This window comes from Zalophus californianus, chromosome 6 (genome assembly GCF_009762305.2).
Source record: "Zalophus californianus isolate mZalCal1 chromosome 6, mZalCal1.pri.v2, whole genome shotgun sequence".
Lineage (NCBI taxonomy): Eukaryota > Metazoa > Chordata > Mammalia > Carnivora > Otariidae > Zalophus > Zalophus californianus.
Genome location: NC_045600.1, coordinates 26,828,408 through 26,930,468, shown reverse-complemented (window position 1 = coordinate 26,930,468; position 102,061 = coordinate 26,828,408). Strand labels below are relative to the sequence as shown.

General features: G+C 38.2%; 1 protein-coding gene and 1 pseudogene across 3 annotated transcripts; one reads left to right on the top strand and one right to left on the bottom strand.

The window, feature by feature from the left end:
* The first annotated feature begins 18,970 nt into the window (after positions 1-18,970).
* On the top strand, positions 18,971-92,908 carry YLPM1 (YLP motif containing 1). 3 transcript variants are annotated; one of them, XM_027570097.1, is made up of 21 exons: positions 19,127-19,999; positions 28,402-28,638; positions 29,595-29,774; positions 30,519-31,513; positions 47,613-49,733; positions 52,322-52,442; positions 59,271-59,691; positions 59,805-59,897; positions 61,285-61,480; positions 61,974-62,092; positions 63,144-63,298; positions 64,986-65,048; positions 65,335-65,454; positions 65,697-65,873; positions 65,953-66,036; positions 66,635-66,718; positions 70,551-70,631; positions 73,771-73,822; positions 78,824-78,954; positions 91,982-92,164; positions 92,493-92,903. In XM_027570097.1, exons 1-20 carry the CDS (start codon positions 19,127-19,129, stop codon positions 92,126-92,128), a joined length of 6,450 nt encoding a protein of 2,149 aa, XP_027425898.1. In that variant the 3' UTR covers positions 92,129-92,164; positions 92,493-92,903. The 3 variants fall into 3 exon arrangements, 2 of the variants coding, with proteins under 2 accessions (XP_027425898.1, XP_027425900.1); XM_027570099.1 differs by lacking the exon at positions 19,127-19,999 and adding an exon at positions 24,752-24,767 and having other exon boundaries at positions 92,493-92,908; XR_003515687.1 differs by lacking the exons at positions 73,771-73,822; positions 92,493-92,903 and having other exon boundaries at positions 18,971-19,999; positions 91,982-92,119.
* Positions 57,163-58,409, bottom strand: LOC113908694 (annotated as a pseudogene).
* Positions 92,909-102,061: the final 9,153 nt, after the last annotated feature.

Genomic DNA, 102,061 nt, shown 5'->3' with positions numbered 1-102,061 from the left:
TGGTTAAGCGACTGCCTTCGGCTCAGGTCATGATCCTGGAGTCCCGGGATCGAGTCCCGCATCGGGCTCCCTGCTCAGCAGGGAGTCTGCTTCTCCCTCTGACCCTCTTCCCTCTCGTGCTATCTCTCATTCTCTCTCTCTCAAGTAAATAAATAAAATCTTTAAAAAAATAAATAAATAAAAAATAAAATGTGTTGTCTAATTCTCAAAACAAACCTGGTAAGATGGAATGAAATCGAATAGTACATGACACAATTTAATTATTGTTCAGTAAATGTCAGTGATTATTATAGTTGGCTATCCATCTGAAAAAAGTTTTTGTATATGTGCTGCCGAAGCGAGCACTGAAAAAAGTTTTTGTATTCCTACTTCATACCCTTCATAAGAATACGTTTCAAGTGGATCAAAGACCTGAACTTTTCTTCTTAAGCTATGGAAGTCTTAGAAAAAACACAAAATGCCTATAATCTTTGGATAGAATTCTTAGATGGAGAATGTAAAAGCCATAAAAGAAAAGATTGGTAAGTGTGACTATATTAAAATTATAGATTCTGTGCAAGGCAGCCCCCCCAAATTAAGACAAGTGGCTGACCAAAAGATCTTCCAATATATATAACAAGGGTATGAAGAAATGAGTAGTCGTGCAGTGCTGAGAAGAGTGCAGATATAACCGTTTTAGACAGAAGTTTGGCAAGAGACATTAAAAATTACAGATACCCAAGGAGCCCAATTCTATTTTTGGGTTATTTATAGGTTATTATACAGGTGATTTTCTTTAATATACATGGTTAGTGTGACGTAAGCACATAAGTACAATATAAATGTGTAAAGAAACATTCACACATGGGAACAAGGAAGCATCTAGAAGCATCTTATTTCACCACTATTTATAATAGAGAAAAATTGAGAAGAATGTAAATTCCCATCAAAAGAATCTTAACTATGTTACATCTCTACAGTTAACCCTTGAACAATGCAAGGGTTGGGGGGCTGATGCCCCACACAGTTGAAAATCTGAGTATAACTTTTGATTCCCCAAAAACTTACTAATAACCTACTCATGATTGGAAGCCATAGTGGTAGCATAAACAATTAATGCTTATTTTGCATGTTATATGTATTGTACACTATAGTCTTACAATAACATAAGCTAGAGAAAAGAAAAGGTTAAGAAAATCATAAGGAAGAGCAAATATTTCTAATATTTCTAATACTGTATCAAAAAAAAAATCCATGTATAAGTGGACCCATGCCGTTCACATCGGTATTGTTCAAGGGTTAGCTATACTGTGGAATGTCATGAGCATTTGAAAAGAAGTAGGTTTAAAAATGGGCAAAAGACTTGAATAGACAGTTCTCTGAAGAAGATATGCAGATGGCCAACAAGCACATAAAAAGATGCTTACTATCACTAATCATTAGGGAAATGCAAATCAGAATCACAATGAGATACCACTGCATACCTATTCATATGGCTACTATTAAGAATAAATAAATAATGAGTGTTGACAAGGATATGGAGAAATTGGAACTGTTGTGCATTGTTGGAAATGTAAAATGGTACCGTCATTAGAGAAAACAGTATGGCGATTCCTGGAAGAATTAAAAATAGAATTACCATATGATCTGGCAATTCCACTCCTGAGTATAAACAAAAGAATCGACTCAGGATCTTAAAGAGATATTTGCACATCTATGTTCACAGCAGCACTATTCACAATAGCCAAGAGGTGGAAGCAATCCAAATGTCCATCAATAGATGAACGAATAACCACAATTGGTATATACATACAATGGAATACTATGCAACCTTAAGAAGGAAGGAAATTCTGACACATGCTCCAACATGGATGACCCTTGAGTAAGTGAAATAGGACCAAAAGATAAATACTATGATCCCACTTATGAAGTATCTACAATAACTGAATTCATAGAGAAAAGGTAGAAAGGTGGTTACCAGGGGCTGGAGGGAGTGGGGAATGGGGAGCTTAATGAGGATGGAGCCTCAGTTTCCCAAGACAAAAAGATTTGTGGAGATTGGTTGCACAACATTGTAAATGTACTTAACGATATTGAACTATATACACTTAAAAATGGCTAAAATGGTAAATTTTATGTATATTTTACCACAATTAATCAGAGCTATGTTACTTACTTGACCTAATGTTAAAAAGAAGAAACTCGTAGAACAATTAGGTATGGTGTGTTACCTGTTTTACTTTTTTTTAAACCACAAAATTACACAACTGTTTTATATGGTAATATACATATATGGATAGTAAAAGGTCTGAAAATAATTCTTTTCCTACCCTCCCTTCTCTGCTAACAGTATTCCTCTTAGAGAAAACCATTGTTATAGGACTGAATTGTGGCTCACTCCTACCCCAGCACATAATATGGATGTTTCATCTTCCTGGTTAGACCAATCAGAATATTCTTATTCCCTTTGCCATTGCGATTATTTCAAACCTGGGAGATCAAACTAAAGCCAAATAGTCTTAACCAGAGCTTTTACTGGAAAGTTGTTCTTTTTCTGTGGGAGAGCTGTCAGGTAATGCATGCTTTGAAACTGAGTGATCATATCTGCCAATATGTTGGAAAAGCCAACCTGGGTTTTACTTAGATTACATAGTCAAACTTAATCCTAACTAACGTAAGATAACATGTCTCCTCAACCAACAGAGAGAAGAAATGAAAAGGGGAACTCAATCATTAAAAAAAAAAAACCTCCAAAAAAAAAAACAGGTTTTGTCAAAACCCAATGAACTGCATCACTGGAGATTTGCACATTTTGCTATCTGTAAATCGAAAAGAAAAAAAAATGCAGAAGAGGGGAGGGAAGAAGAAATAATGGTAAATAGAAAACATAAAGTAAGATGGTAGAGAAAGGTTCAAATGCACAGTAGTCATGATGAATGTGACTGAATAAGTTTTCTTATTAAAAGACAAGTGCACAGGGCGCCTGGGTGGCTCGGTTGGGCGACTGCCTTCGGCTCAGGTCACGATCCTGGAGTCCCGGGATCGAGTCCCGCATCGGGCTCCCTGCTCGCGGGGAGTCTGCTTCTCCCTCTGACCTTCTTCCCTCTCATGCTCTCTCTCTACCATTCTCTCTCTCTCTCAATAAATAAATAAAAATCTTTAAAAAAAAAAAAAAAAAAGAAGTGCACAGGGCCCCTGGATGGCTCAGTCAGTTAAGCGTCTGCCTTTGGCCCAGGTCATGATCCAAGAGTCCTGGGATCGAGTCCCACATCAGGGTCCCTGCTCAGCGGGGAGTCTGCTTCTCCCTCTGCCTCTCCCCCCGCTCGTGTGTGCTCTCTCTCTCCCTCTCTCAAATAAATAAATAAAATCTTTAAAAAAAAACTGCACAGGTTGGATATTTTTTAAATCTTATGACTGTGATATTACAAAACACGCCTAAAACAAAATGACACAGAACAGTTGGACGTGATAGGAAAATACACTTACTGCACAACCCAGTAATTCTACTCCTAGGAAATCTACCCAAGAGAAATGAAAACAATATGCACACAAACACTTGGACACCAGTGTTTATATTATCTTTAGTCATAAGAGATAAAAACTGGAAACAACCCAAGTATCTATGGACAAGTAAATGGATAAATTGTGGTGCATTCACACAATTGAATACTATTTAAAAAGAAATGAACTGATAAAGCAACATAGATGAATCTTAAAATCATCAAGTTGAGCAAAAGAGGCCAGACACAAAAAAATATATACTATACGATTCCATTTATGAGACTCTAGAAAGACTAATCTATAGTGATAGTAAATCATTAATTACCTGAGGTGGGGATGGCAGGTTGGCTGTACAGATACAAAGGAATTTGGGGGGGTTATGGAAATGTTCTGTATTTTTATTGTTGTGATGGTTACTTGGATATATTGATTTGTCAAAATGCATTGACACATGAGTGCAAAATGAGTGCATTTTGTTGTGCATAGCTTATACTTAAGTAAATTAAAAGATGGGAAAAGATAACAAAAATATGCTGTTTGAATATGCAATATGGAACATATAGAGGGTTTTTTAGTGGCATAACATCAATTTTATGAACAGTCCATGTACACTTGGAGGGGCGCCTGGGTGGCTCAGATGGTTAAGCGTCTGCCTCCGGCTCAGGTCATGATCCCGGAGTCCTGGGATCGAGTCCTGCATTCCCGCATCGGGCTCCCTGCTCCCTGGGAGCCTGCTTCTCCCTCTGCCTCTCTCTCTCTGTGTCTCTCATGAATAAATAAATAAAATCTTTAAAAAAAAAAACAGTCCATGTACACTTGGAAAGGAGGTACAGTCTCTATTATCAGGATATTATCAGGGTAAAAGTTTTGATATTTATCCTTAAGATCTACTTGATTGTTTAGGTCTTCTGTATCTTCTTATTTTGACTCTGATCTGTGTCAAGCTGAGAGGAACGCATTAGTTTCCTAATATTAGTATGTTTTGTTTATTTCCCCTTGTACTTCTTAAAGTTTCCACTTGATGAAAGTTGCTACTGTGTTTTGTGCATGGGTTCTCATAACTGATATATTTCTTGTGAATTGTAGCCTTTAACATTATATTGTATCCATTTTGTCTCATTTAATGCATTTGGGCCTGAATTCTATTTTGTCTGATACTAAGAACAGGATCTCTGCTTTCTCTTTCTTATTTCTTTTTTGTAATGCATTTGCCTTTTATACCTTTGGCTATCCTTTTATTTTTAGCCTTTTTTGTGAATTCCTTATCCCGAAACTGAGGTGACCTTGTGTGGCTTATCTTGTAGACAGAATTGCTAGAAACCAGTCATTTCTATGTGCTCTTTTTTCTTTCTTTTTCTGAGTGAGAGTATTCACTGTGGTTGTCCTGTTCCTGTTCCAACAATTGTGTATTTGGTATATGAGGGCAGATAATTTGCCCTCTTGGTGCATAGGTCTTTAGATCAAGAAAAGCCACACCTCCTGATAATGATAATACTACATATAGTACATAATGATATACTACATATACATATGCTTTACCTAGATATCCTGGACTTTGAGCATGATGTCATGACTGGACAAGATTTTGAGGATGTCTCTGTGGGGGAGGGGGGTTGGCCTCTGGTAAGGAAAGTGAGAAAGTGAGCTCAACATTTGGTAACTAAAAGGGTGGAGTGTAGCAGTTGATTTGTGCTGTTCAGCAAATATATCCAACTCTCTGTTTTATGGACCCAGGGTGGGACTGCTCTCCCCCACCAGCTTTGAAGTTAGGTGTGGCAATGTGAGTGAAGATGACATACTCATTTCTAGGCAGACACTTTAAAAGTCATTGCGTGATCAGCTTTGCCCCCTTTGTTTTTTCTTGACAGTCATGAAAACAAAGATGGAAACTTGCTTTGCCTGGATCCCAGCCTAATGATGGGAATATTAGAGTGAATGATAAATAAGCATTTGTTATTTTAAGCTATGAGATTTGGTTGGCTTTTTGTTTGTTTTTATTACTGTAGCATAACTTAGCCTGTATCAACTGATAAAGCACATGTTAAAAAGTCTGGGTTAGAATAATTAGACAAGAAAAAGAAATAAAAGGCATCCAAATAGGAAATGAAGGAGTAAAATTCTCTCTGTTCACAGATGATGTGATATTATATGTAGAAAGCCCTAAAGAAACCATTTTTTTAAAGTTTTTATTGTAATTCCAGTTAACATACAGTGTAATATTAGTTTCAGGTGTACCAAAGAAACGACTTGTAAACATGTTAGAACTAAATGTTTCAGCAAAGGTTCAGGACACAAAATCAACATGGAAAAATTAGTTGCACCTCAGTATATTAACAATGATCAATTCAAAAACAAATTAAGAAAACAATCCCAGGGCGCCTGGGTGGCTCAGTTGGTTAAGCGACTGCCTTCGGCTCAGGTCATGATCCTGGAGTCCCGGGATCGAGTCCCGCATCAGGCTCCCTGCTCAACAGGGAGTCTGCTTCTCCCTCTGACTCTCCCCCCTCTCATGTGCTCTCTCTCTCTCTCTCATTCTCTCTGTCTTTCAAATAAAGAAATAAATAAATAAATCTTTAAAAAAAATCCCAGTTTACTATAACATCAAAAAGGATAAAATACTTAGGAGTAAACCTATCTAAGGAGGTGAAAGACTTGTACACTGAAAATTACAAAATGTTACTAAAAGAATCAGGGAAGATACAAAGAAATAAAAAGACATCCTGTTGTTCTCGGATTGGAAGACTCAGTATCATTAAAATGTTCATATTGCCCGAAGCGATCTACGGATTAAGTGCAATTTTTATCAAAATCCCAATGACATTTGTTTGCAGATACAGTAAAAAAAAATGCTAAAATTCATATGGAATCCCAAGGGATCCCAAATAGCCAAAACAATCTTGAAAAAGAAGAACAAAGTTGGAGACCTCACAATTGGTGATTTCAAAACACATTACAAAGCAATAGTAATCAGGACAGTGTTGTACTGACATAAAGACAGAGATACAGGCCAATGGAACAGAATAGAAGGCCCAGAAATAAACACTTGCATATAATGCCAAACGATTTGTGACAAGGGTGCTAAGACTGCACAATGGGGAAAGGACAGTCTCTTCAACTGTCCTTTCCAACTCTTCAACTTCAACCTTCAACCAACTTTCCCCAGATGGTACTGGGGAAAACTGGATATCCACATGCAAAAGAAGGAAAAATGACTCCTACATCATAAAAAAATTAAAGCAGATTAAAGACCAACACATAAGACGTAAAACTAAAAGAACATGGGGGGGCGGGGAAACTTGAGGACATTGGATTCAGCAATGATTTCTTGGATATGACATTAAAAGCACAGGCAACAAAAGCAAAAATAGAAAAATGGAACCACATCAAATTTAAACAATTCCTTCTTTCAAAGGAAACAATCAATGGAGTGAAAAAGGCCAACTTTGGAATGGGAGAAAATATTTGGAGATCATACATCTGACAACGGATTAAAATCTGGAATTATAAGGAACTTCTACAACTCAACAACAAAAAACCAAATAACCCAATTTAAAAATGGGCAAAAAGACTCGAATAGACAATTATCTGGAGAAGATACACAGATAACCAATAAGCACATGAAAAGATGCTCAACATCACTAATCATAAGCAAGGTGCAAATTAAAACCATGGTGAGATACCACCTCACATCCATTAGGATGGCCACTATTCAAAAGAACAGAAAATAAGTGCTGGCAAGGATGCAGTCAATATGCGATTAATTGGAACACTCACTGTTGGTGGGAATGTAAAATGGTACAACCACTATGGAAAACAGTATAGTGGTTTCTCAAAAAAATCAAAAATAGAATTACCATGTGATCTGGCAATCCCACTTCTGTGTGTATATCCAATAGAATTCAAAGCAGGATCTCAAAGAGATACTTGCGCACCCATGTTCGTTACAGCATTATTCACAATAAGCAAGAGGTGGAAGCAACCCAAGTATCCATTGATGGATGAATGGATAAAGAAAATGTGGCATATTTGCACAAGACTATTATGCAGATTTTAAAAAGCAGGAAATCCTGTTACATTCTACAACTTGGATAAATATCAAACATTATTCTAAGCAAAATAAGCCAGTCACAAAAGGACAAATACTGTATAATTGCAGTCATGAAGTATCTATATTTAGCTAAAGTCAGAGACAGAGAGTAGAAACATGGTTGCCAGGTGCAGAAGAGAGGGGGGTAGGGGACATTAGTGTTTAATGGATATAGAGTTTGTTGTGCAAGATGAAAAAGTTGTAGAGATCTGTTGCACAACAATGTAAATATACTTAACACTCACAAGCTGTACACCTAAAAATGATAAAGATGATAAATTTAATGTGATGTGGTTTTTAGGAAATAAAAAAAAGATATAAGATCAAAGCAGTACACAGTCTGAAATGAAAGTTTAACTATCAAAGGAAGTCCCATTCCCATTAAGAACTGCTTCTTTGTTTGATACAGGCCTGTGGACATAAGCCCTGTTGGCTTTCAGAGCTAGGTGTTTTGGGGACCCATCCCTGGTGTGGAAGCCTTAAAAGTTGAGGCACTAGATGTGTACTCCAAACCCTTCACTCCTCAGGAAGAAGATGGGACTTGGGGGTTCCCTCCCAATTTGGCTATATGCTGAGGATGAGCTTCATGATGACAGTATGAATCAGCCCTTCCTACCCTTTTTGAGGTATTTCTCATTTGCCTGTTGTATCGTAGTCACTCAGCTAGTTTCTGAATTTCTCTCCGAGGCAATTGCTTTGTGTGTACATTCATTGTGTCCACGGGAGGAGGGAAGTTCAGGAGCCTATGATGTCAGCCTCTTGGTTTTTCTCCATAATAAGGAATTTTTTTAATTATAGAAAAATGCAAAGACGTGCTCAAAAACTGATGGGGACTTGTGAAAAGAAATAGGAACCAGCTTGAAAAGGCTCATGCTGGCCACATTTGAGACAGTTTAATCATCAAAATTAATAATGACAGTAACGGATTATCACATTGATTTTTTTAACTATATTTGACATACAGTGTGTAAATTTAAGGTGTACAACATGTTGATACATACTGATTTTTATTTTTTTATTTTTAAAGATTTTATTTACTTATTTGTCAGAGAGAGAGAGAGAGCACAAGCAGAGGGGAGCGGCAGGCAGAGGGAGAAGCAGACTCCCCACTGAGCAGGGAGCCCGATGTGGGACTCAATCCCAGGACCCTGGGATCATGACCTGAGCCGAAAGCAGATGCTTAACCGACTGAGCCCCTCAGGCACCCCCATACTGATTTTTAATAAAGAATCCATGAGTCCATAAGATACTAAGAATAAACAAATAAAATGGGATAGGAGAGCTTTCATATATAGGAATATGACAACTATTAAGTGTAGAAGAAATGATAGGAATATAAAATCATTGTTTTATAATCACCATTGTAATACTGTTTCAGGCAAAAATCATCAGTGAATGCTAGAACCATTGGTGGAAAACTGTGGGGAACAAGATATTTCCAGAGCCTGGAAGTATCACCCCACAGATTAGTTTTACCAAATGATCAAACTTGATATTACTATTAAGGTGATAAACTGGCATAATGTATGTGATGTATAGAAGGATACAATGTGATGTTATGTATAGAAGGATACAGTACCCATGTAATATTTTTGTCCCCCAAATTAAAATTTTTTCACCTAAATCTAATTATGAAGAAACTATCTGTCAAACCCCAAATTGAGGGATATTCTGCAAAAATTGTCTTGGATTCTTTTTTTTTTTAAGATTCGTTTATTTTAGAGAGAGAATCCTAAAGCCTCCCCACTGAGTGCAGAGTCCAATGCAGGGCTTGATCCCTGAAATCATGACCTAAATTGGCTTGGATTCTTAAAAAATGTCAGTATCATGAGACAGAGGGGAAAAAAAAAAGTCTGGCGAACTATTTTACATCGAAGGAGATTAACAAGGCATGACAACTAAATGCAATGTGTTATCCTTGACTGGACTCTGAATTAAAAAAAAAAAAACCAAGAAGGGGGCACCTAGGTGGCTCAGTCATTAAGCATCTGACTCTTGATTTCAGCTCAGGTCTTGATCTCAGAGTCATGAGTTCAAGCCCTGTGTTGGGCTCCATGCATAAACCAAACAAACAGGGGTGCCTGGGTGGCTCAGTTGAGTGTCCAACTCTTGATTTTGGCTCAGGTCTTGATCTCAGGGTCACGGGATCAAGCCCCACATCAGGCTCTGCTCAGCAGGGAGTCTACTTCTCCCTCTCCCTCTCCTCCTCCCCCCATTTGCTCTCCCCCTCAAATAAATAAACAGATAAATCTTTAAACAAAAACAAACAAAAAAACCAAGAAGCCATAAGGGATGTTGTTGGGACACTTAGAGAAATTTAAATATGGACTGATTGCTAGATAATATATTTATGTTAAATAGCCTTAGCATGAACATTATATTGTAATTACATATAAGGATACTCTTGTTTTAGGAAATACATGCTGAATGTTTATGTATGAAGAGTCACAGTGTCTTCAAGTAACTGATGGTTTGGGGAAAGATGGTTGGATAGATGGATAGAGACATACATACATACATACATACATAGATTAGAGAGAAAGGAGGAGGAGGAAGGAGAATGTGAGAAAACATTAACAAATGATGTGCCTAAATGAAGGGTAGAGGGGTGTTTATTTACTATTTTTACAACTTTTCTTTAGGTTTGGCATTTTGCAAAATGAAAAGTGGTGAAAAAATAAGTGAAACACACAGTAGAGAGAAAATATAACTGACAGAGTAGTGTCAAGGGATGGAATTTAGAACATGAAGACCAGCATTAACTTGGGACGGGAGAAGAGCCACTCAAAACTGGAGGATAGGAGGCTGGGGTGGCTGCCTGTAAAGATTAGTATGTAGGAATGTGAGCAAAAGTTGAAGGAGTTTGTGCCTATTGGTCTCTCTCTCTGTAAAGTTGAAAGTGAGGCCATTTATTGAGGGTCAAGCCTTGAGGTAGTGGTGAAGGATTGAAATAGCTATTGTACTGAATAGAAGAAGTCGATGACATAAAATGATGGCAAAGTAATGATGAGAACTCAGAAGGGACTGCAGAACCTGAATTAGTAGTAGTACTAATTGCATGCTGTGTGGTTTCTCCATAACCATTCAGCAAAAGAAGGTTCAGTAAGCTATAGGGGAAATTTACAGGTCAAGTACTACAGTAGAACAAAGAGTTGAGGATGCATGCGAGAGAGATGGAATTGACATAACATAGGTTAACAGATTGATAGGAAAAAAGTAAAACCATTGAGAGGAGCAGTGACCTGGGGGTTAAGGATCAGTCAAGGGGCTGGGGCTTAAGAAGGTTGACTAACATATATAAAAAATTGGGAATTGAGAGGGCTATAGAGATAAAAGATTGAGATATGTAATTAAGGTACCAGAGGTTCCAGCAAAGATAAGGGCTGATGTTGCATTACAGGTACCATTTGTGGATAAAGATTTTGAGATTGACATGATGAAAAAACTTTGAGTCTAAGTTATTCAGTGATTAATCCATCCATGTGCTGAACAGAAGCCTAGCATGAATACACACACATAGGTCAATTCTAAGAGGTTCTTTCAATATAAATTGCCAAATTGGTCCTTCATGATCACAAACTTGATTCTGTTAATTGAGTCAAAGTTACGGGCAAATTACCCACAAATATCCAATGTACAGATTGGCCAAGAGATCATGAGGTGGGCTGTTAGGAAAGTTCTGTCCTAAGGAAGTAGATCCTCTCTTTGGGGAATTTAGATGCAAAGACATGAAGATTTGAATAGTCATAGAAGAATAGAAGCCATACATAAAAGCAGCGGTCCATCTAACACCAGAGTACCACAATGTTGGAGTCCTGGGGTAGGAATCGATCAAGAACCTCCTAATGCTGAGGGAGTAACAGCTACATCTACTTTGGGTCCTAAGCACCACAGAGATCCTGAAACACATTCCAATCTCTGTAAGATCCACATATGCAGCCCTTCTTGTAGTGCCTAGTAGAGTTTCTGAGTTTCCATGGGGCCCAACTGTGTGTCTGAGATTCCTGTTTCCATATGTATCCTTAGAATATATATCCAGATTTAAGTTATGGCGCTTTCAGTGCAAACAGTAAGGAAATGCATCTTGAATAACAGGAATTTCAAAGGTAGTGTAGCTCTACGCACAGTACAGTCAGCTGAAGTTCTATATCCCTCAATTCTGAACTTTGTCATCAAAGCCCCCAATTGGCTATAAACAGCAATTGGAGCAACAAGCTCCTTGTTCACATCCATTGGAAAGAAAGAGGGCTTCTTTCCCAATCATGTAATAAAAATCCTTGTCTTCAGTATGATTGTATCAACTTTGGGCAGATGCCAACCCTTGGGTGGCCAAAGAAAGGTCATGTGCTGATTTGGTTACTACAGAATCTCCCAATAAATGGCAAGAGGCTTCCCTAAAATCATGATTCTTGGAGCTGGAGATGGTCAGCTTTTTCTGAGTGACATGGGATATATATGGGGAGATGTGAACACATGAGCAAAATTGGAATTTTATTAAGGAAGAAGGAAGGAAATGGATGTTCTGGAGGCAAACAATAGTATTCACTACACCTCATTCTCAAACACTTGAGTTTGAGGTAGAATTACACAGATTGAAACTATGTTTTAGAGTATAGAACAAGTATCAACAGTTTTTTCTAATTTTTCCTCAACCCACTTTAATATTTCTTCATTCTCCTTTAATTTTCCCAAATTAAAGTATGTAATACTTTATGCATTTAAAGGTATCAATTTGTGGTATATATATTTAAATATGCCTTTGAATTATAAAATATTGTATGATATAAATATTGCACATATAGAGAGTATATTTAAGGTATAAAGAATATTAATAGGGGGCCTGGGTGGCTCAGTCAGTTAAGCGGCTGCCTTCAGCTTAGGTCATGATCCCAGGGTCCTGGGATCAAGCCCTGGGGTCAGGCTCCCTTTTCAGCAGGGAATCTGCTTATCCCTACCTCGGCCCCTCACCCCCACTTCTGGGCGCGCTCTGTCTCACAAATAAATAAAATCTTTTAAAAAAAAGAATGTTACTAAAAGAAACACCCTTGCACCCTATCCCAATTTAAGAAAAAAGATGTTACCCATAACTTTGAAACTTTCTATGTAATCCTCCCTGATTACATTCCCTTCCTTCAACTCCACCTCACCTCTGAGGTAAACATGGTCCTGGATTTTGTATTTTTGTCCTCTTGACTTTCATTATAGTTTTACCCATCATTTGAATACCTTAACTATATGTTTGTAAGGTATATGTTTTTGAGCTGCCTATAAACGAAATCATGTGTAGTATTTCTTAATGTGGTAACACTAAATTTACCATTTTAACCATTTTAAGTGTACAGTATGGTGGCATGAAGTGCAACCATCACCATCATCCAACTCCAGAATTTTTTTCATTTTCTCAAACTAAAACTCTGTCCCCATTAAACAACAACTCCCTATTCCTCTCTTCCCCCAGCCCCTATCAATCATGATTCTATTTTTTGTCTCCATGAATTTTAGTACTCTAGGTACCTTATTTAAGTAGAACCATATAGTATATGTTCTTTTCTGACTGGCTTATTTCACTTAGCATAATGTTCAAGATTCATCTAGGTTGTAGTGTATCAGAATTTCCTTCTTTTAAGACTGAATAATATTCCACTGTATGTATAAACCACATTTGTTTATCCATTTATCTGTCAACGGACACTAGGGTTGTTTCTACCTTTTGGCTGTTATGAATAACGCATCTATGAACATGGGTCTACAAATATCTCTTCAAATCTCTGCTTTCAGTTCTTTTGGGCACATTCCTAGTATATATAGTCTTTTTGTTGTTATGTTTCTGAGATTCAGCCATGGTAATATGTGGAGCTGTCGTTCATTCACTTTAATTGCTGCATGATATTTCATTGTGCGAATATTAAACATTTTGTTTATCCATTCTCCTCTAGATGGTCATTTGAGTTTCCAATTTTTGCTGTTACCAACAGGGCTGCATTCTTTTACATGCCTCCTTGTACATATGTATAAAAGTATCTCTAGTCCCCGATACTTAGAAGTGAAATTGTGCCATAAGGCATTATATATCTTCAGGAATAATAGATATTGTCCAATTACTCTTTATGTACACATTTGTACTCCTATCAACAGCATATGAGAGTTTCCGTTGCTCCACAGTCTCATTAGAACTTGGTATTGTCAAGTTCAGTACTTGAATACAGATACCGCCAGTTGTCCCGGTATTCTCTCTTTCATCTTCCCTTAATAATATATCTCATGAGTTTTATCTGTGTTGTCCAGGTGGAAACTTTATTTCCAAGCCTTCCTGAGGCTAGGCAAGGCGAACCAACTAAGTTGTAGCCAACAGGATGTAACTGAAAGTGATACGTATCTCTTCTGGGTCCTTACCTTAAAAGACATGCTCTTTAAAAGGTATGCTTCCCTAACCCATCTACTTGCCTACTGGCTAGGTGCAGATTCAATGGCAGGAGCCAGAGTAGCCACTTTGAACCCAGAAATGGAAGCTTTATATTGAAGATGGCAACTTTGAGCTGCTTACCTCTGAACTGTTCTGAGTGAAAAATGAACTTTTGTTTAAGCCACTATACTTTAGTGTCTCATTGTTATAGCAGCTTAGACTGCATCCTAATTAATACGTTAATTACTCAGTTTTAAAGTCATTCCCAATTTTACCCTTGCTCAGAGGGCTTGTGTTTGTTCTCCCTCAAGATCTTTATGGTGATGTTCTTTTTGCATTTGATCTATACTGCTAAATTCCTTTTTATGCTCCTGTCCTTACACATATTTGCCTGACAACAGTGGCCCAGGGTAGTGGATGCTTGTTGTTGCTTACCCACATCCACTCCTCCTTCCTAACAGCACCCAGACTTTTTTGTTTTGGTTTGATTTTGGAGTGTTACATTTTCCCCAAATTGTATGCAGCATGTGGATCAGAGTACCCAGCCCTTTCACTATAGAAGATGAGGGGAACATTGGAGGCTCTTTCTTCTAGAGCCTTCCTCTTACCAGCCCATATATCTGCAAAGGCACCGAGTGGCTAAAGGTTAAAAAAAAAAAAAAAGTTGAACTTTGTTTCTTATAGCATCCAGAGCTTTGATGATAGAATAGCTCCTGCCTTGGCTTTTTCCTACTCCTAGATCTAGTTAAATGACCTTCTTGTCTATCGTGTGACTCCCACAGTATCTTTTCAATAACATTTTTTAAGTTTCAGCTGTTGCTATGGATAACATCCAAAGAACTGTAATGGATACAACCACCCTCAAGTTCCAGGCTCTCCTAAACTGTGATCCACTGGGAATGGTTGGAAAGCCTTGCTACATGTTAATTGGGATTATATATGAACACCTATGGGTTTCTTTAGGATAAAATGAGAATATGATTCTGTAATAGGGAGGGGAAGAAGCACTAACATTGCCAAGGTTATGTGTGACCAGGTTACTCAAGTCTAGACATTATCCATCCAAAATCCTGGTGAATTGCCTGCCTAAGGATGCATGGGTCCAATAGTAGACAATCTGCCTCTAGATCCCGTTGTTTAGAGCAATAGAAGCTGCAAGAGCTAGCAGAGATTTTTTATTCCTCAAAATGGCATGTAAGCCATCAGCCAATCAGAATATGGCCTCAAACCACTCACCATTCAAATGTCACGCCCCCCTCCCAGCCCTCACCCAAGTCCCCCTAGCAACGGTAAGGATGAAACATAACAAGAAAGAAGTACAGCTGGGTTATAAAGCTAGACCAGAGAAGACTCATGCAAGTTGACTTTGACAGCACTGACAAGAGCTAACCCGCTCTGGAGTCTCCCACACAAAACCTGTGTGATTTGTGCTTCAATTCATCCCTTAGTTCATTTTGAATAGGAGCACTTTATTTTTGTTGTTACTTTTTTCATCCTAGATTAGTAAAATTCATCTCTAAAAACTTGGCCCAGGGTTGGTCATATAGTGTGAAATCAGTGTCACTAAAGTGTCTTGAGGAGAGCTTCTTTTCAAGAATTTTCTGGTATGGATAGGGGTTCTGCATCATAAAGATGGCTGTGATTTTTTGAAAACTGTGCAGGCTAGAAGGGTTGAGTAGCCAACTATATATTAGTTCCCTAAGAGTAAGAATCTAGAGGATAGGATTTCCTATAGCGTCTAAAACAATTCCCAATTGGATCTTTATCTTCATCTAAACAATGAGGGGAATGTGGAAGGGCCTGTGTTAAACAAAGGTGCTGTCTCCCAAGTAGGTGCTGAAAGACCCGTGGTTGTTGAGGGATGGAATAGAGGACAGCACAGCTAGAACCTACCAATGCCAGGTGGGAAAGGAAAAGGCAAAGAGAAACCTTTTACTTCCCTCTGTCTAATCTCATCTTTCTCTGTCTTCTACTACCATCACTTTTCTCCTTCCCACTTTTTTTTTAACTTTTAAAAAAATCATGAAGTGAACCATACAAAGAGGAAAGCACAAAGGATAAATGTACAGTTCAGTACGTCTTAACAAAGCAAATATGTGTGGAATTACTATCTGGTTCAAGAAATAGAACATTGTTAGCATTTCAGAAACCCTACTTGTACCCCCTTCCAGCCATTACCTTTTCCCTCTCCCCAAAGGCAACCACCAGTCTCACTTTTAACATTACCGTTTCATTTTGCCTATTTTCGAACTACATGTAAAGCCAATTGTACAGTAAATATTCTTTTGAATTTCTTTCAAAAGTTTCTTGGAGATACATTTATTTAATTATACAAACAGAAAAGTACATAAATCATAAGTGGTAGAGCTGGATGAATATTTCACAAACAAAACATACCTATGTAACCAGCACCCAGATCAAGAAACAACATTACCGGGCGCTCGGGTGGCTCAGTCGTTAAGCGTCTGCCTTCGGCTCAGGTCATGATCCTAGGGTCCTGGGATCGAGCCCCGCATCGGGCTCCCCACTCAGCGGGAAGCCTGCTTCTCCCTCTCCCACTCTCCCTGCTGTGTTCCTTCTCTCGCTTTGTCTCTCCCTGTCAAATAAATAAATAAAATTCTTAAAAAAAAAAAAAAAAGAAACAACATTACCAGCAGCTGCATTTTATGCCCCCTTTCAATCACTACCTCTTCACCCCAAGGGTAACTACTATCCTGAATTCTAACTTTGCATATCAATTGTGTCTATTTTTCAACTTATATATGTGAAAACATACAGAACATATTCTTTTTTGCCTAGCTTCTTTTGTTCAACATTTTTTGTGAGATTCACCTGAGTTGTTGCATGTGGTTATAGTTTGTTCATTTTCATTGTTCTGTATGTCCTTGTATAAATGTACCACAATTTCATTATACATCTTAGTGTAGGTGGACATTTGGGTTGCTTTCCAGTTTTCAGCCATCACAAGTAGTGCTGCTATGAACATTCTTGTACATATCCTCTGTATAACATATGCATGCATTTCCCTTCATTATATGCCTAGAAGTGGGATTCCTGGGTCATAGGTTATGGGTCTGTTCAGCTTTAATAGATACTGCCAAATAGTATTTCAGAATGGTCGCCCTAATTTACACTTTCACCATCAGTGTATGAGAATTCCATTTGTTCTACTCTTTAGCTTGCATCTGCATAACTCTAATCTCAGCTTTCAGCATCACATGGGCATTCTCTCTGTGTGTCTGTGTCTTCACATGGCCATCTTTTTATAAGGACACTAATCATATTAGATTGACCCTATTACAATATGATCTTAACTAACTACATCTGCAACAACCTTATTTCTAGAGAAAGTCACATTCAGAGGTACTGGGGATTAGGACTTAAACATTTGGGGGAGAGGGGTGAGGCACAATTCAATCCATAACAGATGTGATGGTAGTGAACATCTGTTGTTGATCCCAGTGGGAAAACTTTCAACTTTTCACAATTAAGGGTGATGTTTGCTGTATTTTTTAAAAATAAATACTCTGCAAGATTAGGATGTTCCCTTTTATTTCTGGTTTGCTAAGATTTTAAAAAAATCATGAATGGATGTTGAAATTTATCATATTCTTTTTCTTCATCTAATGAGATGATCATCTCATAGTCTCCTTTAGGCTATTACTATAGTAAATCACATGTATTTTTAATATTTTCAAAAGAATTTCAATAGAAAATATTAAAATTGCAAGTAAGTGGGATTTATGAGTTGGACAATGTTCTGTTTCTTTTCTTTTTCTTTTCCTTTTCTGTTTTAGGGAAAAGAAGGGGCACAAGGGCAGGCAGGCATCTGACTTGGCCCTAATGTTCTGTTTCTTGACCAGGGTGCTAGTTACACAGTGTGATTGGTTTGTGAAAATTCACTAACCTGTACATTTATGATGTTTAATTTTATGTATATATGTTATACTTCAACAAAAAACTAAGAGAAATGCAGCTAAATTCCTATTTGAGAATGAAAACTCTTCTGAAAGATACTTAGATGCCCCACTTTCCACTCACATCTACCTCCTAAGAGAGGTGAAGATCTGGGTTGCTAAGACGGAAGGAAGGTCAAATCTTTAAGTGGTGCACAACTGACACACTGACACACTTAATATTCTCAGAGTTAGATAGTTTTTTTTTTCTTTCCAGAATTCAGTGTGTATCAGCCTTGTTTTTCAGTGATTCACTCAAGCCAAAGTTGAGTATTATGTTGACAGATTGGATTATTTTCTAGGTCACCCTCTCCAAACAATCTTTTAATCTGGTTTTTGCTGTCTTTGCTTTAGCTGAGATTCTCCAACATGAATTTTTATGCATTGAGTTATTCTAAAGAATTCCATCTCTCACCTTTTACAATAACTGCAGATGTTACCTTTCAGATACCTGCAGGAATTGGTGTAGTCTTACATTCTGTCTTCAAAATGTTTCTATTCTTCGCAGATTTGTTCCCAATTGGATTTTTGTTAGAATTGAATTAAATCTATTCATTTAATTTGAGAAGAACTGATCTCTCTACAATGTTTCCCTTTTCATTCAGGATCATGGTAAGCTCCATTATTTCTCCATTATTTCAAGTCTAATTTATTCCCCTTGGATATGATTCTGTATGGTTCGGTAGTTTCCTTCATATAAATTCTACATATTTCTTATTAGAGTTATTCCTACTTGTTTCACGGCTTTTTTGTTGTTGTTGAGATTGTTGCTATTGTGAATGGAACCTTTTTTTTTTTTTTCATTCAAAAATGAACCCGTGGAGCGATAGGATCTCTACCACCCCTTTCAGCTGTGAGACTCTATGGTTCCTCGGTTCAATGAGAACATTCTACCCGCACGTCCATTATCGGAACCTGAAGGAAGATGGCAACCGAGAGTCACCAAGCAAAGGGTCGCTCTATCTCGCCTTTGTTCTCCTCTCGGTGGCTACTGCGCAGGCGTAGTCGCTCCAGTGTCGTCCCCGCCTTCTCAGTCGCGGGCCCAGCTCGGTAGCGCCGGCGCAGTGGCGCGCTCCGTTTACACGCTCCGGGGCCTGTAGGCGCCGCGAGTTCCGGCTGTCGCCGTCGCCGCCGCAGCTCCTGGAGGTCGGTTGCGAGGAGTAACGGCGCCGGGACGAGCCCTGCGCCGCCTTCAACGATATGTACCCGAATTGGGGCCGGTATGGCGGGAGCAGCCACTATCCGCCGCCGCCGGTCCCGCCGCCGCCACCGCCGGTGGCGCTTCCTGAGGCCTCGCCGGGGCCCGGGTACTCGAGCTCGACGACTCCCGCGGCCCCCTCTTCCTCGGGCTTCATGAGCTTTCGCGAGCAGCACCTGGCGCAGCTCCAGCAGCTGCAGCAGATGCACCAGAAGCAAATGCAGTGCGTGCTCCAGCCCCATCACCTTCCTCCGCCCCCCCTGCCGCCCCCGCCGGTGATGCCGGGGGGCGGCTACGGGGACTGGCAGCCACCGCCGCCACCGATGCCCCCGCCACCTGGGCCGGCCCTCAGCTATCAGAAGCAGCAGCAGTACAAACACCAGATGCTCCACCACCAACGAGATGGGTCTCCTGGTTTGGTTCCCATGGAGCTGGATTCCCCCCCTGAATCTCCCCCTGTACCGCCGGGGTCCTATATGCCCCCGTCTCAGTCTTACATGCCCCCACCTCAGCCGCCACCCTCGTACTACCCCCCGGCCTCGTCTCAGCCCTACCTGCCTCCCGCTCAGCCGTCCCCTTCTCAGTCCCCACCTTCCCAATCCTACCTGGCGCCCACCCCTTCTTATTCTTCCTCTTCCTCCTCCTCGCAATCCTATTTGAGCCATTCCCAGTCCTACTTGCCCCCTTCTCAGGCATCTCCTTCCCGCCCCTCCCAGGGCCATTCTAAATCCCAACTACTAGCTCCACCACCACCGTCCGTCCCTTCTGGGAATAAGACAACTGTCCAGCAAGAGCCTTTGGAGAGTGGGGCCAAGAACAAGAGTGCTGAACAGCAAGCTGCCCCAGAGCCAGATCCCTCAACAATGACTCCACAGGTAAGAACGCATCAGCCTGAGCCGCATCTTTCACCTAGAGGGCCCTAAGTGAGCAGGCCTCAGGGCTTTAACCCGTGCTTAGGCTAATTCCAACACAATGAGTAGCTAATTTACACTCCAAAGGATTCCTTAAGAGTCAGAAGTCTGACATCGCAGCTTTTCAAGTTGGTAAATGTGGATTATTAAAAGAACAGTGTTTGAAGATGTTTCTGAACGCCACAGAGTAGTGGGGTGGCTGAAGAGTTACTAATCAGATATATTCTTTGGTTCCTTTTGACCGACCTCCTAGATTTTGTTGCTTTTGCAAAGCGCTTTGTTTTTTTTAAAATTGTATTTTACCCAAATTTCCATTTGAGAGGCAGCATAAAAAAGAAGTTTCCCAAACGGCTGATACTTGAAATATATACAAATGTTATGACCAGTTAGCTTCTTTAAAAAGTTATTTAGGGGCCACTGTAGCTGTCAGCTTCGTGAATTCCCGAAGTGTTAGCAAATGAAGAATGGAAATCTTTTTCTTATCAGGAGCATCCTAATTATGCATATAGATACATATGCGGTACATAGGAAGTCTTTTCACCTTTGACCCTTTTGGGAGTCTCTTGGTTATTTTAAGGAGTGGACCCATACGTCCTTTTCTCACATCACTTAAAGTTTTAAGACATAACCAGTTTGCTGCATTGCATTGTTACCATTCACTCCAGAGTAACTGCCTTGGAATTTGGCCAAGGTGAAAAAAAGTTAGCGGTATCTCTTCCTTCATGAGAGAGCCATTTCTCTAAACTTCTGTTTTAAGTGATGCTTCCTACAGAGCAAAGATGGATAGGATAGCAGTAACAAATGAATTCCTCCCTTAAGAAAGAAGATAGAACTAAAGTGGAATAAATAACTTGTTATGATTTCTTAAAATAGACACTTTTAGCAATTACTAATCTACCTTAGATTCCCTAATGAAAAGAGAGTTTTGGTCTACAAGCTCAGATTTACATATAAAAGATTTCCAAAAGATAGGGATGTGGTACTCTAATGGTTTGCCATTAGAAATTAAGAACACAAGCAAGTTGTTTTAAGTAAGCAAGATGTTGTGCTTGGCACATCATCAGGAGAAAACACTTGTGATGCTGGACTAAAATGGGAGAATAAGGGATTCTCTTGGTTTACACCGCCAGGTTATTTCCCCCAGATTCCTCTATTATAGAGGTGAAATTTCTGTCCCCATTCCCAACCCATTCTGAAATTCCCAGTGCTTTTGTTGTCAGATACTCTCGGAGTTAGTCCAAGCCAAAGTATAACATCCATATCCTCCTCTCTAGTAGACTTTTTCTGGCCTTTTGAGAGACAAATGAATTGTTTTTGGAGGGAGGGGAGGAGGAATCAGACCCGTCTTTAATACAAATATATGAACACTGGTTTGCTGGTTTTGCTTTTCTGCCTTTGCACCCTTGTCTGTATTGAACTTCTTTCGGTGCTTTGAGTATTCATTGCCTCCAATTCTTTGGTGAGAGCCAGAAAAAAAGAGTGGAAGGTGAGGCTTGAGAAGTGTGGGGGCTAGACCAAAAGGGCCTTGTAAGCTTGTTTAGGCTTTCTTACCTCTGTCTCGAATTCATCTCAACTCTCTCAACCCTCTCTCCCTGCCTTATAGTTGTATTGTTTTCAAGGTACATCCCAACTATCAGAGTCTCTGTGAAGCCATCCCTGAGCTCACCCATCTGGTTGGTTCTGTTTTTCAGATTTTAAGTCCCTTGCAGACAGGGACCATCTCATTCATCTTTTTATCCTCTGTAGCACCTAGGACAGTGCCTTGCAAATTGTAGGCTCTCCACAGAGATTTGTTGAATAAGCTACAAGAGTGGTCATGTTCGAAGACTTAGGATACTTTGGCTTATTAGATCACACAGGTTTTCTTCAGACCAGTGCCGATCTCTGATAATGAACCCTTCTGCAAATTTATTATTCTTTGGTTCATATTTTATTTTTGGAATATGTCATTACAAATTTTTATGGCAAAAGATTATAAACACACACAAAAGTAGACAAAATGGTATGGTTTCTTCTTTAAACCCATCATTCAGATTCAACAGCTGTCAAGATTTTATCATTTTACTTCACCTATGCCTTTTTTTTATTGCTTCTGAAATATTTTAAAGCAAATCTTAGATCTCATGTCATTTCATCTCTGCATTCTTAGTCATCTTTTTTAAAAAATGGACCTTTTCTTAGGTAAATACATTATAACACCTACAAAAAGTAACAATGGTTTCTTTGTATCATCTAATACCTGACCCATTCAGAATTCCCCTGTTGTCTCATCATACTAATTGGAATTAAAAATAATTCCTTGATAGCAACCATATTAAAATTCCCCAGTGGACTCAGTCATGTTTTAATGGTTTATTCAGATCAGGATCCAATATAGACATTGTGAAGCAGGATCATTCTTTGTTGTGGAAGACAGTCCTGTGCATTGTAGGATGTTTAGCAGCATCTCTGACTAGTAACTACTAGATTTTGGTAGCAGCCTCCAGTGGGAAACAAAAATGTTTCCAGACATTGCCAAATATCCCTTGGGGGTTAAAATCACCCTCAGTTGAGAACTCCTCATATAGATTAGTCTCTGCTATTCTCTTTTTCTACCCCATGCCATTGAACTTGATGAAATCTATTTCAGTTGTTCTGTAGAATGTCCCACATTCTGGATTTGTCTGCTTTCTCTTGGTTTCTTATCATTTGACTTGTTCTACTCTTTCACGTTTCTGGTAAACTCTGAAAGCTTAGATTTAAGTTCACCTCTCTTTTGGCAAGTGTACTTCATAACCAGGGTGGTGCTATGTATTTCAGTTGCATCCCATCAGGAGACATACAATGCCTGGTTGTCCCACTATTAGTGGAGCCGAGATCAGGGGTTAACAGTCTGGTCCCTCTATTGTAAAGCTTTCCATCAATTTTGCCTCTAATGTTTCATCTGGTGATTCATCCACTGATAGTCTTTGCCTAAGTAAATTAGTTCTTCATTGATGGTTATTACATGGTGATTTTTCCCTGCCATTTCTTCTACATTTACTATATGGAACTCTGTAAAGAAAAACTTTCATGAACTAGGACTATTTAATTGGAAATACAGTTGGTATAGGAAAGATAGGATAATGCTTAATAGTCTTCCATTTAATTTCTAGTTTTCAGAGTAAAGCATTAGTAATTTAAGGGAATGTGTCTTTTTGAAGAATTAACTTTTCTATGTGTTTAAAGGACTGGCTAGGTAAAGTGCATACTAACCTTTTTTTCATAAATTGTGACTTTATTTATCCTTTTATTCTCAAATCCAAGGTAAAGCTGTTACCTTGGATTAGAATTTTTAGTCATTTATTTAATTTTCAAGTAGTTATTGACTAGCAACTATGTGCCAAGTGCCGTGCTTAGTTTAGTACCAGAGACGAAATGGTGAAGAAAGTAAGACATGGCACTTGCCCTCATTGACTTGTCTCAATGGGAAGAACAAGACATTTAATAAGTAAGAGGAGTACAGGGTGCTGTGGGATTATAAAATATACAATATGACTAGATTGTTCCATGAGGAGTGGGAAAAGGTGAGGGATTTTTTTGTTTGTTTGTTTTCTGGTTTTAAACTCACCATTGTATTTACAGTGCCTTGCTCAGGGGTCTAGCCTGTAGTAGGTGAAGAACAAATATTTTTTAAGTGATTGGATATAGCTGAGAGCTGTAACCTAATTTAAGAGGCCTCCCTCTGTAAGTGATATTAAGTGAAACCTGAAGAATGAGTAGGAATTAACCAGATAGCATTCAAAGTAAGGCTTACTGGAAGCTCAAGGTGAGAATGGTAGACACAAACCAGATCATGGAGGGCCTATGAGGACTTTCGGGCAGGAGGAAGCCATGGAAGGATTTTATATAGTCGAATGTGACAAATTGGCATTTTTGAAAACTCATTGTGTTTGCTGTCTGGAGAGTGGAATTGAGAAGAGCAAGGGTGATTTAGAGAGAATACTTAATAGAATAATCCAGGCAAGAGATAATAGTAATAGTGGTTTGGACTTGGATGGATGGTGATAGTGGAGATGGAGAGAAGTGGAAAGACTGGAGAAATATTTGTGCACTAGAATCTAATTGGAGATTGAGTAGTAGTGGAGAGGGAGGTGTCAAGGATGATTCCTGAGTTTCTGGAGTAGACTTGCCAGGTAGGGGGTGGTCCCATTTACTAATAAAAAAGGAAAACCTGGAAGAGGAGGAAGAACAGGTTTGGGAACAATGTGAAAGGATGAGTTTAGTTTTAGGCCTACTGAGTTTGAGATCCTTGAGCCACATGATTCCAAATGGAGATGTTCAAATGGAAGTTAGATACAGGTTTGGAGTCTAGAAGTGAGATCTTGGAGACATGACAGACTTGTGAGTCATCAGCATAAAAATGGTATTTGGGGCACAGATATAGATGAGGTCTCCTGAGGAGTGTGTGTAGAGTAAAGATAGAGTTTAAAGGACATTGAGCCTAGCCCTGCAGAATCTCAGTATCTAGGGGAACCAAGAAAAGAAAGACCAAATGGGTAGATGGAAAGGACAGTGCAGTCCCACAGAAGTGCAAAGAAGACTGTTTCTAGGAGGGAGTGGTCAGCTGTGTCACTACCAGTGAGAGGTCAAGCAAGATAAAGACTGTGAGTTATCTTTTGCATTTACTGACATGTAGATTATTGTTGACCTTGGCAGGAGCAGTTTCATAGTGACTGAAGCCATATTGCATTGATTTGAGGAGTGATGGAAGGTGAGGAAATGGGGATGGTGAGTATAGACACTCTTTCAAGAAGTTTGACTGAAGGAGAGAGAGAGAGAGAATGAAGGCAGGAGCTGGAGGAAGAGGTGAAGTAAAGGAACTTTATTTTTTAATTTTAATTTTTTTTAGATGGAACTAAGATTATCTGGTGACCTTAATTCCTGGAGTAGAATGTGAACCTCAAAAATATTGAAAATAAATATGTTTTAAATAAGTCTAAAAATGAAAAACCATTATTTTGCCAGATTTCTCCCTACCCCTTGCTTTAGGATGTAAGACATAGTACATTTAGTGTTATAGGCATTTATAATAACCTGGATAGGAAAGGCAACCCTCCAAAATTAATCTCTAAAACATCTCTCTCTCTCTCCCTCTCTATCTCTCTCCCTCCCCACCCCACCTCACACATTCTCTGCTTTGTATTTCCCTGCGTGGAAAATCATTTAGTACCTAGTTTATTACCATACTGGTAGCAAGTGGTCAGTAAATGCCTGCTGAATAAGTTAGCATCTTTTCAATAATGATATTTGTGACAAATAGTCCTTACATCCTTTTTAACTCTCTTTGTTCAGTCTTTTTGAATGTGACATATGCAATGACTTTCCTCTACCTGAGAACTAACATCCCATGTGAGATGGAGTTGTCTGATATGATGGGACAATCAGAAAAACTGGCTACTAGTTTGGCTTTGGCTTCATTAGAAGTCCAAGCAGGTTTTATTCCTTTCTAAAATAGAGATAAATCATTTTTCTCTTCGGGTCACTGAGGACATGTCTGAATGATGCTCATTTGTAGAGCTTTAAAAATGTGCTGGAGCCTAGTCCTAGGACTGAACTAGATCTGGTTTCTGCTTATTGGGTTCATATGAAATAGAAATTGACCTACAGTGCATACTGTCAGCAAATCAACAAGTACTCGAGCTCCTAATAAGGTTCTTAACCTTAGACTAGGTCTAAGACAAAGATGGGAAGCATTGACAATCAGATGGGTATGTACAAATTGATCAAGAATCTAGATCTGTACAGTCTTCCATGTCTATAGCCATGGCTTCTAGTTTATTATGAAAGATGCTTTATATCTTTTAGTGATGCTTTCAGAGCAACTAAAAACAAGGGAAACTTTTAACTTGTACTTGAAAGAGACTGAGTTTATTAGTTTTTTTAAGCTGAAAGATAAGCCTGTTGCTATTTTCATAAAATAGTGGAAGAAAATTGAAAATGTTTTAATAGTACATTATTGTCAACTATCATGGTCAGTGTGCTGGGTTTTTTTTTTTTATGTTCAATAGGAAAAATAATTATATCTCTGGAGCTGATGGTTATGTACATGGTAATTAAAAACAATAGCCCAGTCATGACCCAGACTTCAAGATGTAGGTAGTGAGATGGAATTTATTCCTCCCAATAGTTTGGAGCAAGTTTCAGGTCATAGAAATGAGTGGCCTGGAAGGGAAGTCTTCAGTTGATCAATAACCATTTATTGAGATTCTCCTGTGCTCCAGCACTATGCTTAAGCACCAGGTAGGATATAAGAAAAGCTGGAGACAACTCTCTTCCAAGAAAATTAGATTCTGTGAGTGAAAAAACATAATAAAATATTATGTTTAGTGAGAAAAGAGTATATATTGTATATATTTTATGCATTTTGTTTGCATGTGGGAAACTGGAGAGGATGTATAATAAAATATTAACAATATAGGAAATCCTGGTTACCCAAAGATAGTGAATCCCAGTGAATCTAAGCAAAACGAATCCATTTAACACAGGTACCAAAAGTTTTTTGTAAAAAGTAAAAAATTTGATTTGGGACACAATCTCAAAAAACAAAGCTCAAAATCGTAAGGAATAGCTGAGTCTTAGAATGAACAAAGAATAGTGTTGATTTGGTTTCTGTACTATAATTTTTGTCATAATACCAACAAAATTATATGGCAATATTGTATATCATCTTTTATTTTGGTTTTGGATATATTGAAAAAAAGTAGAGATTTATCAGTTTTCCTAGGCTTTGATATTCATAGCATCCTCTTTTGCAGCTCCTGTTATAAAAAATGTTTTGGTTGTTAACTGGCAGAACTTCTGCTGGATCCTCAGCTATCAGTAATGGGTTCCAAAGTTCTCCGACATCACTTTCGTAAAATCCTGCATCCTTATAATTGTAGTAGAAATACATGCTGTTGTTAATTATGGAAGTATAAAGGGTAGTACATGAGTGAATATTTTAGTGTTAGGAGAATTTTTTTCCTTATGCAACCTTGTAACCATAGGGAGTTATGTAATGAATACTGGGAAATGCAGATTCTGCAGTTTTGTCTGAGTGGTAAGATTTTTTATTGATTTTAATTAATTAGTTATTGCTTATTTGTACAGTCTGTTTTCTTATTTGAGGTATTTGTGTTCCATAAAGTTGCCACGAACATTGAATTAGTGAATACTAAACCATTGCTCCCAGGGGAAATGTGAGCCTTTGGTTTGGTCTCATTTTCATCAACCAGTTAATACATAACCTTGTTTTATAGGTGTTCCTGTTTAATGACACCTTATTTAATATATTTTGTTGATCCATTAACATTGAACTCACAGCCAACAGCATAACACATGTCTGAATGAAATTAGTATCTCATACACAGATTTTCTGTGTGAAACATATCACGGCTTTCTTGCACTTAGGAACACTAGACAGCACACCACACTATGCTTGCAGCCATTTTAAACAGCAAAGTCACCAACAAAAAGCACAGAAATCTGAAAAATGTGGTCCTAAATAGACCATGAAAAGGACACTTATTTACAGTATGAGAGCTAAACAAAAAGGCAGAGCATGGCCTTGTTCTGCCACAGCAGGAAATGTGCAAGTCAGGCAACTCAGATTTTTCAGTGCTCTATTACACATGGCCACAAATGACAGCCAAAGTTTCCTGAGTATTGATTTTGGAGTTAGAAATACACGTTAGCAAGTAGGCATATTTGCAAATATAGAATCCATGAATAATGAGGATCAGCTGTATTTTCTAATTACTTCTGCATTAGACTTGTATTGCTGTAACTTTTTCAAAGTGGAAGCACACAACAAGCTTCCAGAAAGTTAAATTGCAGTATAATTTGGAAGACAAAGCTGAGACTTGTTAAAATAAATAGTATTCTAAAACACAGTATATTCTCATTTATGTATATATAGCTGTCATACAACAGGTGTTTAAAAGAGGGAAGAGCACTGGAGGAGAGAGAAGGCAGAGAAGAGACAGAACTATTTGGTTATATTCATTAATTACAAGACCCCTTGGATAAATCCACACCAGCCTACAGCAGGTTAAAAACAAGCAGCTGTGAATACTGAAAGAATTTCCTCTGAGCATTTATCAGAAAGACTGCTCTCACTTCCAAAAGTATGTGTGTTAAAAGAGTAGAGAAGTATGTTGAATTGATATGTGTGGTTTAACTTAAACGTATAAATTTGGGGGAGGAATTGAAAGATCTTGTTTACTTATTTACCTTTCTCAGTCCAGCTTTACCTTTTCTTACATATAGACATGTGAGCACAAATACAAATGCAGGTCTCTGTCAGTACCAAGTTGCAGATACATAGATTTTTCAATTAAAATTCTTAAAAATGCCTTCTGTCGTAGGAACAACAGCAGTATTGGTATCGGCAGCACCTGCTTAGTTTGCAGCAGAGGACAAAAGTGCATTTGCCAGGACACAAAAAAGGTCCTGTCATAGCAAAGGATGCACCCGAGCCGGTAAAAGAAGAAGTTACAGTACCTGCCACCAGTCAAGTACCAGAACCCTCTTCATCTGAGGAGCCCCCATTACCACCACCTAATGAGGAGGTACCACCTCCTCTCCCACCTGAGGAACCCCAGGTAACCATAAAATTAATTGCTTGGTGTTTAAGAAATTGTTTAGCTTTTGTTCTGATTCTTTTATATATATATATATATATATACCTTTGTCAAAAAGGATATATGTTTTTATGTGAGTTTTTTTTGTAAGTACATGTAAAATTCTGATATGGGAAAATCCAATGAATCCCTGATGGAGTTTAGAAAAGGCATTTTTCTGATGGTTGAAGTGAGTGGAGAATTAGACACTCTTCGGAATTGAGGCTCTCTAAGCACTAAAGGGATTCCAGGGTGTTTTCATATTGGCAGCACAGGGCAGTAGTAAAGAGCTTCAGCTTCTGTTGTCAAACTGCCCAAGCGGTAGTCGAGGCACTGCCACTTGCTGGTGTTAGGGACTCTGCACAAGTTAGTTAACCATTCCGTGTGCTGCAATTTCCTCACCTGCAAAATGGGTATATTCAAATAGTGGCTATCTTATAGAGCTATTGAAGCATTCAGTGTGATCATCCTTGTCACTTAACATACTAACTGAATATACACGGAAAGTTCTCACTTTGGTCCAAAGGTGTCTGTTCTCCCAAGAGCCTATAGGGAAACTTTATTGAGCCATAATAATGACATTGTAGTCTATTGGTTAAAAGTGGCTAATGTGAAAAAGAAAAAGATTTCTCATAGAGTGCAAAGGATGTAGCTGTAAACTGACTTTTTTGGGGAAATGATTGCCCTGTTTAGGAACAGTGAGATGATTATTCCAATGAAGACTATGGAATTTATAACTCCTTTGTATAAGTATTCATGATCCACAGTGTAAGTAGAGCCAGATATTTTATCTAAACATAAAATAACTTCTCAGTCAGCCAGAGTTGTAGATGTGCTGGACTTTATAATACAATACTTAATAAAATGTTCAAGTTTTTTGTTAAGTTGGTTGCTGTTTTATTACTTACATAAAAGTGTATTCCCTCTTTGATCTTTAGTCCGAAGACCCGGAAGAAGATGCTAGGTTGAAACAGTTGCAGGCTGCGGCAGCACACTGGCAGCAGCACCAGCAGCACCGAGTTGGCTTCCAGTATCAGGGCATAATGCAGAAGCACACTCAGCTACAGCAGATCCTCCAGCAGTACCAGCAGATTATACAGCAGCCGCCACATATGCAGGCAAGTGCTTCCTCAGCTCACACATGGGACTTTGCCCCAAGTCACTTCAAGGAGTTGTTATTCCTGAAAGAGATTGAAATGTGAGGAAGGAGCGAAATTAAATTAGATGTTTCCAAGGGGGTTCCAAATCACCAGGGATTTGGGAAGTACAGCTTTATGAAAATGCTCTTGGGATGGGGCAGGTATAGTGGGATTTTCTGGTCATGTCAACCCAGGCACGAGTTAGAGGACCATTGCTAAGGGTTTTAAGAACCAGAGATTCTTATCATGTAGTTTCAAGTTGCCTACAAATCACTTCAGTGACAGACAAGCAAATATCCACCAAAAAGATCACAGCAACCACCACAGAAACCTAAGGAAATACACCACAAAAGATACTTGTTCTTCTTGTGTCTTGAAGACACAAACTTGTGTCTGTATGTCTATAGTAATAGGTCATTCTTCAAATTCTTAAAGTGATCCATGGAATATGAAAAACTTGAAAAGCAGTTACTGCTGAGATAGGTTTTGCTTTAGTGTTTACTTGGTTTCTCCAACTCTGTGGTAACTTATAGAAATGAGTCAAAGGAAGAAAGAATGATCATCATTAAGGAGATGTAACAAGTTTATCCTTACTAGCCTCCCAAAGTCTTTAGCGTTTTAATTTCCTAAGCCTACAGATGCCCTTGATTCATTAATATTTTAACTTATGATTAATTCTCTTACATGAATGTCTTGAAATAATTGTCACCCCTTTGTTCGTAGACCATGTCTGTAGACGTGCAGCTGCGGCATTATGAGATGCAGCAGCAACAGTTTCAACATCTCTACCAAGAATGGGAGCGGGAGTTTCAGCTGTGGGAGGAGCAGCTCCATTCTTATCCTCATAAAGATCAGCTTCAGGAGTATGAGAAGCAGTGGAAAACATGGCAGGGACATATGAAAGCGACTCAGACCTATCTCCAGGAGAAAGTCAATTCATTTCAGAACATGAAGAACCAGTATATGGGGAACATGTCAATGCCACCTCCTTTTGTTCCGTATTCTCAGATGCCTCCACCTCTACCAACAATGCCCCCTCCGGTATTGCCTCCATCATTGCCCCCACCAGTGATGCCCCCTGCCCTGCCTGCTTCAGTGCCACCGCCTGGCATGCCCCCACCTGTGATGCCACCTTCTCTGCCAACCTCTGTGCCCCCACCTGTGATGCCTCCATCTCTCTCCTCTACAGGGCCACCGCCCGTTCTTCCCCCACCTTCCCTCTCTTCTGCAGGGCCACCGCCCGTTCTTCCCCCACCGGCTCTCTCCTCAACGGCACCTCCGCCTGTCCTGCCCCTCCCACCATTGTCTTTAGCCACACCTCCTCCAGGATTACCTCCCCCGGGGGTTCCTCAAGGGATACCTCCTCAGTTAGCAACAGCCCCAATCCCACCAGCCTCCAGTTCTCAGAGTTCACAGGTTCCAGAGAAACCTAGACCAGCACTGCTTCCCACTCCTGTGTCTTTTGGTTCAGGCCCACCCTCAACCTACCATCCTCCATTGCAATCAGCTGTTAGCCCATCCGAACAAGTGAATTCTAAAGCCCCTCTGAGCAAGTCTACTCTGCCATATAGTTCATTCTCATCTGAGCAAGGACTTGGGGAGTCTTCAGCTGCTCCATCTCAGCCAATCACTGGAGTCAAGGACATGCCAGTGAGGTCAGGTGGACTGCTTCCAGATCCTCCTAGAAGCAGTTACTTGGAAGGCCCAAGAGGCCCAAGGTAGGTCTGCCTTTGTTTGGTTGGTTGGTTTGGTTTGGCTTTTTTGTTGATTTACGCTGAGTAGGCCTTGATGGTATAAAAAGCTTTATTTATATGATTTTTATATTCTCTTTGTACTTTTGTATACAATCCTGGTTTACAGTTAATAATGTTAGTATTGTTCACTTATTAGACACAACGTAATAAAATCTAGAAATGGTAACATGTCCCCATATCTTTGATGTCACTGCTTTTATGCTACATGTAGAGATTATAGTCCAGGATGAATGTCTTGTTTTGGAGTAATGTTTATCAATTTCTTATTGACTTTTTTGCTTCAAAAATAATACTTATTAACTTTATCTTTTTTGGTTTTTTTCTTAGACAGATAACTGAATTGGTAACTTCTCTTTGTTAGATAATACACAGACTGTTGGAGATAAAGATGAATAAGCCAATATTCTAGTGAAATAGGCAACAAAATTTAGTATAAGGGTAAATAGGACTTCTATCCATTTGGTCAGCAAATATTTATTCCTGGTCTGTGCTTATAGCAGTGAATATAACAGAGCAGACAAAATCCCCGCCACCATGGAGCTTATTTCCTGTATATCTCCCCCAATTTGGGAAGTTTTCCTTTTGTCTCAACCACATTTTTTTAGAAAAGCACACAGAAAAATTTACTGGTAGTCTAAGGTTTTTGTTTTTTTTGTTTTTTGTTTTTTTTGCTTTGCTTTTTAAAAAGTGTTAAATTCACTTTTCCAAGTTTGTAAAAGTATGTATTTCCCCGCCATGTTGACCTAAATGTTAATTTTCCTATAGAGAAACCTTATCAATCATGTTTTTTTCCAGTTGGAAATTGTGATAGAAATACATATGCCTTATACTAAATTTAGATAATATAGAAAATATTTAAAAAGTGAAAGTCACCTAATTCCACAATCTAGAGATAATAATTTTACAAATATATGTCATAAAAAAATGGGATCATACTGAGCATATTGTCTTGTAAACTTGCTTTTTCCACCCGTCAGTACATTGGTTAGTTTTCCATCTCAGTGTCAATGTATCTATATTATCATTTTTAATTTAACCTTAATTTTGACTTTTGGAAATAAAATATATCTTTTATTTGTTCCCCAAACTTATAACTCTTAAAACAACATGGCACAAAACTCCACCATCTTATAAGGTGTTGACAGTTCTCTAGAAAGTTTATTTCTTGCATTGAACTTAAATATGTTGCTGTAATTTCTACCTGTTGATTCTAGATCTGCCTCTGTGGCAACATATGATTAACATGAGTTCCTCTGGGTGCCAGAAGCCTTGACAGAGGCTTTACATATGTTATCTCATAGAGTCTTCTCAGCACCTGTGAAGGAGGTGGCATGTGAACGAGGCAGGTTCATACCCTACATTTACCCTTTACAGACTGGGGGTGAGAGGTTTGAGTAACTTGCTCAGCATCATGTAACTGGAAGAGTAGAGCCTGAATCCACACCCGGTGGGAGCAGAATCCAGGGGGTTCCCAGAGCAAAAGCACTAGTTAAACACTCTGTTTAATGCCATGATTCAGTGATATTCATACTGTCAGTGATTACAAGTGCATTTTGTAGTCTTGATTTATTTGATATGTGTAACTTTTTTGTTAGAATTCCTACTTATCTCTTGGATTAAGCATTGCCTTTTAGATCTGGTGACTAATTTGCTATCAGAAAAGTACATTCTTAACACCTTGTGAAACAGATCTTCTGCTCCCTTTTTTTCTATCATATTAATGTTTACTATCTTTGCCTACCCAATCTTTTAAATTTAGGACCTATTTTAAGTTTTTTCTTACCTTAAGGTACAGTTAATAATTTCACTGTTAGGAGGATCTTAGCAATTATCTAGTGCAATAGCCCCTCTATAGCAGCTCATGTTTGTGTTGCATTTTAATGTATCATCCTGGGTCTTGCACATGTTACCTTATTATTTCTCCATGATCTCATGAAGTAAACATATAAGGGAAGCTGAGATTTGGAGAGGTTCTAAATAAATTCCCCTACATGACATTGCTAGTAAATGATTGAGATGGAATTAAATCCAAGGCCTTCTGATCCACTTTTTTTTTTTTTTTTTAAGATTTATTTGTTTTGAGAGAGGGAGAACAAGCATGTGCGACCGGTGGGGGTGGGAGGTGTAGAGGGAGAGGGAGGGAGAGTCCCAAGCAGACTCTGCACTTGAGCGTGGAGCCCAATGTGGGGCTTGACCTCACGACCCTGAGATCATGACCTGAGCCGAAACCAAGAGTCAGACACTCAACTGACTGCACCACCCAGGTGCCCCTGATCCACTTTTGAGTTCATTTTACTTCCTCTGACAAGTGGTTGATGGCCTCTGCTTAACATTAGCACTGTGATAAGGAATACCACCACATAAGGTGTTGACAGTTTTCTGGAAAGTTTATTTATGTTGAACCTAAATGTGTTGCTATCACTTCTGCCTGTCAATTCTAGATCTGCCTCTGTGGTGTAACACATAATGAATTATCCTATCCCCCTTCTACAGCGTGTCCCTGCAGTTTTTTAAACAGCGCCCTCTTGTCTCCCCCATCCTGCCTTACCTGCTCTTCTCTGCCATCACTGAAACTCAGATTCTTCTTTTCTTTTCACACTAACATTGGTTCTAGCCTCCTCCTGCTACATTGCTCCTTGTCTTGTGAAGGGCCTTGGATTTGTCAGTCTCCTTCAGATGCAAGGAACCATAGAACCTGTTACCAACTTTGTTATAAATAATGTACGTGTATAGCTGAACAAATTGCTTTTTTGGTCGGCTCCGTCACAGTGTTGACTCATGTTGAGCTTAAAATCAGTTTGGCTTCCCTGGTCTTTTTCACATTAGCTGTAATTAAGCCAAGTCTCTCTCATCCCGAACTTGTGTAGGTGTTTTTTGTTTTGTTTTGTTTTTCTCTTTTTCTAAGACTTCATTTTACATTTCATCTAAATTAGGTTTGGGCCAACGTTCTAGTTTGCTGAAATCTTAATAAATGTTGATTATATTGCTTTGAGATATAAGATGTTCCTCTCTAGCTTTTTCACCTGTAACTTTGATAAGGATGGCTTTTTTTGTTTTTAATTGGATCCTGCTCACATTCTCTACCCTCTCCCCAATCTAGCTTATGTCATTTCCATTTCTGTTACCCTTCTACTTCTTTTGCTCACTTAGCTCATATAGAGTATAGTTTGTGACTATTGCCCAGGCGTGGTTATTTTTCCTCCTGTGTAACTGGGTTAAAAAAAAAAAAAATCAGAAGCTGGTAAGTGAGTGAAAGAGACTTGAGGTAGGAATAATCCACACTGTCAAGGAAACTTGTTAATTTTTCTTACTAGTTGATTTCAGAGTTTGCTATAAACATGTAACTGATACAGTAGGCTACTCTGTTTTGTTTTGTTTTTTTAAACAAAGCTGGGTAGAAAAACAAGAATGGAGAACACAAATAACTGACTTACCAATAATGCACTATTAAAATAATGTAAATTACTTTGAGTTTTTGCAAAATCCAAATTTAGGCTGCTTTCTAAAAACTGTGAAGGTTTCCAAAAAGCCAAGTGATAGAACTGCATCATGTGTAAATACCACACTGTGGAGCATATGGGCCAGCTGTTTTGAAATTGTGTGTATGTATGTGTATCATTTGATTCATCAGGTCTTCTAGAAGACTACCACTGCTCTAAAAAACTGTTAAGTCAGTGGATGTTGGTTTCCCAGAACCATTTATTTTTCAATCATAAAATTTACTAAAGGGTAACATACAGAGATGTGCACAATCCTGAGTGTATAGCTTAGTGAATTTTCACAAAGTAAACACACTCATGTTATCACTACTGAGATCAAGACATAAAGATTACTAGGGTCTGAGAAGTCCTCCTCAGGCCCCTTCCCATTTTCCCTCACCCCAAAGATAACCACTATACTGACTTTTTATACCATAGATTAGTTTTGCCTGTTTCTGAAGTTTATATAAATGGAATCCTACTGCATGTACTCTTTTGAGTCTGGCATCTTTCACTTGACATTATGTTACTGTGAGATTCATCCATGGTGTGTGTAACTGCAGTTTGTTCATTCCCATTTCTCTACAGTATTTTATTGTGTGAATATACCCCAATCTGTTTATCTAGTCTACTATTGATGGTCATTTAAGTTTTTTTGTTATTATGAAGAACACTGCTTTGTGTCTTTTGGCGCTGTATGTGTCCCTTTAGGGTGTGTGTGTGCGTACGTGTTTAATTTTGTTTATAAATATACCAACAATTGGAATTGCTTGATTGGGGGGTATGTATGGTTCTACTTTGATAGATGTTGTCAAACAGTTTTCCAAAGTGATTATGTCCATTTACATTCTCGCCAGCAGTTTTTTTGCATCCTCCTCAATACTTGGTATTTTAAATTTTCAAATTTTAGCAATCTTGGTGGATGTCTAGTGGTATTGCAGCATGGCTTTATTTTGTATTTCCCTGATGACAAATGAGGTTAACTTCTCTTTCCATTTGGTTATTGTTAAATTGAATTTCCTTTTTTATGAAATGCTGATTGAAGTCTTTTCCCAGTTTTTCTGTTGGGTTATGTATTTTTCTTATTGATTTGTAGGAGTTCATTATGCATACTAGATATCATTCTGTCTAGATTGTCTCAACTATTTCTTACTCTATAGCCCTTTGTCTTTCTTATCCTCACTATACCAAAAAAGTACCATATAGATCCAGCAGACCCTTTTTACTTTTCACATTTTAAAGTAATTTTACAAATAATTTACAGAAGTAACAAGGGATAGTGAAAAAGAATTTATTAGAAATTTTTATAAAAATTTTACAAGAGCAAAACTCTGCATCAAGTAAATTTTGGCACATAAACGTAAACATAAAAGATGAAATAATCCTGTCACACATTCTTCTGGCAAAGCAGAATGGTCCAACTTCTTGGCACAAAATATTATGTAATGACATTCTTACAGTTTAATAACTAAGTGGGGAGTACATTTCCTTTCTGTCCTTAGAAATATATTGTTCACTCATCGAATCTTGAGAATATTAATCTAGGGTACTGTCATCTGAGGACTTACAGTTGGAGATTTTACTGATATGATCAGTTTCACATGTTTATTAGAGACTAGAGTGCTCCTTTCTCTGTGTTTATTTTTTTATTTTGACACAGCTTTCTCTCTCATTTTTCTTTGCCATTCTAGTCAGGAAATGAAAATTTCTAAATTCTCAATTGTGTTCAGTGAAGCCTAAAAGTAGGCTGTAATGTTTTGGGCACTACAAAGCAGGGTAAGGTGACAGCTGTTTCTACCTTTGCTTCATCCTTTAGGCAAATCCATCATTCCTTCCTTATGTTTGTGTTTTAATCTTCTTTGGCATAGTTGGGGATGATTGATAAGTAATGTTGAGTGAGTAATTAATTCTAGGATAAGGAAATTGCAGAATGTTTTAAGATACAGAAAAAAAGTCACTTAGGATCTCATAATGTATCTTAAATTTATGAAAGGATCTAATGGACCCATATAGTAATTCCATGATAATGTAAGTTTTATTCTCTCTCTCTCTTTTTTTTAAAGAGGTAAATTTTCTCTTTGTTCTTGGGAAAGCCTATAAGAAAAAAGTCATGAAATAGCAATCCTCATAATAGAACTGTTTATTTTTGTTTAAGTGTTTATTTAAATTCCAGTTAACATACAGTGTAATATTAGTTTCAGGTGTTACAATACAGTGATTCAACACTTCCATGCAACACCCCGTGCTCATCACAGCAAGTGCACTTCCTAATCCCTATCACCTATTTAACCCATCCCTCCCATCCCCCACCATCCACCTCCCCTCTGGTAACCATCAGTTTTTTCTCTATAGTTAGAAACTGTTTGTTGTAGGGGGGGCATCTGGCTGGCTCAGCCGGTAGAGCATGGGACTCTTGATCTCAGGGTCAAGAGTTCAAGCCCCATGTTGGGCATAGAGCCTACTTAAAAAAAAAAAGTCTTTCTTGGTTTGTCTGTTTTTTTCCCTTTACTCATTTGTTTTGTTTCTTAAATTCCACATATGAGTGAAATCATATGGTATTTGTCTTTCTCTGACATTTTGCTTAGCATGATACTCTCTAGCTTCATCCACATTGTTGCTGATGACAAGATTTCATTCTTTTTTATGGCTGAGTAATATTCCATCACACACGTATGTACGTGTATGTATATATACAAACACACACACATCTTTATCCATTCATCAGTTGATGGGCACTTGGGCTGTTTCCATAATTTGGTTATTGTAGACAATGCCGCTGTAAACATTGAGGGGCATGTATCCTTTTGAATTAGTACTTTTGTATTCTTTGGGTAAATACCTAGTAGTGCAATTGATGGATCAAAGGGTAGTTCTCTTTTTAGCTTTTTGAGGAACATCCATACTGTTTTCGTAGTGGCTATACCAGTTTGCATTCCAACACTAACAGTGCAAGAGGGTTCTCCTTTCGCCACATCCTCACCAACAGCTGTTGTTTGTTGTGTTGTTGATTTTAGCCATTGTCTTTATACTATAGTGTGAGTATTATAGATTGTCTAAAAAAAACAAAACAAAACAGTTCTAAAATTAGGATCCAGTGAACCCAGAGGAACCCCAAAGATTAATGGAAGTTATTCATTAATAGAAATTATTGATTTTAATTTAGTAGTCTAATTTATTGATCATTTCCTTCATGGTTAGTGCTTTTTTGTGTCGTTTAAGAAATCTTTGTTTACCCCAAGGCCATAAATACATTATCCTATTTTATCTTCTGTCTTTTATTGTTTGACCTTTTATTTTTAGGTCAACAATCTATATAGAATTGATAATGTATGGTATGAGGTAGGGGGTCATGGTTTATTATTTTTCATATGGCTAACTAGTTGAGCCCAGCACCATTTATTGAAAAAGTCATCTTTTCCTTACTACTTTGGTAGTATCTCCTTCATCATGAGTCAAATGACTGTATGTGTGAATTTGTTTCTAGACTCTATCTGTCCATCTTTGCACCAGTGTCCTGTTTTAATTACTGTAGCTTTGTAATAAATCCTGATATCTCTTAGTGTAAGTCCTCCAGTTCTGTGTTTCTAGATCAGAGGTTGGCAAACTTTCTCTGTGAAGGGCCAGATGGTAAATATTTTTAGGTTTTGCAGGCCAAGTTTGGTTTCTGTCAAATATTTTTCTTTCTTCCTTTTATTTTTCACCTTTAAAAATGTAAAAAATCACTCTTAGCTGGATTTGGCCCATGCGACATAGTTTACTGACCCCTGATCTAGGCTTCACTATTCTTGGTCCTCTGTGTTTCCCATGTGATGCTTAGAATCAGCTTGTCAGTTTTCGGAAACCAGCTGGAATTTTGATGAGCATTGCATAGAATCTGTTGACCATTTTGCAGAAGAATTGACATCTTTGTAATATCTTGGCTTCTGATCCGTCACACATACTTTTTGATTGGTTTTCGGGTTGAAATTGTGGACTTCTTCCATTCTGTACCTGTCTTATTAGGATTAGCAAGGGATTATAAACACTATAATTTTACTCTATGCTTTCATATATCATGGTTGTTTCTATTTATAGAGATTATTCTTGGGGAATTTTGATTTTAGGATCTTGGTTATACATATTAGAAAATAATTAGAAAAATTATCTCACATGAAAATGAAAAGGGCAGGAATTTGATTCCAGAATTTAATATTTTGTAATTCCCGTGGTCAGCTGATTTGAGTCTGGTTGGTAACTGTTGTGACAATAAGATGTTATCTTGTTTAAGGGCATTTGTATTTCTGCATACCTCTTAAGTTTTTATACCCAATTTGGAGTCTGTTTTTTTATGTCAAATCTTAAAAGTTTTATACATACCTCTAATGGTTTCATACCTAGTTTTAGGGTTTTTATTTTTTAGAAGTTTCTGAAATGCCTAACTGTACAAAAATTTTCTAAATATTTAAACACCAAACATTTGTTTTTCTTTTCATCTAATCAATGGGCAATGCATGTGTTTTTATGTGATTGTATTTAGTGGATATATGCTATGTTTGTACTTTATTTCAAATGTTTTTATATGTTAAAGAGGTCATAGCATTTCATTGTATTGATGTAAACATGACTTATTTTTGTGCACACTTTTAAATTGAGTATCTCTTAATATATTTCTTCCAAAGGCTTAAAAATTCTTTACTTTTATAAATACAGAAGGTTTTGATAGTCTAACATTTTGTTACATCCTTGAGCTTTGAAAATTTGAAAGTGCAGTATTGACAAATAATTGCCATTTACATGTAGTGTTGAAAGTATATTTCAATTGCTTTAACATTTTCACCCCCCAAAGAAAAATAAAATGATGACCTTTGGCTGTTGATCAGCAGTTTCATCTGAAAGCAAAGCGCCCTCCCCTTTCAGGAAACTGCATATGTATGTGCAGGCATGAGCCTTGCAGTAATGAGTTCCTTAAATTTTACAACCTTGCCACTGTGCTGTCTTCTTCCTTATCTCATCTGTTGGTGCCTCTTCCTTCCTTTATCCTTTCCTCCAGCCTTGCCACATGCTCTTCTCTTTGTCTGGAATCCCTTTCCTGTCAGTTTTTGCTTTACTAATTCGTATTTTTCCTGCCCTAGGGGGCAGGGAGCGCTTCACTAATTCTGTGTTGAGATCCTTCAGTGAGTCAGACACTCGGGATACCTCAGTGAACAAGGCCAACATGTCCCATTTTATCAAATTGTGTGCTAATTGTTGATTTACTTGCCTCACTCTTCCCGTGGACTGTGAACTCCTTGAGTCAAGTATCCGTTTATTTCCAGCACCAACATAGTGCCTGACAGTTAGATGTTCGTTCACTGTTGCTTATGCCAGAATGTCTCAGTTATGGATTAAATTCTGAAGGCATTCACAGTTTGGTTAGGAAGGCAGTTCATTTGTATTCAGATTTGCTCATAATACTGGGTAATGAGTGGACAAGGGTTCTTACTCTTGTACCTTGCCGAGGATAGTCTTCTCTTAATCACTTACATGAACTAATGATTGCTGAATTAAATACAAGGCAGATAGCTTTACACAATTTTAATGATCTAAGATGTTTTTCCAGGCACTTTGAATTAATAAATGTAACTTCAAGAAAAGGAATTAAGCCATCACAAGCCCTGAAGCAGTATCATAAATAGGTAAATAAGTAAATGAGTGGCCTCCATCCTAAGCATTGAGGTGTATCCTTTGACAAGGCCCTGGTCAGCTCCTTTCCCTTTGCCCAGCGATAACTGCGCCAAGCCTTCCCCACTTTGCAGAGACCATCTGTACCAGTGCTGCTTTTCTTTGTCTCCGCAAACATTTTTATTTTGCTTTGTATCTTTATTTTAGCTTCCTGCCTCCCAGAGAAAATCTAGGCTTTCAGGCTCAGTGAAATTCACTTCCTGCCCTTCTGTTTACCTTACCTTACTGTCCTCATCTTTCTTCTTCTAGCCTCAGAAGAAGCCCTTCTTCCTCCTCTTTAGGGCTAATTTCTCTGTGCCACTTAAATTCATTTTACATTTTTATCAAAGTAGTACATACATAAAGTTTTTAAAAATCAAGCAAAACAGCCAGCCTAGATGTGTTCTCTAATGACATCTTTTAATTCCTTAGCTTTTTCTTTTGGGAGTTACCTTCCTATCACTAAATAATATGCTCCTGCTTTCTTGATTTATACATTTTGAATGTTATATATTTACTTCCAGGTGTGATAAAGATTGGTTCTTACACTACTTTAACCCCATCTGTCTAATATATTTATATCACTGTTTTTAGATAAGTAAACCATGTTTGCTGTAGACATAAGCAGTGTGTTATAATTATATTTTCTTTAGTGTAATGACTTTTCTAGGATTTCCGATTGTCTTCCTGAAAAATGTTTAAAATAATTCTCCAACCCCAGTCTCAAAAACACCAGCTCTTTTTTTCCGGAGGAGATCTGTCTCCCAAATTTATGCATCTTCTTGCTTTTCACCTGGTGGGTTGGGTGGTTGGTTGCCCAAAATATCTGCCATATGGCTGTTACTCCAGCATTTCCCTTGACTGTCCTCCTGGTTTGGAGTCACTGTTTACTGAATCTCATGGCTTCCTGTGGTTTAGTGTCTCTTTTTCCCAGAGTGCATGCTCAAGTAACTTACTAGGAGACCGTGGGTTGGAGGTAGGTACATTTTTTGAGTCTTGTGTGTCTGAAAATGTTTTTATTCTAACCTCACACTTGATTAATAATTTGGATATAGATTTTGAAGTTGAGCATTTAAAATTTTTTAATTTATTTAAACTAAAAACAAAATTAGTTCACCCATTTCTCCCATACCGCACCCTTGTCTCTGGCAGCCACCAGCCTGTTCTCTGTATCTATGTTCTCTGTATCTGGTCTGCTTTGTGGGGACTTAAACTCCTTTATTAGTTCACTGAAGATATGAGCTATCTTTGAGGTTTTTTCTATTCATTTATTTTTATAGTCCACATATAAGAGAGATCATACAGTATTTGTCTGACTTATTTCACTTAATATAATGCCCTCAAGGTTTATCCATGTTGTCAAAAGTGGCAAGATTTCATTCTTTTTCATGGCTGAATAATATTCAGTGCAGTATTCAATTTCTTTATTCCTTCCTCCATCGATGGACACTGAGGCTATTTCCATATTTTGGCTATTGTGAATACTGCAGTGAACATGGGGATGCATATATCTTTTCGAGTTAGTTTTTTTTGTTTTCTTCAGGTATAAATACCCAGAAGTGGAATTGATGTGTCATATGGTAGTTCTACTGTTAATTTTTTGAGGAACCCTCATACTGGTTTCCATGTGGCCGCACCAATTTACATTCCCACCAACCGTGTACAAGAGCTCTTTTTTCCATATCCTTGCTAACACTTGTTATTTTTAGTCTTTTTGAAAATAGCCATTCTAACAGGTGTGGGGTAATATCTCATTGTGGTTTCGATTTGCATTTCCTTAATGATTAATGATGTAGAGCATCTTTTCATGTACCTACTGCCATCTGTATGTCTTCTTTGGAAAAATACCAGTGCAGATCTTTTGCCCATTTTTTAATCAGATTGTCTATTTTTGCTACAGTTGTATGAGTTCTTTATTTTGGATGTTAGCCCCTTATCAGATACAGTATTTGCAAGTATTTTCTCCCAATCAGTAGGTCGCCTTTTTGTTTTGTTGATGGTTTTCTTTGCTGTACAGAAGCTAGGTAGTTTAATGTGGTCCCACTTGTTTATTTTTGCTTTTGCTATCAAAATCATTGCCAAGACCTGTGTCAAGGAGCTTACCACTTACGTTTTTTTCTAGGAGTTTTATGGTTTGGGGTCTTACTTTCAAGTCTTTAATCCATTTTGAGTTAGTTTTTGTGTATAGTGTGAGATAGCACTATAGTTGCATTCTTCTGTATGTGGCTGTTCGATTTTCCCAGGATCATTTATTGAAGAGACTGTCCTTTCTCCATTTCTCCATCGTATATTCTTGGCTCCTTTGTTATAAAGTAATTGACCATATGTGTGCAGGTTTGGGGGGGGAGGCTCTCTCTTCTGTTCCATTGGTCTGTATGTCTGTTTTTATGCCAGTACCAAACTGTTTAACACCATTTACGTACTACATACTGAAGTTGAACATAATTATTCCTCAAGGTTTTAGGGTCATCATTCTATTTTCTTCTGTCACTTAGTGTAGGTGCTGTACTGTTCTGATTCTTTTCCTTTTTAACTGACTTCTCCCTATTGCCAGAAACTTTTTTTCCCCCTGGTATTCTAAAAGTTCATAGTCGGTTTTGTTTTGTTTTGTTTTACTCATTATACTGGGTACTTAGTTAGTGAGCTGGGCCCTTTCTGTCTGGACATGAGAATCTCTTAACTCTTAAATCTTTATCCTATTTCTTCATTAATTTTTTTTCTTGTTTTCTGTTTTTTTTCTTTCTAGAACCCCTCATTAGTAGGTTTTTGGACCTGCTAGATTGATTATATTTGTTTCTTTTTCATTTGGTTGTACTTTCTGAGATACTACTAATCCTTTTATTGCATTTTATTTGGAGAATTTTAAAAAATTTCTGTAGTTCTTTTCATTCTGATCCTTTTTTATATATAGCAAATTGATTTATAGGTACAGTACCTTTAAGAATCTGAGGATATTGTTTTTGTTTTTTTAAGTTGTCTTCTGATTTTTGCATTATCTCTGTTTTCTCCAGATTTATGACCTTGTTTACCTTTGGTCTCTTCCTTTTATTTTGGAGACATTCCTCAAATATCTAGGTATTAAAATAAACATCCATTTATATTTATAAGAGTGGGGGACACAGACAAGCTAATTGGAAGCTCTGTGTGTATGTGGGGAGCTTATCAACTATTGTTCCCACTCAGTAACTTCAGGTTTTGGTTTAGGTGGTAGGGCAAAGAACTGTCGGCTACTGTTAGAGGGCCCTCAGATTCAAGAATTTAGGGACATTCAGGCTAAAGAAAGTCTGGTTGATGGTTCTAAATATAGATTTTATTTATTTATTTATTTTTAAGTATTTTGAATTGTATTTTTTTTAAGATTTTTTAATTTATTTATTTGACAGAGAGAGAGGGAACACAAGCAGGGGAAGTGGGAGAGGGAGAAGCAGGCTTCCGGCAGAGCAGGGAGCCCGATGTGGGGCTCAATCCCAGGACCCTGGGATCATGACCTGAGCCAAAGGCAGACGCTTAACAACTGAGCCACCCAGGCGCCCAGTGAATATAGATTTTAATTTACATATTTTTAGCCCTGAAGTCTTATTCCTGTCCTTCATGGTATCTGAGAATTTTGACTCTCTGAGGTTCTGTGAGCAAACCAGCCCATTTTTATTGCATCCCCTTGCACTACCAGCATTCTAAACTTCTAAGCTTCTTCTTGCTTCATATGTTACCACTCATGTTTGCTCTTTGTCTTCCAGAATTTAAAAACAAAATTCTCATCTGCTGGCCGTCCCTTTTCTGTTTATAATGGGTTTATGTATATTGAAATTCCTTGTGATGACTCTGTTTTCCATCAATTTGGCTAGGCTGTAGTGCCTTCCCAGAGTTCCCTTATATGTTTCTGATTAGGATGGGTCACAAGGGAGATTTCTGCATCTGACATGAAATATTTATCCCTGGACAACTGAAAAAAGATTCTTACCTATTCCCCAGAAAAGGATATAAAGTCCCTTTTTTGTCTTTGGAGAAATCTTCATTCTTCTAGCTGGGTCACACATCTCTTTGATACTCTGTAATTTAAACTTTGAGATATAAAATTAACTATTATTAATACATCTTATGTTAGATGGTAAGGAAGAAAAATCAGCCAAAGATATTTGATTAATACATATGTATATATTTAAACATATTAAATTAAGGAAGAAATACTCATAGCTGTTACACTCCTTCTTTCTGCAACTGGTCATGTAACCATAGTTGGTATTTATAACTAACTACCTTCTTCCGCCAGCCATTTTGTAGTCCCTTTGTTCTCAGCATGCACCTCAGGTGGTCCTGATTTTTTGCCTGGTGGAGTGACCCAAACCTTCACTCTTGAAGGGTCTGGGCTATAGACAGTCCTGTCTGAATTGAGTTATTGTAATTTTTTATTAACTTTAATCACAGGACATGGAAGTGCTGAGAGGTGTTCTAGAGGATCTCCATTCCAGACAGTCCTCCTTACCCTCGTTGTGCGGTAGTAACCCAGTTTCCTCTTGCAGCTCAGGGCCACTCACCCCCAGCTGGTACAGTAACTCCCTTCTTCACCTGTTGATTCAGAACCCAAAGTAGCCAGGTGACAGTCTCAACTTGAGTTTAATGGAGTTACTGTTGTGTCCCCTGATGGGAGCATTCCTCCCTTTGAAACTAAAAGACTTCTAGACCAGCAAAGCCTGATGTCAACAGGGATAGGAAATAAATGTTTTATCTGAAATTGAATTTATTATTCTTAATTGATTTGCCCAAGCAAATAAGAGAAAAACTCTCCTCTTTCTCATTAAAAGCATGAAAGGTATCACCATCCATTTAGGCCTAAGCCAGAAACCTTGGAATCATCCTAAATTCTTCCCTTTTGTTATCATTTTAATCTTACTGTTAGAAAGTCCTATGCATTTTACCTTCTTTCACATCTCTCACTTTTATCTCCTCTACATCCTCATGTCAGTCACTGCCTTAGAACAGGCTTCACTTTCATTTACCCAAATTGTGGAAACAGTCCACAATAAACTTTTCCCATCTATCCATCTGCTACTTTTCTGCTAGAGCAATCTTTTAAAAATCAGACCATCTGTAGTGGCTCTAAGTCTCATTAAGTAATTCCCAACTTCTTACCCAGCTGAATTAATGCATCTGTGGTAACAAATCTAAAGTCACATGCCTTAATAAACTAGAGGTTTATTCTTTCTCCACACTTATATGATGGTAATGTCAAGAAACCAGGTTCCTTCTAATTTGCTACTTTTCTTTTTTTTCTTTTTTCTTTATTTATTTTTTTAAGATTTTATTTATTTGACAGAGGGAGATACAGCAAGAGAGGGAACACAAGCAGGGGGGAGTGGGAGAGGGAGAAGCAGGCTTCCCGCTGAACACAGAGCCCGATGTGGGGCTCGATCCCAGGACCCCAGGATCATGACCTGAGCTGAAGGCAGACACCTAATGACTGAGGCGCCCAGGAGCCCCTAATTTGCTACTTTTCATCCCCTAGTATATTGCTCTTATCTACATGGTCCAAGATGCTGCACCAGCATGTCCAAGCCAGCATGAAAAAGCAAATGGTGAAGAGGAAGATGTGCCCTTCCCTTTAAGGGTATAACCCAGAAGGATGTGGCAGTCATTTTCACTCTCAGCCCATTGGCAAGAACATGACTACAAGTTCTAGCTGCAGGAGAATTTGGGAAAGAGAGTCAGTCTTGAGTTTGGCTAGTTCTGTGTCCAGCTAAAAATGAAGAGGCTCAGTTAGGGTAGGAAAAGGGAGAATGGCCATTGTAGGGGCACCAGTAGTCTCTGCTACACAAGGCATACAAGGTCTCCTGGAGATTGATTCTTGCCAGCTCTTTGCCTTGTCTCTTAGTTCCCTCCCTTTCCACTCCTTTCCCGGCTCTCTTTACTCTGTCTGCTCTTTGCCACAGCCATACTGAACTGTTGCACTTCCAGACGTGCCGCGCTGGTGTGTGTTTCTCTGCCTTTTCTCACAGTGCTTCCTTAACCACTTCCTTGCCACCCATTTCCCTTATCTCCAATATGCTCTTTTAGCCTGGCCTCAGAGAATTTGTCTTTCAAGACTTAATGTAAGCATCATCTATTGTATAAAGCCTTTATTGGACAGCAACCCCCCCTTACTCTGGTAGAATTGAACATCCCCTCCTCTGTTGCCCTTGTTATTTGCAGATAGACTTCTGTCATTGTGCCTTATTTACACTTACATTCTCTTTCTCTTCGATTGTAAACCCTTTGAGGGCAACAGATGACATTTTATTTGTATATCCCTTGGATGTACCATAGTGCTTGCCAGGGGATGTGCACTAAAAATTTACAGAATGAGCAAGTACGTCCATAGCAAATTTTCAGGGCACTGTCCAGACTTTAAAATGTCAGGGTGAACTCTTAAGATACAGCTGGCTACTGTCTTTTTGAATTTTTGTCAGTTAGTCCAGATGATAATGTTAGTTCCAACAATATTTGTAATCATCCTATATTATCTTACTGATTGTTTCCTATTTAGTTTTTAGTTATATTTTAATTCTGAAAGTACTCTCAGAATTAGCTGTGGCATTTTTTCCCCATTAAAAATGAGTGGACTTTTCTGTCTACTAAGTCACAATGTTTATAATTGCTTTTTAACAATTTAGTATATCAGTGACTTGCTGCAGGAGATGTTTTGAAGTGAATATAATAACACATGATTTCCAAAGACTGTCCTGAGACCTTCTGAGCACTGCCATTTTAGCGTACTGATTCTAAGATAGATGCCTCAGGATTTATATGATGACTGAAAGAGTCATTTTTGTAAACAGATTCTAAGGCACGATTGCCTTAAATATTCTTACATGGAGAATATTTTTTTTCTGCTTTACTGTCTTGAGTAATATCTTTTGTTTTACTTGTAGATTTGATGGTCCTCGAAGATTTGAGGATTTAGGGTCAAGGTGTGAAGGACCGAGACCCAAAGGGCCTCGTTTTGAAGGAAATCGCCCCGATGGGCCAAGACCCAGATATGAAGGTCACCCAACAGAGGGCACTAAAAGCAAATGGGGAATGATTCCCCGGGGGCCAGCATCTCAGTTTTATATTACCCCCAATACATCCCTCAGTCCTCGACAGAGTGGACCACAGTGGAAAGGCCCCAAGCCAGCTTTTGGACAGCAACATCAGCAGCAACCTAAATCACAAGCAGAACCTCTTTCAGGAAACAAAGAACAATTAGCAGACACCAATAGTAACCAGCAGAAGAATTTTAAAATGCAGTCAGCTACATTTTCCATTGCTGCAGATATAAAGGATGCCAAGGCGGCTCAGTCAAATGAGAATCTAAGCGACTCTCAACAAGAGCCACCTAAAAGCGAAGTCTCGGAAGGGCCCATAGAGCCTTCTAATTGGGACCAGAATTCTCAAAGTATGGAGACTCAAATGGACAAAGCCCAAGCTGTTACTCAGCCTGTATCCCTTGCAAATAAACCTCTACCTTCTCAATCTGCTTTTCCCTCAAAACCAGGGGGGATGGAGGGAGGAGCAGCAGTGACAACGTCATCATCATTAACTGCAGATAATGATTTTAAACCTTTGGGTATCGGTCTGCCCCATTCAGAAAACAGCCAAGAGAAAGGGCTGCCTCGGCCAGATAACAGAGATAATAGGTTAGAAGGCAATCGAGGCAGCAGCTCATCTTACAGAGGTCCTGGGCAAAGCAGAATGGAAGACACACGGGATAAAGGACTAGTAAATAGAGGTCGAGGCCAGGCACTCAGCCGTGGCCCAGGGTTGGTCAAGCAAGAAGACTTTCGTGATAAGATGATGGGTAGAAGAGAAGACAGTCGAGAGAAGATGAATAGAGGAGAAGGCAGTCGAGACAGAGGGTTGATGAGGCCAGGAGGCAGTCGGGAGAAAGTGCCGGGTGGTCTGCAAGGCAGCCAGGATAGGGGTAGAGCTGGCAGCCGAGAAAGGGGACTACCTCGGAGGGCTGGCAGTCAGGAGAGAGGACCTCCTCGAAGGGCTGGGAGTAGGGAGAGAGTACCACCACGACGAGCTGGGAGTAGGGAGAGGGGACCACCTCGAGGACCTGGCAGTAGGGAGAGGGGACTGGGAAGACCAGATTTTGGTCGTGACAGAGGTCCATTTAGACCAGAACCAGGCGATGGTGGGGAAAAAATGTATCCGTATCACCGAGATGAGCCTCCTAGGGCTCCATGGAACCATGGAGAAGAGAGAGGGCATGAAGAGTTCCCATTAGATGGTAGAAATGCTCCAATGGAACGAGAAAGACTTGATGATTGGGATAGAGAAAGATACTGGAGAGAATGTGAACGTGACTATCAAGAAGATACACTAGATCCATATAACAGAGAGGACAGGTTCTCAGCACCACCATCTCGATCTCATGATGGAGATAGACGAGGCCCTTGGTGGGATGATTGGGAGAGAGATCAGGATATGGATGAGGACTACAACAGGGAAATGGACAGGGACTTGGACAGGGATGTGGATCGGATTGGAAGACCCATGGATATGTATGATAGAAATTTGGATAATGAGTGGGACAGAGATTATGGGAGACCACTGGATGAACAAGAATCACAGTTTCGTGAACGGGATATTCCATCTCTTCCACCTTTACCACCCCTCCCACCTCTTCCACCTTTGGATAGATATCGGGATGATAGATGGAGAGAAGAAAGAAATCGAGACCATGGGTATGATCGAGATTTTCGTGATAGGGGTGAGTTGAGGATCCGAGAGTATCCAGAAAGAGGAGATACATGGCGGGAAAAGCGAGATTATATCCCTGACAGAATGGACTGGGAAAGAGAACGGTTGTCAGACAGATGGTACCCATCTGATGTGGATAGACATTCCCCCATGGCGGAACATATGCCCTCCTCACATCATTCTTCTGAAATGATGGGGTCGGATACAAACTTAGACTCTGACCAAGGCCTTGGAGGGGTAATGGTTCTCAGTCAGAGGCAGCACGAAATCATTTTGAAAGCTGCACAAGAACTGAAAATGCTTCGGTAAGTTCACTTACTTAAGATCATTTCTTTTAGTCAAAACCACATGCAGACTGCTCTTTTAAAGTGATGTGATATATTTGAATGGAATAATTTTGCTTCAAGTTCCTAGCTTGTAATTTTTTAAATTTGTAACCTGGCCATTCGGTGCTGTTTTAGGGTTAGGATATGTATTTAGGAACTGTGTTAATTGTAAGCTTATGTCCTGAAATCTGAAAATTTGATAGCCACTCTTGGCTTTTATAGATGTGTTGCTGACATACCATATACTTGTGCATGTTTCAAGTGTCAAACTTCAACTCTCCAGTGCTCTGGACTTCACAGAGCTCATATGTAACATATCTTTTTTTTTCCCCAGGAGGCATTTTTGTTCTTTGGTATTAGATCTGATAGACTTCATATTCACTAATCTTTGATAAAACTTTGAAAGTGCTGTAAGGTTTTTCTCTGTTGAAGCTAAGAATGGTTTACCTGAAAGCGTCCTCAGATTTGTCTAACCATTGATACTTTCTTTCTGGGGTGTTTTATCTTTCCTTAAAACTAGAAGCAGATATCTCTACTTGAGGATGTTACTTGTTTGTGCATAATCAAATATTTTCTTTGTGAAATGGAGAATAGATCTTGGATTTCTTGATTTGCAATCACTAACTATGTATAGGTATCTACATAATGCTTCCCAAGTAGTAGCAATAAAAAAAAAAAAGCTAACATTGCATGCTTACTATGTGCCAGGAACTGTACTGAATACTTTGTATATATTCATTTAATCCTTAAACCACCTATATCCTGAGATAAGAATTTAGGAGTCATTGATAGATTGTGTGCTTTTTGAGTAATTTCTTAGGAATTAACAGTGTTTTGAGAAAATAAATTAATGGTTAGCTTTTGATATATTCCAGTGTATGATGTTTCCTTCATTTTTCAATTCTGGTCTACATTTGTGGATTATATCAATTGAAATTATAACTGAAGCTCTATGACTAGAAAAGTATAATGAGGAAAAATACCTGTAGGTCAAGATGAGAGATCTGATACCTCAGGCAGCACAGCAGATTTCTGTCTATAGAAGATATGCTCTGAGATTGGACTCTTCCAGATGACTCATGAAGAAGATGTGAAAGCATACTAGAGAACATTAGTTACTACACTGTTCACTTTTAAGTTATAGACACCTTTAATTTAATCCCCACTGTGTGTGGGGCACTGTGCTAATAGTTTAGTGTATATTATCTCAGTCCTCCCGTCTCGAATCCTTTTATCTCAAAGACCTGCAAAGATCCTCGCTTCACAGACACTAAAGCTCAGAGAGGTTAAGTCCACTTGGCTAATCAGTGGCAAACCCAGAATTTGAATGCAGTCTGTCCAGCTCTAAAATCTGTTTTGTTTACGGAGAACACCAAGCTGATTGGTGTTACCAAGCTGCCAAGGTTTCTTTCCTTTTCTTTTTTAAAATTTCCTTTTCATCCATTATTGCTTTATATGGAAATGCTGGATAAAAGGTGCTTCTTCTTCACTATCTTTTTTTATAAAGCTCTTTCAAGACAACATAAACATAATTAAAATATATGAAGTGATGGGTAAGAATTATCATAGTTGAATACAAGTAAGCTATGTTGTGTTTGGTATAAAGTCATAATATAATTTATATGAAGCAGAAAATAAACTTTATATTTGACCCTTATTTTGTGTCTATTTGAGTCACTACACCCAATGTAAGGAAAAATTTTTAAAAGGTCTGAAGGGGTTATAGATGTTACACCTGCTTAAGGTGGGCATTGTAAGGAAAAGTAAAAAAAAAAAAAAAAAAAAAATTTGAGCAGAGATTTGAAGAAAAGCATGAAGAGTTATAGAATTACTCTTTAGGAATATGAAGTGTTGTTTTTAAGGGTATGGACTGACATTTGTTCTCACTGTATACAGTAGGACCATAAACTAAGATACCCACAAGAACCAGACAGGTAACTAAAATGAGTGAAAGTGGGCCAGTACAACTCTACTTACTGAGTGTGATGAGGATTGTGGCAAACTGCTTCATCTAAAGTGGACAGCCACTACTCCAGTCATTTCATTGTTGACATGTGGGAACGTAGGCCCATTCATTATTACCAAATCCCTTTAAAATTTGAATTTATATGTGAAATATTTTGCTTTGTAAATAATGGCAGCTAATTCAGATTTTAAAAACTGATGTGAAAGCCAAACTTAACAAAACTTTCTAGGCCATATTTGGCCACCATTTTGCAACCACTGGTCTAGAGTCTTCAACAAAAAACATAGTGAGAGAACTTTTTGTTCAGTGAAAGAAAAATACGACAAGTAGATGATATTTTAGAATAGACTAATGAGGCAGATTGTAGATTCTGCCCTTGAAGATCCTTAATAATTTGTAGTCATTTATAGGTTGTAGATGACTGGTCAGTTAGCTATATAAAGGCAAGAAGAGTGTTACCCTGTAGGTGCTCTGTGGGCACTGTAGAGGGTTTTAGAACAAGGTGTTTAGGTCTCTTTTTTGTTCTTTGATATTAATTGTAGTCACTTAGGAATGGAGTAAACATGCCTTAATGTACCATGGCAATTTTATTTGTTCACAGGGAACAGAAAGAACAGCTTCAGAAGATGAAAGACTTTGGGTCGGAGCCACAGATGCCTGACCATCTGCCGCCCCAGGATGCGAGGTTGCAGAATGCATCTTCAAGGCCTGGAATGTACCCGGTATGGGAAAATGTGTGTTCAGGGAATGAAATGATTCCTACCTTGTATGTTTGTGTGTTGTTTGATTTTTTTCTATTGTAGTAAGTATAAAATTTCCTCTATAAAAAATGTAAATTGGGCGCCTGGGTGGCTCAGTTGGCTAAGCGACTGCCTTCGGCTCAGGTCATGATCCTGGAGTCTCGGGATCGAGTCCCACATCGGGCTCCCTGCTGAGCAGGGAGTCTGCTTCTCCCTCTGACCCTCCCCCCTCTCATGCTCTCTCTCTCTCAAATAAATAAATAAGTAAGATCTTTAAAAAAAAATAAACTCTATTCAGAGAATCTTTAAAAAAAAAAAAAAAAATGTAAATTTGGGGAAAGTAAAAAGCTAATGGTAATTGACCTTTGAAAATCTTTTAAATGTGGTCAGAAGTGTGACAGATGCATTTTTCCCCTAGGTTTTGATAAGTACACCAAGCACACCTGAGCTACATGGCTTCATGTTCACAAAACTGTAGAATTTTCCTAATAATCTCTTTTGTTCAAATAGTTCTGTTTTTTCATCTGGGCAGTGCAGGGACTCCCCATGAACCTTGTTCCTGTGAGCCTCCGAGTCTCCCCACCTCCTCGGGCTACTGGTTCCTCAGCTACAGAAGGGATCAAACATTATGCCCCAGTTCAGGCAGTAAAGTTCTGTTAAAGACTTGTTTGATCAAGTTCTCCCTTTGTTTTGCATTCATTTTTGTTGTTGTTTGTTGTTTTTACCTTTATGCCAGTGGTGGGCTTTAAAAAATGTTTTCATGCAAATAACTTTATAACAACACGAGAGAAAAAAAACTCAAACCACTTCCTGAAATTAACTCTTCATTTTTCAGTGTTCCCTTTCATCCCAATCTAACACATAATACTCATACATAGTTGTTAACACCAGCGGCCACCATGATGTCACCTCTTCATGTCCCATGTCCCGACCTGTGTGTGCATCCATCAGCATCCGGATGTGTCTCCTGTCACTCAGCATATTCAAAGTGGAGTTCATTATCATTCTCCATTAAATTTGTTATTTCTTCTCACCATTACCTAGTCACCCAACCTGGAAACCTGAAAGTCAGCCTTAACTCTTTCCTTTGTCCTGTCCTTCCATAGCCAGTCATTCTGTTGACTGATTTTACTACCTTTTTAATATTGTTCAAATATACTGTCCTGTACTTCCCCACAACCTCAGTTCTAGTCTTCATCAGCTCTTGCCTAGATTATTTAAGAAACATCCTCGTTCATCTCCCCATCTCATTCCCCTCTGATCCATTCTCCATTCTGCTACTAGAGTGATTATTTTACTGTATTTTTGAATCAAAGATTGAGGTATAGTTTACATGTCATAACTCATTTTAAGCCTACATAGGCTTGAGTTTTGACAAATATAAAGAAGAACAAAATTTCCATCACCCCATAAAGTTCTCTAGTGCCATTCTCTACCCCTGTACTTCACTTTAGACAGCACTGATGGGACTTCTGGCCAACTGGACATGCAAAAACATAAATCTCACTCTGTTGTGCACCCTGGCTTTAGAATGCTTCCCTATTTCCTCATGGCTTTCAGGATAAAATCTAGAGTCCTTTGCATGACCTTTTATGTTCTTCCTGAACTGGCCTGACCTCTACTTACCATTACTTAACCATTACCATCACTCTCCTACACTCTCTTTTCCTTCCACATGGAGCTTCTTACAACTCTGCAAGTGTGCCAGGCTCTTACCTCTACATCCGTTTGCCACATGCATGTTGTTCTCTAAAGCGAGAGTTTCTTTTCTTTCTCTTCTTATCCCCTTCTCCACCTAGTTCATTCTTGTTCATTTTTAGAACTCAGCTCTGTATCTTCCCTTCCGCTTGTATAAGATGGTTGTCTTCACATGTACCCCTCTAACATCTTGTACAAGCCTCTGTCATAGCCATTATCCTGTTGTATTTTGTCTGTCACCTTGTCTGTCTTTCCTTCTAAACAGAGCTCATGGGGCGCCAGGGTGGCTCAGTCAGTTAAGCCTCTGTTTGGGCTCAGGTCATGATCTCAGGGTCCTGGGATTGAGCCCCATGTTGGGCTCCCTGCTCAGCGGGGAGTCTGCTTCTCCCTCTGCCCCTCCCCCTGCTTGTGCGTGCACTCTCTGTCTCTCAGATAAATGAATAAAATCTTTAAAAATAATAATAATCTTAAATTCCCAAAGTGGGATACTTCAGTTACAGAATAAGGACATTTTTAATGATTCCTGGAATACAGCCAGTGGCTCTTGAAAATAGTTGTATAAGATGTATACTAGAGCCTTGCAAGTATCAGCTACTTAGTATTTTTGGTAGATTTAATAATTTTAATAAAATGTTTTAATATGCATTTTTGATAATTAGTGAACATGAGGTTTTTTTTTACATATTAATTATATTCTTGTAAAAATTCTATTTTGTTCTTTACCCATTTACTCTTTGACTCTTGAGGTTTTTCTTACCAATTTATATTATTATTAATGTAGATGTTAATCTTCTCATATAAATACTGTAGGGATGTTTTGTTTTTTAAAAAATGTATCTATTGCTTTCACTGTGCAGTGTGAAGAAAACACTTTCTATTTTATTTATAGACATAGTCCCAAGAGTTCTTCAGATATTTGAAACAGGCCTGGATAGCTCCAGACAACAATAGTTTTTGTCTTATATTGGCATTTCCTTGGAGTTTAAAATGGCATAATCGAATGTTTACTCTTAGGTGGTAACCCTTTGTCTTTAACCATAGCCTGCAGCTATCTCTAGTTAAACAACATTTCTTATGTATTGGCCAAATCCATTTTGTTACTCAAAAAGTTTGTTTTTAAAGTACAGCCCATACATGAGTAAATATGTAAGTAATATATATTGTTGGCTGGTCTATATAAGGTCAAAATAGCTGTCAGTAAAGAACAAACAAACCAGAAACAATGAACCTAAGAGCAAAGAATAGTGACCATTTGAATCAAGCTTGCAAAGATTAAAATAAAATTTGACAATTGGGTTTCACTATTGAGTAGATAGGACCTATCTGTCAAGAGGTTCTACTATCTCTTTAATACACATTTCTGTTGACATTTGGTGATTGCTTTGGGAAAACAAATGTAAACAGTGCACGCTACAGTGGCACTCCCTCTTGGAGAGGTTATTAAATGTCCCATTCAGTTTCTTTGTTTTGTTGTTTCCTGGTGTTGATGTTGTTTGTTGGTACCAATCTTGCCACAAACTACTCTTGTCAACCAGACAACTGAATAGAAATGAGGAGGCTAGCTAGAGTTTATTTCTCTCACTGGAAATTCACTCTTTTTGTGGAGATAGGTCACCAGAGTGAGAAAGATAGTTTATAGCAGAGGTTCTTAACCAAGTGGTCAACATCAGAATTATTCATGGAGGTTTTGTTTTTTTGTTTTGTTTTGTTTTTTGTTTTTTGTTTTTTGTTTTTAACTAATGCTAGGATCTCCCCAAACCGAAATTCAGTAGGTGTGGAGTGAACCTGGGACATTTATATCTAAGTGGCTAACTCCCTAACTAGGAAGGAGAAAAAGAGGGTGGTACATTGGGGGGAGGGGATGGTAGTGTTGAGGACAAGGTTTTTTTAAGTGGGTATTTTATTTATTTGTACTTAAACCTATAAACCAACCAACCAACTGGTACTATTATCATAATACATTAAAATACAAAACATCTTTCTGCAAATACTAGAATAATGTACAAATTAGGAGTTACAGTAAAACAACACAAGGGGCAGTGGAAATCCATGAAGCACATTATAGCTTAACCTTTCACCACAATAATTGAGGTTATTAACAAGTGAAGCTTCACAATGTCAGAAAATACAAATAATCCTTCATCACACGCCTTTGTATTTTTACTTCCTATTCTTTTTCTTTTTTTTTAAAGATTTTATTTATTTTTGACAGAGAGAGAGAGTGTACAAGCAGGGGAAGCAGCAGGCAGAGGGAGAGGGAGAAGCAGGCTCCTCGCTGAGCAGGGAGCCCAATGTGGGGCTCGATCCCAGGACCCTGGGATCATGACCTGAGCCGAAGGCAGACGCGTAACTGATTGAGCCACCCAAGCGCCCCTTTACTTCCTATTCTTGAGGTTAGATTCTGGAGCCTAAAGATACCCAAATTAGTATTGTATCTAGTCATCTGTAGCCAGAAACATGCTACATTGTCCATAGCAGCCAGTGCTACTGAAACCTCTTTGATTAGACTCCATTCATACCCCCTCAGTTGACACAATAAGCATAATAAGAAACAGAAAATCAAGGCAGAGAGAGATACAGGACCCTAAAAGACAAATCCTAGGAGAAGTAATACAGCCACTGCCCAAATTGAGACTGAATAATATACTCATCGTCACACATCTCCAGGCTCTATGTTCACAGAGTCATTTGGAAATAAATCCATTATTTGCTGGGTGCTAAGATACTTAGCAGTTTGCTCTATTACACCATGGCTTTCCCCAGCAGTTTCTTTTTTTTTTTAATAATTTTTTATTGTTATGTTAATCACCATACATTACATCATTAGTTTTTGATGTAGTGTTCCATGATTCATTGTTTGTGCATAACACCCAGTGCTCCACGCAGAATGTGCCCTCTTTACCCATCACCAGGCTAACCCATCCCCCCACCCCCCTCCCCTCTAGAACCCTGTTTGTTTTTCAGAGTCCATCGTCTCCCAGCAATTTCTAAGATAGACTCCACATCACTGACCAAAGTTGACTGGAACTGGATCTGGGGCTGCAGGGGATTCCTCTCCACAGTTGTGGAGCTGATTGTTTCAGGAATTGTTGTTCCAGGCCTGGGGATACCAGGTCTGACTGTTGCAGGAATGGTTGCTCCATATTGAAAGTTCCAGAAGTGTTTATCAGTTATCCCTCGTGATAGGAAGAGAAGCCTGGTGTTCTTGTAGTTGCTGAGCTGTCCTGAGTCACGCTGTTGCTGTTTGGCCAGTTGTGTTTCTGCCACCTCTTATTTCATTCTCTGGTTCTGGAACCAGGTCTTAACCTGCTTATAGCTAACGTTCAGAATGTTGGGAAGTTCTTGGATCTGCTGGAGACTGAGGTATTTCTGTCTCTGAAATCTGTCATTGAGCACATATAGTTGGGTCTGAGAGGACAGGGTTCTGATCTGTTTCTTGCCCGGGACCATATCTTCCTTCTTCACTGTTCCTTCCTCTATAGAAGGGGGTAGTAGTTTTACTCTGGGACTGGTGGAAGAATTGGGCTGTCCTGAATAAGCAGATCCATGGAAGGAGGAAGAGGAGAGACGGTCTCCATGTGGGGTGTCTCAGCAGATGACATTTGCAAGGATGCATAATTTTCTTCAGGCCCATAAATCTCAGGCATTGGAGAAGATTCCCTAGAATTGGGTGCTTCAGGGCAAGGCGGACATTGGCTTAGCTGGATCCACACTCCTGTTGCTGAGTTGAGGGTGAAAAAACAAAGAGTGAGATTGGTTTGTTTGTTTTAAGATTTTACTTATTTAATTATTTGAGAGACAGCAGGCAGAGGGGCAAAGGGAAAGGGAGAGAAAGCTTGACGTGGGACTTGATGCCACAACCCCGAGATCACGATCTGAGCCACCCTAGGCGTCCAAAGAGCATGATTGTAAGAAAAGCCCTAGGCTTATGTATCTAGGTGGGAGAGTTTAGAGAAATATGAAGATCTCCAGATGTAAGAATATCAGACAGGATGAAGTGGGTCACCACTGCAATAGCAAGAGCCAAACCAGCCCAATCTAGCAAAAGGTTGAAGACAGTTTTTTTTTCCTTTTTCTAAATAACCTAATTGAGGTATAATTTACATAGCATAGAATTTGCCCATTTTCAGTGTGTGATTCAGTGATTTTTAGTAAATTTTACCAAGCTGTGCAATCATCACCATAACCCCGTTTTAGAACATGTTCATTATCCCAGTAAGATCCCTTTGCCAGTTTGCAGTTAATCCTCATTCCTACCCCAGGTTCCAGGCAACAATTAATCTACTTTCTTGACTCTGTAGATGTGTCTTTCTGGGCATGTCATTTAAATGGAATTCATACAATATGTGGTCTTTCATGTCTTTTAGATAGCCTAATGTTTTCAAGGTTCATCCATGAATCAGCACTTCATTTCTTTTTATTGCCAAGTAATATTCTGTTGTATGGATATACCATGTTTTGTGTCACCAGTTGATAGACATTTGGGTCATTGAATAATGCTGCTGTGAATACTTGTGCAAGTCCTTAGGTGGATATGTTTTTCTTGGATAGAGACCTAGGAATGGAACTGCCGAGTGTATGGTAAATTTGTTTAACCTTTTGAGTAAGTGTTAAGCCATTTACCAAAGTGGTTGCACCATTTTACATTCCCATTAGCAATCTAGGAGGGTTCTTGTTTCTCTACATTCTTGCCATCATTTGTTATTGTCTGTTTTATTAACTACAGCCATTCTACTGGGTATGAGATATGGTATCTCATTATAGTTTTAATTTGTATTTCCCTAATGACTAATGATGTTGAGCATCTTTTCAAGTGCTTATTCTGGTATCTTCTTTGGAGAAATGTCCAAATTTTTTGCCCGTATTTTTTTTCTATTGTTTGTCTTATTAAGTAATAAAATTTTTCATATTCTAAATATAAGTCCTTTATCAGATACATGATTTGCATATTTCTCTCCAATGGTATATTTTAAAACAAAAAGTTTTTAATTTTGAGTGACTCCAGTTTATCAACTTTTTCTTTTATGGATGGAGAATTGGATTTTAATTTCTACTGTTGTGTGAAAACATGATGGTATGCTTATCTGCTAAAGCATTTACTCTGTTCTCCAGCCTCCAGGGTCCTATAGACCACCCCCTCCTATGGGTAAACCACCAGGTTCAATTGTAAGGCCTTCTGCTCCACCGGCTAGATCATCTGTTCCTGTGACCAGGCCGCCCATCCCAATACCACCACCACCACCGCCACCTCCTCCACCTCCACCTCCTCCTCCAGTAATAAAGCCACAGACCTCAGCTGTGGAACAGGAACGCTGGGATGAAGATTCTTTCTATGGTCTCTGGGATACAAATGATGAACAAGGACTGAATTCAGAATTTAAACCAGAAACTGGAACAATTCCATCTGCTCCAGTGTTACCACCCCCACATGTTCACCCTTCCATTCCCCCTCCTGGCCCAATGCCTATGGGTATGCCACCAATGTCCAAACCACCACCAGTGCAGCAGACTGTTGATTATGGCCATGGCCGAGGTGAGTGATGGTGACAGATTTGTATTTGGGATTCTCAAGAAGTTTTTAGCTTCAGCTTTGTCTTCTTTAAGCTTCATTCTTAATAATGTTTTTTCCCTGATTTGGTTCACCAGATATGTCCACTAATAAAGTTGAACAGATACCCTATGGAGAAAGAATAACTTTGCGTCCAGATCCACTACCTGAAAGATCAACTTTTGAGACAGGTAGGAGTCCCAGAGAGATCAGTATTTTTTTTTTTTATTATTAACATATAATGTATAATTTGTTTCAGGGGTATAGGTCTGATTCATCAGTCTTACACAATACACAGTGCTCACTACAACACATACCCTCCCCAGTGTCCATCACCCAACCGCCCCATCCTTCCCACCCGCCTCCACTCCAGCAGCCCTCAGTTTGTTTCCTGAGTTTGTCTCTTATGTTTATCTCCTTCTCCTGTTTTGTCTTGTTTCATTTTTTCCTCTCTTCCCCTCTCTGCCTTGTTTCTCAAATTCCACATATCAGTGAGATCACATGATCATTGTCTTTCTCTGATTGACTTATTTCGCTTAGTGTAATACCCTCTAGTTCCATCCACGTCATTGCAAATGGCAAGACTTCTTTTTTGATGGCTGCAGAATATTCCATCGTGTATATACACCATATCTTCTTTATCCATTCATCTCTCGTTGGACATCTGGACTCTTTCCATAGTTTGGCTATTGTGGACATTGCTGCTATAAACATTGGGGTGCAGGTCCCCCTTCGGATCACTACATTTGTGTCTTTGGGGTAAATACCCAGTGGTACAATTGCTGGGTCATAGGGTAGCTCTATTTTCACCTTTTATTTATTTATTTATTTTTAAAGATTTTACTTATTTGAGAGAGACACAGCGAGAGAAGGAACACAAGCAGGGGGAGTAGGAGAGAGAGAAGCAGGCTTCTCGCCAAGCAGGGAGCCTGATGCAGGACTCGATCCCAGGACCCTGGGATGCTTAAAAACTGAGCCACCCAGGCGCCCCTATTTTCAGCTTTTTGAGGAACCTCCATACTGTTTTCCAGAGTGGCTGCACCAGCTTGCATTCCACCAACAGGGTAGGAGGGTTCCCCTTTCTCCACATCCTCAAAAATATCTGTCGTTTCCTGACTTGTTAATTTTAGTCATTCTGACTGGTGTGAGGTGGTTTGAGAGATCAGTATTTTTAAACCTTTTTAGGACCTAATATTCATGTGATTTTCCTTTCAGTAAGATTATCTGGGCCTCCTGGGGCGCCTGGGTGGCTCAGTCGGTTAAGTGTCTGCTTTTGGCTCAGGTCATGATCCCAAAGTCTTGGGATCGAGTCCCACATCGGGCCCTCTGCTCAACGGGGAGTCTGCTTCTCCCTCTGCCTGCTGCTCCCCCTGCTTGTGCTCTCTCTGACAAATAAATGAATAAAATCTTAAAAAAAAGAAGAAGAAATTATCTGGGCCTCCCTTTAATATAGTTAAAAAATTTATAAGTTGAATTTAGAACAATAATTTATGCTAATTCTAAAGTTAGATTTTCATCTTTCCACTTTTATTCAGAAAAGGGGATGTAGCTCTTACCTTGTATTAATTGTTTTCATAGAGCACACAGGCCAACGTGACCGTTATGATAGAGACAGAGACCGTGAGCCTTATTTTGATCGTCAGAGTAATGTCATAGCAGATCATCGAGATTTCAAAAGGGATCGGGAGGCACACCGAGACCGAGACCGGGATCGGGGTGTGATTGACTATGACCGGGATCGATTTGATAGAGACCGCCGACCTCGAGATGATAGGTATGTTATGAAGAATATCTTTTTGCCGGGTGTACAAATTACCATAGACTTAAGTTCAGCAAAAGTCATTGTATCTAAAGGAAGTTCAGTAAATGATGTATTCTTCTTATACATGTGTATATATAAAGTGGAGAGGGAAGAACAGTTTCAGACCAATCTTCAGAAAACTAGATGTTTGAGCTTTGTGAGCTTGAATTCCAGAGAATTAAATGGGAGATGGAGATAGCCAGTAAGGAAAGAAATAGTATTGTCAATAAAGGTGCAGTCATTACTTAAGTTGTAGGCATACAGTGTATTTTTGCAGTTCATGAGCTCTTTAGATGTGTGTATGCAAGGCAGATCTAAATGGAAAAGCAAAATAAAAATAAAAATATTTACCATGTGTAGTAACTACACATGGAGAAAATTGGGCAGATAGTAATATTGCATTGTAAGACAGAGACCTCCATTTTTTCTTTTTATTTTCTAAAGCACTTCCTGTTACATCTTCTAGGACTCAGTCATATCGAGACAAAAAAGACCATTCCTCATCCAGAAGAGGGGGATTTGATAGGCCATCCTATGACCGAAAGTCTGACCGACCAGCCTATGAAGGACCATCCATGTTTGGAGGTAGAGCAGTGGCTTATTACCCATGAGGATGTTGAGAATGCAAACCACTGGAGATGTTTCCCACTGTAGCTATGGATTTCAACTTTCAGAATAAAATGTACTCACAGATTTTTCAGAGATGGCAACATTATTATCAAAAATAGCAGTGTAGGGGAGCCTGGGTGGCTCCATCGGTTAAGCATCCAACTCTTGATTTCAACTCAAGTTGAAATTCAAGTTGAATTCAAGCCCCGAGTTGGGCTCCATGCTGGGCATGGAGCCTACTTAAAAAATTTTTTTTTTAAATTTAAATTAAAAAAAAAATAACAGTGTAATTAATGAAAGAAAACATAAATTGTTCTTTTGTATTATTAAAGAAATTTGGAAAACAAACAAAATCAGTTAAAATCCCACCACCTACACAACTATTATAATTTTGTATATTTCTTATCAATCTCTTTTCATGTACATATCAATGAAGTTGTAATCAAAGTATATATGTCATTTCTTTATCGTGCTTATTCCCAGTGATATTGTACAATATACATTTTTCTGTATGTAAACCTACTATAATAATGGCTCTGTGATATTCGATTGAGTGGATAAAATATAAAACCTTATTGTTGGTCATTTAGGTTGCTTTTGGTTTTTCACCACTATACACTTAAGCTAGAAACACATACCTGTTTGTAAGAACAAGCTTTCCGAAGCTGGTGACTCTTGTTCATAAAACTGTAAAGCTGAAGTTACAGACAGATTATAAAAATCATACTTGGGACTATCCAACAAAGTGTATACTATTCTCCTTCCATGTCCTGTTGCTTAACTTTTTCCTAAATTTAATACAAACAAAGATGATTTCGGTATTTTTCAGAACATTCTGTTTGAAATCATACCTAAGTCTTTTCATTTTCTTGATTTTAATAGGTTTACATTACTTTAAACTTTCATTAAGATCAAAAGTGGCCCCCAAATCATTATTTTATATATTACCTTAGCATGAGTGAAGAGAGTTAAAATTTAAAATAATTACCATATAAGTAGTAATTTTGTTCAACTGCTGGCCTCCTAGGAGAACGAAGAACTTACCCAGAGGAGCGAATGCCCCTGCCAACTCCTTCACTAAGCCACCAGCCACCTCCAGCTCCACGGGTCGAGAAGAAACCCGAATCTAAGAATGTGGATGATATTTTGAAACCACCTGGCCGAGAGAGCAGACCTGAGAGAGTGAGTCCTATGTAGTTGACTAGCTTTCTTGCAAATCAGAGGCTGATAGGAGATCTTTTTAATATCCTGAATAGAATTTCTCTACTTTTCTGTGACATGGTAATATCAGATTCAAAGCATCTTACCATCTCCAAATCATCATATAGTCTCAAACTCCTTACCCTATAGAATTTAAGAAATTAGAGATTAATTGCTTGGAAAAAAAAGATGTTGAAAACTTTAGAAAACAGTTCATAAGAGGTTCATTAATTGCTCTGTTATTTTGAAGAGGAGGAAATTGGATTTGGTTTTATGGCATGTGAAACAAGAAGAGGGAGAATTAGGAGACTTGATTTGCTTGGGCTTATTTTCCTATTTTCCTAGTGATCTCCAAATGTGTATGTTCTTTTTTTGGGTTTTTTTAAGTTAATTTTCATTCCAGTTAGTTAACAGTGTTATATTAGTTTCAGGTGTACAATATAGTGATTCAACACTTTCATACATCACCTGTGCTCATCAGAACACGTGAACTCCTCAATCCCCGTCATCTGTTTAACCCATCACCGCACCCTCTTCCCCTCTGGTAACCATCAGTTTGTTCTCCATACTTAAGAGTCTGTTTCTTTGCCAGTACTTTTGGGGGATTTCTGCATCCATATTCATAAGAGACAATCTGTGGTTTTCGTCTCGTTTTGGTGTTTTGGTTTTAGAGTATCTGCTTGATTTGAAATGCTGGCCTCCCAAAATGAGTGGGGAGTTCCTTCCTGTTCTGTTTTTTGGAAGAGCTTGTAAAGAGTTCTTTAAATGTTTGTTGGGCTTAGTGATGAAACTATGTGGGCCTCTGAGCTTTTTTTTTGCAGGTAGTTTTTAATTACTAATTTAATCTCTTCACTTGTCATGGGTATATTCAGATTATATATTTTTTCTTGAGTCATTTTTGGTTGTCTGTGTCTTTCAAGGGATTTGCCCATTTCACCTAAGGTGTCTAATTTGTTGGTATACAACTGTTCATAGTATTCCTTTATAACAATTTTTTATTTCTGTGAAGTTGTCAGTTGTGTTCCATCCTTCATTTCTGATTCTAGTAATTTGAGTCTTTTCTCTTTTTTCTTAGTCAGTCTAGCTAAAGGTTTGTCAATTTTGTTGATCTTTTCAAAGAACCAGCTTTTGGTTCTATCGATTTTTCTTTATTGCTTCTCAGTTGTCTATTTTATTGACTTCTACCCTAATATTATTTCCTTCTTTCTGCTTGTTTCAGGTTTAGTTTGTTCTTCTTTTTCCAACGTCTGAGGGTGAAGGTTGGGTTATTGATCTGAGATCTTTCTTCTTATTAATATGCACTTATGGCTGTAAACTTCCTTATAAGCACTGCTTTAGCTGCATCCCATAAGTTTTGGTATTTTTATTTATCTCAAAGTATTTTCTGATGTTTAAATTCTTTCTTTGACCCATTGGTTATTTAGGAGTATGGTGTTTAATTTCCACATACTTGTGAATTTCTCCAATTTTTCCTACTATTAATTTCTAATTTCATTCCATTGTGGTCAGAGACATACTTTGTATTATTTCTGTCCTTCCAAATTTATTAAGGTTTGTTTCATGACCTGTCATATGGTGTATCCTGGAGAACAATATGTCACTTAACTATAAGACATCATTGTAAAAAAATATTTTCTGAGTGATTTTTTGGTTTTTCATTGTGTTTCAGATTGTTGTTATAATGAGAGGATTGCCTGGCAGTGGAAAGACACATGTTGCAAAACTTATTCGAGTGAGTATGGGAAAGCCAAAAAATCAGTTGCTTTTGTTAGCCACTTGCCTTAGCAAGCAGCGTGATTTTGATACTGGTATTTCCCATTTGATCCATTCTTGTTGGCCCATGGGAAGATGCTGTCCCCTAAACATTTTGTTCTGCTTAAACAAATATCTTTACCTCTGCTCGATTTGAACCACCACAAGATTGCATATTATTTAGCCATGAGAAGGAACTTTGCTGTGAGCATTCATTAATTTATTCTATAGGTTCTCTTTAACTCTCTTGACTGTATGATTCTTAGGATAAAGAGGTAGAATTTGGAGGACCTGCACCCAGAGTTCTAAGCTTAGATGATTACTTCATCACTGAAGTGGAGAAAGAAGAAAAAGACCCAGATTCTGGAAAGAAAGTGAAAAAGAAGGTATGGCATATTCCTTTCAGATTGTACTCTGATTCATTAATAATTTTGAAAGGAAAACATGTTCAGAGAGTAATGTGGTTTTTTTGAAGACAAAGATTTCTCTTTTTTGAACATAAACTTTAGTACTTAGGTGTGAAGGAAAGACTACAAAGTTCTCTCTGTCCAGAGGCTAACCAGGGAAGAGGTTTAGGATGGTTCTTTGTTTTTGTTAACTCCGTATCTCTTTTGGGGTATTTTATTAGGTCATGGAATATGAATATGAAGCTGAGATGGAGGAGACCTACCGCACCAGCATGTTCAAAACTTTCAAAAAGACTCTGGATGATGGCTTTTTCCCCTTTATCATCCTGGATGCCATCAATGACAGAGTTAGACATTTTGACCAGTTTTGGAGTGCAGCAAAAACCAAGGGTTTTGAGGTAAAAGAACTTTAGAGTACTTTGTGTTATCATGTAAGTGTTGCATTTGCTTGCTTAATCACTGTTCATTCTTTCTTAGGTATATTTGGCTGAAATGAGTGCAGATAACCAGACTTGTGGCAAAAGAAATATTCATGGAAGAAAACTTAAAGAAATAAATAAGGTGATGTTTGGAAACATAGGAAGTGTTGTATTCTAAACTTCATTTTGTCTGTATGATCACTGTTATCTGGAAATTCTTGTTTATCCCCTTTATTTTCAGAAAATCTTTTCTACCTTCTTTACCAATGATTCTTATCCTTTGTATCTAAGTGAAAGAGGTGTGGCCTAGCTCTTCTAGGAACTGGCCTGTTAGACTTCACAGTATTAGTTAAATTTGTCTTAAATGCTCATTTCATTCCTGGTGATTTAAATGTTGATCACTTGGTTCAGGTGGTATCCATCAAATTTTTCTACCTTTATCCTTTGTAATAATCTGTAGGGAGATACTTTGTTAATAGCCTATTCCTCAACAGATTTTCACTCATTAATAATTTTTGCCTAAATCAGTTATTAATTTGGTGAAAGTAAATCTTTATCATGGAAAAGGAAAGATTTTTCTCTTTTAATCAGTTGTGTACTTCTGTTTGGTTTGAGTTCCTGTGAATGAGAGTTTTCCATACTTAATGTTGTCATTGTGTTTTTATGTGTTTTTACCTCCCAAGACCATTTTTCTTTGAGTAGTTTCCCGAGATAACTTGACCTTCTAAATCTTTCAATAGATGGCTGATCACTGGGAAACCGCACCTCGTCATATGATGCGTCTGGACATTCGTTCTCTGCTGCAAGATGCTGCTATTGAAGAGGTGAGTGTCCTTTGCCTTGAAAGCAGTACAAAAGGGACCTTTTTTTTTTGTTCACCTTTTTATTTGGAAAAAATTTTAAACTCCAGAAAAGTTGCATGAATTGTATAAGAACACCTGTACAACTTTCATTGAGATTTTCTGATTGTTAATATTTTGCCACATTTTTCTCTATATAGATATGTATGTCTTTTTTTCATTTAAATTCCTTTAATTAACATATAGTGTATTATTAGTTTCAGAGGTAGAGGTCAGTGATTCATCAGTCTTATATAACACCCAGAGCTCATTACATCAAGTGCTCTCCTTAATGCCCATCACCCAGGTACCCCATCCCCCCACCCCCATCCTTCAGCAACCCTCAGTTTGTTTCCTGTGATTAAGAGTCTCTTATGGTTTGTCTCCCTCTCTGATTTCATCTTGTTTTATTTTTCCCTCCCTTCCCCTATGCTCCTCTGTTTTGTTTCTTAAATTCCACATATGAGTGAAATCATATGATAATTGTCTTTCTCTGATTGACTTTTTTTGCTTAGCATAATACCCTCTAACTCCATCCATGTTTTTGCAAATGGCAAGATTTCATTCCTTATGGCTAATGTTCCATCATTTATGTATACCACATCTTCTTTATCCATTCATCTGTCGATGGACATCTGGGCTCTTTCCATAGTTTGGCTCTTGTGGATATTGCTGCTATAAACATTGGGGTGCAGGTTCCCCTTCGGATCACTACATTTGTGTCTTTGAGGTAAATACCTAGTAGTGCAATGGCTGGATCATAAGGTAATTCTATTTTCAACTTTTTGAGGAATCTCCATACTGTTTTCCAGAGTGGTTGCACCAGTTTGGGAAGTTTGCATTCCCACCAACAGTGTAAGAGGGTTCCCCTTTCTCTGCATCCTTGTCAACATGTGTTGTTTCCTGAGTTGTTAATTCTAGCCATTTTGACTGGTGTGAGGTGATAATCTCATTGTGGTTTTGATTTGTATTTCCCTGATGCTGAGTGATGCTGAGCATTTTTTCATGTGTCTATTGGCCATTTTTATGTCTTCTTTGGAGAAATGTCTGTTCGTGTCTTCTGCCCATTTCTTGACTGGATTATTCTTTAGGTGTTGAGTTTGGTAAGTTCTTTATAGATTTTGGACACTTTGGGGTACTTTATCTGATAAGACATTTGCAAATATCTTCTCCCGTTCTGTTGGTTTTTTGTTTTTGTCGACTGTTTCCTTTGCTGTGCAAAAGTTTTTTATCTCAATGAAATCCAGTAGTTCACTTTTGGCTTTGTTTCCCTTGCCTTTGGAGACGTGTCTAGCAAGAAGTTGCTGTGGCTGAGAACAAAGAGGTTGCTGCCTGTGTTCTCCTCTAGGATTTTGATGGATGTGACATAAATATATGTGTCTTATTACTACTATTGTTATCACTGTGATTGTGGAACCGTTTCAGAGTTAAGTTGTAAACCTCATAACCCTTAACCCTTCACCCCAATACAGTATTTCAGTATGTACCTCCCAAGAATAAGGGCATTCTCTTACAAAACTAGAAGTCCCAATTATCAAATTCAGGAAATTTAACATTGATAGAGTACTATATTAAGTAGTACAAATTTCCTGAATTAAATTTCCTGAATTATCTCATATATCATCCATATTCACATTTCACCAAACGTTCCCATAATGTGCTTTACAGCAATTTTTAAAAATCCAGGATACGGTCCTTTAATATAAAAAAATACTTTCTCAGCCATGTCATTGTTTGGAAAGACAAAGAATTTTTGAAGAGTGCAGGCCAGTGGTTTGTAGAATACCCCTCAATTTGGGTTTGTCTGGTTGTTTTCACATGATTCGTTTTAGGTTAAACATTACCAGGAATGCCACATAATGATGTTGGGTCCTTAGTGCATCATTTCAGAAGCCATATGATGTCAATTTATTTCATTCCTGGTGATTTAAATGTTAATCACTTGGTTCAGGTGGTATCCATCAAATTTTTCTACCTTTATCCTTTGTAATAATCTGTAGGGAGATACTTTGTTAATAGCCTATTCCTCAACAGATTTTCACTCATTAATAATTTTTGCCTAAATCAGTTATTAATTTGGTGAAAGTAAATCTTTATCATGGAAAAGGAAAGATTTTTCTCTTTTAATCAGTTGTGTACTTCTGTTTGGTTTGAGCTCCTGTGAATGTGAGTTTTCCATACTTAATGTTGTCATTGTGTTTTTATGTGTTTTTACCTCCCAAGGCCATTTCTCTACCTATTTCCTCTGGTTTCTATCCCAGCCATTCTCCAGATACTTTCTCAGCAAAGATTTCCATGACAATAGATAATTCTTACTTCTGTTGCTTAATTTTGCAGCCACATATGACTTAGTTGACCATGTCCACCTTCTTTACAACATTTTTCTTTTGGCTACTGCAAGTCCACCTTCTCTTGGTTTTCCTCTTGCCTCTCTGGCCATCCCTTTCAGTCTCCTTTGCTGGCTTTTCTTGCTACTCAGTCGTAAAATGTTGGAGTTGTTTAGGATTCTATTTATCTTAGGATCTTAACCATTCTGCACATTATAGATAATCTTTCTGGTAGCTTAGATTGCCACATATGTGCCCTTAATATTAAACTGTGAAGAATCAAATTAATTTTATCAGTATCTTAACACTAATTATATCTTGGAGGGATTATGGGTGATTTTTATAATTCTGCCATTATTTTCCAGATTCTCCACCAAAAAACACGTTACTTTAGTACGTCTCAAATTCAACCTGTCCACTATGTAATTCATACAAATGTGTTCCTCTTCTGGTATTCTCTTTCTTAGTGATTAGACCCACCAATCACTTGGTTGCTGAAACCTTTACTGTACTCTCTGTTATCCTTTGCTCTTTTTTCTGTTATACAAACTTTCAACCTTAACCCTCCAGCATGTAGTCAGGCTACAAGCTTTGTCAATTTTACCTTATAAATACTTCTCTAATCAATTTACTATTTGCATTGCTACCATTCTGGGCCAAGCTACTGTCATCATCTTACTTTTCTTTTTTTTTTTTTTTTTGAAGATTTTATTTATTTATTTGAGAGAGAGAGAATGAGAGATAGAGAGCACGAGAGGGAAGAGGGTCAGAGGGAGAAGCAGACTCCCCGCCAAGCAGGGAGCCCGATGTGGGACTCGATCCCGGGACTCCAGGATCATGACCTGAGCCGAAGGCAGTCGCTTAACCAACTGAGCCACCCAGGCGCCCTCTTTTTTTTTTTTTTTTAAGATTTTATTTATTTATTTGACAGAGAGAGACACAGCCAGAGAGGGAACACAAGCAGGGGCAGTGGGAGAGGGAGAAGCAGGCTTCCCGTGGAGCAGGGAGCCCAATGTGGGACTCGATCCCAGGACCCTGGGGTCATGACCTGAGCCAAAGGCAGACACTTAATGACTGAGCCACCCAGGCGCCCAGTCATCATCTTACTTTTCACTATACCCTTTCTTACATTTTGAAATTTGAATCATACACACGTTTTACTTGATTAGAAAAATACTAGCTAAAGGTTTTAAAGAGAAATCCTAGTAATCATAGGCATTCAAAACGGATAATCATCAACTTAGCATTGATTATTATACTCAACTTCATAGGGAATTATAAAGTTGGATATCCCGGGTAAATGAAAGGCAGACTATCAGTCTGTCTTTTTATAAGTTCTGTTTCAAAGTATAGGGTTTAAAAATTACTTAGGATGTAACAGTGATTCTGTGCTGTCCTGCTTTGGGCACCTGTGCCGTTTCAGATTTCAGTGAGGGACTCAACATTTTCCTAAATGTTAACTCATTTTTTTTTTTATTGGGGTGGTATAGGTAGAGATGGAAGATTTTGATGCAAATATCGAAGAACAGAAGGAAGAAAAGAAAGATGCAGAGGAAGAGGAAAGCGAACTGGTAGGAGACAGACCAACCACTTTGAACAAAGTGTCTCTATTAAAATTTTTAAGGGTTTAATCTCAGATCTATGGTCAGATTACTACTGTTGATTTACACCTTTATGGTAAAAGTTTCCATAATCATCTTCAAGGAGACATTTGGATACTTTTTCTTTTTCCCCTGACCAAAAGAACCCTCTGCTGTGTTGTTACACGAAAATTTTAAGAATGCTAAGAAACCCTGTACTCACTCATCTACTTGTGGGTGGCTTTAGGGGAGTATACTTTTTAAGAAAATAAATTACATATGAAAGGGCATTCTTACATTCCAGCAGATATGTGGTACAGCCTACCCAACATATGCATAATTGTCTCTTCTTTGCTATGAGATTTCAAAATTGAGTTTCTGTCAACTGAGGCAGAAGAACTTCTAGAATGAGGAGGCAGAGGGTTGCCACTGACTGCTAGATTTGTTCTTCTGCATTTTATCCTTTTAAGTGATTGGGGAAATGATTTGAGTGTGTAGGCAATGCATTTTGTTTAGGCTGATTAGAGGCTTCCGTAGTGTGAGTTCAAAGTTCCCGTGTACCTACTGTAAATGCTTTTGATCACACCTCTGTAGAGATGTTTGCCTTACCCTGTCATTGAAAAATATGCGACCTGTAGAATTATGTTACTTTTCAGTGTTTGCTAATGAGGCACAGAGATTAGCAATGCCTTGAAACAGTATTGCTTTTTTAATTCAAAATATTATTTGGTTTATTTACTACTTCAGCTCTTGCTAAAGCTGCTTCTCATATTCTTCTGGAAATGTACAAAGCGAGAACCCTGATTCCTACCCCTAGAGAATACAAACTCTAAGGAGTGGTCCCATCAAACCCATGTGTGATATAGAGGACTCTGAAAAGAAACTGTGTGTACATAGAGATGGTGTCAACCTCTACATTCCTAGATTTCATATGTGGATTAAAAAATAAGCTTTAAAGTTAATTGCATTTGAGTCTCAGTATGTTTTTTCTTTAAACAAAATATTTTTTCTTAATTAGGTTGTTTTTTTTGACATATATGATCTAGAACATAGGCAGGAAGTTCATTTAAAGGCCCACGCTGTTCTGGAATATGGCTAATGACCTCTTCAGCTACTTGCAGCGTGTGTACTAGAAAGATCATGTGAGAAGTCTATAATGTTAGCTTTCTGAAGTTCCGTCTTCCTTTTGTGGAGATTTCAGTTCAGGATATGGTTCATAACATCTGACTTGTTTAGGTGAAGGTCAAAGCTCGGAACTTTTAATGAATGTACTACTTATTTTGAAAAGTGAAACACACTGTAATACTCTATTATTACATCAAAAAACATGGCAAGGAAGCCTTAGAACTCTACCCTGCTGGACTATCTCTTTTATTTCCAAGTGGCCTAACATTTTAACCAGTGAGAAGATGATACAGTTTTAAGGAAGAACAGGGTGGTTCCAGCAGGAGGAAATTAATATACTCATTTTGCTTATCTTTATGTTATAAAACTTCTCTTAACCCATTCAAAAATGCCGAATCCAGGTCTTCTACTATTGGGTTCTATTCCAAGAGTAAAAGATTCTTGGAGAATTTTAACCAAAGGGTTAAGAGCAAGTCTAATGTCATTCAGACCATTTTAATGGAATTCTCAATAAACTTTGCATTTTCTGCTTTGTACTGATCACTGCAACTGGGCGAAATCTAAACTTTTCTTGGTTAAGAGAATCCTTTTGGGCGATCATTGGTATGATATTTTTCCTTCTTTAGTGCTTCAGTGAACCTAGTAGATATGATTCAGAATCTATAAATATGTTATTCTAGTGCTGCTTAAGGTTTTCAGGTGATTTCTGAGATATCACTTCTACAGATCTCATCAGTACTTTTAGCGCCATCACTTCAGCATAGCTTGTCTTGGTTTGTTCTAGAAATGTATTTGGGAAAGATGGTATGATTTATAATCTGAAGTACTACCTAATAAGTTGAAAGTGAATTATTAGTCTGACTTAAAGACTGGAAGTGTACCACACCTATAGGTTTCCTGGAAGAATTATGATGCTCCAGTACTCTTACACAGCAGCTATTGTCATGAAGCGTTCAGCATCCTTTCCAGCCTACCTTTGTGTCAGTCTGTTCCATGAACTTGGATATTCCCAAGAGTAGAGATATTAATTCTTAAAAGAAGATGCTGACACCTGTGATGAATCTGTTCTATATAATAAGCCCTATTATTAAAGTTCTGTATGCTAGGATCTAATAGAGAACAGAGTCCAAGTGAAAGAAAAGAGGAATCATAACCGTACACTCGCTAGGTGAATAAGCCAAAAGGATTACTACATAGTTAAATAGGTATATTGGGAAATTTGAAAATCGTGTGGGACTTTGTTTGAAATAAACCACCCAGGTCTTTTTTTTAAGTAAATAAAATCTAAATTGCCTGTGGAGATTTCTGGTTTTTCATATATTAGGAAAATGTCATTTTAAAAGACATTGAAAATAATCTAGGTTCCAACCAATGAAAAAGAAATGCTGTCACATTGACTCAATAAAAAACAGCCTTTGTAAGATCTAACCGGTAAATGGGTTGAGTCATTTTTAAATGAAGTTGGAACTTCATAGTTGTGTTCAGTGATAACCATGTTTTCTTCTTTCGAGTACTGAAAGTTACACTGCAATATAAAGTAGCTGTCTTGAAGAACACTCTTTGTACCTCATGGCTACTATCACTTGAGAATCGCAGTTGTATTTAGAAAAATAGCTAGTTATTATAAATCCTCTGCTACTCTGAATGATATTAATACTAGCACAGTAACGACCGTACGTTCTCACCATATTTGCTGTCCAGCTGTTGTTCGGACTACAACTGTGTGTCCTGACCTGTAGCTGCCTCAAAGCGCCTTCATGATATTATTTTGAAGTGACTACTCTGAAATCCGGGCAGTGAAGTTGGGTGAATTGGGTAATTCGGTTTCTTCAGAGATAATGAGACCGTGTTTTCCCTAAGGATATATATATATACATATATATATATAAAACTAGTGAGTGGAAAGTGAATCCGTTCCCAGTTTTAATGCTTTTCCAGTTCAACAGTGATATGCATGTATGTGTCTCTTTCTAACCCTTCGAGCTTCTCTCTGTGTGCGATTTAGGGTTACATTCCGAAAAGCAAATGGGAGATGGACACATCTGAGGCCAAGCTAGGTGGGTATCTCCTTTTTCCTGTTTTTATATGTGATACCTGATGGTAATGGTCATAGATCTTTCTGCTGTAAGAAGAACAAATTTCCCCAAATTTCTGCTTTAAACCAAGATTTTTGGCCTACCTTACATCCTCAGTCTATTTCGCTAGCTTTCAGTTTAACTAGTTATATCTTGTGACAGAGTGAAAGAATATTTAGAAGAATTGCCTTCACTATCACTTCAAGGTTTTAGAGTAAGCGGAAGTGTGCTGAATTTAGCAGTAAAATACTGTCACTTCTAAAATCCATTCTGTTATATTAATTAGAAATGTTAGTGCTGATGAGATTTCTGCTTTTTTAAAAGAATATTTAACTGCAGTCCAAAGCTGAACCTGATAATGAATACTTTGGGAAATAATAGCAGTAATCATAATAAATATTGAAGTTTAAACATTCATTAAAAGGCAGTTATTTTCCTTGTATAATAAGAGTTTCTGGGTGGGGGGAGGTAGGTATGTTATTCAGATTTTTGAGGAGCCTACTTTTTAAGATTCTTTCCTTCAACTTGTTTTTAGTGGCAGATCACAAGGTAAACTGGTTAAAATTACTGTCTAAATCAAAAGTTGGAGTTGCTTAATGTGAGGTTGTCTGTCAAGCAGAAAATCAAACATATCCTCTAATATTTCATGGTAATAATTGCAAAACGTTTTTTCTTTTCTTTTTTTTTCCACCTCACTTAAAGAGAATCGTTTATTACGTTGATTAAGATGTATTAATAAATAATCTAAAAAAATGAGATAAGGACTTTTTGGAAGATTGACCTTACTAATGTATGAAGTATAACTGTCGGTCTCTGCGTTTCTCTTCTAGTATCATGCTGTTACTCCAAAACTGAAGTAACCATCTAAATATCTTAAGTTCATAGAACAAATCTGAGTCATTTAGCTGCTTCACTGTTTGGGATACATTGTGTTTCTGATGTAAGAGGAGTGCATTTTACACAAGTTGCAAAAGTTTCTGCCTTTTATTTTGCCCAGCTGATCATGTTAGCAATTGATGTTCACTAGGTCCTATGTAAAAGGTAGTTCCATAAACTTTAGTATTACTCCATTATTGGGATAGGTGTTTTGATATAAAGTCTAGGATTTTTTTCTGGTGTGTGGCAGATGAACATTATATGTGCTTACTGACGTATTCTTAAACTAGTCTTCCCTCTTTGGGAAATCTTAGTGATCTCTTCCTCTGAACTTTTAAAGCATTTATAAATGTTTAAGTGCAATTAAATGTGTAGGAAAATAATAATCACAAATTAATTTTTAAATAATGCTTTAGATCTGTTTATTTTGATATTAGATTAAGTCTGTTTGAAGTTCTATACTATATTTTGAGAATAACCTGTAATACTGTAACATCATTTCCCTCTTCTGGTTCTCTAAGTAGCAGTCACATTTTGGGGCAAAAAGAGATCATAAATAAAGAGACAAGAGGATTGTTAAAGTGATCAGTATTTTAGCTAAGCCCATGATGTTCAGAGGCATCGTGTAATATATGATCTATGATAATGCTTTTTTAAACTCAAGCCAGTCCAGTTTCTATTTTTCTTTCTAATTTCTAAAGAGAAAGGAAAATGGAGTTTAGCTGTGATGAGTATTCAAGAAAATACGATATTAAACTTTGTCTTGATTTCTGGAAAAAATTCTGGCCTGTCTACCATTTGCTTCTCAGAAAATGCATTTTATGCAAATTCAGTCCATCTTAATGAAAGAGTGTTAGGCAATTAATTCCAGAAATGGATTTGTTAAATAAACTGTTTCAGTTAAAGGCACTGAAGGTCTAGTAATGAGTCTAGAATATAAACCCACCATGTTTGCTGTTGCTGCTGCTGTTGTTTTAGTAAGAGTGACAGTGATGTTTCATATAATGACCGACACCTTGTACCACTCCGTTATCTTGAGAGCTAATCTACCTGTGGAGGAAGGCAAAATGAGTGTGAGCATTCTTGAAAGTGCTAGCTTCTTTGAGATTGGTCCATGTAGCCAAATGAGACGAAGATTTCTTTTCTAAAACATGAGGCGCTTCATCAGAGAATTAACCTATTTATGGTGCCTTCCTTATCATAACAAATTCAATAGATTTGATTACCAGGTACAATTAATTTTTCTGAGTACTTCACCAACATTCTTAAATTACTTTTGGTAACATGATTATGCAAGATGGAAACATACTAAGCTTCATCAGTGTCACACATTGAGCCAGAAGAGCTAAATCTGTACCTGGGGAGTTTTGATTCACAAATGAGTCTGCCAATGAGAAAGTACTTGTCTTCCTTTCGTGCTGCTGGTTAAATCTCATTGCAGATTCTTGATCTGTGTTCATTAAGTACAGTGTGCAGTTCAGCCGTTGTTTGAGTGATACATCAGAAGTGGTGTAATTATAGAAAGATTCAGAACCGGCCTGAAATACATCTGGCATGGGTGTTGTGGAGTTGTTAACGGCTGCCTGTGGCCCACTGCAGTTGCCCCTGACTGGCCCCTTCTCAGCTGGGACACAGGCACCCTAATATAAGGGTGGGTGTTACATGCCACATCAGATACTCGGATTCGGCATTGAGGCTACTTAAATTCGGACGATACGATTTTGGTTTCTCAAATTGTGAGAAACCAGAAGAAGGTTTGAGAGTGTTATCCTAATGTAGGTTTCTCCATACCAAGTACTTTTGCTTTTCTCATCTGTCATTTGTCTCTGCTTACCGATTATTGTGTATTAGCCTTCTACATGTCAGGCAGTTTCATCTCTTCACAGTTGGAATGCAGTTATTCATATAGGCACATAACCCTTGTATGTTTACCACGAACAAATTTTCAGAAACACCATTTGTGTTTAGAAAATGCATAGATGTATCTGCAAAAATTTTCGGTTGTACTGTATAATATTTACTGTTCTGAAGATGTGGGAAAATTCTGCGACCCTGCCAGGTTGGATTTTAAACCTTCATCTTCATCTTAAAACTTCATCTTTTGAAATTCAAACCTCTGAAAATCATTAGTATGGGTGTATGGGACACCAGCCGTCTTCTGTAATTAACACCCCAGATTCCTCTTCCCTCACCTTATGCCATACATCTGTGTGTTTGGGTTTTCAGGATGCCATGTGGAAGAGGTATGAACCTTTCTTCAGCCCCAAGAAGGAAGCTTTAAACATGCTGTGCACAATGAAATTTCAAATTAAACATTACAAACAAGGGTGTTTAGACTAGAAGTACATGCTCTTCTGATCTTCCATGTTGCAAATATGGGACTCCTGGTCTGTAACTCCTGTCACATACCCAGTGTCTGAGGAAATGTCCTTGCAGTTTTCACACTTGCCCTTCTGCATTGCTGCCTTGACCATGCTCTATTCTTGGAATTCAGATATGAATTTTTTCCTTTGAAATATGTTAATGTCAAAGTTGATCTTAAGTTTGGAAATCCTCTGAGGTTTATTTACTAAGTGTGTTAGAGCTTCCTACTCTTCTAGTAATACTGTATGCTGTGGAACTAGAACAGTTTTATTGTTTGTGGGACTTCATTGGTTTTCTAATACCATAATCTTTGTCCCTGTGCACTCAGGGGATCACTTCCTTAAGAATCTGTATAATACAGCCTGTCATACACATGAAGATAGAGCCATATGGTATAGCATGTGATTTACGGAGGAGATTAGGAAACTGTTTCTGTTGAACTCATCCATGTTAAAAGTTTTTCCAAAGTGATAATGATAAAAATTTATTGAGTTTTGTAAAGTGTTGTAGTTTGCTTGCGGATTTTTCAGTAATATTGCTTTTATGGGGGAGGGTTTTAGGAAATAAAAGCTTTGCCAAGTATGTGAAATCTTACTGGTTTTTTAAGCCTGTATGGTATGGTACAATTAGTTGTGTGTGAATCTTTTACATTTGAAGCATAAACTCACCCTCTCTCCTGCCACTGCTTCCTTTTCATATCAAGTTCTCCCCAACTTGGTGCCTAACAGATTTTTATCATATACACACCCTGCACCCTTTATGGAGTTTAATGAAGTGTGGTTATTGTGTATTTCTGACGTTTTTAGGTTTTCTTTTATTGACTTAATAATAGTGTGTGTATATAATCACAGATGATTCAAAGTTTAGTGATTGAGCATAGCTAAAAATATATATAACTCATATTTCACATAGGGAATTCAAAATCAGTATTAACAACCAATTAAAAATGACTACACATTTTCATTGCGTGTTCTTGAAGACACCTAAACTCATGTCTCATAATTTCTGAATCTGCAATCTCTCTTCATTTAATTAGTTACAGTTTGGGGCCTTTGGGAAGCCTAGCCCTCTCAGATTGAGGATTCAGAAAGAAAATTTAGATCTGGTCAGTTGGACTGACTAGCTCTTAGCCTCAGAATGGTCAATAGCACTTCATAGTATAACCAAAGAATGTGGTGATTTGTACAATCAACTTACTCAGAAACATTAACTCATGGCGAATCCTCGCACAGTGGTCAAAATCCCAAGGGGCTATTAATCTAAAACCTTTTTAAACATTAGCTTGGCTCATTAAGTTGTTGGTACTACCTACTTTTCATATGACACAGTATCACACATGATTGCATATCAAGTGGGTGGTGTTAATATTGTGTTAAAGAAAAAAAAGAGTGGAAGAAATAGCCTTTAGAAAAACCCGTCTTCGCATTTTCCTTCAGAACATGAGAGCTGAAGTGTGATTTGGTGGGGTGGGAGGCCAGGAGACAAGTGACTTTTCTTGCTCTACCCGTATTTGTGACTTAACATTGTAATGTAATGCCTGCCAGTATGAACACCAAATAAACAATGGAAATTGCACAGAACTATTATCTCAGCCACGAAGATAGTTGGGATCTGCAAGTGGTGCTGCTCTCAAAAATGTGGATCTGCCCTCTGACAGTGTTCCAGACTTCTTTTCCTTTGTTTGTGTGTTGTGTGCAAACTCACACTCTTCCTTAATGCTACGGCTCTGTGTTTGTCCCTCAGACAAGTTGGATGGCTTGAGAACTGGTACTAAAAGGAAACGTGACTGGGAGGCAATTGCCAGCAGAATGGAGGACTATCTTCAGCTCCCTGATGATTATGACACTCGTGCTTCTGAACCTGGGAAGAAGAGAGTAAGACACTTTGTCAATAATTGCCATTAGATGAAGGGCTCCTTTAGGCATCTGGTTTTAGAAAGTTACAGGCAGATAAGAATATGGATGCTATTTTGTAGAGTGATTTAGTTTATACTGTATCATATTACAGATCAAAAAAAAGGAGTCAGACCTTACAAATTATCAGATTAAAATGTACAGGTAACTTCACAAATGGAGAAGAGAATCTCATGGCCAGCATGTTGTCAACTTTAACGGAGTTTGAAATGGCCCTTTGTGCTGTTTTGTCATGGGGCAGAATAGCCAGGTGCAGAAAGAGAATCTGTGGAGTTCTTTTTTTTTTTTTTTTAAGATTTATTTATTTTTATGAGAGAGAGCAAGGGCAGGGGAGGGGCAGAGGGAGAGAGAATCTCAAGAAGACGCCCTGCTGAGCACAGAGCCCAACGACGAAGGGCTTGATCCCACAACCCTGAGGTCATAACCTGAGCCGAAATCAGGAGTGGGATGCTTAACGGACTGAGACACCCAGGTGCCCCAAGAATCTGCGGGATTTCTTAATGGATCAGGTATAGAAGGTCCAGGAGTGGATGGAACCAAAGGTGAATCTTCAGGGTTCTGACCATAAGCACTCCATGTGTCGGGTGCCCTTTAATGAGTCAGAGAAAACTGGGGGAGTCCAGTTTGAGACTAAAAAATGAGGTCAGTGAGGGACCATTTAAGTTAGAAATGATAATAAGACACAGGACCTCAAAATTTAGAAATTCAGGTAGAGGTAAATGTTTCAAGAAGGAAAGAGTAGTCAGTTGTTAAATGATACAGAGAAGGCAAGTAAATTGGGAGCAGAGAAATGGCTATTAGATTTGGCAATGTGGAGATCATTGATGATCGATCAGTAATCAGTCAAGTTTTCTTGGAGAGTTGAAGGGCACAAGCCAGTTTGGAGCAGACTAAAGAAGTAATAGGAAATGAAATACAGAACAAATGGAGACACCTTCTTGATGAAGTTTTGCTGTGAAAAGCAGAGAAATGTAACCAAAACACTGTATAGGCCTTCCACATAGACATCAAATTCAGGAAAAGTGACCTTTGTGTATATCCTTTAAAAAAAATAACGAAGTAAAAAAAGATCATATTATATATGATCTGGATAAGCCTTTTCTAGCTAATTTATCTTGATCTTTCTATGTAAGTGTATACAGACCTACCATTCTTTTTAAATAGCTGCATAATATGCCACTGTTTGGTTGTACAATTATTTATCAGGTCCCTTATTGGTGGATACTGATGCTATTTTCAGTGTATTGTTAATACAAATAACTGTTGAAAGTCATGGTGCATCTGTTCTTGGCATCGTTTTGAAAGTATATCCCTAGGGTAGATAGCACTAAAGCTACAATCTTATAGAGTATGATATATCATTTTGACAAATACTGTGAGCTTTTTTTCCAAAAAGGTTACACCTGTTTATACACCCACATGTAAGTAAATGCCTGTTTTTCTACACTTGGACCAAAGGTGCTATTATCAAACTTTTAAACTTTTGACAGTTTGATAGGTAAGACAAAAATGGGATCTGTTTGCATTTCCTTAATTAAGATGAAGTTGTGTATCACTTCTTTATCTTTACACATCATTTCTTTTCTATGAATTTTTTCAGTACTTTTAGTATTGAAAGAGTATTTATTGTAAGAGAATAAAAATGCCAGTAACACTTCATTACACTGGATGACATTAAAAGAACTCCAGTTTTCCAAGCTCTTTTAATCCATCAGACAGTCCCTAGGCCCACCCTTGTCCATGTGACTTGAGAAGAAGACAGAGGGAGACGGGGGCCTTCTGTGTGTGCCCGCCTCCACCCAGGGCTCTACCTGTGTGGATTCCTCCTATTCCATTCTGAAGGCTGGGGCAATAGAAGTAGAAATAGCTCCTCCTTGGGAATAATAATTTGGCATAGTTCAGTAACAGTGAATAATCTCAAATGAGAAATATTTTTCTCTAGTTTATTTTTAGTCAAATAACTGTTACTCTACGGCGTATGTGATCCCATGTAATTTACTTTGTAAGCCAGGTGCACAGGTGGACAAAGAATTAAGCTGTGCACATCCTAGTTCTTTTTTTTTTTAAGTTTTTATTTTAATTCCAGTTAGTTAACATACAGTGTTCTAGTAGTTTTAGGTGTACAATGTAGTAATTCAGTATTTCCATACAACAGCTTGCGCTCATCATGACAAGTGCACTCCTTAATCCCCACTGACTTTCACCCATCCCCCCTCTCACTCCCCTCTGGTAATCATCAGTTTGTCCTTTATACTTAAGATTTTATTTATTTATTTGAGAGAGAGAGAGAAAGAGCACAAGCTGGAGGGGTAGGGGCAGAGGAATAGGGAGAGAATCTCAGGCAGACTCTCTGCTGAGCATAGAGCCCAATGCAGGGCTTGATCTCAGGACCCATGAGATTATGACCCGAACCAAAACCAAGAGTCGGGTACCTAACTGACTGAGCCACCCAGGTGCTCCAAGAGTCTGTTTCTTGATTTGTCTCTTTTTTCCCCTTTGATCATTTGTTTTGTTTTTTAAATTCCACATATGAGTAAAATCATTATGATATTTGTCTTTGATTGATTTATTTCGCTTAGCATTATATATATATACACACACACACATTATACACACAACCCACATCTTTATCCACTGATTAATCCATGGACACTTAGGCTGCTTCCATAATTTGGTTATTGTAAATAATGCTGCTATAAATATAGAAGTACATGTACCCCTTTGAATTAGTGTTTTTGTATTCTTTGGGTAAATACCCAGTAGTGCGATTGCTAGATCATAGGGTAGTTGTATTTTTAACTATTGAGGAACCTCCATACTGTTTTTCACAGTGGCTGCACCAGCTTACCTTCCCACCAATAGTGTATGAGTGTTCCTTTTTCTCCACATCCTTGCCAACACCTGTTGTTTCTTGTGCTGTTGATTTTAGCCATTCTGACAGGTATGAGGTGATAATCTCATTATAGTTTTTATTTGCATTTCCCTGATGGTAAGTGATGATGACCATTTTTCATGTGTCTGTTGACCATCTGTGTGTCTTTGGAGAAATGTCTGTTCATACCTTCTGCCTATGTTCTAATTGGATTATTTGTTTTTGGGGTGTTGAGTTTTATAAGTTCTTTATATATTTTGGATACTAACCCTTTATTGGATATGTCATTTGCAAATATCTTCTCCCATTCCATAGGTTGTCTTTTAGTTTTGTTGATTTTTTTCTTTTGCTGTGCAGAAGCTTTTTGTTTTAATGTAGTCCCAATAGTTTATTTTTGCTTTTGTTTCCCTTGCCTCAGAAGACATAGGAAGAGGTTGCTACAGCCCATGTCATAGAAGTTACTGCCTGTGTTTTCTTCTAGGATTTTTATGGTTTCGGGTCTCACATTAAGATCTTTATTTTTTATTTTTTATTTTTTTAAAGACTTTTATTTATTTATTTGACAGAGAGAGACACAGCGAGAGAGGGAACACAAGCAGAGGGAGTATGAGAGGGAGAAGCAGACTCCCTGCTGAGCCAAGGAGCCTGATGTGGGGCTTGATCCCAGGACCCTGGGATCATGACCTGAGCTGAAGGCAGATGTTTAACCGACTGAGCCACCCAGGGGCCCCTCACATTTAGATCTTTAATTCATTTTGAATTTATTTTTGTATATGAAACATGGTCCAGTTTCTTTTACATGTTGCTGTCGGGTTTTCCCAACACCATTTGTTGAAGAAACTTTTTCTCATTGGATATTCTTTCCTGCTTTGTTGAAGATTAATCGACCATATAATTGTAGGTTCATTTCTGGGTTTTCTGTTCTGTCCCATTGATCTGTGTGTCTGTTTTTGTGCCAGTACCATACTGTTTTGATTACTGCAGCTTTAATGTAACTTGACGTCCAGAATTGTGATGCCTCCAGCTTTGCTTTGCTTTTTCAGATTGCTTTGGCTATTTGGGATCTTTTGTGGTTCCATACAAATTTTAGAATTGTTGTTCTGTGAAAAATGATGTTGGTATTTTGATAGGGATTGCATTAAATGTGTAGATTGCTTTGGGTAGTATAGACATTTTAACAAGATTTGTTCTTCCGACCCATGAGAATGGAATGTTTTCCCATTTCTTTGTGTCATCTTCAATTTCTTTCATCAGTGTTTTATAGTTTTCAGAGTACACTGGGTCTTTCACTTCTTTGGTTAGGTTTAGTCCTGGGTATCTGATTATTTTTGGTGCAGTTGTAAATGGGATTGTTTTCTTAATTTCTTTTTCTGCAGCTTCATTATTGGTGTATAGAAATGTAACATTTCTGCACATTGATTTTGTATCCTGTGAATTTACTAAATTCATTTAGCAGTTTTTTGGTGGAGTCTTTCAGATTTTCTTTATGTAGTATCATGTTGTCTGCAAATAGTGAAAGTTTTACTGCTTACTTATTGACTTGGATGCCTTTTATTTCTTTTTGTCTGATTGCTGTGGCTAGGACTTCCAGTATTATGTTGAATAAAAGTGGTGAGAGTGAATATCCTTGTCTTGTTTCTGACCTTAGGGAAAAAGCTCTCCCTTTCTTCCCCTTAAGGATGATATTGGCTGTGCGTTTTTCATATATGGCCTTTATTATGTTGAGATATGTTCCCTCTAAACCTACTTTGTTGAGGGTTTTTATCATAAATGGATGTTGTGCTTTGTCAAATGCTTTTTCTGCATCTATTGAAATGATCATCTGGTTCTTACCCTTTCTCTTATTGATGTGATGTTGATTGATTTGCATATATGAACCATCCTGGCAACCCAGGAATAAATCCCACTAGATTGTGGTGAATGATTTTTTTAATGTGTTGTTGGATTCAGTTTGCTAGTATTTTGTTGAGAATTTTACATCTATGTTCATCAGGGATATTGGCCTGTAGTTCTCTTCTTTAGTGGTGTCTTTCTCCGGTTTTGTTATGAGGATAATGCTGCCTCATAGAATGAATTTGGAAGTTTTCCTTTTCTATTTTTTGGAATAGTTTGAGAAGAATAATTACTAACTTTTAAGTGTTTGGTAGAACTTGCCTGTGAAGCCATCTGGTCCTGGACTTCTGTTTGTTGGGAATTTTTTGATTACTGATTCCATTTCTTTGCTGGTTATCAATCTGTTCAAATTTTCTATCTCTTCCTGTTTCACTTTTGGTAGTTTATATGTTTCTAGGAATTTATCCACTTCTAGATTGTCCAATTTGTTGGCATATAGTTTTTCATAATATTCACTTATAATTGTTTGTATTTCTGTGGTGTTGGTTGTTATTTCTCTTCTCTTGTTTGTGATTTTATTGAGTCCTTTCTCTTTTTTTTTACTTGTTAAGTCTGGCTAGAGGTTTGTCAATTTAACTGATACTGATTGATATTGAACCAGCTCCTAGTTTCATTGATCTCTTCTATTGTTTTGGGTTTTTTTTAAAGATTTTATTTATTTATTCATGAAAGAGAGAGAGAGGCAGAGGGAGAAGCAGGCTCCCAATCAGCAGGGAGCCCGACGCGGGACTCGATCCCAAGACTCTGGGATCATGACCTGAGCTGAAGGCAGACGCTTAACCATCTGAGCCACCCAGGCGCCCTCTTCTATTGTTTTTTTTAGTTTCTATATCATTTATTTCTGCTCTCATGTTTATTACTTCCTTTCTTCTTCTGGTTTTAGGTTTTGTGTATTCTTTTTTTCCTAGCTCCTTTAGGTGTCAGGTTAGGTTGTTTATTTGAGATTTTTCTTGCTTCTTGAGGTATGTCTGTAACGCTCTGTACTTCCCTCTTAGAACCACTTTTGCTGTATCCCAGAGTTTTTAGACTGTTGTATTTTCATTTTCATTGGTTTGTTTCCATGTACTTTTAAAATTTCTTCTTTTATTTCCTATTTGACCCATTCATTGTTTAGTAGCATGTTATTTAACCTCCACATATTTGTGCTCTTTCCAGATTTTTTCTTGTGGTTGACTTTTAGTTTCATAGTATTGTGGTCAGAAAAGATGTGTGGTATGACTGTGATCTTGAATTTGTTGAGGCTTTTTGAGGCTTGTTTTGTGGGCTAAATATGTGATCTCTTCTGGAGAATGTTCCCTATGCACTTGAAAAGAATGTGTATTCTGCTGTTTTAGGATGGAATATTCTGAATATATCTGTTAAATCCATCTGTTCCAGAGTGCTGTTCAAAGCCATTGTTTCTTTGTTGATTTTCTGTTTAGATGATCTATCTATTGATACAAATGGGGTGTTAAAGTCCCTACTATTACTGTATTATTGATTAGTTCCTTTATGTTTATTATTAACTGTTTTATGTATTTAGGTGCTCCCTTGTTGGGTGCATAAATATTTACAATTGTTATATCTTCTTGTTGGATTGTCCCTTTCGTTCTCTATTGTGTCTTTCTTTGTCTCTTGTTACAGTCTTTGTTTTAAAGTCTATTTTGTCCAATTTAAGTATTGCTACTCTGACTTTCTTTTAACATCCATTTGCAGGATAGATATTTCTCTATCCCTTCACTTTCAATTGGCAGGTGTCTTTAGGTCTAAAATGAGTGTCTTGTAGGCAGCATATAGATGGGTCTCATTTTTTTTAATCCATTCCATCACCATATGTCTTTTGATTGGAGCATTTAGTCCATTTACATTCAATGTAATTATTGATAAATATGTATTTATTGTCATTTTATTATTTGTTTTGTGGTTGTTTCTAGAGATAGTCTCTGATCCTTTCTTTTCTTTCTCTCTTTCATGGTTTGCTGATTTTCTTTAGTGATATATTTGATTTATTTCTCTTCATTCTTTGCATATTTATTAGTGGCTTTTGATATATGGTTACCATTAGATTAGTTTATAACCTCTTCTGCATATAGCAGTCTATATTAAGTTAATGGTCATTTAAGTTTGAACCCATTCTTTTTGCCTCTCCTCCGCACATTTTAAATATTTGTTGTTATATTTTACATTCTTTTATTTTGTGAGTTCCTTGACTGATTTTTAACAAATATTCATTTTTACTGCTTTTGTGTTTCCTACCTTTATGCTGTCACTTTGGGTCCCTCCTTTCCACTCAGAGTCCCCTTTAATATTTCTTGCAGGGCTGGTTTAGTGATCATGAACTCCCTTGTTTTTGTTTGTCTGGGAAACTCTTTGTCCTTCTTTTCTGAATGATAGCCTTCCTGGATAGCGTATTCTCAGTTGCAGATTTTTCCCATTTAGCACTTTGAATATATCATGCCACTCCCTTCTGGCTTGAAAAGTTTCTGCTGAAAAATCTCCTGCTAGCCTTATGAGTTTTCCCTTGTAAGTTACTGCCTTCTTTTGTCTTGCTCCTTTTAAGACTTTTTCTTTATTATTATATTTTGTCAGTTTAATTACAATATGTCTTGGTGTGGATCTGCTTTTGTTGATTTTTGATGGGAGTTCTTTGTGCTTCCTGGATCTGAATATGTTTCCTTCCCAGATTAGGGAAGTTTTCAGCTATTATTTCTTCAAATAAATTTTCTGTCCCCTTTTCTCTCTCTTCTTCTTCTTCTGGGATTCCTATAATAAGAATGTTACTACATTTGATAGAATCACTGAGTTCCCTAAGACTCTTTTCATTTTGCATAATTCTTTTTTCTCTCCTTTGTTCAGCCTGATACTTTCCATTACTCTGTCTCCTTAGATCACTAATTCGTTCTTTTGCTTCTTCCATCCTGCTGTTCATTCCCTCAAGCATGTTTCTCATTTCATTTATTGTACTCTTTATCTTTGCTATGTTATTCCTTCTCTGTCTCTGTTAAGGGTCTCACTGATGTCCTCCATTCTTTCCTCAGGTCCAGGGAGTATCTTATGATCATTACTTTAAATTCTTTATCAGGCATGTTACTTATATCTGTTTTGCTTAGATTTCTGGCCGTGTCCTTGTTCTTTCATTTGAGATAAATTTCTGTCTTCTCATTTTGTCTAAGTCTCTGTGCCTCTTTCTGTGTGTTAGCAAAGTCAGCTACATCTCTCATTCTTGAGGGTAATGGCCTTATGAAGAAGAGGTCCTGTAGTGCCCTGCTGTGTGGTGTCCCCTGTTCCCCAGGGCCTGGCACTTCCGGGAGTGTATGCTGCATATGCTCTGCTCTTTTGTCCTGGTCATTTTATCCTTCAGGCCAGTTATCTGCAGAGGCTCTTTGCCAGTTGTGGGCAGTGTTTGGTCCCTGGCCCGAATGTGGTACGTTTTAACTAGGTGTGCTCTGGTCTGTTTGTGAAATGAGACCTGTCACCACCACTGCCAGAACTGAAGCTCTGCAAAACTCCCTCCTCGGGAGATGGCAGTATGAGCAAGGGTTTGATTCAGTCTTCTGGGAGAGGGTTTCTGCTCACTGGGACTGAGGCTAGTGTGAGTGGGAGAGGCAGTTCCAGCAGAGTGCGTGTGTTGGGGGACCAGGGGGCTTGGTTTAGGCAAGTTAGGTAACGAGTATCGGTGCTGTGCTGATTCCCACAGGTAGTCCTGTGCTTATGCTAAGGGGCAGGGGAGGGAAATGGCGCCGGCCAGTTCCTTTGTTTCCGGAGGGTTCTCTCTCTGTGAATGCTGTCTCTTCAGGATGTGCTCCAAGATGAGCAAATAACCTTCCCACTGTATGCCACAGGCACTCTTCAGATTGCTGTTTTCATGCTGTATGTTTGCCTGCCTTCTCTCCAAGAGCAGGGCAATGCCCTCAGGGCTCTCTCCCAGCCAAGCCTGCTGACCTTTAAAACTCTCCGCTGGTTGCCAGAAGTCATGAAATTCAGCTCTTATTGCTTCCCAAGGCAGTTACTGTGGGGATTCATTCTTCCCTCCCGGCCACAGCAGCCACCATCTGTTTCTCTCCCAAACCTCCTCTCCACACTTTCTGCCTTCTTCAGTGTGGCCTCTTCTCTACCTTTAGTGTGCAGTTTGTTCTGCCAGTCTTCAGATCGATTTCTGGGGTATTTAGGATGATTTGATAGTTATCTAGTTTTATTCGTGGGCCAAGGTGAGCCTACTTTGCTACCATCTTCTTAACCCCCACATCCTAGTTCTTTGAAGTGGCTTATCTTTGACCCTCCTCCCCTGCCTCACATCCTCATTTCAAATAGTTTTTAACTCTAAAACCACTCACCTAAATCAACACCAGACTACAAGGAGATCCTGCAGGTGGCAATGAATGCAGAATTCATAACTGTTCCTTTCCTGGGGTCTCTTGCTTTCTCTATAATTGAGTTTTTTACAAATACCAGGCAGGTTCCTAGGATTAATGTCCACTATAACAAAAAGGTTCTGTAGAGTTGATCATACTAGAATTTTACCAAAATGGCTAGATTTTTAAAATACAGTTTATTTTTAAAAATTTCAGTTGCTTAGGGGCGCCTGGGTGACTCAGTCATTAAGCATCTGCCTTCAGCTCAGGTCATGATCCCAGGGTCCTGGGATCAAGCCCCTCACCAGGCTCCCTGCTCGGCGGGAAGCCTGCTTCTCCTTCTCTCACTCCCCCTGCTTGTGTTCCCTCTCTTGCTATCTCTCTCTGTCAAAAAATAAATAAAATCTTTAAAAAAATTTTTTTTTCAGTTGCTTAGTTGGGCATAAAATGGTAGCTTAAGTGGACTTTGTGTTTCTTTGATGACTGGAACATAAGCAGTTCCCTTGTTTGTGGGACTCACACATTTTAGAAATATTTTTAGGGACAATGGCTGAAACGTATGTACCTCAAACCTTTGAGTGTTAGTCAAGACTTTTCTGTATTACACATTTTTTAATGGTTAAGATAAATGGCAAAAAAAAAAAAAAAGATGATAAAGTCTCAGTTAAAGTATGTCTAGGAAGATTAGGAGAGACATCGACATTTAAGAAACCATTTCAAGGGGCGCCTGGGTGGCTCAGTTGTTAAGTGTCTGCCTTCAGCTCAGGTCATGATTCTAGGGTCCTGGGATTGAGCCCCGCATCGGACTCCCTACTCAGTGGGGGGCTCCCTGCTCACACTCCCCCTGCTTGTGTTCCCTCTCTCACTGTCAAATAAATAAAATCTTAAAAAAAAAAAAAACCATTTCAAGTTGAAAGTGATTATTCTGCTCCTGATATATTTAGTGTTTTGGTAATCATTCATTCATTCGACTGTGTTGAGTGTGTATCAGGTCTGTGGATGAGGCCTCTTAAAGAGCAGACCTCCAGTGGAGAGTCCAAGATGTAAATAAATAATGTTAATATAGCACCAGTGTATATTAGAGATATGAACAAAATACAGTAGTTTCCAAAATGTTTTAATTTCAACTTAAAATTGTGGGCATTTGTGCTAAAACATATTGCTTATTTAAAAAATAAGCAATAATATTTAAATAATAATTTAGGTTTTCTACACACTAAAAATCTACTTTAAAAAGAGTTGGGTGTTGGGGTGCCTGGGTGGCTCAGTCATTGAGTGTCTGCCTTTGGCTCGGGTCATGGTCCCTGGGTCCTGGGATCGAGCCCCACATCAGGCTCCCTGTTCAGCAGGGGGCCTGCTTCTCCCTCTCCCACTGCTTGTATTCCCTCTCTCCCTGTCTCTCTCTCTGTCAAATAAATAAAATCTTTAAAAAAAATTACATACTTTTTCTTCTTATTCTATGTTCTTTATTTTATCTGAGTTTTAAAGACTTAATTTAAGCTGCAGACTTAAAAGTTAGCTCTTAGTTTATTCAGGGTGAGATTGACCAGTATGTTTAACTCTGTGCCAAGGATGTACTGTGGACTAGTTACCATTTCTTTCCTCAGTGGCCACAATCTGTCCATCCTTCATCCTCCTTAACCATAATCATCTTTTGCTAAAATGTGTCCCCTTGATCCCAAGGGCAACTGAGAGACTGTATGAATCTATCAAAATAAATACAATGAGCATAAATACGTAGCCGAAAGCCCAGAGATCTCTGCATACAAAAGGCCACATCATTTAAGATTTAGGCTTTTTTTTTTTTTTAAACTAAAGTCCATGAAGGAAATTTAGGTTTTCTACACACTAAAAATCTACTTTAAAAAGAGTTGGGTGTTGGGGCGCCTGGGTAGCTCATTCAGTTAAGTGTCTGCCTTTGGCTCAGGTCATGATCTCAGGGTCCTGAGATCAAGCCCTGCATCAGGCTCCCTGCTCAGCGGGGAGCCTGCTTCTCCCTCTCCCTCTGCCCCTTCCCTTGCTTGTGTTCTCTCTCTCTCTCTCTCTCAAATAAATAAGTAAAATCTTTTTAAAAGAGTTGTGTTATCAATTTTTCCCACTCCTGTTACTACGTATCTTCTCTTTGACCAAGTGGTTGCTGTTTGGAGAAGCCTAGTCATTTCATTACCAGTCTTATAAATGGTAATAGGGAAGGTCAGTGTACCTCTAAGAGCAGTAATGCAATTCTATATCCAGTGTGAAGAACATGGAGCATGCATGCTCTGGTTTTCTTTCCTTGTCACAGATAATAAATCACAAGCTATATTTAAAATACAATCTTGGGGGCGCGTAGGTGGTGCCGTCAGTTAAATGTCCAACTCTTGGTTTCGGCTCAGGTCATGATCTCAGGATTGTGAGATCGAGCCCCATGTCAGGCTCAATGCTTAGTGCAGAGTCTGCTTGAAATTCTCTCTTCCGGGGCACCTGGGTGGCTCAATCGTTGGGCATCTGCCTTCGGCTCAGGTCATGAACCCGGAGTCCTGGGATCGAGCCCCACATTGAGCTCCCTGCTCAGCGGGAAGCCTGCTTCTCCCTGTCCCTCTGCCCCTGCTTGTGTTCCCTCTCTCTCTGTGTCTGTCAAATAAAATAAAATCTTAAAAAAGAAAGAAATTCTCTCTCCCTCTCATGCCCCTCCCACATGTGCACTTGCTCTCTCTTTCTCTCTCAAATAAATAAATCTTTAAAAAAAAATACAATCTCTGTAGACGCTGGTGCTATGTCCACAGTTTCATAGTTTTTCAAGTATTTCAACTTTTGCAGAATATGATATATCTGCTTATTTTTTAATTGTTAATATAAGACTCTCTGATATATTACTAAAATTCAAAATGGATCTGCTTACATTCTAAAAATATCAGAATACCAACCTGGGAAATATCCCTGATCTATGTATTTGTAGTTAAAATCTGTGTATTTTCATAAATGCCAGCAGCTGAGTCCATCTCTTCATCTCTTTATCTCATGAATGAAAATAGTAATACCAGCTCCCTATTTTCTAAGATTAGATTTCAAGAAATATTTATTGTGTAGAGATAAATAAAAGTCCACTGATCTAAGGTATTTATAGTCTGTTAGGGAAGACAGGTCTATAAATAGATCATTGCAATATAGTGTGAAAGTTCAAAAGTAAACATGTCAAAATCCAGAAGTAGCTCTAAGGAAGCAACGATTGATTAATTATTTCATTGGCAAAGAACAAGAAAGATAAAGCAGTGGTTGATGACTAGACTCACGGCAGGTGGACAGGGTTAAGGCAAAGACATTTCAGGAAGGAGACTAGTATATGCACGATTACAGAGAAGGGAAATGGCCCAGTGTGCTCTGAGAGCCAGAAGTAATTTTGTACTGCTTATATAAAAGGCCGTAGGCACTGCCCAGAAATGCCACTGGAGAGTAGACAGGGCCAGATCCAGAGGGACCTGTGTGCTTGGATTTTATTCTTTAGGCAGGGGAAGGATTTAAAGCAGGTAAGAGTCACAACAGTGTGTATTTGGGGATCACTCTGGCAGAATGTATTGGAGGGAGTGAGCATGTAAGATAGGAAGACTAGGCAGAGGGAAAAATAAGATCAGCGAACCAGAAAGGAGGGACGGAGGAAATGGAGGTGCCAGGACTGAGCTGAGAGCTGAACTGTTCAGGAGCCGGAAGGGTTAGGACTTGGTTACTGACCAGAGAGTTTTCTTTCTGTAACTTAAGATATATGGCTTTCTCCACTTCTCCCCAGTTAATTCCTAATGTTTTTATCTCTTAGATTCAGATTAGTTATCCTACCCCTTAGACTATCGAGAGAGTGAAGAAGCTCGTTGCATATTGATTTTTCCTAAAGCCCAGCCTAACGCTGTGTTCTTTTTAGGTGAGATGGGCAGACCTGGAAGAAAAGAAGGACGCAGATAGGAAAAGGGCCATAGGTTTTGTGGTCGGACAGACTGATTGGGAGAAGATCACAGATGAAAGTGGTCACCTGGCTGAAAAAGCCCTCAATCGAACCAAATATATATGATACTTAGTTTTTGAACGGAGTCATTGTTCCTCTGAGGTAAGACTGCACAGTCATATAAATAGCCTACTGTGTGGTTGTTTTGAAGGGTTTGAGATAAAGGAGACAGCATGCTTTGCTAAAAATGCTTCTCTTCTTGTATTATTTTCTGGTTCTTAACAGAGTAAGTATGTGCTACTTGCCAACATTTACAATGCAGGGCGTTGGAAAAGGGAGCAATTTTCTGCAACCTGGCTCCCTTAATATAAGACTTGAGAAAAGGTTGGAGTCTGTAGATTTGAGGAGGAGTGGAGTGATGAGATACTGGCATCTACTGAACTTTCTGCGTGCTGTTTCGTGGTGTGACAGCCTTTTCTTTTCTTTCCAGGTGGTTCGCTTTGAGGTGATCTGAAGCCACAGCCTCATGGAGCTTCGTTGTGTGTCACCTTGCCTTCCACGTTTCAATTTTTGTTTTGTTTCTACCACTTTAGATTTTTTAAAGTTCTCCAGTGTCCCCAAGAGGTCTTAGAATCTTGCTGTACCCAAGCAAGACATTAATTTTTATTTTTAACTATTTTGGGGAGGGAGGGAGTGATAGCTTAACTGCTGAAGCCAGGTGGGGGTCTGCTGGAGGATTCCAACAGAAAATATTTCCTCCGCTGTACAATGTCACAGACTATCTCTATCATCATTGCTTTGTGGCTGTTTTTGTTTTTTACTGTATGTAACTGGTAGCTGATTGTACTAGGATTAAAAACAATAAACTTTCACGATAAAGCCGATGAGATTCATGGGCTATACAGCATGGGCCCCTTTCTCTTGTTTTCTTAATTTTATTTTTTATTGCTTTTTTAATATGGTGTGTTCTAATTACGTGCTAGCCGAACATCCCAAAATCTCTTTCCTGATGAATGTTATATAGCTTAGTGATTCCATAGCACATATTGTAAACACAAGGCAGGCTCAGTGATCTTTGATAGCTGATTTCGTTCTCTGTCTTTGCGTCTTGAAGACCAGTAGAGACAATTGCACATATTCATCGGTTCCCTCGAGTACATCAGTTCTATAGCATGATGTTTTATTGTTTTATTTTTTTGATCCTCTTGTTGTTCCTCCCTCTTTTCACTTTCTCCCCTCATGCTATGTTATGTTTTGATTTTTCCCTCATCTGGCTTTGATTCCTGGTGGGCAGAACTGAAGTACTCCATAGAACTCAGGAGTTTGTTGTCTTATTGCTAAACTTGAATGGTTGATGTTTTCATCAAGATTGCAGGGGAGAACGAGTACGGAGGTGTGCAGCCCTCTGGCAGGCAGCCTCTAAGCCTGTCAAGTTTTCAGGTTCTTGCCAGATTGCTCATTATTGGAAAGCATGGACTTCTGCAAAGAATTTCCTCTCTCGTGGATAGTACCAGGTGGAACCTAGAAATGCACAGAGCTAAAACCCAAATATCATTGCATTTTAAAAGCAACAAAATCTCTTTTCCCTTTTCCATTCTGCAAAGAAAAAAACGTCATTTTCTAACATGAGAGAAGACAGAGAGGAGCTTTCTTCCTCAAACACCGTTTCCACTTTGTAATCCAACTCAGCAAGTTGTGAATTTGTTCACAAAAGGCTTGAATATTTTGAAGTATTCACTTTTGGGCTATGGACAAAAACCTTTTAATTTTATGACCTACATTAAGTACTGTGTGACCAGAAATGATATTTATTAGCATTCAAATAGTATCACTTTGGGTTCAAGAATGTGAAACTATAGTACTGAAGACTAATGGGAATCCTAACAACTTTCTGTTCTATCTTCTCGAAGTTCTGAGTGTTTACATGTAAGAGGCTTTGAGATCATTAAGTCAATATTGAATGTATAATTTCCTGCATTAGATAACTTCCACTGTCTGTAGTATTTAACAAGATACTCTTGTTGCTTATTGGCCGACAGTACACTTCTATGTACCCATCTTTCTCAGCTGCTTTTATGATGTTGAATGAAGGTACATCACAAGATAGCCAATAGAATTATTGTTTGTACAGAGACCCACTTGAATCTACCAAATGTCTAGTCTTAACAAAAACAGTATTTCCAGAATGTGTTCTCTAGTTCAGAAGACAGTGGAAGCATATATATTCTTATAGAGGATGTTTTACTTTAGTTTTCTTAACCTTTGTAAGTTCTAACAGTATTCAGAATGCCAATGAAATAAGAAGTGGTAATCACTCATGAATCACTTTAAGTCTGCCATATTTTGGCCTTGCAGCCTTGACTTTGTGTCTGTGATCTTATACCAGAGAGGATTAGGGAAGAGGGAACAGAGTCAGAAATGGCCTCTGCTGGTTTTTGGAGGATACAGATTAACATGACCTTAGGGGATGAACATAGAATGTTGGCTACTTTAGAAAGTTGGTCTAACAAAATAACCTCAATGAAAGAAGATTAATGAAAAAAAAGATTAGTCCCCAAAAAGAAAGTAAAATAGAGATTGTCAGTTGATATTTGACTTTGTTAGTCTAATGGGACTATTAAAAAATTCTTGAATTTGCATTGCCACTAGACGGAGAATAGACTAGAAAGCCCAAGAATAACTTAGAGAAATTTAGTGTGGGTAGAAAATGCCTTGATAACACAAATATTTTAAGTTTGTTAAGAGATGTCCTTGGAATACAGAAGACCAAACTTGGGTTCCATTTATTTGCTGGCATTTTACTGTTGTTTTATTAACACTGTTTCCCTTATCATCTCAGAAAACTGCATGGTATGTGTTTTAAATTTTTTATTTTAGTCACATTAAGTTGATTTAAAATCCTGTGTTGTGTCTTAATACAGAATAATCTGGTGTTGGGGAAAGTTCCTGGTATCTTTCATGTTTCACATCTTTTAAACTAAATGTGAAAAATCTCACTTTAGTGATTCAGCTCTGCTTGATGAGATGCAGAAATTTTTTCTATTTAGAAATCATTTTATTTAGGGTTAAATTGGCCTATTCAAAATACATTGTGACTGATTACAAGATCAAAAGCCATAAATTATGCACAGTAGTCTGTTTGTTGACACTTACTTGATTCACATAATTTTCAAGAAGTTATATTTGATTTAAATATCAATGATTAATTCAGAAGTTTATTGACAGAGACAAAGTCTTAAATTTTCTGGTTGGATTTCTTTCCTTTGTGAAAGAATTCTGGTGGTTGTTTGGGTAAACCAAGTATTAAATTCTGAATTGGACTGACTAAAAATTTCAACCTAGGTTTTCTTACTTCGGAGGTGCCTCAGCTTTTTATGTTAAGTATTTTATCCTGCTGACTGTGCAAATTGCAGGTATTTTGGTAATATTGGTGTCTAGAGCCTGGCTTACTGGTAGGACTGTAAAAGTAACAAGTTGTCAGCTACAAAGAGACTGTATGGTTGTTTCAGATACAGTTTAGAGCTACCAAAACTGAGATGAATTTTACTAAGCCACAGAAGAATGATTCCTCATTGTTAGTATTGACAGACCCTGGTACAAGTTCAAGTTCCTCTCTCAGAAGTTATGTGACCTTAAGCAAATCATTTAACCTATCTGAGCTTCCATTTCCTCATCTATATAGTGAACAATAACAAAACTTACCTAGCAAAGGTTGTTGTGAGGAGTAAATTGAGATGACGCTTGTCAGCTACTTGGCGCAGTACCAAGCAGAGTAAAAGGTAAAAAACTGGTAGCTGTCATCATCATCGTCATTACTTTTGGACTTGTTCCTTTTTTTGCTTTTGAAATCTAAAATTTTCACTTGGCTTGAAGATAATTGTCATCTTTTATAGTCAGCTACTCTAGACCGAGCTATGTCATATGAAGTAGTGCAGTATGTGTGTGTGCGTGCGTGTGTGTGTGTGCTGGAAGAGTACTAATTCAGAAGCATTTTCAGGTAAGCTGTGAAACTGATCTTCAGAACCAGTATGGCGTCTTAAGAGGCTTAGGTACAAAGGCTAAGTACTAAGTACCCAGAGGGGATAAGTAGTAACAGAAAGCAGTGGCCAGACCACAGGTGTGTACAAAGGTGAAGGCCCTGAAGCATGGATTTGCTCTGATTTTCATATATTGAAAAAGAAAATGGTAATTTTATGAATAAGTAATACATCCATGTGGTATAAAATTCAGAAGGTTCAAGGGCTATGTGTAAAAGTCTCCCATCTCAACCCTGAGCCTCCCACATCCCATCAATAGAGGTAACCAGTGTTGCCTGTTTCTTTTGTTTCCTTTCAGAAAAATTCCTGTGGATAAGCATTAAGTATTAACATTTTTGTTTTTGTTTACTCAAATGGTAAGAGTGCTACGCAAACCACCTTATTTTTCTTTTTTCTTTTCAATAGTGTGTCTTAGAGGTCATTCAGATTTTGTGTATAGAACATTCCCATTCTTGGAATATTCCCCCCCCTTCTCTCCCTCTCTCTTCTATCCTCTCCTTTTTCCTCCTCCTCCCTCCCTCCCTAATTTCCCAAAGGTACCTTTGTATTGTAAGGAGCTTTACTGAAAAATTTTAAGCAATTGCTTCACTTATATTTCTGTTCTTTTCATGGCATGGAATATATATTGTGTAGGTATATTTCTGTACAGTTTTATCACATGTGTAGGTTTGTGTATCCACCCCCATCTTCCACATACACCCCGCCATCTCTAGGGGCAACCATTAATCTGTTTTCCATTTCTGTAATTGTATCATTTAAAGAATGTTATATAAGTGAAATCATTTAAGATGTAACTTTTTGGGATTAAACTTTTGGCCTTTTTTTACATGGCATAATTCTCTTGGCACTCATTCCAGTTGTCGAGCTGCAGAATACCGTATCATACGATTTAACATACCAGGTTTCTGTTGATGGATATCCATGCTGTCTTTTGCTCTTATAAAGTTTGAATTTCATGTATCATCGTCACTCTGCCACTTCCTGTGCTTGTCTAATTTCTAGCAATGAAGGAACAATAGCAATGGCATCCTTTACATAAACATCTTCAGAGGGTGACAGGTGCTTAAGAACCAGCACAGCAGAGGGGTGAACTATCAAGAGAAATGCCATAATGAGATGACAAAGGCAGATCTTACTGCCTGGAAAATCCTGCATGATAGGATTCTGACAAAGCAAAGCATCATGATGCATCTTAGAGGGCCAGAGACTCTGATGAGTCCCTCGTCCACACATGACTGAAAGTTAAATCCTTAGGCCACCGTCCTCTGTATCTGGATATTTATGCACCGCAGTGACTGATCTGGTTCTGTTCTTAGGCTCCACTGCTTTCACGTTAAACCATAGTCAATGAGCATCCTCTTGAGTGGAGCTGAGCTTCTGCAGTTACGCACAGCCCTCTGCCTGCCAGCAGGACCTTGCATCTGTGATCCTATGAAGAGCTTGTAGATTTAATGGTTTATTATATAGGGAAGGACTTGGCTTTGAGTCCTCTACTTAAGAAGCTTGCACTTTCTACCAAATATGCACATTCTTGTTTTGACAATATTGATCTAGATTGCAGATCCTTCCCCTGTATTTCAAGAATTGAAGTAATCTCTTCCACCATAACTTGAAATCCCTCTCACACCTATTATTTCTGATGGAGAGTTCTAATTCTTAGGTATGTCTAATGTTTATTTCTTTTACAGCATCTAGCTAGCTTGGTGCATGACTCATGTATCTCTTGAGTGAATAGAGGAGATGTCTCCCATGAGCGTGGCAGTAGTCACACACTTACTCAGTTGGACAGGTAACAAAGGAGTAAGTCAGAGGGTGGAAACTGGCAAGCTGGAGAATAAGGTAGGTCTGGTCAAAGGGGAGGCAGCGCCTGCTCAGCCACAGCAGACTGTGGCTATGTAGGGATGTGGGTGCTTGTTGCCCGATTTTCTGGGTTTTCAAGAAAAGTGCAAAATCTGGGTTTTTATGTGAAATCAGTGTTTGGACACTAAGAACTTATTTTGGTTTTGGTTTGGTTGGTTGGGCTTTTTTGCAAATGCTTTGGCCTGAGCAGTTTGCCTGCCATTTCTGACTTGAAGGCTGCCAGTTTGAAACTCTTGATATTTAGAGAAGAGGTTGGAAACACCTTAGGGCTCATTCCTGTCAAATTCCTTCATTTCAGAGATGAAGTTTCTGAGGCTGAAAGAAGATAAATTACTTGCTCAAAGTGTACGGTTACTTGGTGGAAAAGCAAGGCTAGAACTTGGGTTTCCTGGTCACCTGGCACTTTCTTTCTCCTTAACTATGATACCTTCTTTCTGAGGCCTTCATAAGTTCTAGGGTGGTGAATGCTTCAGTATTGTGTGTGTTGTATGTGTGTGCACATGTGTGTGTTTTCTAACTTCTATGGACCTGGAAGTACATTCAGATGTAAATATATCAGGAACAATATGATTCAGTTGCTTACCTCTGAAACCATCTTCCTTGCACTCCCACAAGTATAACTGTACACTTGGGGTCTCATTTATTACTTGTTAGGTTGTTTGATACCTCTTTTCAATCGCAGAAGTTTAAAATTTGATGAGTATTGTGTAAGAACAGAGGAAAGGAAATTATATTTTACATTTTATTTTCTGTCATTTGTAATTTCTTATGTAATGTAACTAGCCTATTTGGTCTAGCTCCAGTGACAAGCATCGTAACCTCTTTCACTTGGAAGTTCCCTATTACCCATCTTATTAAGGATAAGTCATCAGCTTGGCAGTCAAGTCTGTCAGTAACATGATCCCAGCGACTTTGCCAGCTTTGTCTTGCACTCTTCTTACCACATGTACACTACACTGCAGGCACACTGTGTGATTTACTGTACCTTCAACTTTCCCTCAAATTTCCCGTTTCCTTTAGGAATTGTGTCTTAAGGCCCAGCTCACATGCTCCATTCTCCCTGAAGCTGTGTTCTCCCTGATCCTCCTGGTTTGCTCCCTCCTTCCAGCTCTCACAGGGTTTTGCTTGATTTGTCCTATGATCTCTTTTTTTTCTTTTTTGGATGTGGCTTTCATGTATTTAATTTTTTTAAGTAGAATTAATATCCACAGTTTCAGGTGTATAATATAATGATGCAACAGTTCTATACATTACTCAGTGCTCACCACAGTAAGTGTGGTCACCATCAGTTACCAAACAACATTATTACCATCTTATTGTTGATGAGAATGCAAATTGGTGCAGCCACGGTAGAAAAAGACTTTGGAGGTTCCTCAAAAAACTAAAAATATAATTATCAAATGACCGTGATTCTACTACTGGGTATTTACCCCCCACCAAAAAAAGGAAAGATGTATGCACCCCTATGTTTATTGTAACATTATTTATATTAGCCAAGATACAGAAGCAACGCAAGTGTCCATCCATAGATCTATGATCTCCTCTTAGTTTATCTTTCTAGTAGAGTAACTTATATGCCTGTCTTGTCCTTCTTCCCCATCCCTTCCCATTCCCAAATGCAAACTCCTAGAGGGTAAGAACTGTATTTTTGCTCCTCTTCCATCCTTATAACACCTAATATGCGGTACCTGTCATGTACAGCTGGTGCTCAACAAGCATATTTAGATTCGGTGCGATGCATTTAAATATAAACTTAATTCATATAAGTCAATATATGTGTAATTCACAGTACTCCAATTCTTGAGTTTGCTTTTTCACTGCCTCTGTATCTTCCAGTTGGTGGCATTTCCGTAAGTGTTACATAAACCACGCATCACAAGTCCAAATGCCTGCTATGGACAGGAAGACATAAGTGGGAGAATTGGCCAGTAGTTCCATGATGGCATGTTCTATTCTTTCATCAGGAACATACTTTGTTTGCAAATTAGACATGTAGGAATCGTCTTCATTCTCATGGGAAAAATGTTCTCTTTCCAGTTTTTCTCAAAACATTCTACACTATGTATCTTTGCTTTTCCCACATTTGGTAGAGATAAAAGTACAAGTGTTCATTTTCTTCTTAACTCTACTGTGAGAAAATTAGCAGTGGAAGCAGAATGATAAAGGCGACTGGCTCTCAGTTTGGGGAGGCAGTAGGGCATAGTGGGGACTGAGAAGATGCAGAGTGCTTGCCCTATGTTCTTCTCCAGACAGTGGTTGCCATGAAGCAAGGTAGACCAGATGTAACCAGATGAAGATAAAAGTGGAAAGCTGGATTTTTATGAGATGCAGTCTTTTCAAAATATGATGAGGACAATAGAGTAGTGGCAAAACAAGCCAACTGGAGGCCACATATTACCTACAGGCCATCATTTTGGGACTTCTGATGTATATCATAAAAGACGTCTGAAAGATGATTACTATAAAGAAGATGTCTATAGGAGAGGAAACATCAGGTTATATTACATAGATTGCATGTAAATATTTTGACCAGTACCTTGTAACTGATATTTTGGAGTAAATAATTCTGTTTTCACTGAACCAGATAGCAATACATACATAATACACTGATGCTGAATTTGCAATAAGTTATTTTTTGTTCATTGCTTGCTGGCACATGGATGCATGTATATTGCCTCCTCCTTGGGTGACATCCTTTCCGTGCCTCCATTCATCAAGATGGCAGGTAAGCACCTGTGTGTGCACAATTAAATAGTGTGCACACACTTATCCCAGAGAAAGAAGACAGCAAGAATTCCCTTTGATTAAGCAGAGCGGCTGAGCAGCCATATCCAGCTGTGAATTTGACCAGAATGTCCTCCTTATAACTCTCCATTGCTTTCTACTATTTCTACTGGGGAAAGAGGATGGATGTCATTAAAGCTTCTTTGTTGGTACCTGTCAGTGTCAAGGTGGGTATACTTTTGCTATGTTTGATTTCTTAAAAGTATGTTTTGGGGCATTATCTTTTTCAAATTTATTCCAGCCATAAAATACAAATTCATTCATTCTCATTATTAAAAAAAAAAAATACTACAGATACTAAAACCCCCATTAAGCAACAAATATTTTAAAATCTCGGAGGTAATTACTGTTGTTATTTTGGTGTGTGGCTTTCCAAATCTTTTTCTGTGCATTTATATTACATATATATGTACCTATAAGGATATAGTTTTATTTTTTTTTACATGAGTGATATTCTTTACATGTTGTCTGCAGACCCCTTTTGTCTGTGTGTATATACATACACACACACACACACATATAAATATACATGTGTGTATGTGTGTATTCCATGATACCTATATAACATAGATTATTTCTCTTATTTGTGACAGCTTTTCACTGTCATGACAGTGTTACATTGAGCATTCTTGTAAATGCCCTTTTGGGGCATAGTTTCAAATTTTTCAGGGAAAATACAGAAGAATTTAATTATTGGGCCACAGGGAAACAATTTCTTCTTTTATGTCCTCAATAATTATCTGTATGCATGTTTTAGAAAGAGTCCTAACTTAATGGCTGGGATATCAAAAATTCTTTTTCTTAGTACTTTAAAATCCAGTTTTTTATGCTGCTCTCATTTGAATTCAGTCTTTTGAATAAATTTGGAATTGATAAGGATAAGCAAAATAGGTTCAAGGTAGTAGCCATACATAGATCAAGACTATTAAGTTTTTGGGAATAGGTGCTGTGTTTCAATGGTAGGGAAATTAAATTTTCAGTTGAGAAGATTATCTCTCTTAATCGTGAAGTTCTTTTTTCCAACTCTTTCTCTTCTCCCTTTCGAATTATGACGACTGGATCCACAGGTGCTATGAAAATATTTTCTCACATCACACATCTTCTTTAATAATCCTGGAAAATATAGGTTTTGATACTGTACCCTCACTTTAAAAAAAAAAGTATTAGTTTGGTCAAATCTGGAATACCCACTTGACATGAGAGAATCTAGTTCATTTTTTTTTAGGTATTAAAAGTTTTATTAAAAGAACATTCTTGGAGTGCCTGGCTGGCTCAGTCGGAGGAGCATGCCACTCGATCTCAGGGTCATGAGTTTGAGCCCCGTATTGGGTGTAGAGATTACTTGAATAAATAATAAACTTAAAAAAAAAAACGTTCT

What these genes read in the sequence shown, in the direction of transcription:
- YLPM1 (XM_027570097.1), top strand. Translation starts at nt 19,127, where the DNA reads ATGTACCCGAATTGGGGCCGGTATGGCGGGAGCAGCCACTATCCGCCG. An exon ending in CCTCAACAATGACTCCACAG is followed by an intron (nt 20,000 to 28,401) that starts GTAAGAACGCAT and finishes CTTCTGTCGTAG; the next exon opens with GAACAACAGCAGTATTGGTA. An exon ending in ATGTTGCAAAACTTATTCGA is followed by an intron (nt 65,049 to 65,334) that starts GTGAGTATGGGA and finishes TATGATTCTTAG; the next exon opens with GATAAAGAGGTAGAATTTGG.